The sequence below is a fragment of the Epinephelus lanceolatus genome, chromosome 2 (assembly GCF_041903045.1).
Source record: "Epinephelus lanceolatus isolate andai-2023 chromosome 2, ASM4190304v1, whole genome shotgun sequence".
In the NCBI taxonomy this organism is placed as follows: Eukaryota; Metazoa; Chordata; class Actinopteri; order Perciformes; family Serranidae; genus Epinephelus; species Epinephelus lanceolatus.
In genome coordinates, this window is record NC_135735.1 from 21,069,049 (window position 1) to 21,213,227 (window position 144,179).

General features: G+C 40.3%; 9 protein-coding genes across 17 annotated transcripts; 2 read left to right on the forward strand and 7 right to left on the reverse strand.

Annotated features, from left to right (window-relative positions):
* Positions 1-9,558: 9,558 nt before the first annotated feature.
* dhodh (dihydroorotate dehydrogenase) lies at positions 9,559-28,669 on the reverse strand. Its single transcript, XM_033631535.2, has 9 exons — positions 28,543-28,669; positions 25,397-25,609; positions 25,103-25,302; positions 18,920-19,002; positions 18,312-18,499; positions 16,138-16,251; positions 13,927-14,080; positions 13,673-13,832; positions 9,559-11,419 (listed from the first exon to the last, which is right to left on the reverse strand). Exons 1-9 carry the CDS (start codon positions 28,558-28,560, stop codon positions 11,260-11,262), a joined length of 1,290 nt encoding a protein of 429 aa, XP_033487426.1. The 5' UTR covers positions 28,561-28,669; the 3' UTR covers positions 9,559-11,259.
* Positions 28,670-30,110: 1,441 nt separating this feature from the next.
* pkd1l3 (polycystic kidney disease 1-like 3) lies at positions 30,111-56,876 on the forward strand. Its single transcript, XM_033632142.2, has 23 exons — positions 30,111-30,449; positions 31,834-31,941; positions 32,114-32,139; positions 32,227-32,260; positions 32,395-32,456; positions 33,499-33,561; positions 34,345-34,503; positions 34,591-34,703; positions 34,837-34,960; positions 35,050-35,172; positions 38,865-39,084; positions 39,325-39,506; positions 39,631-39,861; positions 42,150-42,251; positions 43,724-43,902; positions 46,594-46,740; positions 46,820-47,022; positions 49,477-49,664; positions 49,935-50,067; positions 51,662-51,857; positions 51,979-52,195; positions 52,352-52,436; positions 54,876-56,876. Exons 1-23 carry the CDS (start codon positions 30,125-30,127, stop codon positions 54,920-54,922), a joined length of 3,267 nt encoding a protein of 1,088 aa, XP_033488033.2. The 5' UTR covers positions 30,111-30,124; the 3' UTR covers positions 54,923-56,876.
* A 4,183-nt stretch (positions 56,877-61,059) lies between these two features.
* Positions 61,060-68,658, reverse strand: ist1 (IST1 factor associated with ESCRT-III). The gene is made up of 10 exons (XM_033626932.2): positions 68,538-68,658; positions 67,837-67,937; positions 67,530-67,710; positions 67,309-67,396; positions 67,105-67,188; positions 66,886-66,996; positions 66,610-66,792; positions 64,996-65,097; positions 64,426-64,471; positions 61,060-62,988 (listed from the first exon to the last, which is right to left on the reverse strand). The coding sequence occupies exons 2-10, from the start codon at positions 67,925-67,927 to the stop codon at positions 62,816-62,818; spliced, it is 1,059 nt and encodes a 352-aa protein (XP_033482823.1). The 5' UTR covers positions 67,928-67,937; positions 68,538-68,658; the 3' UTR covers positions 61,060-62,815.
* Positions 68,659-70,575: 1,917 nt separating this feature from the next.
* Positions 70,576-77,309, reverse strand: mphosph10 (M-phase phosphoprotein 10 (U3 small nucleolar ribonucleoprotein)). The gene is made up of 11 exons (XM_033626918.2): positions 77,161-77,309; positions 74,726-75,383; positions 74,466-74,647; positions 74,207-74,372; positions 72,569-72,710; positions 72,321-72,388; positions 72,077-72,214; positions 71,885-71,995; positions 71,573-71,680; positions 71,251-71,481; positions 70,576-70,861 (listed from the first exon to the last, which is right to left on the reverse strand). The coding sequence occupies exons 1-11, from the start codon at positions 77,244-77,246 to the stop codon at positions 70,712-70,714; spliced, it is 2,040 nt and encodes a 679-aa protein (XP_033482809.2). The 5' UTR covers positions 77,247-77,309; the 3' UTR covers positions 70,576-70,711.
* Positions 77,273-82,317, forward strand: mcee (methylmalonyl CoA epimerase). The gene is made up of 3 exons (XM_033632154.2): positions 77,273-77,365; positions 79,252-79,592; positions 81,957-82,317. The coding sequence occupies exons 1-3, from the start codon at positions 77,338-77,340 to the stop codon at positions 82,107-82,109; spliced, it is 522 nt and encodes a 173-aa protein (XP_033488045.2). The 5' UTR covers positions 77,273-77,337; the 3' UTR covers positions 82,110-82,317.
* A 1,818-nt stretch (positions 82,318-84,135) lies between these two features.
* fth1a (ferritin, heavy polypeptide 1a) lies at positions 84,136-88,382 on the reverse strand. The gene is made up of 5 exons (XM_033626953.2): positions 88,069-88,382; positions 86,672-86,777; positions 85,692-85,838; positions 85,243-85,368; positions 84,136-84,619 (listed from the first exon to the last, which is right to left on the reverse strand). Exons 2-5 carry the CDS (start codon positions 86,771-86,773, stop codon positions 84,461-84,463), a joined length of 534 nt encoding a protein of 177 aa, XP_033482844.1. The 5' UTR covers positions 86,774-86,777; positions 88,069-88,382; the 3' UTR covers positions 84,136-84,460.
* A 5,334-nt stretch (positions 88,383-93,716) lies between these two features.
* On the reverse strand, positions 93,717-96,472 carry rplp2b (ribosomal protein, large P2b). Its single transcript, XM_033617769.2, has 5 exons — positions 96,338-96,472; positions 94,935-95,058; positions 94,778-94,826; positions 94,302-94,394; positions 93,717-93,834 (listed from the first exon to the last, which is right to left on the reverse strand). The coding sequence occupies exons 2-5, from the start codon at positions 95,055-95,057 to the stop codon at positions 93,758-93,760; spliced, it is 342 nt and encodes a 113-aa protein (XP_033473660.1). The 5' UTR covers position 95,058; positions 96,338-96,472; the 3' UTR covers positions 93,717-93,757.
* Positions 96,473-104,840: 8,368 nt separating this feature from the next.
* lin7c (lin-7 homolog C (C. elegans)) lies at positions 104,841-109,129 on the reverse strand. Its single transcript, XM_033624952.2, has 5 exons — positions 108,947-109,129; positions 107,530-107,648; positions 107,340-107,411; positions 106,993-107,202; positions 104,841-105,111 (listed from the first exon to the last, which is right to left on the reverse strand). Exons 1-5 carry the CDS (start codon positions 108,981-108,983, stop codon positions 104,944-104,946), a joined length of 606 nt encoding a protein of 201 aa, XP_033480843.1. The 5' UTR covers positions 108,984-109,129; the 3' UTR covers positions 104,841-104,943.
* Positions 109,130-112,531: 3,402 nt separating this feature from the next.
* On the reverse strand, positions 112,532-128,053 carry bdnf (brain-derived neurotrophic factor). 9 transcript variants are annotated; one of them, XM_033645600.2, is made up of 3 exons: positions 127,728-128,053; positions 126,152-126,270; positions 112,532-113,584 (listed from the first exon to the last, which is right to left on the reverse strand). In XM_033645600.2, the coding sequence occupies exon 3, from the start codon at positions 113,561-113,563 to the stop codon at positions 112,754-112,756; it is 810 nt and encodes a 269-aa protein (XP_033501491.1). In that variant the 5' UTR covers positions 113,564-113,584; positions 126,152-126,270; positions 127,728-128,053; the 3' UTR covers positions 112,532-112,753. The 9 variants fall into 9 exon arrangements, with proteins under 9 accessions (XP_033501491.1, XP_033501405.1, XP_033501242.1 ...); XM_033645514.2 differs by lacking the exon at positions 127,728-128,053 and adding an exon at positions 127,009-127,430; XM_033645351.2 differs by lacking the exon at positions 127,728-128,053 and adding an exon at positions 126,781-126,850.
* Between the last annotated feature and the right edge of the window lie 16,126 nt (positions 128,054-144,179).

Consider the following 144,179-nt stretch of genomic DNA (forward strand, 5'->3'; position numbering starts at 1 on the left):
TGTGTTGACAATGGTATTTAAAGCATGTTTTATTTGACTGAGTATGTAGAAAGTAGTAGAAGTATAATCAGCTAAAAATCAACTCAAAGTGGTTAAAAAAAACTACATAAACACATATAGAAAAATAGACAGTAAGCAGGGTTGCTGGGGGTCTGGAAAGTACTTGTAAGTGCTTGGAATAGGACCTCACTAAGTGCCTTTAAGTTGGAAATAATTTGTCCTAGAAAGCTGCTTGAAAAGTCCTTGAAATGTATCATTACAAAAGAGTGGCAACCCTGAGTAACAACCACTATTTCCATTTGAGTTTAGACTGCCATGCAGTTTGGCATCTAATAGAGTGTGCAAAAAGATCTGCAGAAGCAAATGCAATTCTGAAACCTTTCCTTGAACCTGCAAGTAGTCATTATGTGATATTCATACTTTAATATTTGTATGAAAAGTAAAGGTGATTCCGGGGCCATGGATGGATGTACACCTGTATTGACAGGTTCTTTTTCTATGTTCCAGTATATCAATTAGTGATACTAAATTGTTTATATACATATTGGCTACTGTCCTTGAGGATGCTTCATAATATTCTAGGTAATACTGACACCATTACACACAGCGACCTTCAGGTTATTGATTCAGCATTATGCATCTAAATTGCCTTTACATCACTCCCACATACATGTATACAGTTCTTCCACCAATTTTATCTTTGTATGTTTATTTCTAGCGAAAAAAAAAGTTAATACAATCATCCAAATAACATTACATCACTATCAGGATTCAGGAAGTACATTTATGCCTATTTGGTTGACCTGACACGACAGGCTCCCAGCTGTCATGCCTCCTCCTCCTTACTGCAAACAAACACCTCAGACAGCACCTGCAGCACTCCGGGTCATAATCACATCTGCTTGACATCCGCCTTACTGTCCATTGATACATTTCAACTGATTCAGAGAATATGACCCAATTCATCGAGGACATCGACACTTCCGTGGGTGTGCCTGGATTATGCTCCTTATCCCATTTCAGAGTTAATTTTGATAGTACACATGCTGTGGAAAATTGGGTGCTTCTAATGATGAGGAGGCTGATAACACGGCTCTATGTTCATCCTGTGCTCTGCCATGATGAGGCAGTGCAGAAGTGCTATCAGCTGTTGCATCTGTGTGCGCCTCGAGGTGTTGATGATGTTTTCTGATGTACAGAATCACATTTTTCAGCAGAAACTCGGGATGTTTAAAATTCTCAATGGTTTGGGTGCACTTATCGTACGTCACTTTGGAGATAAGCATCTGCCAAATGAATGTTATGTTATGTAAAGCATGGCTGATACTTGCTACATTCTCAAAATAAAATTAATAATCAGTGCAATATAAGAAAAATAATTTGTGACTGCCCAGTCCTGCTTAAAAGCTGATTATTTTCAGTTCGTGCTTATCAAACTAACTTGATTTACTTTTCAATCTCGTCTTTATCTCAAAAACCGTTCACACATTTCATTGTATATGACAAATGGTTTGGTAACACCTAACAAACTTGACTGCTCCTATTTAATATCTGAACTTGAAAAACAACTTAAACTTTTAACATACAGTACTTGCACGCATGACTCAATATTACAAATCTGTACAAGTATTACATATACCCTGTCTTCTGCGGGTTGTTATAGTACATTTTCATCTGGTGGAATTAACTCACAGACAGTTCTACTGAAATTAATTTAATATGCTACATTAGGTTTGTAATGACTTCATGTTTTGACCTTATCGTTGTCTTATTTGCTTGGCTGCATCATCTCATATCTTGCTATTTGTATTTAGTAATTACTGCTACATATGAGAATGAACAAACATGCCTATTTAAAAAAAGTTTGTAAGTCCTGTGCACAGCAACTAAGTGCTTCTTCTAGGTGCCAGCTGGTGCAGGATAAATCACAGTCAAAAATTCAAAAAACTTCCTGCGCACACTAGAGCGTAGGATTGACAGAAGGTTTATTATCAAAAGTTAAAAACAGAAGGGGCGAACAACGCGTTTCACATGTTGCTTCATCAGATTCGCTCTTGATTGTCATCAGGTGTGCGCTTAAATAGACAAGGTGAATGACAGCCTGACAGCCCGACAATCAATCAATCTATGAGATACAAGTCCAAATTTACAAGCTCATATATTAAAAGGGCAAGTACATACAAATATTATAAATAGCATGAAAAAGATATCAAGAGTAACACAACTTCCATCATCTGACAAGTGTCAATTCTCATGATAGGAGACAATATAGATGAAAAAAGATATAATGTAGATCAAAAAAAAAAGAGTATAATAATTAAGACCCATTGCAATAATGAGATACAAATGCATAATCTAGATGTACTATACCAACTCATTTATGTATAAAAAGGAGAGTGTATACAGTATAAATAATCACAAAACATGAAAAGTAGAAATACATAGGAATGCATATCAAAAACAAGTGGGCTAATATAAGAAATGTAAACCAAGGAGGAGATACTCCACAAATCTACTCAAGCTACCTGTACCTAAACAGGGAGAGGAGGGAAGGGGATGTGCCAGGAAGGGTGAAAGTGGCTCAACTTTCCCTATACATTACCTGCAGACACAAAAGCAAAGAAAGATTAGTATACAAAACTTACAAAAATGGACTTAAGTCTAAAGTCTCATTTAGTCCATGTGGCTCTATAATATATATGTATATATATGGATGGATAGATGGATAGATGGATAGATATTGAGAGAATTAATCGCAATCCTAGAGGTGGCCTATTGGATATATACCCTTAACTCTTGAGAGCCACATGGTCTAAATGAGACTTTTTTTTTGGAGAAATTTCTTATATTACAACATGCGTTGTTTGCCCCTTCTGTTTTTAACTTTTGATGATAAACCTTCTGTCAATCCTATGCTCTAGTGTGTGCTGAAGTTTTTTGAATTCTTGAATGTCTATTTAAAAGTTTTATAATCACATATGTTTAAGTAATTCAATGGCTCCTTCATCACACAGAGACAAATTACCACTTAGGATTCATAACCAAGTACTGTGAGCTTATTTAAGGTGATGTAAGAATTGCCCCTAGTAGGGATGGGAATAGAGAAGCAGTTTCAAACTGTCTGATCTATTGGAACAGTGAAATTAAACTCATGCGTCTACGCTGTTAGAAATTTGCAAGAACAAGGATTCATGGCGGAGAGGAGCATGACTTCATCTCACAAAGGAGGAGGACAACAATGCTGCTTGTAATGTCTGTAAAATGATCATTTCAAGTACGGGTGGAAACACTGGCAATATGCTGAAAAATCTTTCTATGAAACAAGGGCTTAAATTTTAGGAGTGCCATACGCTTGACAGTCGTTGCCACTGCTTCCCAGCTGACCAGCATGTCTGTTACTGAGGGTAAATATTGTTATAACAACATAAACTCTACACAGGAAGGCTAAGCAGGTTTACTTTGACTAGGAAAACATGCAACAGTGGAGCTTTTGCACACCTGAGTCACAAGCATGCCTCAATTCTACTCTGTGCTCAGACTTAGAGATATTAAAGCCATGTAGGCCTACCTTTTTCCACACAGAAAATATTAGGGATCAATAAAGAATCAGGCTGATAAGCAGAATTACAATGGTGTTGATAAATAAAATCTTAGCAATTCAAAACTCCTTGCTCCCAACAAAATAAACTGCCGCAACTTCCTCGTGTTCCCATGTGTAGGTTTAAGGCAAACACACAGTCTGACAAGGCACTGTAACATTACATGTGCACTGTATGTAGGGGAAGAAAACCGACATATCAGCCTTGACAATATATTCAATCCCACACTTTGCACACAGAAAGCGCCTTTGGCAGCAAATCTCATTTAGAGTCAAAGCGGATGCATCTGTCCCTTGAGCACTTACAGATTTTGCAGTTTTCTCTGCCTTCCTCACAGATTTGGTTCAGCTCAGTCAAACTGGGAATCGTCTGTGAACGGCCGGTTGCAGGTCATTTCAGTAAACCGATTCAAACAGATTTTAGTTGGAGCTTTGGAGTCTGCCTCTGCAGAGCTTTCATGCTCTCACTCTGAAGTTATTCCAGCGTTTATATCTCCTCAGTGTTTGCGGTCACGGTGCTGTTAGGATGGTGTATTGATCTAAAGTCTTTGGCAGTCTGATGCAGGTTTCCTCTCAAGATTTTGCCTACATTTGTCTTAATTCACTGTTGTGTCGACTCTTTCGAGCCTCCCCCATAAAACGAAGCTGCCATCAGCACAGTTCACAGTGACAGCAGTGTTCCATGGGTGATACGCTGCGCTTGGCTTCCACAAAACTCCTCAACCTTTTTATCTCCTGCTCTACGAAATGTCTTTTAACACAATCCAGCTGTTATATGCCTTTTCGCCTCTTTTCACATGTAAAGGTTCTCGTAATCTCATGTTTTATTAATATCTACACTGTAAGAATAAATCGGAATTTTATGATAAATGACTACATTTTTACAGTAGTTTTCTGTTTTTTAAAAATAGTATAAAAATCTGTAAATTAACACCCTGCCTGTTATTTTAAGTATTTTGACAATGACAAAATACATTTATTTCTCATTTTTTTTAAAGAAAAAATACATACAATTTTATGTAAAATTACAGTAATTATCTGTAATTAAATATGTAGTTCGTTATATAATAGTTTGTGTCCATACTAACATTCTAACGTTTTTCTCTGTAATTTTAAGTTAAATCTTATTATTTTTATATTTAGGCATAATTTTACAGTCAACCTGTAATTAAATATGTAGCTCATTATATAAAGGTTTATGACCATACTTACATTTTTCTCTGTAATTTTAAGGTGTGTGTGCATATGGTTGGGTCTGCTGGTGTCCCAACATTCAAAGTGCTGCAGACATATATCCCTAGGTTTGCATCTCCCGACATGGTGAGGGTTTACGTAACTCAACTCAGGCTGTCAGATTTTCATTTCAATATATTTGAAAAAAAAAAAAAATTGCTTTTAAAGTTTGAGCTATTGTATCATACATACACACACGCCTAATTACACAAACATTGATTTATACATTACATATTCACATTTTCTGCTCCTTATTGGACACTATTATTGCGTGTTATTTTTGTTGTAGTTGTGCAAAAAATAAACTAATAAACTATATCTAAACAAGAGATAAACACTTTACTTTTCAAAGCAGCCCATAACATCACACTTAAAAACGGGAAATCTACTGCCGCCATAACAAATCGTCGTCATAGTAATCATTATTCTCAGACCTTTAACCACATGGCCATCTACCTGTGCAGTGCTTCCCAGAATTTGTTTTCTTTATGTATTTATCTTAATTACTGTTGTTTACGTCCATATGTCACTGTCTTGTTTGTCTGCGTTTATTTATTTTGTTTGAAATGGATTTTTTTGTCTTTTGTTTTTGTCATTTATTATGCGACATTTCTGTAGCAGGCACAAAAATGTTTTAATTTAAAAATTTAATTTGAATTTTTGGACAAAATGCTGAACAAATTGAAATACTCAAACATATTAAGGTCGACTAAGGTCAAATTAAGGGCACTCACTTGGCTTGTCATGTTTTTGTACATGATTATCAAATCTGTTTAAAAAGGGTCATTATAAACTGTTATTTTTTTTTAGCTGTGAGGGTAAGTTTTCAAACATGCCCTTGAAGTTGACAAATTTAACCCTCTGTGACTAATGAGCAGAAAGACACTGGATCTTTTAGTCCTTGAGCCTCCTCTTCCTCCACAAGTCTAATAAAGTTTCTCCAATAAAGTTACTTTGATTTATACGATGCTTCATTAGCTTTGCTATCTCATGCTCAAGGAAAAAAAACAAATATCACACACACACACAAAAAAAATCACATATTTTTAAATGTCATCTATATAAAGTAAACAAACATCAGAGTCAAAATGTCAAAACACATAAATTGGTTTACCGAACCAGAACGGTGGATTGAGTCAGAGAAAAAGCAAGACGCAGTCCCACTGACGTATGCCGGACAACCACAGCATCTCAAGTTTGATTCTTGCACAGTGTACTCCTTGCTCATGTTTGCTGTCTCTGTGTACACTGTCATGGTCTATTAAAGGCAAAATGCCCCCAAAAATCATCTTTAACAAACAAAGAAAGGAAGGAAGGAAGGAAGGAAGGAAGGAAGGAAGGAAGGAAGGAAGAGGAATAAGAGACAGCAAGAAACAGATGGTTAAGAGAGCATTAAATTATCCCGTATGAATACTATGACTACACACACAATGTTAAAATACTGACAGGAAGTATTAAAGAGGCGATGCAGACACATTTAGTCAATTAATAGATAAATCAATCAACAGGAAATGATCGACATCATTAATTATGCAACAGAGTCTACAGCCATGCCAGCTGCACTGTCAGACTGTACACATGTTCACTATCTTAGTTTAGCTTCTTGGAATGCTAACGTGCCAACATGCTAATTAGCAGCAAATACGTAGCACAGCTGAGGCTGATGGGAATATCGTTAGTGTTGCAGGTATTTGGACAAAACAAAAACAATGCATACATTTCACTTTTGAGTGGTTGGTGGTGCTAGATGGAAACTCATGGGAATACCAAAGTCAGAATATGTCATTTTCTGGTAACCATAAATTTCAAGGCAATCCATCCATTGGTTGAGAAATTCAGTTTGCACCAAAATGCTGAAGCAAACGATACTGCCATCCTTGGAGCCATGCAACTTCCCACTGTCTTACCCCTCGAGGTTACTGAGGGTGAAACTAAAAGACAGCCAGAATTGCTGGAGGTGTGGGGTGAGCGTTGGCACTCTCCTCCACATGTTGCTGTCCTGTCCCGCTGCACAAAAATTCTGGTCTGCTGTACATGAGGATATCAATATGATCCTTAAATTAGACATACCATTCTGCCCAAGCTTGCTTGCTCTGGGTGATCCTGTCCCACAAATACCCCTGTCTGCACCCCAGGCAGACTGGGTCCAGACATCCCTCATGCTGGGGAGAAAATGTAACAGAATGGAAGGCAATCAGCTTACCACCAGCCAGGGTGTGGTTCTCCCAACTTGGTATTGTGGCTGCACACGAGGGCCTCTCCTTTAGGCTTATTGATCAAGTGGAGAGATACTATGCTAAGTGGGCGAATTACATCTCCTTCATTAAAGGTCCCTGATGTAACTATATGATAACATACTGGCTATCTCGTATTGTTGATTTTCTTTTCGTCAGTATGTCTCAGCATTGTCTTCTGATCAACTGTACAGCTATTTAAAGATACACCTTCGTCTCTAGGAACTTGCAATTTTCTGAAATTTCATTAACTGAACAGTTATTGAAAAAAAGAAACACTACCAAGACATCTGCTCTCCATAGATTCATTAGTGTGTTGGTTTGTCGTACTACTGGATGTGGTGAAAAAGCAATGCTTGAACTCTGACTTAATGAATACAAACGAAATACAAGATCAAAATACATAAATATTTGGGTAATGCTCTTTTAAGATGCTATACGACCAGTGCTGACCTTTATTTTCCTATTAGCTTTCAGACTGGATCAGATAAGGGCACAAACATTATCTGAGGGACAGATAAGCTCTGCCTGTGAGCTCTGATCGATGTTATACAAGAAAACTGTGTATCTAAGTGGCCATCACTTTAAAAGTTGTGCTTGTCTGGAAGCCAGATCGTGCCTCTCCTTCCTGTGTGACACCACAAACGGGATTCAAGCCAGTCTGGACTTGGCCTCAGGGAGAGGGAGGAGGAGGATGGAGGCGCCCAGCAGCTCACAGCTGATCCTCACAGTACTGCCGCCTTCACTGACTATGTCTAATGACCGCTGTTTATTCTGGGGTTAGCAGGTGGTGTTATGATAGGCTATCTCAACGTGTCAATGGGTGAAGAAAAACCCAAGAATAACAATAAAAGAAGAAGCCTCTACCACCACTGGGAGGCCATGACACCACACTGCCCACAGCGAGTAACAACAGAGGAGGAGTGAGAGTTCAGCTGAGGGGAAGAGGACTTGAAGGGCTTCCTCTACTGCTGCCAGGAACAGAACAAAGTCATCTCAGTTCTTTCAAGGCTGAAAATCTCTAAAATCATCAGCAGCCCAAAGTGTTCGCCGCTGCTACATCTGATTAGAAAGAATCACTTGAGCACACTCTGTTCAGGAAGGACATTTTCTCTGTAATTGTTAAAACTGCTGCAGCTCGTCCAGTGTAACCTTGTTTTGTTGTTTTATTACAGTTGTACCTTGAAGCATATTTTCCAGTCTGTGTGATTCATTCGCCTCCACACGTGCTGCTCTCCACCTACACACAAGAACAAAACTGGGGAGCTGGATCTAAGGACGCCACACTGTATGAGCAAACTCAGAATCAAAACAAGTGTGTTACTCTGTGTTACACTGCAGTCAACACAGGCAGAATGTAAATCTCTCCAAAAGGTATACATTTACACCATCTGGGTCAAGGTCTTTTGGTGCAGGACAAATAGGATGTTTAAAACAGCCTGACTTAACATGAACAAATGCAATGATGTCCATCCCATCCATCTATTTTCAACCGCTTATTCGAAGCCAGGTCGCGGGGGCAGCAGGCCGACAAAAGCATTCCAGACATCCCTCTCTCCAGCAACATTTTGGGCGACCCCAAGGCGTTCCCAGGCCGGACAAGATGTGTAATCCCTTCACTGTGTTCTGGGTCTGCCCCGTGGCCTCCTTACAGTAGAGTATGCCCAGAACACCTCCCGCCTGAACCACCTCAACTGACCCTTTCGACGCAAAGGGGCAGCGGCTCTACTCCGAGCTCCTCACCCTATCTCTAAGGCCAGTGCAGTAGTATAGAATTGTATTGATACGGATATCAATATTGATAATCTTCCTGATACTGCTCTCCAAAATCTGGTACAAAAAGTTAAGACATGACATGATATGACAAGAAAGTTATTTTCATTTTATTTATTTTTTGCAGAAATAATATGTATTTTTTTCCCTGATTTTTCTGTATACATATAATGAGGGAGTGCTTAAAACTGACAGAAACTGTGTCCTGAGTTATTAACTACAGACTTATTTTTACAATGATAACGAGTATTACTTTGACTCAATGATGCCGAGACAATCACATTTTAAGTGTGGCGAAACCCATCAGCATCAGAGCCAGGTGGCAGCACTGAGGTCGTAGGCGCAGTAAACACTTTGCTAAAACAGTCAAACAACTGCACTGCTTCAGATTTATCGGATGTTGTATTTGTAAGTGTTTCATGAGGTTGCTGGTGTTACACCTCTTTACACGCAAGCTGCATTTTCATTACATTTAGTAATGTGAGTCCGCACTTTCAAATGTTTTTCACTGTCAACCATGACGGGTGAGAACAAAATGTACACACGCAGTTATGCAACATTAAATGTTGCTGGTGTTATTATGACACCAGCAACTTCATCATCATTAGGGCAGTGTTAGGAATTTAGAATTAATTAATGTTACATAAATACAGATAGCAGCTACAATTGTCCTGGAGCTCATCAATATTTCATTACTGACCAGTCAGGAGCTGATATCGATTTAGTGCTGGTTCTTGGTGATGTATTTATTTAAGAAGTCTTTGTTCATGATATACAATACACAGATCTTTTAATATTTCATTAAAAATCTCACAGGATCATCTACACAAGATAACGTAGGAAGAACAAACAGGTTGTCAAAGGAAATTCAGAACTAAACCAAATGAAAGAAGAAAATAATTGATCATGATGATGTTAGGACTGGGTATTGTGTGAAAAACTATGATACCAGTACTAATACCAGTACCTTTAAAGTGATACAGATACCAATAGAGTACTTTATTCGATATCCGTGATGTGAATGAAGCGAAATGCAGTACAGCCATACTTCTGAACATTTTGGTGGCATCTCTGCACACTGAGCTGCTAACTCTGCTAAGTACTCTGTGCTCAACTTCAGACCTAAGACTGTATGAGTTGTAGCTGCTGGTGCAAGAGTGTGAGCTCTACGCCAGAACAGTTTTGAGTGTCCACCCAGTGACAGAGCTAGCTGTTAGCATCACGTGGCTAACATTACCTAATGGTTATTACTGGTTTTAACAAGAGAGTTGGGCCACTTCAGTGTCTGTGTGAATACGTTGGAGCCATTTAAAGGCTCGGTGTTGGATGTTAGCTGGGAAGATGAATTGATTGTTCATCAGGAGAACAGTTGCTCCGGAGATGGCAGCAACAGAAAGTTTGCTGTTAAGGCAGTGAGTTAGGATGGGCCAGAATCAGACCCCCACACAAAAAGGATCAAATGCAGGTGTTATTTGACCGGAGACATTTTGACACTACTTGGTACTGGTAATTTCGCTTGATACCTTAAAAGGTACCAAGTACTGATACTCAGCTGCAGACAAAGAACAGTATGGTTACTTTAAACCATGTCTTAATTAATTACAGAACAATTACCCAGTCATGATATATGCCATTACCATGGTATAAACTTGCAAACTCTTCTCTGTCGGAGCTTTGATCAAGTCTGGCGTACAGTACCTTTTTAAACGGGGAGCTCATAAACACCCTAAACTTTGCCGCTACACATCATTTCTCATAACACCACAGCAAAAATAAATATCTTGATTCTTTAACCCAAATAACATTTGAGCTGTTGTTGTTGTTGTGTTTGACTGCATTTGTGTGCTGTACTGTATTGAACATGTCCTCATTAAGTTTTAGCATTTTGACATTTGTTTATCAATAATAATGTATTTTTTGAAAGGCAATGAATAACACAATGTGAACATTTGAACACATGCTTCAATTTGTGTATCAGACATTTCCTAAAACTGAGGATCACAAACAAGTTTTGCTATTTCATCCATATAACATCATGTCAGATTAATTTCTTTATACACAAGACAGACACAAAACAGTTTGTATAGCTCTGTAAAAAATGTATGAGCAAGGTTTGTTTGAAGAGTTCAAGCACTTTGGTGTCAGTAAGCACTTGAGAAACACATAGCGCTGTTACACTGTAACAAAGGATGACTGTCTGAAATAGTTACAAACATACCTCAGCTTCTTAATACAACATCAAACATTTATCATTATTGACTTTACCATGATTTTCAAGTAAAAGTGAGGAGTGGAGATGTGCTCTTCACAAAAATCTAAAGACATAATTTCAGCAGCTATCAGTTCGGACCATATCTCATCCTGGAAACCAAGAAGGACGCAAATACTCGACATTCATTGCAGTTCAGGAAAAGGTGAGGATCATGTTGGCTGACAGGAGGAGATGGCAGCTACAGGTGGGTGCTGCGTGTCTGTGTTAACATTTACCATCTCTTTCAGCATGCTCTGCTTATGAGTCGACTGGTCCGCTCCCCTGTGATCTGCTCCAACCGCCTCTGATACACTGCTGAAACCTTGTTCTCTGTAACAATAAATAAATAAGTTTGTAAGGACTTGCAATATATTTGTGTTGGGAATCAAATAACATATTTTCACTTTTGAAAGACATAGCAACTGATATGTAAGAGGAAAATTGTGTAAACTAATGCCATAAGACTATGGGGTGTAAATCACTATTTTCATCATGATACAATATTATTTTGATTCTTTGGACATTGATATTTGCCAAGAGGCCTGCCATCAATATGATTTAGCACAATCAGTTACAGAAGAAGCCATCACTCCTCCTTTTTTGCTTTTTAGCCATAAAAGATAAAAATAAAATATAAATAATTGTAAATAATTATACAGAGCGAAGTAAAGTTTTCTTTGAATCGACTCCACTAACACATATAAAACAGCACATGGGATAAGTTAACCTCAGAAAGACCTTTCCATCATCTTTTTCCGAAGACTTGAAGGCTATCTGTCTCAAACCTCTCCCAACAGCCATAAAACATGAATTGACAGCAAGATCATTGAACAAAAGTATACAATTTGGCTCCACAATAACTGTCAAGCTTCATGGACAGAACAATTGTTTTTGCTAGTTACATGTTATAAGCTTGAGCATTTTAACATTGCATAAATTAGCCTAGCTGCTTGCGGAGTTTTCCTCTCCTCATAGCTTACAAATTACATTCATTATTACTCACTGTCAGTTAACATCACTGCATTTCCTGACAGCACAGCTTAATTTCAGCCTGCATACAGTTTTTTTTCAGCTTGACATTGTTTAAACAGAGCAGCTAATGTTGCTGCAATAAAGTTGAGACTGAGACACTTGGCCATACATGTCATCTTTCCTTATTTTATGTCATAACAGCATCGTTTACATACGACATGTGCTCTGTTTGTCTGTCTGTTTTCTTTCAGAATCAAAAAAATATTTCCACACTGTTGCTTTTCTGCAAATAACATTATCCTCATCATCCTTCTCTTGGCTGCTAGCCATTATCTGCCTGGTGCTGTTTGACAGTGACACAGAGTTCCAAAATAAAGGTGTATCCTGAAGATGAGTGGTGTAAGGTAGTTACGACGGGCCCCAGAGCACGCTATCATGACAGGCACAATAGCATACGCTATCGTGCATATATCCTCTCATCAGATGATCAGAGACTTGACACTGGATAACATTAACATACATATTACCCAGCAATCATCACTGCATATCTGTTTATTATAAAAATACTAAAGAATATTAGTTTAATTGATAGTTTATTACAGTTTATTTGGAATAAGCATATAATTTTGTTATAGATGGTATTGACTATTAAAAAAACCTGACCGAGATGGCTTTGCCTTTTACAAGGGCATATATAATGAATGATGTTGTTTTTAATCTAATGAGAGTTCCTCTTTGAAAACAGGCATATTTCTAAGTTGGCAATCAGTCATAAGGGTCCATTCTCCACCCAACACACTGTTGGAGGGCCCACTCTGTCTATGGGACCCCCATCTCATGGGCCTTCTGCCTGCACTGTCTGTATTTACACCCTGGATGATGATACGTTGCAATGTTTTCACTTTACATGGATCATATTGGATCATTAATAAGAGCACAGCTGTCTCATTGCAGTTGCACAAGCTTTGCTGTCAAATGCTTCTGTTACAACGCTAAAAGGATGCTAGACAGGGCAAGATGCAGTTTGTACACAAGCCAACAGTTTGGTCAGACTATCTGAAACACATTATTAAAAGGGCAGAGCCAAAATTGAGTTGCCAGAAGTGTCCGTAATAATCGTAAAACGGTGTGCATGTATAACCACAGCAATTACAGAAGGTCAAAGTTGAATCAGGACGTCAGGTTATATTCTGTAGTTGTTGTTAACAACTGGCAGTTTTAGTTATAATATTACCATTCATTTTCATTTTCTCAAATCTGTTTAGATGACCTGGAGGTTTGTCTGATTGTCTAACTGCTTGTTTGTTGTCCTGTCGACTCTAAAGCACTGCAGTCACAGATTTCAGCAGCTAAGAGTTCTCACACCTTCTTAAACATCAAATTCAAGGACTTGCAAGGACTTACCAGGCCCAATTCCTTTAAATTCAAGGTGGAGGGAGACACGTGGAGGTATTCTTATTCTTATTATTTCCCAAAAGACGCCTAATTTTCTACTAACCCAGAATTATCCTTTATTTAAAAGAAGCCCTGCAAAAATCCTCAAACTTCCATTTAAACAAAAAATCTCCAACTTTATGAAAGGAAAACCCTTTAATTTACAACCATACTCACTTCAGAAGATGTTCCAGTTCTCGCTTTATCTTCGTCACTACAGGCGGACCCTGGTAGGCCAGAGCTGTGTAAAGCTGAACAAGTGATGCACCGGCACGGATCTTATCCAGGGCATCCTGCCCACTGGCAACACCACCTATCCCAATAATAAGTACTTTACCTATAAAAAAAAATACATATATTATAGGTATATTTTAGATGTACTGTCTTTATACTCAGAAATGGACAGAAGATGTTGCTGTGTAAATAAATACCTTTGGTGAGGTTGTACATCTCCCTCACAGTGCGAGTAGAGAGGTCTTTGAGCGGCTGGCCACTCAGCCCACCGACTTCAGACTTATGTGGATCCTGAAGCGTCTCTGGTCTGGACACCGTCGTATTAGACACCATTAAACCATCCACTCCCAGCTGCAAACACAAAGGAGGACAAACACCAAGGAGAGGACGGGAAATGAGGAACAGAACTGATGTATGTAGGCGAGGTGTGTAAATACCTCTAATGTAAAATGTACTGAGACAACAAGAGAGACAGAGTGCTGTTTATATGTTTCTATTCCCTCCTTAATGACTCTTCCATTAAGGTTTGTCTCCTGCTCGCTCCAACGAGTACAAAAACACCTCTCTGTGTTTGTTTTTTTTTTAAAAAGCTACTCAACAAGTGATGAGCAGAGAGGAAGACAGGAGCCTAATTATAATGGCAGGCTTTTAAGTAAAAACTGTTAGCTGAGACATGTAGGAAAGCTCAGCAGTGATATTAAATCAACGACATCCAACACAGAGCAATGAATTATGTCAAAAGGATAAAACACAATAAAGCCCAAGAGCTTATTTCCATTGCAGTCTTGAGGGTGTAGGTGTGTATTTGAGTGTGTGAGCACAATAAGAAGAAGTGTGTGCACGCGTGTAGCAAGAATGTGAGGGTGCAGCAGAGAGAACGCAGCAGTGAATGAATGTTATCTAATTTCATTATTTCTTGGGCATATTTTATTCAGTTTCATTCATTATTTGCCTGATTTATTTCATCCTAGTGCCAAAATGTTTAAATCTTATCCGCCTTGTTTGGCACTTTGTAACTTTGCTATGTTTTGTTACTAAGAAGGAAGATCTCAGTGATGCTAAAGTTTTAAAAGAATTGTTCATCTGACCCACTGCCATTCAGAAAAGAAGGCTCTTGCATAGGCTCTTGCACACCCCATAGTCTGTGCTGTTTGCATAAGAGCATGTGATCTGGGTAACACAGGTTATCCTGAACTTGAATTCCTTTTTTCCTGGTGAAAAGTTTGTATGTTTTTGAGGGGATAATACAACAACACAACAATTTAAAAACACTGCTGATTCAGGATGAAATTCTGTAAAAGAAGAAAGTATATTTTCTGGTGCCAGTTTGACTTTCTAAAAAGACTTCACATCTAAGGGACACACAAGAGGTCAAAAAAGAAGACAGAGCACATTACCCCCACTCTTGTCTCCCTACACTGGCTGCCGGTTAGCTACAGGATACATGATAAGATTCTGATGTTTGTCTACAAAGTGTTAAATGGCCTCGCCCCGTCTTACATCATAGAGCTCCTGTCTCCATATCACACCGTGAGAGAACTGACCATAGGGATTTTCTAGAGTCATCTTATTCACTCACTAGCCTTTAATTGTACATAATGTGATTGTCATCGTTGCCGTGAGGTGACAGTATAAAAACAAGGATACAGATTTTTTGCTAAACCACTATATAAGTAAAATTGACTTGACTTGACTAGAGAATCCAATCTGAATTAAACCTGCACATTCTTTTCTATTTGCCATAAAAAAAATTAAAAATAAAAGCTGAAATAAAATATGGCGATATTACAGAATTAAAAAATCTCATGGAATAAAAACTAAATATTCAATTCAAGAAAAAATAAACTAAGAACAAGCCAGTAAATAAAAAATAAATGCCCTGTTAGAAAATTTTAAGAAGTATTTCACTTCTTGGAAAGACTCTCTATATAAATACTTTTGAAATTGGTGCAACATGAAAAGAGGAAACAGAGAAAAAGTGCTGTGGCATTTGCTTTTTGCTCAAGAAGTAGAAAACCTACACTAACAGAATGCAATGAACCTCACTGACGTAAGTGACTTCATTTTGAAACAGGAAACAAGATGGTGGTTGGTAACTGTATTGCTAAGTTACCATTTGATCTGCGTTTGGTCTGAGTTAGAGAAAGAAACAGGGAGACAGGCCTCTCTCTCTGTCGCCATCCACCTCTATACTCTTTGTGTCTTAATGCAGACGTACAATCTGTAGAACAAGCAACAGACCCAGAGTCAGCAATTTGAGCTGGGAAATGAGCAGAGATATGGGAGCTGGAAAGACGGAGGAAGTTCACTATAGCTCATATACACACTCTGCACACACTGTTATGATACAAAGCTGGTTGAAAATCAGCAAAGTATCCCATTAATGACTGCAACAAATAACTTCCAACCTCAGTGACGACATCGGCGATGTCTTGTTTGTCCTGCGTAGTGAGGTCAGGGGCGATCTTCACCAGGACCGGAAGTTTGCGGTCTCCCTGCAGAGCGTCGCGCTCCTTCAGCACCTGAGCAGATTGTAGGAGAATGTGAGTGCATCATGTGAGGGGGCAGAGAGAGCTACAAGTACTGGAGACTAGTCAGAAACACTGTCCAACTAAGGTCGTCCTCTATTTGGAAGATTGGCAGTTCGATCCTTGGCTCCTCCAGTCTACATGTCTTAGTGTCCTTAGGCGAGGTACTTAGCCCAAATTGCTGACCACAGCACAGTGAGTGCACATGAATGGTTAACTAAGTAGCAGGTGGCACCTTGTATGATAGCCTCGGCCACCGCTTTATAAATATGTGTGTGAATGAATGGGTGAATGTGACATGTAGCACAAAAGTGCTTCGGGTGGTCGGAAGGCATGAAAGGAGCTACGCAAGTCCATTTGCCAAGTCCATTTCACTCAGCATCATACCTAAAGCACTTTGCTGAAAGGCTGAGGGGCTTTCATCACATCTTTTGTCACTGCTGTGTCACACTCATTAACCAGGTCCTGACTCATCTTTGCCTTTTCTGTGGGTGAAAACAGTGTTCGCTTTTCACTTGGGTGGGTTGTGTTACAGCTGTAGAAGTGAGTAGAGACTGAGGTAAAGACACAGTGAAAATATTATTTCAATTAATCGCAGAGCAGATATCAATTAATTAAACAGGCTATTTTTTTTTGCACGCACAATGTACCTTGAAGGGCACCTGCGATGCTCATTTTCAGGTTTGCATTTGGGGCTTCTGCAACATGTTTACCAGGGTGTCTACAGGTATCAGGCAGTTAAATTTATTGCTTTTAGGACGCATTCAAGACACCTTTTAACCAGATTTAGGACAGATTTTTTGACAAATCATGTTTTACTTATTTAAACATTGCAGGTAAGCATTGCAGGCAAGCAGTATTTATGTGGTCTAGCGCAGACGTGTCAGTGTTATGTAGGAATATGGTTATTCAAGTGAGTAAAGTCAGTCTACATTTTGCCAACAGGTAAGTGCAACTATGAAGTAAAATTACAGTATTGTTTTTTTTTAAAGATCTGTTACATTAAACATGTGGATTTTCACATAGAGAGGCTTCACTCATTCTCACAAAAAGAAATTAATGGATAAATGAAATTAGATAAAACGTTTGTAATAGTTAAGACCTCACTTTAAAGGCCTTATTGCTGTAACATTGAATTTAAGACATTTTAAGACTTTCAGGACCTGTAGACACCCTGTTTACAAGCTTTTAAAAAAAACATTTACTATTTTTCATTCAGTCTGTGCTGGAACACATGTACCTGTACCCTCTGTCTGAGAACCTCCATTTAGCGCCTGTCTCTAAGCCCCGCAACACAAAAAGCCTAGTCTGCTCTCTTTGTCAGTGTTTCCGAGTCTTCAATGCCTTTTCACTGTCAGCGCAGGACGGGAAGAAGAAGAGGATAAACTTAATTAATCTGCTGGAGGAAATTCTATTTTTTCCCTCTGTTGTCATATACACACAGGCGCCAAATACACACAGATGTACAAAGAGGACATATACATGCATTAAATGGAGAGATATCAGCACGTGGGGCTGCCTTTGGACGGTCGCCCAAGGCAGTAAGGGGTTCGGTGCCTTGAACCAGTGAACCTCCAGTTCCTAAACCAGGTCCTTATGGATGGAGCTGAAGTTTCCATGCTTCCCTGAAGTTAGCATGTAGCTACATGTAGCAGTGTCGGCTACAGAGTGTAAACACTTGCAGAAGAATGCCTGGAGAGGACCATATAAAGAAACCCAGCATACTATAACCAGAGTGGAGAAACCAGTGGGAAACAAAGTGTTCGGATCGGTCTGAAGCCTGAGGTTTTTGCTCACTAGGATTATTTTTACATATATTTACCTTATCATTTAAAACTGGAGCCACATTCAACACTGTAACATTATATATAAGACATGAAATCAATAAGACGTAGAGGCTAGTTTTTATTTTATTTTTATGATTATGTTCTTCTGTATATGATGATGTCTTTGTATCATTCATAATTTAGATGCACATTCAATTAGTTTTTGAGGGAAAAAGGCTGAGCAATGAAGCCAGATGATGAATTCAGTGCACATTTGGACAGTCCTACCGTATGTAGCAGCTGGCGGAGCTCAGCCTTCCCCTGTAGATCCCGGAGACCTGGTGTATTAGGACTGCTGACGTTCACCACCAGGTAGTCAGCCAGCGGGCCCAGCTCTCTCACCCCCTCTAGGTAATCTGCTCCTGCGTCCTGGGACAGCTTGTTCTTCCCCAGGTTGATGCCCAGGGGAAGGCCAGCTATAAACACAGACACATATGCAAACACACACACACACACACACACACACACAGAGGAGAGTTTAAACAAGCACAAACCCAGACTGCAACACCAGACGCATGACTCAACTGGGGCAGAGGCTGCTGCTGTGCCACATGAGTTGTAAGCAAGTACGGATCAGACACAATAAAACGTGAGTCAAGGACAGGCAAAGATCATCAAAATAGAATATAATACTGTATTTAACCACATCCCCAATTTATTATTTGGCTTCCTTTAACAAACGATGCAACTAATGAATAATAAACACACACCAGAGAAAAACAGGACAGATTTATAACAGATTAATGCACCATTAAAAGTTGAAGCAGCTTAAATTTTTTAAAAAGGAAAACTAAAACATTTTTCCCCGCTGAGAAGAGAAGTTGCTGCCTGCTAACCTTTACTTAGCTGTTGCTGCGTGTCGCCCCTGGCCTTCAGCCTCTGTTGTGCTTCTGCCAGACCACAGCTGTTGAACCCATATCTGGTGAGAAGCACACACATGCACACACATTATTACACATGCTACTCCGACTAGAATTGTTTTTATCATTTTGTAACTCCTGCTTTATACTTTATTTTCAGCGATAAATAACTGTACTAACGAGCGTAGGTTTCCACATGGATGGTAAGGACATGTCCCTTTTGGGAGGACAGAATCGTACCTACCAATATTTGAGCAACCCGTTCACATTGTCCTCATACTAACAGTTCTGTGCATGAAAATATGGGACAAACTGCACTTCATACTGACTGGGGACAGCGCATTTATTTTTCAATATGAGACAACCCCATATTATGCACGATCAGAGATGCTTCCACTCTTCAGAGTGAAAAGTAAAATGATGCTTACATGTGTTGACTCAGCAGAGACACCACTGAATGAGGTAAGCTGATGCCTGAAAGCCTCACTGCGTTATATTCAATCATATCTTATATTTTGAAATGTCAGTTTTGTGCTTTCTCTTACATAAATGAAGACATTACCACCATGAATTGGTGCATTAAAATTCACCAGAATGCAGGTAATGAAGTGCTGGACGCTTAACACTTCCTGGGGGACGACCCCCAGAAGCCGCCTCTTCATTTGAGTCCCCCCCGCCACTGTTGGAATGGAACCAACAGACTTGACTCCACAACATAAATAACAACATGAGCATGTTGATTAACTAAAACTATCTTCTCTTTAGATCTGTCTGTAAAGAACAACAAGGCCCCGTTCCAAACTGGACGCAACTGGAGGACTTAACAAGCAGTCGACCAAGCCATCAGCAGGCTGAAGCACTGTAAGATCGTTGGCAGAACGCAGTCAGGAAGGGCTGGCCTGGGGTGAGGGGACAGCTTCCAAGATGTGGTCCAAAGCCACAAGGAAGGAGAGGAATTTCAGAGGCTGTCAGGATGTAGGAGGGGCAATATAAGATCAGAGCACTCAGTCTGCGGCAACAAGGACGCTAGATAGCCTGGGAGGGAGTGGTCAACAGGTTCATAAGTTTGGCCGACATGTGGAAGATACTTCAAGCCAGGTTGAGTTTCCTCATTAGGTCTGCTTAGGACACTCTACCAATCCCCAGCTACCTGTACCTGTGGTATGGCTCAGATGAAATCCACCAACTCTGCAGTGCCCTGAACCCCAGCCTGCTGTACATCCTGTCCATTTAAAAAAAAAGAGCACTGGCTCAGGGTCGATGCAGGTCATGTCACGTCTGAGTCCTGTGGAAGCTGGTGAAAATCCTACAGGTATGCAGGATGAGAGTGACCGCAGAGACCTTCCATCAACACCACAGCGGCTAGAACAGAACATCTACCAGAGGGAGTCCTATATATCAGTCCTATAAACCTGGGTGTGAATGGAACTTAAGAGTGGATCTTGACTGGCAGCTCAAGCTCCCAATGGAGATCACCACACCTTCTCTGTGACCTAACATCATCCCATGGGCCGCCACATCCCGGCCAGTGATCATGGCTGAGGTCACTGTCCTGTGGGAGTGGGGGATAGAGGCGGCCTTCAGAAGGGAAAAGGGACAAGCACACAGAGCTGACAGTGAAGTGCAAAGTGGCGGGGTGGTTGGGTGTCAAGTACCCTGTGGAAGTCAGCTTCAGAGCGTTTGTGGGTACATCCACCCAGTGCTTCTTAAGGAGCATGGGGGTCCCAAATTCAAGAGGGCACTGTTCCGGAATTAATGGAGCTGACGAACCTGCAGCTGCCACGATGGCACAATCAAGGTGCATCAGGATGTAATGTCCAGCAGGTGGCCCTTTACCTGTGCTTCCACTAAATTTTGCTTTTTGGTTATGAGCATCATGGTAACTGTATGATTGTGTCTACATGGGGATGTAACACGGATAGAATCCTGTACCCAGAGACTAAGGATGCACCGAAATGAAAATTTGTGGCCGAAGCCGAATATTATTAAACGCTTGGCCGAATACCGAGTACCAAATACCGAATACCGTTGTTTAGTTTTTCATTAGTTTTTGCAGATGAACCCCCTCCAGATTAGTGTTGTCATGGTAACAAAATTAGGACCCACGGTACGATACCAGTGAAAATATCATGGTTCTGAGTAGTATCACGATATCACAGCGAAAATGAGGCAGGTGTGCCTTTTGTCATTTATAAAAAGATAAATCACTTTTCTATAATACATCAATGATATTTCAATGGAATAAATTACTTACTGACTTATTCATACTTCAAAAAACAGCATCAATAAGTGATGAACATAGGGGGGATCAAAATAAAATAAATAAATAAATGAATAAAATAAAAATCAACCAGCCACCCTCCTCCCCTGACAAGTCCCTTCATAAGTAAAGAACAGTCCCTAAAGTGCAGTGAGGTTTGCGGGCTGTTACCTGCTACAAAGAGAGAAATGTGAACGGCTCGTTTCTCCTCTGACACATCACATACCTGTGTGCTGCCACGGCTCTGCTGTTCAGGTACTTTTGGGCAGTCATGATGCCAAGAAGAGGACATTATTGAAGCCAGACTTCTCCGTTACCGGTAAGCCTATGGCCGCTGTATTTGACAGGAATACATTCCTGTTTGTGTCTGTGACCCCCGTTCAACCCACAACTGGTGGGATTCGCCTTTAGTTTCTGCTGCTGGTTGAAATCTGTACTCGCACAGCGTGCTGAATGATTTATTTTGCTTGAACAAAACTATTTTTAGTCGCAAATGCGAGTGCAGTGACGGACGGAGTAAAATATCGCCACACTGCCGACATTTTACTCTGTCCGTCACCGCACGCTGTTTGATTGTGTTATCAAAACACGCCGCTATCATTCGGCCTTGCTTTTCACTTATTCCACTGAATACCGAATGTGTGTTTTTTTGGAATATTCGGCCAAATATATTCAGTTACCGAATATTCGGTGCATCCCTACCAGAGACACTTTGCGAAGTGAAATTCAAGATGTTGGATTATTCCTCATAAGGCATAATGTTTTTCTTTGTATGCTTAATCTTCAGCCACCGTTGTGATTTCTGAGGTGCCTTTCTAACAACCATGGATTAAGTCTCATGATAAATTCATGTCATTGTAATGTGACATTTCTTATTATAAAATACAAACAACACATATAATTACAACAACCTGACAGGCGGGTTTACTCTAATTTGTTTGTATATCTGCATGATACTGTATGAATAATATAAAGCAATTTGTCTGAGAGATGTCGTTTTTGCATTATGCAAGTTTGCTTTCCTGCTCCATTTGCCAATTACGCAAGAATATTTTGTGGAAATACTGTACTGCTGTATAATTTATACCTAACTAGGTCATCCTTATAATTTACCTAATGAAGTGCACCTCATACCAAATCCTTGACATGAAAACATCTGTATGGAATATTTAAATCAAATTGCTGGAGATCCACTGGCAAAGGTTTTCACAGGGTCTGATGCAATAACTCATTATTCTAAATTATCATAAATTACCAGTTTGTATTGTGTATAATGACATATTAAAATGAAATCTGGAAAGACCTGGTAAAGAAAGCTTTCTTTCATTGAGCCCATTCAAATCTGTGTTGCAAATTAAATCTGCAAAGAAAAGGAGGCTAACCCATGAACTCTTATTCACAGCTCTGTGAATGCGAATCCTTTGGTAGCAAACCTGTAGGCAGCTTAATCTCTTTGAACGTACAGAGCCATGTGGGAAAAAATATTATACAGTAACATCACCGTCTCCTGCTGTTGACTAATGTGACTCATTTACTGTTATATAAATTGAATACAGTCTTTGTGAGATGTTACATGAAAGTAGGGTGTTAAGCTACGTAACACGTTCAATAAAAAAGAAAAAAAAGTCATAAATTTTTACTATAAAGCAAGCAACTCAAAATCAGCATCAACATGATCCAACGAGGGTTTAATGCTAATTATTTGTGTGCAACACTAAATAATTTGACAACTGAGTCTATCTTAATATAAAAAAATACTTTGACATTTATGATATACTATGGTGTGAACGTGAATGGTTGTCTGTCTCTATGTGTCAGCCCTGCAATAGTCTGGCGACCTGTCCAGGGTGTACCCTGCCTCTCGCCCAATGTCAGCTGGGATAGGCTCCAGCCATAAGTGGGCATGGAAAATGAATGAATGAATGAATGAATACGCAGGATTTTCCTAAAAAACAATGTATAGTCTCATACAGAAGTAATCCCTCTTAAATCATCACTTATGACCCACAAGATGTGTGTTGCCTGTATATTCTTATTTTCTGTGCTTGGGACGTTAATGATTGTACACCATTAACGATAAGGTTGAGGCTTTATAAAAAGGTAGCGACTAGGTGCAAGACCATAAGCAACAGGCATCAAAAACACGCAAAACCAAAAAAAAAAGCAAATACAGTGAAACGAAAAACTAGAGTCAGTCTTGAGGTTGACTTTTACATTTGCTGGTGTGCCTGTTTAAAAACAGTAACTGACAATCCTGCATAGTATACCTTTAATTTCGACCACATCGCCCAGCCCTACCTGTCATTAGCCCTATAGGGATGGGATTAGATTAACGTGGAGACGTGGGGTAAAGTAATTATTACCAGGGATTTTAGTCCCGTCTGAACACGCTATGTCTGTAACCATTACCGATAACGTCAGTAAAAATTACGCCGACTTTTACCTTCTGTAAAACGGTCCAGAGAAAATACCTTGGGTAATATTAATCCCGTGCAAACGCGATCCTCTGTAAAAATGCATGTAAATATTTCATCACGTCCTGTTTACAACCATTTTTCCGCATTTACAACTATTTTTCCACGTTCTTCCGATGATGGAGGCACTTGAAGAAGCATTCGGTGTTGTTCGTGATAGTGGACATTCTTCTAATGATTGCATAGCTCTACGTGGGGGACCAATCAAAAAGTTTGAGAAGAAAGCATTTTCAGAGCCACGAGACTTCTGGTTGTGTTAAGTAGGCCTAATATAAATCCATATTGCTGATCGTTGTGTACACACAATCCTGATCATGGGCAATATTACAAATTGGGCTAATCATCAATTATTATTATCCTTCAGCTGATGCTTACAGGAAGCAACGTAGCATATGCATGCCGACAGGGAGGTGACGCCAGGGCGCAAACCGAGTTACCACTCCCATCTCTTGTAGAATTATGGAGATTTCTTGTCCCTTGTGAATCGGACATTTATATTACAGACATCCTGTGGTAAACTGACATTAGTCCACACCCCTATGTAAAACTAATTCCGTCCGAGTAGTACTATTGTGTACATTCAGTTTGAGCATAATCCTGATGTATCTCTTTGCAACCCTGTCTCCTAAAAAATATGTTTATTTATTACTAAATTCAGGTAGCAGTAGCTCAGTCCATAGAGACTTGGATTGGGAAACAGAGGATCACCGGTTCAGGTCTCCTTCCAGACCAAATATGGAGTGTGGATTGGTAGCTTGAGAGGTGCTAGTTCACCTTCTGGGCACTGCCAGGGTGCCCTTGAGTAAGGCACCAAACCCCAAACTGCTTGTCTGTGCATGGGCAGCCCCTCAGTCTGACATCTCTCTTTTTAATGCATGTATATGTCCTGTTTGTGTGTGTATTTTGGGCCTGTGTGTACATGACGAGTTAAAAAATTGAACTTGCGCTTGGGGATTAATAAAGGATATCTTCTTCTTCTTCTTCTTCTTAAAAAAATTCTTTCATAATTATGCCGTTGTGTCAACAGCATTGCTGCCAGGATTACTTTTAGTGACACTGTTTCTTTGTGTTAATAAAACACTACATTTATGTACTGTGCTGGATTTGCAGGGAGGTGGTTGGGGTGGATGGTGGACATTCAAAGTGCAGGACTGTGACATCAGAATCCCAGGTTTGCATCTACACTCCTGTCTTAGGTTTAGCCAATAAAAGCACTTAGGTTAGAGAAGGAAGGTAATAAAATAAATTTGCAGATACGTCCAATTTGTACATTTTTGCAATTTTCCAGGTATGTTAATTACCCTCATTAATTCACTTGGCATTACATTTCCCACAAAAAATTATTTGCTGTCTCAAATCAGTTGTATATAAACATAATTTCTTGGGAGACAGAGCTGCCTTTATACAAAGTTATCAAAAACGTACCTGTTAATAACTGCATGATCTGCAGAGAGTCGAAACACTCGAGGTTTGGGGTTTCCCTCCTGAGGTTTGGGGGTGATTGTGCCCACTTCAACAAAGCCAAAACCCACTTTGTACAACCCATCCACGGCCTCTCCGTGCTTGTCGAAGCCTGCTGCAATCCCAATCGGGTTTCTGAACTTTAATCCCAAGGCGTTCACTTCCTGTAGAATCATTTAAAACAAAAAGAACTAAGTCTCAAGGTGTCTGGGGTCACTGGGAAATAATCATGAGAAGAAAGTGAGGTTAAATGCTTACCAATGATGCAGGGTCCTGGTAGCGGTTAAGAGGAACCAGACCCAGACCGATCATCTTCACTGCCAGCACATGTGCCGTCTCTGCCCCCACAACCCTCTGCAGTATGGGCATCAACTGATTGGCATAGAAACGCTCATCTCCTATCGCAGTGAGGTAGGAGGCAAACAGAAGGCTGCCTGAGCCGATGATCTTCACGGCTTCTTTTAACTGTTTCTGTTGACAAAAGCATGAAATGTTAATACATAAAACTGAGCCTTCAAAAGGACTCATGTCAGACATTAAATACTGTGAACAGACTGGCGATACTTCAGTGAAAACACTGATGGTTGTAGCTGCACAATTTCCATAATAACAGTTTGTATACAGACTTTTGTTGGTGTCGCTTGTGTTTGAAGTCAATGAGGTTTAACCTGCAATAACTGATTTTTTTTGGCCCCTTGCTTATGGCAGTTGTGAAGTTGTGACACACCATTGGCACATCATCACCTTATAAGTTGACATGGGAAACCTGTTAGTGACCTGTTGCTTATTTCCACATCCAGCACAAAGCAACATCATCATTTATTTTGAGTTGTTTTTCAGTCCACCTGGTGGATCTAAATCTAAATTTAATATTCACTCTGTTTTCGCTCTGTTTTGGTCTCCTCCAACTCCTGAGGAAAATATTTGGCTCCAATATTGATTATAGCTGCTTTAAAGACTGACACTATCTGACCATGTCACTTAACTAGACATATTTACATTAAGCTGCACTTTACTGCTTTTGTTGCACTTCTGCTTCGATGCCAAACTGCATTTACTTGACTCAGTACCTGCATTCTGTGCAAAGACAATAAAATTTCTCTCTTTTTTTTTTAAATTTTGTAAGTTGTCCCATGGCATCAATTCTCAATTAAAAGCCTGTATTAAGTCACACAACTGCATTTGAGTCTAGTCCCTGTCCCTCTATCTTTAACTTCGCTTGTCAAAACAAGCTTAGCACCACGTTAAGCAGCATCCACGTCTCCCTGACCTGCCTTCATGGACAGCCAGATCAAGAGGTACTGGTATTGTATTGTCACTCTAGTGAAATTAAACATACTACTAAAGCATCTCGATACAGCCAGCCTAACTTAGGTAATAACACACTATTAAGCCTAACAACAACTAAGCTAGTGTGGTGTAAAACCACCGTCTCCCTCCAACTCTCTGGTAGCTTCGGGCACATCAACTGCCCGGTGTGAGAGGAGACAGACGCCAAATTGCTTTCTCACTTCCCCAGCATTCATGCACATACTCTGATCCTCTCTTGAAGAATAAAAAGCGCTGTGGAGCATTGTTCCTCTGAGCTGCAGCAACACTAAACCTCTGAGCTTGCCTGAGAAGAACTAAATGCACAAACCTGCTATTTTTGAATTTTAAATCGAGAGAGACTCTCACTGCAGCCTGTTCTGTTTTGTTCTGAAAACTGTTGGCGTGCAACCTCGTTCTGTGGATCATAAACGAGGTGCAGACTTCCATCTGTGTCACAGGTGATGAGAAAATACAGCAAGTGAGTGACAACAACCCTGCGCACATTTAAGAGTACTGTTTGCTGTGAAAATGCTAAGCAGACCTTGGGTCTAGGTACCACATCTAAAGAGTTTGGTGGAAATGGGGCTATAGAAACCTTCTGTCAGGATGCACTTTGTGTGTGCACTAGGCTGACCAAACGTCCTCTTTTGCCCGGACATGTCCACTTTTCACGTCCCGTCCGGGGCGTCCGGGGGGGTTTTATAAACTGATGATAATGTCCGGTTTTCCGTGTGTTTGTGTGTGTGTGTGTGTGTGTGTGTTAGAGTGCGGCACGGGCAGCATATTTCTGTCCGAACCCGAACCTAGCCCGACATTATTTAATGACCAAAGCACTGAGTTTGTGTCACACAGTGGTTACAGGCTATTTAACAGGCCGGGCATGCGCCATGGGTGCTCAGCTGCGGAGAGGGAGACCTCCGTGTTTAAGACGGGAGCGGGAGGCGGGAGGTCCAACGCTTCTAGCGAGAGGAGAGGGACAAATAAAACAAAATAAGATAAAATAGGAAAAACCTGTCTCCCTCTTTTATTTTATTTTCAGCGTTTAATCAAGGCGGAGGCGGGCGGCTGGAGGTCCGAGACTTCCAGTGAGGAGAGAGGTAGAAACAAACAACCAAGGTGTGTCTGTGTGTGTTATGTTCAGGTGTTGTCACGTAAATAACAGTGCCCAAGCAATAAATAGGACAGACAATAGGATTTTATTTATTTTTACACTACATTTTCACTGAAAGCAGACCGAATCCGACCCGAGCCCGAATACAATTTATAGCTACATTTTTGACCAAACCCAGCCCGACCCGTCGGGTACCATCGGGCTCGGATCGCCACACTCTAGTGTGTATGTGTCCCCTATTGGGGCCTATCTGAATTTCTGTCTTTGAGAGATATTATTTTGTAATATAACTGAATTTTCTATCCATACATATACATTTTATATATATAAAAATTATAAGGCATCTTTGAGTAAACTGCGAGTATCATTTAAGTAGGCTTTGTCGTGGCCGGCCGAGTGTCCTCTTTTTTGGAAATCAAAATATGGTCACCCTAGTGTGCACAAAACGTTTTTTCAGCATGTGTGCAAACATTTTTCTAGAAGGGGTGCCCTTTTTTCACTTCAGCACCTACCCTGAAAAATGTCTGTGTACGGCACTGCTCAAAATTGTACTTGAGGATGGTCCTTAAGTATTTACACTTAGTTATAGTCCACCACTGTTGATGTGTGATTAGAGGTAACTTACTCTGCAGGAAGACTATGACTTTAGTAACGTCTCTATTTGACAGTTAAAAACTTAACATACTCCAAATAACCCTAACTATCTGTCTATGTGCAAATCTCTAACAATAACCGCCCAGTGTTTCAGAGGGCAAGTAACGTTAAATCCGCTGGCAAAGACACCACCACAACATGTTTCTGTATGCAAAGACCGCCACAGCTAAACTAACCTGCAGTGATTCTACCCTAACGTTACTTTTACATGGAGCAACACAGCTAACTAGCAAACAGGAACTGTCTCATCAAGTTAGCAACGTTTCAAATGATCCGACTGTCCAACACAAAAAGGGAAGACAGGATATGAGACTGTCTTTGAGATTACCTTCAGTTGTCCCGCCATGGATGCAGTTCTGTCATTGCATTAAAGGGCATTTAAGGTTCTTCCTAACATGTTACACAAACGTACTATGGAACACATGCGGTAACAGCTTCCTCTACGTCCTCTCGCGATATCTCAGTTTTTTTCCTCGAGCTTCATAACGGTTAGTAGTCTCGCGATACTGCCATTATGTGACGTGAAAGCAAAGCGGAGGAGCTCGCTAAGCCCGCCTCTTTATTGTAGTCTGTCAAACTGACGCAGCGAAAACAGAGCTCATCTTTACTCCTGATGAAATATGATCTAATTTTTGGATAAACGAAAAACTGATGTCACAGAGAAGCAGACAGAAGAGCCTGCTATATGCGTTTGTAGAATATACCCAAGAAAACAGGTTTAAAAGTTAGAGAAAGTAACTAAAGCCTACAGATGACAGTGTAAAAGTAAGCTGTTGTAAAGCAGGGTAGGTCTTTATTCACACACAGCAAAAGCAGGACATTAAATACAACTTCAGCAGCTAGTGTGGCATAGTATAACATTAAAACATATAAGCTATATCCTTCCAACCTCTCTGGGTAACAAGTATCTCTACATGCCCCCTACAAAACCTGAAACAAATCCCATGAGAATCTGTGGCAATATGATTAGCTGCTCCTGTCCCTGTTTTGTTTAAAGGTTTTGTTTAAAGGCCTCTTGGTGTAGCATGATTATCTAATGACTTTCAACAGGGGTGGATGATGAGATAATGGGCCCCTGGGCACAGACATGCATAAGGCCCCAACACCTCTCTTACATAGGAGCATGACACGCAGACTTTATAGTTGTTTCAGCTCTTTTAGTTGTTGTTTGCATGTCTCTGTAGGTGTTAAGCATCTCTCTAACTTTTTTGTGTCTATTTGTGGTGTTTTTTGTGTCTTTTCATGGTCGTTTTGTGTCTCCGTGTTGTCGTTTTATGTGTCCTGCGCCTGTGTCTCTTTGAGTGACATTTTACAGGTGAAGGACGGGGGGGACCTGACACTTTAGGCCCCTGGGCCTGTGCCTGGTGGGCTCAAATCAGTGTTCCTGTGTCTGACTATGATTGTTGATATTGAAGAAGGCCTGAGGGCTGAAATATGCATAGTTGTCAGAGCCGTCAAACCTGGTAGATGCTATGCAATGATTGGGTAGTTTGCATTTGAAGGCGGGACTTGGTAGAGAGTGAAGTTAAGGTGCTTCTCAAGAAGCAGAGAGTATTTAGAATGATTTAATTTGAGTATAAGATATTTGTTTTTAAGATACTATCATTACAATAGGCCTACACATGATAATATAATACAGTATGTTATTCATGTTGACAACAAATGAAACATTGAAACATTGTCCTTGGTCACTACAGGAGGTTCAGTTTATGTGACCTATGGTGATGCCAGCTTCACTTTGCATCTTGTTTGAGTGTCCTCCGTGATTTTCCTAATGTATTAAGAACATATGCAGAGTTTTTCTGGAGAAAGCTCTCTGATTTCCATGTGACGGACAGAAGTGATCTTGCCCACCTCCAGCCTCAGTCCCTACAACACTATGTGCTTTAGCTCTGTACATTATCATAACAATGGCTGTGTTACTTCGAACCTGTGTCTTTTTGTGGATTTCAGCTGGATTTCTATCTTTATCAGAAATATCTGAGACCTGTACGGACTACAATGACTGCCCCGCACCGTGTACATTTAAAAATGTTCGTTTTGAGTTTCTGCGAGTATCTAAAACTTGGTCCCAAGCCAGGAGTTGCTGTGAAAGGCGAGGAGGGGAGCTTCTTAGGGTGATGAACAGCCAGATTAAAATGTTTCTGAGCAACATCACCAGAGAGAAAAGCACCAGCAATTGCACATGGTGGCTGGGGAAGGGGGTCCACGAGCAGGACCAGGACCCCACCATACGTGAGTAAAACACAAACACACACACACACACACACACACACTGCTTTCCTTTTACTGGTGTACGTTTTCTTTTAAATTATTAATTGTGTTTTTTACGTGTGATCCTTGAATTGAAGTGTCTATGGCCTTTCTGTCTGTACATGCAGAGTTGTGGAAAGTCATGCTTCTTACTTAGAAATAATATTTATTTATATTTATTCATAAAATACCTCAGATTTACCTCACAAAGCCAGGGTTTCCGACTTTCTTTTGCCCTGAGTAAGGCTGGATTTCATCTGAAATGTTGTAATGCAGTCAAACAAAATCTGACTTTCACTAATTTTTGATATTTTCCCTTGGGGGATATAAATGTTAATTTCATTATTTTTGTAATTTTTTGAAATATATATATTTTTTATCTAAGAAAATATGGCAAACTTCTTGTCTTAAACAAACAGCACTACAAGAGTTTTCCAAAATGCAGTATAAAAATCAACAAAATTCTTATGTAAGTCAGAAAATATGTTGGAAATATGTCAGTACAGCATTCACACTTTTAAAGCTGTCAGCACATTTTATATGTAAAGTCCACTTTTTAAATATCTGACACTAGTTATCTTGTGACATGTATTAACTAAACTAAGATGATCTCTGGTGCTAAAAATTAGTCCATCAGGAGAAAACTCATTAAAATGAACAACACTGATAACTCTGATTAATCTGGTCAGGAAAAAATACCAAACAGCTTCCAGCTTCTACAATATGAAAACGTTGGTTTGATATCATTGGATATAAATATGTTTTGGTTTTGCTGGGGGGCGGCACAGTGGTGTGGTGGTTAGCACTGTCGCCTCACAGCAAGAGGATTCCTGGTTCGATTCTGGGTGGGGGAGCCCTTCTGTGCAGAGTTTGCATGTTCTCCCTGTGTCGACGTGGGTTTTCTCCAGGTACTCCTACTTCCTCCCACAGTCCAAAGACATTCAGGTTAATTGGTGACTCTAAATTGTCCGTAGGTGTGAATGTGAGTGTGAATGTTTGTCTGTCTCTATGTGTCAGTCCTGTGATAATCTGGGGACCTGTCCAGGGTGTACCCTGCCTCTCGCCCAGTGTCAGTGGGATAGGCTCCAGCCCCCTGTGACACTCAAGAGGATAAGCGGTTAGAAGATGGATGGATGGATGGTTTTGTTGGTTAGAAAAGGACAAAACAAGGATCTTTAAGACTTTACACTTGGCTCTGGTAACTTGATGTGATGGCATTTTTCAATATCTAATTGATAAGTCTGAAAAATACTTGATAATTGCAGCCGAATTGTTTTTGTCTTTATTGGGTTTCAGCTAACGAACTTGTAACCCAAAGCAGTGTCCCAAACATTAAGTTTTCTTAATGCTTTTGTCCCCTTAACAGAAAATGCTGACATTTCAAGGAACAACTGCACATACATGAAGCTTAATCCTCTTCAGCTCATCCCAACGTCTGACTGCAACCAGAGGCGAGGCTTCCTCTGCACCCACAGTACGCATCAACAGCTTCCTACTCACTACTTTGAATTTTATGTCTTTCCTTGCTTTCTTCCTTCTTTCCTTCTCCTGCATTCATAATAACTGAGAGAAGTTTTTTTATTTCATTATTTGTTTTTTTTATATGCAATATATTGTTTATTAAAAGTGTCCTTATTGTTTTAAAGATTTTAGCTCTTCATCAAACACAAAGGTAAGAGAAACATTTCACATTTGAAAGAAGCCGTATAAACATCTTGACTGAGTGTTCATGTTACTTCTGTTCATGTTTTCTCTGCAGTACCGGGCGACGTTAAATAATGCAGCCAGATCTCGTAAGTTGGACTGAAACATTATGTATGACATCATTTCAATCAGCATAAAGAAAGTGAAGAACAACAGACATAAAACTGAATTTGTGCATCTGCTTCTTTTTCTTTCTCTATCTTCAAACACACTTTGATTTCAGGGCACAAAAGGAATGTGAGCAACATGGCTATGCATGTTGCAGACATTGACAACCTCCTCCTGGTAAAAGACCGTTCGACCCAGAGTTATTATAGTTTTGTATTTTTCACTGGTTGTTATTTTTATTTCACTTTTTTTTATGTTGTGTGTTTTTTGTTTTTTTTTAGTTTTCAGGGTGGCTTTGTTTGTTTCAGTTTAGTTTTTATTGTAAAAAAGGCTCATTTTAGTTTCGTTTTTATTAGTTTAACTATTAGTTTTAGTTCTTTGTGGGTGGTACTTGTCAGAGGTAAGATTTAAGAAGTTCAGAAACACAAATACAACACTTTCTGAAGGCTACTGACTGACAGCCATGTAGACATCCCAGTCTCTATGAGAATGCACCAATGCCTCCTTCATTTAATTTTTTTTTTTTTTTTGTAAGGACAACACACATTAATTAACATTTCCGTAAATGTGCCAGTGTTAGCTTGCTGGCTACTTTTCAGCTGCAGCCCTTTGGCAAGATGTTACATACAGACAGCATTAACTATAGCAAACAGAAATTCTTGCGATAGAACAGAGGCTATGCAAAGCAACAAGACAGCATGAAGCACCGACACATAGCTTAGCATTACATGCAGACATGCAGAGTAGCAATAGAAAGTAAGCATAGATAAAATACAGTAGTCATTATGTAGGTCTTAATAAAATGTTAAAACATGCAGCTACAGGTCACGTGCACTAACACACAAGCTATGCTACACAAAGTTAGCTACTCTGTTGATAAAATATATATTGCATACATACCCATGCAGAGTTGGCTACCTGGCAACGAGCAAAGGTTCTTTTCCTCTTCCCTGCTGTGGTGACAAATTTGGCCAAGACTAAAACAAGACATTTACTGCATATCTGTATTTTACTTTATTGAGTGCACAGTATCTTTTCAGTTTGTTTTCACTTTTTCCAAAGTCTATTTTTCATTTTATTTTGGTTAATTAAAATGTTTTTTTTTTTTTCACACCTAGTTTTAGTTTTTAGTTAAGTTTTAGTTAATAACCTTGGTTTGACCATTGAACAGGAATAGTAGTTACTCAAAAAGTTCATAAATGCTGTTCCTCTGACACAGGAAGCAGATAAAGAGCTACTGCGTATGGAAACGACGATGGGGGAGCCAACAGACGACAGCAGGGTGGGTTCCTTTACTTTGGAAAGTCTGTAGAAAGTATTACTGTAAAACTTCAATTAGTAGCCCGGGCTATTATTTGCTTAAATCACTGAACTCAACAGGCCTATATTTGGGACAGGCGTCTCTAGGGGAAATTTCTTTTACACCAAACTGTTGCTCAGCAAAGATGGAAAATACAATCAAATTGTTTATCTGAACCAGTATGAATATTACTTGTATAATAATTAGACTTCGAATAACATATCATGTGTTATGACACTCGTTTAATGGCACCTGAGGATAACAACACCCGGCATATTGACACAACACCACTTTATCCTGTTAAATCTAAAGGAATAACTTACTGGGCAATCGAGGAATGGACACGTATTCTGACTTTATGACCACTGAGGAAGAAGGGAGTCACCACTTTTTTTTCCCAATGCTGGCAAATTTGAATGACTTATTTCGTCTTCTTTGGTGCTCATGGGTTCAGTAAAATGAAATCAACCGCGCTAACGATGTGTAGCATCTCCATATTGACTAGCTTTATCTCAAGTAGGTAGTCAACAGTCAGGTTTTATAAATCCTAAGAACTTCTGTAGAAATGAACTGCTTGGCAACCAGACCAGGTGTCTAATTCAAACAGGCCTTTATTTGTCAAAATGTGCAGCCACACTGGGCCAGTAAGAGGGACTAGGATTTTAACTAAAGTTTTACAGTACTTTATCGCTGTTGCATTAGTCACCTTTTTCATGCCGAGAGTACGTCATGGCATATTTAATGAATATGTTTTCCCTTTCACAGGACAAATTCATTCAGTATTTGTTGGCAGGCACTAAAAATCTGAGTGCACAATATGCTTTGAACAACAACGACACTATCAGTCACATAATCAACTGTAGCACCGGCATCCTCCTTCTCTCAATGAACAAATGCGACATCGAGACTAACCCAAACCCTACGGTAAGTACTGCATTTAGCAATCGTACTCATTTTGTCACGTCATGGTTGTTACGGTCAAGTGACGTTGCCTTTTTTTCCCCTCTCCAGTCTTTGTTTGAGGAGGTCTTTGAGATCTTTCGGACGGTCTCGATGCTCGTGGGTTCAGCAACCTCACAGAGAATTGTCATCAGGCACCCAACAGGCACCATCTATCAGAGCAGGTAGGTATTTTCTGTCAGAGTATCACTCATCGGATATTTCGTCAAACATCTTTGCAACTTGTCTTTCATTTGTAACCATATAAATATGGCAGCAAGCATATTTAAAAACCAAAACTTATTTCCCTCCTTTCAGTCACACACCTGCTGATCTCAGCAATGCCGTGCTGGGCTCAGAGCAAGACGGTGAGTTCATCATACTCCCCTCACTTGCAGCACTTCAGTCTCAGCTTGGAGGCCGCAGCCCAATCATCGCTCAGGTCTGTGTGTGTTTTAACATCACGTGTAAATGTGTTTGCATCTTTATTGTCACCTGCAGCTTTTTCAACAGATCTTTTCTCTTCCGTAGATGGCTACGTTCTCAAGGAACCCCCATCCGTCTGATGACAACATCTCAGGAACTCTTTGCAGCCTTTTACTTACCGATGGAGTCTCAGACATAAAGCTGACAAACCTGACAGAGATGATAGAGGTACAGCCAACATGGGAGCTGGGTATTGTGTCATTAGTGCCATAGTGCTACTTTTTTGGGTGTAGGTGGCAAGCAAAGGGGGAGGCAAAGGTGACATTTACAGAACACTGTGCATCACATACAGATATTTAACATTATAGTGCCTCCAATGAGCCAGTCAGTGCAGTTTTCAAAATGGCAGAAGTGTGATTGACATGTAACATAAACCAGGACACAGCCAGTAATGGAAAGGTTGGTCAGAGTGACCGCACAGAGAGTGAAGCTCCTTGATGGCAGCCAGGGACACCTTGTATATCAGAGCACTAACCTTTCACAGATCAACAGTGGAGTCAGCTGTGACAAGAACCACAAAACAGGAGAACTGACTGTTCCAAATGAAGGACAAAAGGTGGTAAATATAATAATAGTACTAAAAATACAAAGAGGAAGAAGTCACAAGTCTAATCCTTAAGAAAACCAATTTACATAACTTGCAAACTCATATTTTTAAACATTTATGTCTACAACAAAAAATGTACAGTACAGGCCAAAAGTTTGGACACACCTTCTCATTCAATGCGTTTTCTTTATTTTCATGACTATTTACATTGTAGATTCTCACTGAAGGCATCAAAACTATGAATGAACACATGTGGAGTTATGTACTTAACAAAAAAGGTGAAATAACTGAAAACATGTTTTATATTCTAGTTTCTTCAAAATAGCCACCCTTTGCTCTGATTACTGCTTTGCACACTCTTGGCATTCTCTCCATGAGCTTCAAGAGGTAGTCACCTGAAATGGTTTTCCAACAGTCTTGAAGGAGTTCCCAGAGGTGTTTAGCACTTGTTGGCCCCTTTGCCTTCACTCTGCGGTCCAGCTCACCCCAAACCATCTTGATTGGGTTCAGGTCCGGTGACTGTGGAGGCCAGGTCATCTGCCGCAGCACTCCATCACTCTCCTTCTTGGTCAAATAGCCCTTACACAGCCTGGAGGTGTGTTTGGGGTCATTGTCCTGTTGAAAAATAAATGATCGTCCAACTAAACGCAAACCGGATGGGATGGCATGTCGCTGCAGGATGCTGTGGTAGCCATGCTGGTTCAGTGTGCCTTCAATTTTGAATAAATCCCCAACAGTGTCACCAGCAAAACACCCCCACACCATCACACCTCCTCCTCCATGCTTCACAGTGGGAACCAGGCATGTGGAATCCATCCGTTCACCTTTTCTGCGTCTCACAAAGACACGGCGGTTGGAACCAAAGATCTCAAATTTGGACTCATCAGACCAAAGCACAGATTTCCACTGGTCTAATGTCCATTCCTTGTGTTTCTTGGTCCAAACAAATCTCTTCTGCTTGTTGCCTCTCCTTAGCAGTGGTTTCCTAGCAGCTATTTGACCATGAAGGCCTGATTCGCGCAGTCTCCTCTTAACAGTTGTTCTAGAGATGGGTCTGCTGCTAGAACTCTGTGTGGCATTCATCTGGTCTCTGATCTGAGCTGCTGTTAACTTGCGATTTCTGAGGCTGGTGACTCGGATGAACTTATCCTCAGAAGCAGAGGTGACTCTTGGTCTTCCTTTCCTGGGTCGGTCCTCATGTGTGCCAGTTTCGTTGTAGCGCTTGATGGTTTTTGCGACTCCACTTGGGGACACATTTAAAGTTTTTGCAATTTTCCGGACTGACTGACCTTCATTTCTTAAAGTAATGATGGCCACTCGTTTTTCTTTAGTTAGCTGATTGGTTCTTGCCGTAATATGAATTTTAACAGTTGTCCAATAGGGCTGTTGGCTGTGTGTTAACCTGACTTCTGCACAACACAACTGATGGTCCCAACCCCATTGATAAAGCAAGAAATTCCACTAATTAACCCTGATAAGGCACACCTGTGAAGTGGAAACCATTTCAGGTGACTACCTCTTGAAGCTCATGGAGAGAATGCCAAGAGTGTGCAAAGCAGTAATCAGAGCAAAGGGTGGCTATTTTGAAGAAACTAGAATATAAAACATGTTTTCAGTTATTTCACCTTTTTTTGTTAAGTACATAACTCCACATGTGTTCATTCATAGTTTTGATGCCTTCAGTGAGAATCTACAATGTAAATAGTCATGAAAATAAAGAAAACGCATTGAATGAGAAGGTGTGTCCAAACTTTTGGCCTGTACTGTATATTACTAATTAAGTAAATGCTATTAGAGCTACTAGTTGTCACGGTCAGTGTCAACTTCTTTTGAGACAAAGTCAGCATCCTGTTAGCGGTCGCAGGGGGGCTGGAGTCTATCCCAGCTGACATTGGACGAGAGTTGGGGTACACCCTGGACAGGTCACCAAACTATCACAGGGCTGACACATAGAGACAGACAACCATTCACACTCACATTCACACCTACGGACAATTTAGAGTCACCAGTTAACCTGCATGTCTTTGGACTGCTCTGTCTGTTATTTTCGACCCACACATTTTGCATACTGTAGTTTGCTTTTTCTCGACCACCATGTAGTTTCTGTACACATATGAAATAGTGATGGGCAAAGCAGTTCTCTAGATGTAGCTGAATCACTAGAATCAGTTCATTAAAAAGATTCATTCACCCAATAGTTCAGTGCTTGGCGGGAGGTTCGTCTGTCCTGCACTGGTGAGTCTCATTACTGGCCAGCGTAACGTTTTAAGTTTGTTTATCTGGAAACTAAGTCTGTTAAAACAATGGGGAGGTGTGTGATTGTGTTCATGTGGCTTTACTCCTGGCTACATTAGCCGTTAGCTTGGAGAGAACGGTCCCTATGAAAGTGTATCGCTGAGAAGAAATGATTTGAATCACTCAGGGATCAGGGTTACGTCGTTCACCAAGTGATTCGTTCACCGAGTGATTTGTCACGTGGTAGGCAGTCCCTCCCTTCACCCTGGCTGCCTCGCGACTCGCGAGTGATTCATCATTTGCATGGACTGAATCAGTCCACGCTCGCTGCTGAGCTCAACTGAACTGAGAAATGAACAAACCAGTTTCACAAGCGATTCAGTTCAGTACTTTCACTCAACAGATACGTTTTTTTTAACGATTCATTCGCGAACGACACAACACTAATATGAAATCATCTTTGGTATCATTTTTTCAGCTGGTAATGTAACGTTAGTTATTCATGGTTCTCTCCAGCAACTTGACTGGATGCTTCAACCAAACAATGTGGATTCTGGGAATCAAGTGTCAATTTGCTGGGAATGAATAGCGTTAATGTTATTTACTTCAGAAAATGACTCATGACACACGTCATAAATAACACCCTTTTCAATCTTTGAGGAAGGTCTCAAATAATTTTAAGTCAAAAGAGTCAAGTCCAATTGAAGTCACGAGTCATTGGTGTTTTTTTAAATTCAATTGAGGTTGCAAGTCTTTTTTTGATATTGTCAAGTCAATGCTAAAGTCATCAGATTTGTGATGAAAGTCCAAGTCATGTGACTCGAGTCCACACCTCTGGTCCAGAGGAAAATGAAACTCACTTCCCCACAGAGCTGACACAGTCTATTTTCATCCTGAATATTGCTGAATCTGCCAACTGTATTGTTTGAAGGAAAAAGACCTTTTCTTAACTGTGCAACTAAAAATCTTTGGTGTGATGTAACATGTGATTTAAGGCTACATGTTTGCTTAACTAAGATATATATCCACAAGTTCAGTTTTAATATTAATCCTAAACTGCTTTCTGTGGTTTCTCCAGATCTATTTGCGTCATCCAAATGCGACAGCACTGACTAACAGCACTGTTACATTGGAGAAAAACACAAAAGCACTAACTCAAATCAACGTCTCAGACCCTAATGTGACCATCTTCCTAAATGTGGAGCCCAGTGCTAATGTGTCATTGGTTCTTAAGCTGTCCGAGGGGTCACCTCCTAATGATACATATTTTGTCAGCACAACCAACTTGAGCCTAACAGGTGAGTGTCACTGCTGCCTGACCTCTGATTTTTAGCCATAGAGTTAAGAAATCTATTGTAACACTGTGTAGCAGACAGACCACTGTGATCCAGGTAGGTATAATAACAGCACAAAATAATAATAGACACCATTTTAGCATAAACGTATGTGTTCCCAAGTATCTCATGTATTATTACATCAGATATATTTGAATTGGTTCTTGGATTATGAAGACATACGTCGGCTGATTTTTGCAACAGATGGCTATCGCTGGATGATAACCCCCGAGATGTTACAGCAGACTCCTGGAGTCTGGTATGTTGACACCAGACTCTTTAATACCACTTGGGAGCCTGGTCTGACGCTTAAGATCACTTCTTTCACAAGCAAGTGCTTATACTGGAACACAGAGAGGGAGATATGGACCACTGATGGCTGCCAGGTGAGTTTATCCACCTGGATAACGTCTGATGAACGTGGCTATGTTACGTTCTCTGCATGTACAGTGATGTTTTGGCAGCACTAGCAGTTGCATGTCAGGAAGTGATGTGCTGTCTTTGTCTCAGGTGGGGGACAAAAGCACTCCAGAGCGAACGCAGTGTCTGTGTAACCACCTCACTCTCTTTGGGAGCTCTTTCTTTGTGATGCCAAACTACGTGGACTTATCTCGCACAGCCGAGCTGTTCAGCACATTGTCTGAGAACTATGTCGTGTTGGCGCTGTTATGTGCTTTCTTTGGGCTCTACCTGGTGACTCTGCTGTGGGCCTGCTATGCTGACCGCAGGTCTTGCTCTAAGGTCAGTCTCTCCAAACGGCACTCATAAAAAATGTATTTTCACATTTGTTTTGTTATTAATTAAAGTGTGAGGTTTCAACCGATTGCGTCTTTTAATAAAAGAAGCAGTAAAACAGAGTAAAAATACTGTTTCAAGTCCTGCATTTAAAAGGTCATAGGTATTAACATCAAAATATACTTAAGGTACAAAAAAGTAAATGTACTCATTAGGCCCAGATTTATATACAGTCAGGTCCATAATTATTTGGACAATGATACAGTTGTCGTCATTTTGGCTCTGTACACCACCACAATGGGTTTTAAATGAAACAATGAATACCTGCTTAAAGTGCAGACTCTCAGCTTTCATTTAAGGCTTTTTTCAAAAATGTAGTATGAACCGTGTAGGAATTACAACCATTTCTTCACACAGTCCCCCGACTTTAAGGGCTCATAAGTATTTGGACAAACTAACATAATCATCAATTAAACAGTCAGTTTCAATACTTGTTTGCAAATCCTTTACAGTCAATGACTGCCTGAAGTGTTGGACACATAGGCATCACCAGATGCTGGGTTTCTTCCCTGGTGATGCTCTGCCAGTCCTTTACTGCAGCCGTCTGCACTTCCTGCTTGTGTTTTGGGTGTTTTGCCCTCAGTTTTGGCTTCAGCAAGAGAAACGCATGCTCAGTTGGATTCAGGTCAGATGATATGACTTGGCCATTGCAGAACATTCCACTTCTTTGCCTTAAAAATGTCTTTGGTTGCTTTTGCAGTATGCTTCAGGTCAATGTCCATCTGCACTGTGAAGCATCGTCCAATGAGTTTTGAAGCATTTGGTTGAATCTGAGCAGATAATGTAGCCCCAAACACTTCAGCTTTCATCCTGCTGCTCTTGTAAGCAAGACAAGACTTCACTAGAATAAATACAGAGGGTTTATCACAAGATGCAAACCATTGGTTAGCCTTAAAAATGGAAGGCCAGATTAGAGTTTGTCAAAAACCATCTAAAAAGCCTGTACAGTTGTGGAACAGCATACTATGGACAGATAAAACAAAGATCAACTACCAGAATGATGGGAAGACAAGAGAAGGAAGAAGGGAAGGAACTGCTCATGATCCAAAGCACACCACCTCATCAGTGAAGCATGGTGGAGGTACTGTTATGTCATGGCCATGTATGGCTGCCAGTGGAACTGGTTCTCTTGTATTTATTGATGATGTGACTGCTGACAAGAGCAGCAGGATGAAAGCTGAAGTGTTTGGGGCTACATCATCTGCTCAGATTCAACCAAATGCTTCAAAACTCATTGGACGATGCTTCACAGTGCAGATGGACATTGACCTGAAGCATATTGCAAAAGCAACCAAAGACATTTTTAAGGCAAAGAAGTGGAATGTTCTGCAATGGCCAAGTCATATCATCTGACCTGAATCCAATTGAGCATGCGTTTCTCTTGCTGAAGCCAAAACTGAGGGCAAAACACCCAAAACACAAGCAGGAAGTGCAGACGGCTGCAGTAAAGGGCTGGCAGAGCATCACCAGGGAAGAAACCCAGCATCTGGTGATGCCTATGTGTCCAACACTTCAGGCAGTCATTGACTGTAAAGGATTTGCAACCAAGTATTAAAACTGACTGTTTAATTGATGATTATGTTAGTTTGTCCAAATACTTATGAGCCCTTAAAGTCGGGGGACTGTGTGAAGAAATGCTTGTCATTCCTACACGGTTCATACTACATTTTTGAAAAAAGCCTTAAATGAAAGCTGAGAGTCTGCACTTTAAGCAGGTATTCATTGTTTCATTTAAAACCCATTGTGGTGGTGTACAGAGCCAAAATGATGACAACTGTATCATTGTCCAAATAATTATGGACCTGACTGTATATCATGTCAATGGTTCATAACATGAAAGCTTTAATTTGTAAGCATCACTAATGTTGCAGCTGGTAAAGGTGGGGCTAATGTCTTATATCCTGTTGGGTAGATTAATCCATATTAATACATACTAATTTATTTTTTTGAATATGATAATAATCTCAATCTGCAAAGTAACTAGTAAATCGTGTTGCGAAGTAGATGTAGTCGAGTAAAAAGCACATATTGGCTTCCAGATGTAGTAGAGTAGAAGTATAAAGTAGCTTAAAATGAAAATACTCAAATAAAGTACAAGTATTTTCCTTCTTTTTAACTGGTGTGTATTTTGTTTAGTAAATAAACTCTTAATATTCATCCCACTACCAAAATGCAGCAGTTTCTGCCAACACATTAATATTTACACACCACAATGTTGTCTGTTGAACTATCAGAGGAAGCTGACCCTGCTGGAGGACAACCACCCAGGCGCTCACTACAACTATCTGATCAGTGTCCAAACTGGTCATCGCAAGAACGCTGGGACTACTGCCAATGTAAGAGCCTTTGTTCATTGACAGAATAATGATTGGCTTTTTTTCAATATTTCTGACAGAGAGTTGACATAGCTCGTAGAATAATAATCTTACTGAGGGTACCATACACTGGGATCAGTCGGACCCAGTAAGTATAAAAAACAACATTGTCAACAAGCCCAAATGTCCTCAAATGAGACAATAACATAACCTAATGTCCTCAAACAAGTACAGCCTAATTAACAGTGTCTTATCTTCTTACAGTTGCTAAAATTGGTCAAATTTGTTGCCATATCAAACTACAAACATTATTAATCATAAATAAAGAAGTTTCAACCATAACATGTGATCAGGTTTTGGACCTTGTCCGCTTATGTATCAGGATCAGCTGCAGACTGACTTGGCAGAGATGGCTGCCATCTTGTTTTTACATTTATTAGTGTATTGTGCTCTTGCTACCACTAGAAGGCACAAAAAAGTGTCAATGAACAAGGACAACAGATCTAAGTCAATCAGAATGAAGTGTAAGTTCAAGTAAACCCAAGATGTGATGTCCTTATACGAGGACACAGGGTCTCAGGAGGATATGTTCTGGTTGTGTGCAGATCTGTCCATCTTCTGGAGAAGTATTTTTAAAGTTTTTAGTGAGGTGTTTGAAACCCAATTGGATACTAACCCAGTCTACACACTCTTTGGTTTAACTTTGAAGGAATCCCATGCTATCTTACCAAACAAAGCCTACGTGGTCATAGCCTTCACTACTCTCCTGGGAAGATGCTTGATCCTTTTGAACTGGAAACATCGTGCTCCCCCATGCTTTTCTCATTGGGTCAGAGATATTATATAGTTCTTAAAGCTAGAAAAAATCAAACAAACACTCATAAGGTCCTCACAAACCTTTACTAAGATATGGACACCCTTTTTTGATGTTTTTGATTCACTACAGGAACCCCTTAATAAAGAATAAGGTGGTACCTATAGATGTTGTATTATAGCTGTAGCCTGAAATCCTATAGGTGGGTGGGCAAGGTGGGAGACATGGAATCAGGGATACAGATTTCAGTTTGTCAACATATATGATGAATGGTGTTTTTTTATAGTCATGGGAGGAATGAATGAATTGAAGTCAAATATACATGTTTTGTTTCTTTTTTTTTATGGGATAAAGACTTTGAAAATCAATAAAACATTCACAAATTCCCCACCAACACCTGAATGCATCAGAATACAGAGAGGTAATAACTGAAGTTCAATACAACGAATGATTTGTTTTCATAAAAATACTCATAAATAGAACGATTAAATGTTTACCGTTGCAGATTACCTAGCATATACTAGTCTTTTTAAAAGAAACTGAAATGAATGAAAAGCCTTGAATGAAATGCTATACTGGTTACTCTGACACTATAGTGTGGTGCTTTCCACAGTCTTGGTTCAGGTCACTGATGTGTGAAACCAGTGCTGTTATATGTGCCCTTTGTGCTGTCCTATAGGTGACAGTGAAGCTGATTGGCTCACAGGGCGAGAGTGACACACACAACCTCACAGATCCTGACAAGCCTGTCTTTGAGAGAGGAGCTGTCGATATGTTCGTGTTGGCCACACCCTTCCCACTGGGCGAAGTGCGAAACCTCAGGCTGCAGCACGACAACTCTGGAGGTCATCCGTCATGGTACTGGAGAAACAATTAATACATTTAGTGCTACTCCAGATCAGAGCAGGGGTGCTTCAGTGCTTGGATAATTGGTTAGTGTCACTGTGAGGATGTAAGCAGGGTTGTTAGAGCTGTGTACAGGTAGTGTTTATTGCCTCATCTTGGCTTCTCACAGTGACACTTTGAAATGTCAGGCCTTTGTCGTCACGTAGCACTACCTTGTTATCATTTCTCATTAGAGACCACTCCCAGCAGGCTGTTCACATGCATGCACACACACTTTGGGGAAGAACAGCTGTAGTCTAATAAGAGGGGGCATAAAGAATCACAGGAAATGCTTTGAGCAATATACAGTGCTGGTCTTCCACTAAGACTACCAATGCAGCACCAGAGGTTGCTGCTATCTTTAATATTGGCAGTAAATATTCAAAGAAACTTCAAAGTAAAATACACAACACACAAATATGGGTGAAGAATGAGGTAGCAGTGTGCTATAGGACTGTCTATGTCATATAACACTCAAGAGAAAAAAACGCATGTGCTCTTGAAGATAAGGGTCAGCACGTGGGAAGAAAAGGTACTCATGCGTGGAGCAGGAACAGATGCTCTTGAATTAAGTTAAAAAGCCTTTATTTGAAAAACATGGCTGCTTACATTAATACACAGACCGGTTTCAACCCAAAGGTCTTCATCAGGGTGTAAAAGGGTGGACAGGAGTCAAGCAAAACATTTTATAAGCTTGATAGGGGTGTCACCCAATCCTGATTAATAAGTGAATGCAGGTGGGGAACAGCAATGGATCACAATGAGAGGCCATTTTGAAGGTGACACGCCTCCACAAGTGTTCAGAGAAAACAAACAAACATCCTGCACTAAAATGAGAAATTACTAAGCAAACATCAAAATTACATACATCATATAAAAATACAATCCATTACTTAAATTAAGTTGTATCTGTACAGAAACATATAACAGAAAAAGAAAATTGGAAAAAAAGGTCAAATATGGGTACATATATATATATATATGATATATATACAAATATGGATATAGAATCCTCTTCTTTTGATGCTTCCTATTTGCAGAGTTGCCTAGAGTATGGAGTTAGATTTGTGTCTTTATTACATGCGAGAAAGATAAATGATATGAGAGAGAAAAAAAAATGTTTGAGACTAAAAAAAGTTTTGAGAGGAAAGTATTTTGTCATAGAATATAAAAAATAATAATTTGAGATTTAAAAAATGATTTCTGAGGAAAAAAAACTCTCTCTCTCAAAAAACTTTTTTTTACTCTCATTCTCATTCTCAATCATTCATCATCTGTGTCATCATCTTACCCAAACATTGGAGTCTCCGCTCCCAAATAACACAGCGCATCTATGCCAGTGAATCGACCATGGTGGATGAATGATTCAGTTGAATTCGACTCCCAAGACGATCCTCACCCAGCTGTCAATTCGATTGAGACTGGCCAACAGGAACGTGGCCCTGCCCATGACATTATTTGCACAGCGAAAGCAAAATCCTGACACGACAGCAGAGAAGGAAAAATGTTTTGAGAGAAACAATTTCTTTTGAGAGAAAATGTTTTCACACTGATAGCAAAAAAAAAAAAAAAATTTGTTTTTTGAGAGAGAGTTTTTTTTCTCGGAAATCATTTTTTAAATCTCAGAAAAAAAAAATGTTTATATTCTATGACAAAATGCTTTCTCTCAAAACTTTTTTTAGTCTCCAATATTATTATTTTTTGCTATCAGCGTGAAAACTTTTTCTCTCAAATATTTTTTTTCTCTCATTTTTTTTTCTCTCATATCATTTATTTTCTCGCATGTAATAAAGACACAAATCTAACTCCATACTAGCGTAGCTTAAAGGAACAGTGTGTAAGATTGTGGGGGATTTAGTGGCATCTAGTGGTGAGGATTGTAGATTGCAACCAGCTAAAACTTTAGGATTAGGATTCCAACAGTGTTTACTGTTCAGGTGTTTTAGGATTTACCGGGAGCCAAAGTATCCGCAGAGGTCTCTCCTTCTCCGAAACCAACCGACCAGGTGATTAAAAACGGTAAAAGCACTGATTATTAGTTTAGGATACAAATCAGTGTTTCTCTGACGCTGTCTGGCTCGTCAAGACGCGCCACTATCTCAGCACCTGCTAATGTTTGCTCACTTTTTTTCTCTGATATCGTTAGATCCAGACTTTCAGGTGGTTTTTACTGGGAGCCAAATTATCCACAGAGGTCTCTTCCTCCTAAAAACAAACAGACTCTGTGATTTAAACAAGTAAAAAATACTGAAAAAAATCAGTGTTTTACTGGCGCTACTCATTGCGGAGGGGGTGCTAGTTACAGTGATTGACAAAAAACAAAAAAACGTGAATGGCCCTGTCTAGAGCCAGTGTTTGGTTTGTCTGTATTGGGCTACTGTAGAAACATGGCGGTGCAGCATGACAGACTTTATGGACAAGGACCTGCTCCCTTATGTAGATACAAACAGCTTATGATAAGGTAATGAAAATGCAGCTCTTACTTTTAGGTGATGATACATTAACGAAAACACACTTACTATATCAAATTCCATTTCTGCCAATATATGCCCCTAAATCCTACACACTAGACCTTTAAATATTATCTAACATTTGCATTTCTCACATAAACAACCCATGTGGTAAATGTATAATTGTTGTTTTATGATTTCCCCTTATAAAAAGGTATATAAACAAGGTGACCATACAAGACCTCCAAACACGACACGTGTTTCACTTCTTCTGTGACTGCTGGCTGAGTGCCGACCGTGGAGACAACATGACCAAGAAAACCTTCAATGCTGCAAAGAACAACGAGATTGCCAGCTTCAGGTCAGAACCACGTTACACTGCTGGAATAAAGTCAGCTCTGGAGGAAGTGTCATGATGGGTCTCTGTTTTTCTCTGCCAGGAATATTTTCCAGAGCAGAACATCGACTGGCTTTAGGGATGAACACATCTGGGTATCCATCGTGGATCCTCCCTCACGCAGTCCGTTCACACGTGCCCAGAGGGTCTCTTGCTGCATGAGCCTGCTCCTCTGCACCATGGCCATTAACATCGCCTTCTGGAACATTCCTGTAGATGAGGACTCACCAGTGCTCTTCCAGTTTGGTGAATGATTTTAGCTGTTAGTTAGATGAAGAGAAATTTTAATACACAGAGAGAAAGCTAATCTTTGTTAGATTTATCAGTGCTGTTGCTGGTTCACAGGCATCTGAAGATGTTTCTAGAATAAAAGGTCACTTACACAACAAGCCCACGGATTTTTTTAAGAAAGTTACTATACTGATCATAAAACTGAGCGAACATCTAAAATGTAATATAATGAGCTGTTTTCTTTAGGTCTCAAAGTTTTGGAGAAAGGTCAAAAGGTAGGAGTCAAGACGTGAGCTGGAGCAGAGGGCGTAATGTGAAAACTAAGTTAATTGGCTGCCTATTGTCTCATTTTGTATTTTCTCCAGCACCTCTGCTTCCATATGTGTACCCGAAACATTTCTAAGTGTGGAGGTGTCAGCACAGGCCCACAGCAATAACTGAATATGTGTGGGATGAGGGACTAAAGCAGCTTTCACAAACTTTTGAGTACTGCTGATTCTTGTTTTGAGTTAAGGCTCCAGGAACAGCCTCAGGCTTTAAAGGCAATTTTTGTAGTGGCCAAACTGTAGAATCACAATGTCCAGGTCTTTCATGTGATGCCATCAGGCCCAAAAATACTTTCCCCAGAGACTTACATTGTGAAGGAGATGTCTGTTTACCAGTGGATACATTTTTTTGAGTGTCCCTACTCCCAAGAAATTACTAATTTCACGATCAAAATTTGGTCTATTTGGTTATTTTGAAAATCAAGAGGAGCCCCCCTTTTTTTTTACCCTTATTTGACTTAGCGGAATGCTAAACCAGAGGTTAGCCGCTCAGCCGGCAGAAGTCTTTAGCACGCTTGTTCTATGGGCTTTTTTTGGCTTTATGTGCCACCAAGCAACTTTCATAGGCATGAACAGGGCCCTGCTACAGTGCTGTATCCAGTTCTCTTCACACATCCGTGTTTTGAAGCCTCAAGTTTGTTATTTTGGCTGCTGCTAATTTGGATATTTGGAGCTATATGTGACGAAATTTGGACAAGAGGGTGGAGCAGTGGAGAAGCAAGGGGGTGGATCTGTCTCATAGACAGATGGTGGTGATGCCTCACAGACAGCCTGTCTCTCAAAGCAGCCCTGCCCTTAATTATGCGTAGCTTTAGCCTTAAATGGTTATGTAAAAAGTCATCCCCTGTGAAGTTGTCATGAATGAGGAAATTAGCTACAGAAACTAAAACTGTTTTTTGTACCAGGCTGTAAACATATTTATACTTTAAAGTTTGGTATTTAAAATGGGTGTCTAATGAGATTGACTCACTTTTACAGCCAGCCTCAAGTGGCCATTCATGGAACTGCAGTTTGTTGCTTTAGAGATAACGTCATTTTTCAGCACCAGAGGTTGCCTTTTTTTGTTTGTATGTTTTTTATTTACAAAATCACCCATTCACATTTAGCTGAATGCAGATTGTCCACAAGAGGGAGCTAGTTGGTCAGCCTCAGACCAGCTCTGGACAGTGGCAGTAGTCTCACTCACCAGACCTTTCTCAAGAAAAGAAAGGTCTGGCTGGGCCGACTCTCACTTTAAGATTGGAGAAAAAAAACGCCCCGGCTGCTTGTATTTCTTTCAACCAATCACAATTGTTCTTGGCGGTGCCACAGCAACGTTGCGCTTGCAAAAATATTGCCGGGGGGAAACAGGTTTTGGTGTAACACGCCCACAAAAATATCGCCTACAGGATGCGAACCATGGCAGAAAAATGGCTACATCCCCGCAAGATCAAACACCGCAAAAGTTAGTAAAGGACGTGTTGAAAACTGCAACCGGAGGTGGTAGGACGGGACTTCAGCGGGTGGCTCGTCCTGCCCAATGAGAGGCTGATCTTTGCAGCGAACTTCCACCCACTCAAACTACAGTGCCAGTAAAACCTGCGGGCCTACACATGTCAATGTCACCACCTTCAGGCACTGTTGAAGCTGCTGCTTTCTTTGTGTACCTCTGTGTGTGTGTGTTTGAGATTTGACATTTGCCGCCTGTTAGGTAAAATGAAATAATACTTAGAAATGGAAGTGTATCCACTATGCGAGACTAAAATGGATTGTTGTTAACTACATTGAATTACAAATACATTTCAGCATGAGATTTTAAAACACCAAATTTAATATGATTTTATGATGTAAAACATGTGTAAACCTGACATTAGATTCTGTTTTTGAGTCTTGTTCCTGGCCGCCTGATGAGTCCCTCCAGAGGAAATACTTGCTTCTTTAGCTGCCTAATAATTAAGTACAATATTCACCCCTACCTTTGTCTGTGTGCTTTTTGGTGTTGAGCAGGTAGCGTACAGACTTTATCAGGGCTTTAATGAGGTTGATAAAAGTCATAAAACCAATGTGCTGCCTGAATGATCCAGACAGGTTTTAGTTGCCTCCCATCACTGACACTGTGTCCTTGTTTTTTATTTATTTATTTATTCATTTTTTGCCTCTCCAGGTTCATTGCAAATCACCTGGCAGGAGCTCAAGGTCGGGATCCAGAGTGGTCTTCTCATGTTTCCAATAAACATCCTCATCATCACCATCTTCCGAAGCATCAGACCTCGCATGATTTCAAAATCTAAAAAAGATGACCCGGAGGAGAACTTAAGACCCCCTGCAGTTACCATACCATCTATTCTGAAGGTGTGTTTTGCATTGTCTAATCTCTGGGGTATGACAGCATGTTCAGCACAACTTTCTGTGGCTTTGATGCTTGCCTCATCACTGACCTTGTAAACCCAGGAACACATTTTCTATTCACTTTATGTTGCAGTTGCTGTACGCCCCCTGTGTGGCTTTGACCTTTGCTGAACTTTTACTGTAAAACATGTATTCCTACTCTTCCATGTGTTTGATCAAACAGTGTACGTGGTTGCATTTGGTATCTGTTGTGCATCACTCGAATATCCCTAGGATACAGAGGAGGTGATTTTTGCAGTGAGCAGTAGTCCGAGGAACAAGATGTCAGAGATGCACAGGCTGGAATCCACCGCTGACCTCTGCCCGGCCTTGGACAGAGTGCATGAATTCATCCAGCTTATGCAAGGTAGTTTTTATAGTTAGGGGTTTTTTTTAAACAGAAAGGTATCAAACATGACTCAATAAAATGAAAAAAAGGCCCTCTGTACTGTCTGTATAATCAAGGTTAAAGATTAAAATACACTGAAATTACACTAAAACAAAAAATCCAACAGGGCTGAGATGGGGAAAGTGAATGAATAAGACACCAAAGTGGTACAATGAAACAATAAGGCTGGTGATATTGTATACTTTTGTCAACACACCCTATGAAAAGACCAAACCAACAGAGTCAGCCTCTGACTGCTATCCAGCTTCACCAGCCTGTTTGTTGCCCATTAATTCATACTGAAGACGTGAATCTTGAGAAACAGGTCACAAACATATACTTTAATTATGCCTCCGAACCGGCAACAGCCGTGGCTGGAGGCATTGTGTTTTCAGATTGTCTTTCCATCCATCGGTTGCATTCTTGTAAACGTAATATGTCAAGAATGCTGTGAGGGAATTTCTTCAAATTTAGGACCAATGTTCTCCTGCACTCGAGGATGAACTGATAAGATTTTGGTTGTCAAAGATCAAGGTCAATGTAGCCTCGTCCACTGCATTCTGGTGAATGCAATATCTCAAGAAAACCTTAAGGGAATTTCTTCAAATTTGGCACAAACGTCCACTTGGAATTAACAGTGTAAGAATCTGGTGGGTGGAAGTCAAAGGTCAAGGTCACTGTGACCCCACAAAACATGTCTTTCGCCATAACTTAATCATTCATACACTGATTATGTTATGACAAAATTTCACACACATGTCTGATAGGATAAAATGTTGAATTGATTACATTTTATGTCCAAAAGTTTAAAGGTCAACATCACTGTGACATCATAGTGTTCTTCAGAAACATGTTTCTGGCCATTACTCAATGTCATAACTCAGGAACAGAGGGGGAGACATTTGGTCAGATACTGACACTAATCTTGGGTGCCCACCCTGAAACTGTGCTGAATGTATAGACCATATATGCTGCTGGGGGTCAAGATGTGTGTGAAACATCCATATTTTCACAGACGAGGATGTAAACTGTAACTGTAACTTGACAGGTTTGCAGATGCATACAACCGCGAGGCAGTAATTCTATTTTTTTATTTTTTATTTTTTAAAGAATGGGATTTCAAATCAAATCAAATCAAGTTAATCTATATAGCACATTTAAAAACAACCACAGCTGACCCAAGTGCTGTACAAAATAAAAGAATGACACAAAAATATGTAGCAATATAACATGTACACAAATATAAACAGAATAAAACCAGTGAAAAAGTTTATAAAATACTAAACTTTTAGACCACTACAAACAACCAAAGGCCATTGAAAACATGTACATTTTAAGATTTGTCTTAAAAGTGTCAGTGGAGGGTGAGCATTTGATTGAGAGGGGAAGGCTGTTCCAAAGCTTTGGAGCAGCTTCCACAAAGGTAAGATCTCCCTTAGTTAAAAGACATTTGTTCGGAGGATCTAAAGGGGCACAGATTTGGTGCATTATTGAATATTGGAGTGCATATACTGTGCAGAGAATTGCAAATGTACTGTAATGACATGCTGGTCTGTGTGTAATCCTGTCAAAGGGGAGAATGAGAGTGACCCCCACTGGGTGTACTGCAGCAAGTTCCTCCTGGCTGGTCTGTGTCACCTCCTGATGTGCCTCGAGAAACTGGATGTAAAGAATTTCCCAAGTACAGACGAGTATCAGCGGACCCTCAACGTCACCAACATACTGGTCCGCAAGGCTGAGATGGTCTTCAGCAGCCACTTGGCCTACTGGTCAGCACTCCAGGCCGACAAACAGACACTGAAATATTCATGTAAACTAGAAATATGACTGGTTTTATCTAACTTGAACATCTTGTGTGTTTCGCTCATTCCTTTCCTCTCCTTGGCTCAGCCCGCCTCCTGTAAAGAAGAAGAAGAAGTCGGCGAGCTGCTGGCTGCCCTGGTGGTGTGTGTTTCTGGGCTGGTTCCTGTTGCTGTCCATCAGTGGAGTATCCACTTTCTTCACCCTGTTGTACGGCTTGGATTATGGCAGGGAAAAGTCAGTCAAGTGGGTCATGTCTCTGGGCCTCTCCCTCTTCCAGAGCATCTTTATTCTGCAGCCTCTCAAAGTGAGTAAGCTTAAAGTGAATCAGATGTTCATTTTATAAAGTCATTTTGTCTAAAAAAAAAAAAAACTTTTTTCCAGCATGTCACACTTGTTAAAGAATAATATGACATGTGACATTTAAGTTAACTGCTTCCTTGTGGCTTGTTTTTGTCCACAGGTGATCGGTATTGCTGTGTTTTTTGCCCTGCTGCTAAAACCTGTAGCCGTGGAGGAGACTGAGGAAATTGAGCAGGTGATGTTAGGTAAGAACAGCATTACGCAGCCCATCTGTTACCAGAACAGCTTGGCGTGAACAGGTTCCTAGCTGTTAGTAAGACATTGTAAATACGGTGCTCAAACATTTCACATCTGCTCTTTATGAAACAGTGTTTCATGCATTACGTAAGCAGTTCATAGCTCTTTCCTTTGTCTTTGATCGTTTCTGTTGATCTGATACCTGTGATATTTAGTACTGAAAGTAACCAGTATAGCAGCTTTTCATCTTCGTTATTTGTTTCTGTTTTCCATCAACCTTGAAGCTGGTATGATGAATGTTTTTATATTTTCAGTGGGTCAAATGATTATTGTGTGCGCTACTCGTAGTAATGAACCCAACTCTGCAGTTCCCTCAGAGCTTTTTTTGTTTTTTTTGTTTTACGACTCACAAATTTATGGTTTTGGTTTGCTCACTGCTCTGAAAAAAATACATTTTCAGATGTAACGGGCAGCTAAAAGATGAAAGCCCCTAAAATCCACTGTACACTTCCTGCTCAGCACCAAATGGTAGAGTAATGGTGAAAATGGTGGAGTATTACCTGCTAAAGAGAGAGATATATTTCCCTCAGGAGTTGGTGGAGACCAAAAACAGAGCTAAAAGTGACTGAATATTGGACTTATATTCAAACAAGTTGCTCCATGTTTGCTGGATGTGTAAATAAGCAACTGTTTGCTAACACGTTCACAATTAAGGTTTAAAGGTCCAGTGTGTCGGTTTTAGGGTAATATAAGAGGTAAGTTTTCTTTGTATAATCACCTGAAAATAATCATTAAGTTTTCATTTTTTTAGAATAAGTCTGTGAGTATGAAACTACATTCGGAGCACGTCTCATATGGAAGTATTAAGAGAACTGGATATGGTATTGACCCTGTTCATTCCTATGAAAGTTGCTCAGTGCATAAAGCCAAAGAAGCTCCATTTCCGCAGTATGCAATTACCTTGATGATCAGCGCTGCTTCCACATCACTGGGCCCATAGAACAAGTGCACTTGGGACTAACAGCCAAGCATGGTTAGGCATCCAACTTTCACCAGCAGAGCGCCTGGCTTGGCCTGAGTGTTGTGCTCTGCTAACTTGAATGGAGATAAAGTACTTAAATCTTGTGACTCTAAGACTTTAGACTTAGACTTTCAAAATGTTATTGGACTGAATGGATTAAATCCTGATGGTGGAATGAGTCATTTAGTGGGAGTTGTGACACTCAGAAAAATGTATCCAATGATTCATAGACATGGCCCAATGTAAGTCTATGGGGAAAAAGTCGGACCCAATGGCATCATGTGATGGACCCTGAAAACTGTAGTACCACTGTTTGGCCACTACAGAAATTGGCTACGTTGCACTTCCTGCGGGCCTGGAGTCTCATCCACAGAGTCCGGCATGTTGCATGTTTCCACAGTAGCCCAGAACAGACAAACCAAACACTTGTTCTAGATAGGGCCTTTGTGTCAGCCACCATAGTGTGCTGTCCCTCCATGACAAGCCGAACAGCACTGATGTTTACATGAGGCTGAAAGACCTCTGTGGATAATATGGCTCCTGGTAAAAACCTCCTGAACAATGAACACTGAGGGAATCCTAACCGGAAGTTTCAGCTGGTTGCGATGTGCAATCCTCACCACTAGATGCCACTAAATCCCCCTAAATCTTGCACACTGCTCTTTTAAAATGTCCACATGGTGTTCACAGCTCGTTTCTGCTGGTCCCAAAGTGGACAACATTTCACTTAGTACAGGTTTAAAGACTAATAATAATAAAAAAATAACACTATAACTCTAAGGGGAAAAATTAACTAGTTTCAATACATTACATTACAAAAAATCTTATTCCACGGGTTGCTGGTGGTGTGATCCCATGAACGCTGGGTCCTTTGCAGTGGCCTTGATTCGGGTCAGATCCACGGCCCTTTGCTGCATGTCATCTCCTCTCTCTCTCTCTCTCTCTCTCTCCCCCATTTTGTGTCTATCTGTCTTATCTAATAAAGGCAAAAAAGGCAAAAAAAAAAATCATGAAAATTCTTCTTTCAAGCTTGTCACTCGAAACAAAAACTTTCATAAAATAAATATGTCTGTGACAACTGATCTAGTCAAAGACCTGAGTGGAAAAGAACATGCTTTTGGGATAAACTGCCTCCAAATCTCATTTATCACATAAATTGTTTAGTCCAAACTACCTATTCATTATTCATAAAGAAGACAGAGGTATCCATTCCATTTGTTTCAGCTTGACTGCAGAGAGCTCTTATGTAATGATGCATGTGAAACAGTAAAAATATTTGCTTTGGCAACTACAAACTAGTGACCCTTTTAGTTTTGTGCTCCTCCCAAGTGAATCCTCTCTCTTAAGTGTATCAGTGCATCCTCCCTTTAGTTTAAGAGAAGTAAAGTACTGTGAGTCTCACTGCACTGTCTTCTCCATCTAACAGAGCAACAAGACAAGTGTAGACGATATTCTGGCAGGGACACACTGTGAGGAGGCTGCATTTAGCGGGATAAGCTGTCTTCTCCAACGGGCCCAGCTACGATCCACGTCACCCACGCTTCGTAAACACTCTTTTGCACTTATCGGAAGTTTTAACATTTGGAATATAAAATTCACTCTGGTGTTTTATATGTGTACAGCCTGAGAAAGTTTTCTGAAATGGTGAGTCAGAGTAAATGGGTAATTAAATAACTGTTGCTCTTGCTTGTCAAAGTGTTGCTTTTTCCAAGTCATTTATTATTCCTGACAATGGATGGATTACTGAACGGGTATACAGGTCCAGGGGCCCAAACTGTCAGGGCCCGATCTGGCCTTAACCTCAGAGACACATATCGACCAGGTAGAGACTCAAAGAGACCACAAAGAGACTCAAAATGATCAGAGAGGGACTCAAAATGACTACAAAGAGACTCAAAATGGCCACAAAGACACACAAAACAATGACAGAGATGCAAAATGACTACACAGAGGCTCAAAATAACTACAGAGAGACTCAAAATGACTACAAAGAGACTCAAAATGGCCACAAAGAGACACACAATGATGACAGAGGGACACAAAATGACTACGAAGAGATTCAAAATGATGACAAAGAGACTCAAAATGACTACAGAGAGACTCAAAATGGCCACAAAGAGACTCAAAATGACTACAAAGACACACAAAATGACTACAAAGAGACTCAAAATGACCACAAAGGGACTCAAAATGACTACAAAGACACACAAAATGACTACAAAGAGACTCAAAATGGCCACAAAGACACACAAAACGATGACAGAGATGCAAAATGACTACAGAGAGACTCAAAATGACCACAAAGAGACAAAATGTCCACAAAGAGACTCAAAATGATGACAGAGACACAAAATGACTACAAAGAGACTCAAAATGGCCACAAAGAGACACACAATGATGACAGAGATGCAAAGCAACTATAAAGAGACTCAAAAAGACAGCAAAGAGACACAGAATAAATACAGAGAGAAGTACAACCACGGAAAGATCAGAGAGGAAGAGTAAGAGGCTAAACTATAAAGTCTGTGTCTTGCTCCTCCCATGAAGGAGAGGGAGTGGGGCCTTCCACATGCCTGGCCCCAGGGGCCCGCTGTTTCATAATCCACCCATGTCCATGATGCTGAATATTTTTGTAAAGAAAATCTCTGGTTGCTTATTTTAAACAGCATTTGTTCAATACCAATATGACACAAGATCTATCATGAGCTGTCTGAGTTATTTTAAATTCAGTATAGTACTGGAATAGAAATCCTGCTAGGACTGTTAAATTTCTGTGCAGATATACCTTTAAAAAGTCTTTAAAAAATCTGTGAAGAAAATACATGTTTATTTTGTTCTTGCTACCCAAGTTAATTTGGGTTTTATTGAAGCATTTTAGTGTTCCATTATTATTAAAATGATATTTCAAAGACTCACAAAAGGGAGGAAATACTGGATCCTTTTTGTTTTTACATTTAAATAATAAAACATTTCTGATATTTATTATTGGCATGAATTATTTTTTATTAAAATATCAACCAGTGTTCCAAAGCCAAATGCTGTCAGCATGACTAGTCATCACAGTGTCTGACAGGCAACCATCGACTGCTCACCAACATGGCTTTTCACTTTGAAAAGAGTGGGAAGGTGCTCTTATGTAATTGCACATATGGGAGCTGATTATTAATTGATTGATTTTTTTTCTCCGTTTCACCTCTACGTCACTGTAATACATGCTGAAGGTGCATGTCATGACTTTTTATCATACATGCCGACTTCTATGTGACTCAGTCTGTCCTCCCTTTGAATGATTTATGCAGCAGAACTAACTTGTGCTTCTGGTTTGGGAATACAAGACACTTTAATGTCCTGTCTTAAAACCTTCTGTGCTTTTATTTAACCACATATTTATTTATTGTTTTAATTTAGTGATACTGTATGTGTTGTATGTGTGAACTTGAATAAACTGATCTTATATGACATCGGAATGTATTTGATCTGTCTGTCTGCATGTCTGTTTGTCTATATCTCTATCTCTACACCTCTATACCTATTGATATTGCAGTCAATGAGGTTTGCTTGACTAAACTCCGAGCAGATGTTGCATCTTCGTCTAGATCAAAATCTTCTTCTTCATTCTTGTAAAGAAATTTGTCCTGATGTTTTCTTATGTGCAGGAATATATAGCAGGAAATGTTGCTCTGTCTCCACATGTCTCAGGTTGTGTCTGTCGTCTCTGTGATCACTGAGTCTGTACATAGTCAGCATCTTTCTCAGTTTCTGATCGGTGACAGTGGTCAGATAGTTTGCCATCACGTACTGTCTCTTTAGGGCCACATAGCATTGCAGTTTGTTTTGGGTTTGTGTGGTAGATGTCCAATCGTTGATGTAGTTTTCTTTTTCTTTTGCGATAATTTGGTTGGGCTGGATTGTGTGAGGGTTGTCCTGAGGCCTTGTTAGAGGAGGTCAGCCTCAGGACCAGCTAGCTGAGAGGACTTCTCCTGGCAATGGGGAGCCTTGAGGAGAGGAGTTGGGGTCTCTTGTTTTTAGGTGTTTGTAGCAGTTGATTGCTCTTTTTTGTGACCTAATGAGAAGGGGGATTGGCCGAGTTCAGCGCAGCATCCATTGTTAGGGGTGTTCCTGTGGACTCTGAGTACACTCTTGCAAATCTCAGTAAGACTTCAATTGGGTGTTTGTACCATTTTTCAAAGTCTTGATTTTCTATCTCTCTATATATCTCTAGCTCTATATGTTTATTTCTATCAGTAACTCATAATTTGTACCTTTATGTCTGTCGATATCTGTCTGTATCTGTCTATATCTCTATATCTATCTGTATCTTTATCTCTTGCTATATCTCTCTCTATCTATCTACGTCTCTATATCTCTGCTTAGAGATGTAAGTCAAATGGTCGATAGATTAATAGATGTTAGACATCCTCCTCTACAGTGGATTTCAGGATGGATAGGGGCACATAAAGACCAAAACTAAAACAAAAACCTCATCAATATTCTCTCTAATATATCAGTTGATGCAAGAAAACTGTGAACTCATCAGACTCACTACTACAGTTTAGCTTATGTGTCACCATCAGTAGCTGTGCTTTGCTCACACAAGTACCTTTTAGGTGCTGAATACACATCTCCGTGCTTGTATTTGTGGTTTAATCCAAAATTATGTTAAGTGGACATTTATTTTGTGTCATGCAGTCAATCTAATGTTTGTCAGTAGATTAATCACATCAAAATGAATACACACCAACAGTATTTGACCCACTTCTCTGACAGTTTGGCCAACCGAGGCTTACATCACCTGCGTTAGATAGCTGGTCTTTGGCATCACCAAGGACACAGAAAACTAGTGCAACTGTAAAATTATCATCTCAACACTGGTGTGATAAGCCAACTAAAGGACACTTGTTGTATCAGCAGCTGTTGTTTGTCTTCACACAGCGCTGCAGCAGAGTGGCTCAAGCCACATTTGTGCCACAGTAATTGGCGGATGCACTCCTCCACCGAGTAAAAGCAGGAGGTGACATCAATACAAGTGTGTGTTCTGTGTTAATAATGAACAGTTTGGTCGGTGTGATTTTTCAATGCCAGTTGATTTTGTAATGTTTTCAAGGAGCTCAGAGAAACCACGCGATTATATAACGTGAAGAAAGGCTGTTTTTGGCTCAGTGGCCTCGAAGACAAACCTGAATCTGCTGGGGTCACCAGGCCACAAAACAGATATGTGACATTTAGAAAAAGCATTTGTTTGGGAAGTACTGAACATAAAATGTATAAAAGAAATAAAGAGACAATTTATAAATGGGTGTTTTGATATCACTTTGTTGTTAAACTGGTCCACCTTGACCTCAATAAATCAATATGCTGGGCATTTTCCATGGAGGTATGCAAGAAAAACAAAGTTTTCTTGATAAATTCAAGGTAACAGAGCATGAATATTGGTTTATAAATGGTCATTGTGGGTGAAGTATTCCTTTAAAATGTCCTGCTCTCCAAAATTGGAATGACATTAAGGTGGAGATTAAGCAAATCATGGGGGTAGACCTGCCTCTAGAGCCAGCATTCTTTATACTGGGAGACACTCCAGAGAAATGTAAAACCACCAACTGTCCAACAATGGAGGGAAAGATTGAGGAGTGTATATTTGATGGAAAGCACAACGGACAAGCTCCAATTAAAGACTGGTTTTCAACATTAAGTGGACACCAGTAATTCTACTGTTACCAAGACTGGTTAAGGACACGACTTCTCCATAACCTCAGTGGAGAGAAGTTTGATCGATACTGTCCGTGTGCAGCTGATGCCATGAAAACAGATGTGTTTCTGAATGTGTAGAAGCACATGAGTAGTGGTGATACAATGACAACTGACTGAGGTGGGTTTTGTGTTGAAAATATAAGTTAAGTGCAATAAATGAATAAATGTCGTGCTCAGTCACAAAGAAAGCACCTCACTCTTCAACAAACGCTAGACTTGAGTATTTAAACCAAAACTCTGTGGCGGATTATGTAAGAGACTCTCCCCTCAGCCGCAGCCACTGACTGCTCTTTTTACTGATACATACTCATAATAATGAAGACAAATGACTCCCACAGTGTTCAGAGTCTCACTCTTCAGCCTCTAATGCAAATATTATCTCAGATTCTCATTTTCAAATGCCTCATGTGCCACGAGTTGTTTTTTTTTTTTTAATTTCCATTTCATGCCTATTCCAAGGATATATCTCTGAATGCTTTAATTTATTTAAATTTTTGTCATGCAGTTGCTTACATAAATGTATATTTTTACATATACATTTGATATAATATGCTTGTATTTCATTCTTTTTCATACATACACCAAGGACATTTTATGCCGGGCTCACACTACACGACATTTCTGTCCGTTCCGATGGTCACAATAGAATGTATATTTTGTCCTTGCTATTTCATTTATTATACATCTTTGTCATCCAGCATTTATGTATGCAGCTCCTTATATGTGGAATCTATTGCAGAAGGACTTAGAGTTGTTCTGTGGTTCCTCTCAGCCATTTCAAAGCACTGTTGCGGGATTTTTGTTCACAATCTTCTATATGCCAGTGTTAGTGTGTCTTAGCTGGTCTCTGTAATCATGTGTAGTTGCCCTTTTTGTGTTTTTATGGTTCACTTCTAGTGTATATTAACATACTTTTTGAATTTTCTTTGTAGTAATCTTACTTGTGTTTATATTGCTTGTTTTAGAGCTGTATATTTTTATTCTGTATTCTTGTTCTATGTCGTCTGTAACTTATATTGCTGCCTGTCTTGGCCAGGACACTCTTGAAAAATAGATTTTTAATCTCAAAAGTTACTCCGTATTTTATTCTCACTTGTCAATCAGATGTTGATCGGCAGTAGCTCAGCCCATAGGGACTTGGGTTGGAAATCAGAGGATCACCAGTTCAAGTCCCTGTCCAGACCAAATACAGAGTGTGGACTGGTAGCTGGAGAAGTGCTAGTTCACCTCCTGGGCACCTTAGCAACCCCAAACTGCTCAGGGCGCCTGTCCAGGGCAGCCCCCTTGTTCTGACATCTCTCAATTTAATGTATGTATAGGTCCTGTTTGTGAATGTGTGTGTATTTCAGGCCTGTGTGTATATGACAACAGAGTGAAAAAAATGAATTTCCCCTTGGGGATTAATAAAGTATATAAAATAAAATGAATCTCAATGTGACTCCCTGGTTGAATAATGTATATGTTTGAGTCCAGCAGACTCAACAGAACCACAGACACTATTGCTGCAACTGACCACCTTCCCCGCTGCCCTTAATTGTACCCTCTCAAAGAAATTGCTGAGTCTGAGTTTATCATCATAAATTTAGAGGTCAGCAGGTAAAACATGTCTCAATATGATGCAGGAGTCAAATCAAAACTTTTCGGATCCATGAAGAGGGTGAGCAGGTGACTCTTATCTGATATTGAAAGAAATAAATCTCAGCAACACATAAGTCACTGTATCAACAAATACAGGTTTGCTGTACGTCACCGCTACTAAATGAGGGAGTTCTTTCCCTTTACACTGAGGACCCCTGCTGGTTACCATTTGACATTACAGCATAAAAAGCCAAAGCACTACAATTAAAAAAAATCCAACCAGCTTCCAGTTCCAAATAATCTTTTATTAAATTGTTATTTTAGTATACAGTGGAAAAAAACTCTTCTTTTTTGCAACAAGACACCATTTTGTGTCTCGATTCTTAGCATGAAAGAACAGTCCAACATAGAAAAGACAGTGAGCAGATCACAGTTCTGTAGTGTTAATCTCTCTACGTTCTCCAACACATGTAAAACCTCAATACCATCATCAATCAACTGTGTCTATCACCCAGCTGGGAGCTTTTCTTTTGCTTTCCAGAGATTGCTGAATCACTAAATGCGAGGCCATCGTCTATTTGCCATGTTTGCCATGCAAGCAGAGCTGGGCGTGGTTTGTACGACAAATAAATCCCTCTCACTCCCCTTTCTCCACAGGAAATTGAAACCGTGAACTCTATTGCCTGATGTTTTTTTCTCAAATCAGCAAATTTCAACTCAGCAGGTTTTCAGAAGATTGTTTATGGGCAAAGCAAATAAAGCAAAGTGTAATCTAATCAAATGAGACACACTACAGGTAACATGTATCCAGTCTTGATGGACAACAAATGCATAATCCTAGTACAGACTGGCAAGGCCTCTGATGAGAGATGGTAACTAAGGCAAATGCAGTGGTGCACATACAGTATAAGACACATGCACACATGATCAAAGGGGACAACACAAACCTATCACCTCTGGGATCAATATTTACATATAATCAATCAAATCAGGTCGTCGTGTGGCTAAATCAGGTACTTCAACAATAAGAAAGGTGCAGGTATTTGGTACGACTGCAATCTAAGGGGCAAAAACAACTTTATTTGGAGATATATTAAAAAAACAGATCTGTCAAATAATGAACAACTCCCAACTACCAAACTCTTTTTGCTGTACAGTTCAATCATTCGTGTACATAGGTTTATCTATGTCATCGTACATGTTATATTACAGATTTCCATACAGTGTTTTATCACTTTACATCTGTGCCCCACCACCCCTGTAACAGGTCTGACATGTGTCACCATGAGCTTCTCCTTTTTTCTGATATGAATAAACCTTGAAAGTGTACGGAGTGTTTTAAAGCGTCCTCTCCACAGTGACAAAACTGCATGACTGCGCAAGACACTGAAAATATGGCTTCCATCTTGTCCCGATACCTTTATGCGAAAACAATTTGGGGTATTCTCGGAGCCTCACCTCGGAAACAACCTGCACCCTTTGTTGGCGTGAATGCCAGCTCCTGATCAGACTGGGGCAGCCGGTCCGACTTGTTTGACTGGTCTGCGACAGGATTGAGTGACACAGTGGCAAAGATCACAGCGACACAGCATGTGCAAAGTAGAATCAAGGCATGTACTGTAAATATCCCCCCGCGAAAGCAACGGTTAAAATCTAAGTTTGGTTATAGTTTATCACACAGACAAATGGGAAAATTTAAAAGTTGGTGTGACCTTAAATGAAAAGAACCAGGAGTCAGCACCTACGATTGTATGTAAGAATATATATTAAGTGTCCTATAGAAAGCAATTAAAACGTGGTAGTCACTGGTACTGCCACCAGAAATCAGATTTCTATTAACTAATGTTTATACAATGAGGTAAGGATACATGTATGTTTAATATCTGTCAGATTACTTCACTATGGAAGGTGAAGGGGAGAACCATCCAAAACTGATTCAGAGCTTTTTTATTTCCTGGCCTAAGCTGCGTAGGTGACGGCACAGGCCTGTGTGTGTGTGTGTGTGTGTATGTTTGTGTTAAGAGACCAGGGATATAGCAATTATGTCTTCTTTTTCAGCTCCTGAAACCGCCGTGTTAAGTCGTCAAAGTCAATGTCGTCCGAGGTGGTGGTGTTTCCGCTGAAGGAGGATGTCGGGAGTGTGTCGGGAACTGAGGGGAGTTCTGGGAGAGCGTTGTTGTCATATGGCTGAGGAGCAGGGCCAGGACCTGGACCTGGTGATATATGGTATTTGATATAATATATGAAGCAACATATCTGAGCGTTTATACAATGGCAAAAAATATCAGTGGTGAGTTTCCTCCAGATGAGGTGGAACAAAGGGCTGAAGTCAGTCAGCAGAACAAATGCTGCTTACATGAAACACCTGAGGGATAATTTTAAAAATATTTCAAGGATAAATCTAGTACTATGCTTTTTTTTTTTTTTTAAACCAAAACCAACGACGAAATGATCCTAAGTGCTGCCTGTGTTGACACAGCCTGATAGCTTGTTCCCCTCTGCCACAGACCTTATCGTTAAAAACAAATCAGTGAGCATCACATTTCACTGGGTGACTTCATTTACATCAACATTTGGCACTGTAGTTTATTCTGAGTCAATATCACATACACCTTCCTGCTGCAGTGAATAGTCACTAAAACAATCTGCTTCTGAATACAAAAACACTATCTGCTCTTATTTAGGTAACATTTGCTAAAAACTGAAGTGTCTATGTATTTAAGGAAATTATTTAGCTGTTTTGTGTCTACATGTATAAACAAGTTAAATTTAAGACCTTTAAAACCTCTCTAAATAAGGACTAAGCTTACAGATATAGTTTCACTGTGTGATTTAAAAGTGTGGAGGGGAAAATTAGGGGTTTTGCTTTTGTGATGTGTGGACGTCTCTTCCTCAGTCCAATAGTGTTTCTCTTCTGTTAAAATTATGTTTCCCAATTTTTTTTTAATATTTATTTTTTATTCCTTTTTTTTTTAAAAATATCTATTTGTTTATATCTATTTTTTTTAAATAATAATAATGATTTATATTATTATTATAATTATAATTATCTTTATTTATTTATTTATTTATTTTATTTTATTTTTTACCAAGAAGTTTTCTCATGGGTTGAAATATGTTTGTTTATCATACCACTATGACTGTTTTTGAAGGCATAATCACATAACAAATGTTTTATCAGTATTTGAATGTTGGGTTATCTTACCTTCAAAGAAAAGGGAAGAAAAAACAAACAAAAAACAGAACACTTTGCAACTACGATGTGCTGTAAGAATTGTGCACCAATGTTGTTTTAAATAAAAATTTAAATTAAAAAAATAAATAATTTAGGTTTCCCATCGTGCCAACACTGAAAACTCTCTGAGTCACTGGACTGAAAGACCCATTCAATCTGAATTTAAAACAATTTAATACTTTTTTACGGCCTTAAATAAGTTAAAGTGTATTTAAGGCTTTTTAATGACTTGTTGCCGCCCTGTTTATACAAATAAGACTATACATCTCTGACCTGTTTTTAAAGACCATCATCTTCAGAAGGAATAAATGGGCTTGCAAGACAGACTATAAAACCGTTTTTGTCTTTTTGGATTTGTTGACCAACAAAAATATATAATATCCTATAGCTGTTGGTGATTGTTGGCAGAACTCACCTACGGCCTGGGAAGGAACAGAAGGTTTGTCAGTGAGGTCATCAATCTGAAACACAGAGAAAATGTTAAAGGACTCCTATCAACTTCATATTGAAATAAAATAAGTATTATAAGTATCATATGTGTTAGTGTTTAAAAGAATTGACAATTGCATTCAACAATGCAAAAGTAAAAACAAACAGTAAGAAAATAAAAAGGGAGAACTGCAGGGGAGTGTTTGAGAAACCATCACCTTTAGTGTGACACATAAACAGCCTATGATTCAGCTAGCCTCATCTCCCTCTAAAACACAGTTAGCACTGTCATCTGTTCCTTTCAGCCCCATTCAGAGTAACTGATCAAGTCAAAGTTAGTAGTTAGTGAAGTATCAGCACTTCATGCTACTTGTGTCGATGAGGATGAAGCAGACTCTGGGTCTATTCTGGGAAGTACTGTTAAAAAAAGTAGAGGACAGGCAAAACTGTAAGCAAGCCGAATGAACTGCCTTCCCTGAGTGATGCCCTGCCCTGTCCGTCTGTCCATCTGTGGGAACAGGGAGGGGGCATGGATGGGATGGGTTGGGTCACTTACAGACTCGTATGTGGGGGGGCAAGAGGGCAGCTGAGGGGGCTGCCCTCCTCCCATGGGGTGCTGGAAGTTGCTGTAGGCTCCAACAGGAGGGTTAAACGGTTCCTGGGGGAAAACGACAGTTAGGTACAAGTCTGACGGAGGCAGACGACATTCTCATCTCTTTAAAACCATCTTAAGTAAGGGTAACAAAGTACAATTGTTTTGGGACTGTACATCATATTTTGGGTGCTATAATTGCTGGTAAAAAATCTTTCTCACATCCCCACACTAATCCACAGACCTCGCTGCAGGCAGTTTTATAGCCCACTGTACACTAGAAGACTTTGAAAAAACTTTTAAAAGTGTTAAGTCTGACACCCTCTCACATCTAAAGACAATGTTCCTGACATACTGTTTTTAGATGTGAGAGGGTGTCAGACTAGAGTCTTTTCAAAGACAGGGCTGCTCCAATCTATCGTGGTTCATATGGGAGGACACGCCAAAGTCCACAGTACAAAAGAACTGAGACTTGTTCACATTCGTGGGTCCCTGGAGTACCCTCCCTGTTCACTGTCTACCCGTGTTTGCTGCTTCACATTTGATGCTGGAGAGAGTGCACTTATCGGTTGTTGACAATGTTCACATCATTGAACTTCACTACTTGCATGAGCCAAATCAAAAAGTTCTGTATTATTAAACATGTTTGATTTTATCAGAACGACAAGACGAGAAAAAGACTGATATAAAACAGCCCGTAATGAGTTTTATGACTAGGGGTGTGTCATATCATCTTGTTATAGTTTTGTGCTGAATAAACTGTGGCGTCCTTAGGCCTGGGCGCCTTTAATATTTCATGAACAGCTGCAGACTTCTCAGACTGTTTTGCAACTTCCTGCGAGTTATGCTCCTCTGGAAGCAACACAGCGTTTCTCTCCCACTCTCTCGCCGTGTACACACGGGAGTCAGTGTTGTCAAGTGATTCTTTTTTATACTAATTTGTCATATTGTCAAGAATACTGTTATCGCAAAAACACCTTAAAATATCTGAATGTTATTTTAGGGCCATATCGCCCACCCGTATTTATGACCATCTTGAACAAAATGAGTAAGATCATAGACAAACTCTCGTGATTTTATTCCGGTATTAGAAAGTTGTTGGTGAAAGTGAATTCACTTGAAAAGCTGTGGTGGTGTAAGGCCTGTATGAGTTGGAAACAAAAAACGGGCCGCAGTGTTGTTTATGAAAAAAAACAAACATGCTGCTGTTGAGTTTTGCCAACATTCATTTTTCGATGCTTTAAACACCAAAAACAAAATTCCATTAATGTCTGTTGTAGTAGGCTGGTAGCTAAAGTTTTTTAATGATATGGGTGAAATGTCCCTTTAAAACTAGTCGTAAGAATGGCCAAAGCTTTTTTATAGAGATATTTTGTAATATAAAAATGTTTGAAATAACTTAAGTACTGCTTGTTTAACTCTGAGGATTTAATGATCATCAAGATAATATCAAACATCCCAGGTAATTGTACTCCATGGTTGGTTGAAATGACAATATGTACCGTAACTCAAAATTTCACCCACATTGGCTTACAACAACTTACAACAATAAAAATAGGATCTTTAAAGGAATCTTACGGCTCCTTTGGGAGGTGGGTAGTTGAAAGCTGATGGCATAGGCATGGGCATGGGCATAGGCATGGGCATAGGCATAGCAGCAGCAGGAGCAGTAAAGCCTCCACCACCTCCACCTCCTCCTCCAGGCTTCCTGTCAATGTCCACGTCAATCAGGTCTGCCTCCTCTCCAGGACACACCTCAGGCTGCCCAGAGATAGGGGTGGATGAGAGAGTAAATAAACACAATGCATAACGTCATCCTTGAAAACAAGTGATAACTGATTGTCTCGTGCTCACCCGGACCATGGCGTCAGGTTCGTACGGGACATTATAGTTCTTGGCGATCTCTATCAGGTAGCGCTCCACCAAAATCTTTGGAGGGGCCTCCACGCCCAGTTTGTGCATCAGCTAGAAGCATATCAGATATTTGGTTAGACGCCGCTAAAGAGACACTAGGCCAAAGGTTTGTGCATTCTTCAACAGACTTGTGGGCAGTGAGTGGAAAAAATTGCCTACCCTGTCGTTGACTGTGCCAATCTGGTTTGTCCTGCACAGCTTGCCATACTCCTTGCTATATTTTGCACAGAGCTGGTCAGATACCTGATAGAAGCATTTAGAGACACAGCTGTCAGGAGTGAAATAATAGGAGTAAACGGACAAAGCTTAGTCAATATTGTTGGCACTGCCGCCAGCACTATGTTATATCCAGACAGTACTTACATTTCGTAGTTCAGACACCTCTGCTTGGAGACGAGGCGCTGCCCAAATAAGGGTGGACACGGCCTCCTGTAAGCCTGGGTCCAGTTCCCTAATTATAGAAACAAGTAACAGACAGAAAGGTTATTAAACCGCCATATTTCCCATGGTAAATGCATGAACACTGCTCATCAGTGTGTTCAATAAAACTGCTTACGGTGCACCTTGTTGGCTAAGTTACTCACTTCATTGACTGAATGAGGCCAAAGCGAGCCAGAAGCAGGTCACAGTAAAGCTCCAGAATCTCCATGGCTTCCACCAGGTAGTCTTCTCTGATAATGTGCTCTACACGGATCCGTGCCCGCTCATCCTTTCCCGATGACAGGTAATCTGCAATCTCCTTCCTTGCCTTTTGAGCAAGCTCAGCTTCATTTCACATTTGTGAATGGGAGAGAAAGAGGTAAGTGTCATTACTGGGAGGGACAGAAAAATGAAACAAGGACCCATTGATTCTGGGGTAGGAACAGGTTTTGTATTCAGCCCAGGACTTACTTTTCTTCTTCTCAAGGAGTTTGAGTCGGTTAATGACCAGTCTGAGGTTGACTCTTAGCCTCTCTGGTTTGAATCCTCCGCCCAGCAACATGATGGTCTATCTGTGAATGGCAGAGTGTAAGAGGAGCTCAATATACACGGAAGCATACCAACAACACTAACTTACAGAGTCCATCTAACCTCGCCCCCATCTGTGATCCTGTGAGTCACTAAATCATGTGAGCATGACCAACCCATCGCCATACAATGACTCTGCAAATAACCCCAAACAAATACAACAACACACGAAAACATAAGGATGGCATGCTAACGAAAACTACGTAACATTAGAAGTGCAACAGCTCAAAACAGTTAGCTTTAGCCTGACGCGACGGAAAGCTAACACAGCTACCCCAGCCACGCTGCTTTAAACGTCACTGTATTATCTATTTAACTTCTTGTCTTACACTTATTTACAACACCATACTATTACTAACCCGCTTAGACACCAAACCCTGTGTCTGTGTCGCTAAACACGGCTGTTAGCTCGCGTTTGCTTTGTTAGCTGTCTTCTGTTCTGTCATCGTTTTTGTGCTAACTGACGTTAGCTACCTAGCCGCCGCTAGACATTAGCCAAAAATCACAACACATCGATAGACACAGCGAAGTAGTTTGAAAAATGTGATCATTTTAAAGCGATTAATTAAAAGGCCGTAACTTACCTGTAAGTATTAGTGAAGCGTACACACTAACTTATTTGGGTTTCTGTCTGGGTTTCGTCGCCTGCTTCACTTCCGCAATGATCCGCAGTGACGTCATGGGAATTTTATCTCAGGAGGCGGGGCCTTCAGAGTTTCTGTCAGACAGGAGTCAAGCACTGTTTTTAAGCAGTACTATTTATAACTTATAGTATTTGTTTGTTTGTTTTACTTTTGAATGAATGAATAACTTTATTCAAACCAAAATAAAAACAAAATTATAATAAACAACAAACAAGACAAGGAGTAGGTAGGAGTATTACATATATGTCCCTACCCCCTTTCTTACATTTCTTTTACCTCATGTATTATTTCAACAAATTCCCAAATTTATTTACAACTAATATACAACTATCCCCAGTCTATTCACCACTCAGTTAAATAAATATGTAATAAACCCAGGTTATTTACAGTCCAAGTACCACCTAGTGTTAGAAAATAAATATGCACTTCCCTAACACCTTTCCTCATCTATATATCTGACAGAAATATCTTTTTTTGTGTGTGGTATTTTAAATTGACTTATATTTGTGCTTTGTTTCAACTCATACGCAGCCCATTTCACAAGCCCACTGCATACACTGAAACACACAGACTCCTCACATTGATTTTTTTATATTAATTTCTCGTCTGAAATTATAACCTCCCTCCCGGTCACAAAACATTTTTGAACGTTGCCAAGAGGTGAATTATTTCTCGCTTTAAACGTGATTATTGCAGTTTTAAATTTGACCGGATCTATACTTTAGAAACAGTGTGTTCATGATATATAATGGTTTTAAGTTGCTTTTTTAAGTGTTGCCCCAAACGTCCACACAGTAATTAAAATATGGTAGTACAAGTGATGAGTTTACATATTATATTTCAGTACAGTGGTGGACTCTGGCTGTCTGAAGGGTGGGGTTGAAAAAAATAAAAAGGGAACCAGTTGCATATGATGGGGCACCAGCACACAGACTGTCATGTACCATGTAGGGAAGCTTATATGGCACCGCATTGTTTCTTTAAATTTACTAATACCCCCCTTTCCACCAAAGTTAGCGCGAGTGATAAATATGGACTCCTTTCCCACTGCCAGTAGACCTGACAAGTACGCCCTTCTGTGCGTGTTAAGACTGATGTCACAAACAGGCCAGAAAACAGATTAGTTGAGTAGAAAGCAGCATGGAGGCCCTTGAAAACTTTATGGTGGCCACTTCTTTTCATAGATCTCTCACTGGCGGTTACTTCTTTTTATAGATCTCTCTTTCAAACACATTGCAGACTAATTTGGATCGATGTTTGAGTGCTGCTTAGGCAGAGCCGGATGGTACTCTGTGGTGGCGCGTTACTGCGTCTCACCAGTTAATGGGCTAAAATCAGTGCAGTCACCAGTGTGTTGTGTTTCCATTAATGCTGATTGGAGCCTATAAATACCTTGAAATGCTGCAGTCATTTGACCCAGGTGTGAATGCTGATTGTGACCTTTCCCATTACATTGAAAACCCAGATGTTAACTTTTTTTTTGTGCAGAGGAAAAAGGGCTTTACATGTACTGGATACCCAACATGCAAAATATTGCGCAAGACACTGAAATTCATTTTAGAGGAAAATATTCCACTACATTTATGTGACAGCCATAGTTACTGGCTACATGGCAGGCAAAGATTTTAAATACAAAACATATCATCAGCCTCTGAAATGTGATGGATTGAGTATAAAATTAGCTCAGCCTCCACTGTACTGTTTATATGTTGATTTTTTTTTTTAATAATAATAATATAGTATAATAATAATATAATATATAACTGACAACTAAAAGAGTGTATTTGTACCTCGCGATTTCTTTGCAAGGTGTGAGTAAATTCAATATTTTTGAATGAAAAAAAAAATACCACCAGTGTTATGAACTGTTGATCTTCACACAGACACTGTACATTCATGTTTCCACAAAAAAAAGCTCTGATATTTTCATGTGAATGAACATTTATTACAATTGAAAAAGCCAAACAAACACAAACGCATCTGGGCACTTGATTTATTTCAGTGAAAATGGACACATCTAACACGGACTTTCAGGTTTAATATATATCAGCTTTCTCATAAAAAAGAATCTGTACAATAAAAAGTCGATCTTCTACGACAAACCATCACAGTTACTATAACTTGAGTTTGCTCACAGAAACCTCTCTGTGTTTCTTCTTCTTTGAAGACTGGTCCTTTACACCTTTGATCTGACTCTTTACCTGGTCCTGCAGCTCAGAGAAGAAGGCTTGAGAGGACCGCAGAGCCTTGTCCTTCCCTTCGTCCTGAAACAGAGAGCACCAATTCAAATGAGCCATCACGGCAATAAGGGATCATCTAAAAATTCATATAAAGGTTATTTTTGGCATTTAAAGGTGTGACATGTGTAGGCAGTGAAAGCAGACACATGCAACTAACACAGAAGGAAAAGTAACAATGTAAGGTAAAAGTACTCAGTTAAAAGTAAAAGTCTTGCATTCATATTCTTACTCAAATAAAAGGGACAATTCTATTCTTTCACAAGATACATAATTCAAGCACTTTCAATTTGTTATTTGTGCCCCTAAATCCACAAACATTCGAAGATTTCAAGGACCCATGGGAACCCTGAACTGGGAACTCTGGACAGGCCACACTGATTCCCTAAAAGACACTGATTCCCTAAAACACTCACCTTTAGTATCGTTGCTTTGCCTCCTTTAGCGAGTTTCTTCAGGTTTTCTGCGACTTCAGCCTTTGATTGCTTTTTGTTCTCCCCAGTTTTACTGGCCTCTTTGAGTTTCTGTCTCTTTTCTTTCTCCTTGATCTTTAGACGCTTCACCGTCTTCTTGTGCCGCCTCTCACGCTTCTTGTCTGTTGACGTCTTCTCAGTGTCACCCAGAATATCTCCCGCTTTGTTCTTCTCCTTCAGTTAAAGAAGAGTATTGTTAGACATGTACTGTTTCTAAATATAACAAAATCAAAATAAATGTTTGAAAAATTAATTAATGACAAACCTTGATTTCTTCTGGTGCGAGCAGCGTAGCATCACTAGCGCTGACTGGAGCCACCTCCTCCATTGTGATGGACGGCATGTTAGATACCACTTTGACTTCAGGAACAGGCTGTGGATCAATGACAACATGAGTGCAGGTTGTTTCTATTCTATTTTATCCATCGTCTCTATTTACAGACATCTTTTTTGAGTGGATGGCATGTTATATATTAACTACACTATCTTTCAAATGCTTTCAAAAAAACAGTCAGTCTCAATATTTTAAGCATATCTGGCAACTCTCTGTCAGTGCTTTACAGAAGGCAAAACTTACTGGTTTAGGTGTGAAGTGGAAGTTAGAGAGAGCATCCAACTTCAGGAAGAGTGTGTCCATAAGCTTCTGAATTTCTACATGAGCTGGGTTCTCCTCCTCTTCCGTCTTTGTCTGAAATCAGGAACAAAGGGATGGATGCAGCACGGGTTCATATGTGCTGGAGAAGCAGTGGAAACAAGATAAAAGTCAAACCTGATTCTGCTTGAGGTATTCCTGCTCATAGATTTCCGCGAGGCTCTGCTTGCTCTTCTCATGGTCCAGTGTTAGCCTCTTCTTGTACTCAAACACCTCCTCTTTGGGTTTCTCCTTTCGGACCACGTCGTCAAACGCCTTACAGAAACACAGGTCAAAGGTACTGCGTTAAAATCAGGCAACAAAAAAAGAACACCCTATATGTCTTTCAGACAATATAAAGACACAAGTTACTGTGACTAACCTGGTCTTTAATTCTCTGTTTGATGATGTCTTCAAGCTGTAGTGTGGTTTCCTCTGTGACACTAGGGGCTGAAAAAGCAAATATAAAATCTTGATGTCTGATTTGAAATAGCACACAGACATTTTAATAGCTGTAATTAAACAACCAAAATCATTAAACTACTACTAAATAATCGTATTAATATGAAATAACATTCAGTCATCTGCCAACATGAGAATGCTACCCACAAAAGAAGGAGAGTCACTCACCCATCCTGGACGTCTGCTCAAAATCCACATCTTCCTCCAGCATGCTGTTCTCTGGGCGAGTCTGTGCTGTCACCTCTCCTGACAACTGCCAGGGCTTCGCTGCAAGAGCAGCTTTCTCCAGCTCCTCAATCTTCTCTGACATCTGCAGGTTAAAACAATAGTAGGATATGTTAATCAGCATTAGATAGGTACTGGTGAGACATGAAACACAGTCCAGGAGGTCCAGATCGGTGAATGTGAAGGATTCTCAGGTCCTTTCAGACAAGCACACCTTTATGTTAATCTGATGGCAATTTAATAGGTTGATTCCTGATCATTTTTATGTAAAAGTCACAACAGAAATCTTAATAGACCTAACCTACTAATAGTATATAGTATACTGAATGCGGCAGTGTTGTCTGAATTTAATGCGCCCACATTAACATAAAGGCTGCAGCGGAGAGAGAAAGAAGTGTGTATCTTGTACTGCTCTCTAACATCACTGTAATTTACTATCTCAATCATCATCTACTACACATATTAGTTTAATAAACTAGGCAACGTTTTTAAGTATGTCTGGGTCTAATTCATGAGTGAGGGTAGAATAGAGCGTGAGATGGATCGGCTGTTTGGTGCAGCGTCTGCACTGATATGGGCACTGCACCAGACTGTTGTGGTGAAGAGGGAGCTGAGCCAGAAGTCAAAGCTTTTAATTTACTGGTCCATCTACGTCCCAACCCTCACCTATGGTCATAAGCTCTGTGTGGTGACCGAAAGAATGAGATTGCAGATACAAGCGGCCAAACGGGCAGCTGGTCTCAGCCTTAGAAATATGGTGAGGGGCTCAGGCATCCTGAAGGAGCTCAGTAGAAAGCTGCTGCTCCCTTGCCTCAAAAGGGGTCAGTTGATGCGGTTCGGCATCTTATCAGGATGCCTCCTGGGCGCCTCCTGTTAGAGGTGTTGTGGGCACGTCCCACTGGTGGGAGGCCCCGGGGCAGAACCAGAACACACTGGAGGGATTATGTACCTCATCTGGCCTTGGAACGCCATGAGATCACCCCAGTAGGAGCTGGAGAGCAATGCCGAGGAGAGGGATGTCTGGAGTGCTTTGCTCAGCCTGCTGCCCCTGCGACCTGGCCCCACATAGGTGGTTTAAAATCGATGGATAGATGAGGAGAGTCTTCTTATGTCACATCATTCTATGAAAAGTATTTTCCTCAAGTTGTGCAACCAGGGCAAACGTGGTTAAAATCTCAGGTGCAGCCATGATCATAATTTGACCAGCACTCTCCTTATAGGTTCAATGTTCAGTTAGCCATGAGAAAGAATACATTTTGATCTAGTAAATGCTTCACAAACACTTATAAATAATATCAATAATGTATCTTTTGGGGTCAATTCGCCAAACCTTTCAGCAGCTGCAGTGTTTTGTATTTGTGTTCATGCTAACTGGCAAAAAGGGGCTACATGTAAATGTATGCACGTACTTGGTTGCAGCTATTGCAAGTTTGTGCCCGTTCAGTTATTGTTCTTGTACGGCTGCATCTGGTTAAGACTAAATTAAAAGCTGAGGCATTAAAGAGGAACAGAAGCCAAGCAGCACTATTATATCAACACACTGATGGTCTACAGTTGGTGTAAAACACACCCACTGATTACCTTTTCTTGCCGTTTCTCAAATGATGACTTTGATTCAGACTTTGCTGAGCTCTGCGCTTTTCCTCCAAAGATCTCCTCCATGTCCTCTCCCTCGCTGTCCTCGTCCCCAGAGAGGTTAAAGGTGACTTTCTTATGAGATGCTTTGGACTGAGTCCTCTCGTCCTCCCTGGCAACAGGTACACACCAACATGCTGGACTTAACCATACGGGCTTCTCCCACACATATTAATATGCATTACGTAATTTTAATCACACTTACTCATCGTCACCCTCCTCTTCACCATCATAGTCATCTTCCTCGTCATCTATCTCTTCTTCACCTTCTTCCCGGCTTCCATCCATGCTGTCATCCTCGCCATCTGACTGGTCATCTGGTTTAGCTGGTTCGCTATCCACAGCATCGAAGAAGTCCTTGTACTTGAGATTCCTGGAGCTCTTTGCCTGTCAATATAAACAATAATCAATATTCTGCACCATCAGGACAGAAAAACAGGTGGGAATAGGTTATAAAATACATACAGTGTTCTTCTGTTTCTTTTTGGTAGCAAGCATTTCTTCTAAGTCGAGTTCATCGTCCTCATCGGAGGGCAGGTCCTGAAAATAGTCTAGTTCATCTTCGTTCTCGCCCTCCTTCCCCTCTCGCTTGTCCATATTATCAAGAAATGACTCCATCTCTGACAGTTTGAAGAACTTGTCATCAACCTCAGAGGGAACCACTTTTGTTTTGGAGCCTTTCCTCCCAGTCTCCTTCTTCTGTTTCTCTCGCTTCTCCAGAGCATCCACATCAAAATCTAAATCAGAGTCCTCATCGGTGTAATCCTCTGCCCCGTCCTCAGCCTCCACAGCCATTTTCTTAGACTGTCTGGGTGGTTCCTCCTCCTCCTCCTCCTCTTCTTCTTCTTCTTCTTCTTCATCATCAGTCTCTACATCTTCCTCCTCCTCTGCCAGCAATGTTAACGTCTCATCTGACAAAGCCTCATCAGCTGCATTTTTTAAGTGTTTCAGTATGGCATTGTTCTGCAGCTCCAGCTCCTGCCAGATTTGCTCTTCATCAAAGTTTTCCACCACCAGCTGAGCCAGCGGGCTGCCTTTGTAATCTGCAGGCTCCTCGGCTTTGTGGAGGTCATACAGGGTCTTAGTGAGAGAGGTGAAGTCTGCTGCCACTCCATCTTGAAGGCTGAGAAGGTGAAAACACACAATCAGTATAAGTCTGATGTTGTGTTAAAAGCCATGGAGTTGAAAGTGTGTGGCTGGCAATTGTCAATGCTTGGATTTTAACAAGTACTCATCACAACAATATAATGTAATGCAGTCATCTGTGATACACTTGGCACCAAGAATTACTGTGGGCATTGGGCACTGGAATTATGGAGTATGGAGGACTGTGTCTTTTTTTCAAGAACAAGTTGGTATTTTAAGATTTCTCTAAGAGACTGGGTTTTTCCTGCAACAGCTTACTGCAGGGTCAGCTACCTCACCTGAAATGAAGGCCACCTCCACTAACACATTATAGAAATCAGTGGTTCTCACATGGTTTGCCGTGGGATTTTGTCATAACCACACATTATTATTGCAACTGAATTTTTAACTGAATATATCAGTATGTTGTGCACACCCATGTCCTAACAAAGAGGTAAACACTACCTTAAAAAATGTAATCTGATTTCATTTCATTAAAAAAAAAAAAAATAAATAAATAAAATAAGGGGAACCTATTCCTCACAGTTTACGCGAGGGAATTATAAGTGTGTGACATCTTACATTATCTGACATTATTTCCTGTTTAAATTAATGTGTTATTGGTGCTTTGATGTAATTTTAAAAAGTTTAAAATGAATTCTTGAATCATTTTGTTGATAAATATTCAATCATTAATGGTTGGTTGTCAATTGATATTTGACATTAGTAAATAAAAACAAACATTTACGTCGTGATAAAAGTGATATCACATGTTATAGAGGCTACTGTGCACAGATATAAATACGGATGTGCCTTGAGAATTTGGCTTGCTCTTTGTTGTGGCTTGGGCACAAAAAGTTTAAAAACCACTGATATAAATGATAAATAAAGACTTGCAGGTGCCATTTCACACTGCAAATAGTCTATGTTTAATTACAAAGTTGACCAGACATCATCTTTAGACGTCTTTAGATTATTATAATGATTGACAGACAAACTGCGTCAGAATCTGGGTGGCTAAACCACCAATTTACAAGTTCTATCAGGTTTGTGCACTGCTAGTTTAAATCTATTTGAGGCCAGGCACACACACATGCTGCAGTGTGTGTTTTGCCCCACATTACATTGTTACATCTGAATTATCCATAAGGTTTTGTGACACTGGATGAGTATGAAGTTAGTGAATAAATTAAGAATATGACTCCTCAAGCCCTGCATCATACGAAGCATTTTGCCATTGCCATGTTTTTGCTCTTTAGTTACACTTATACTTTGTTAGTTGTCTTGCAAAATGTCGTGTGTCACACTCACATCATCCCTATCACATGCAGCATTTGATTATATTACACTGGTTGTTTCTAAACACAGCTGTGTCAAAGCAGTAAGGTTAGCTGCTGACTTCAGTCACACTGGCACTGTTTAAAGTGTAGTAAACTAACAGACAGGAAGTGTAGATGCAGGCTAGTGGAACTCTGTGTGGATGTTGTGGTCCCCATTGATAAAGGATACACAAGTCATCCGTTTGAAGACATGTAGTTACCACAACATGAAAACAGCGACTTTGTAAAGAAATAAAAACCCTCCCAAACTCTTCTGTATCCAAGAGGTCGACTGTGACAGCTTGCTACTTATGTAAAGAAACTCGGTGCTAACGCTAGAAGTGCACGCAGTTAGCATTAGCTAACGGTTAGCTAGCTAAACCTCTTCAAACACGCGTAAACAACATTTAACAGCTTTGTCAATAAAGCACAAACATGCAGACAGCAAACACTTGCCTCAGAAAGTTCTCTGGCTGTGATGTGTTTGCATTTATTGTCTTTACACACTCCTCCAGCACGCTCCACACATCTCCACTAGCCATCGTTGCACTCACATGTGTGACCGTGTGTGTCGCAGGTAAACAGGCTCTCCGAGGAACTGTTCCGCCGCTGCTTTGGTTCCGAGGTACAAACATGGCGTCCGCCGCGCTGAAGGTTGCAGGTTGGTTTGTGTCAATAATTATTTAACTACTACTACTACGTGCGTTTGTTAGCAAGGTCGTCCTCTGATTTATTGAATAGGCTTTAACAACACTGCAGCGATGTTGAACATTAGCTGCGTCACTGTTAAACAACATGTTAACGTCACATCATGGGTTTGTTGTGTTGTTGCTTTAAGGCACATTGTACTTTTCGTGTTCGTGTGGTTTCTGTCTGAAGATTGACCATTGTAATGTTTACTTCAACTCTCATCTGAAATGATAAACTGAACTCCCCATGACTTTAAAACTTAAACTTTTGACAAAATGCCATTGCTGTACTTTTCCAAATACTCAGATGTGTTTTAACATAAGCTACTGTGTCATTAAATGCTGTGCAGCCAAACATTGTTCAAACCCACAGACCCTTGTTTTAAAACCTACTCAAGACTCCAAAGACACCAAATGTCAGGCTGAATTTGAGGGAACAATGTGTGTAAAACGGTGCACAATACATCTATAATATTTCAATTAAATAGAGTGCAGCCATGAAAATAAAATTACATTTGCATTTTATTTCTTTATGCACAACCATAAAAACATGTCTTTATCTGTGAACATACAACACACAGCCTAAATAAAGAATTGGAACAAGCTAGAATATACTGTGTATGTGACATTGTCAGAAAGTGTGGAGTAAAAAGATATTTCCAACATTGCAGAGATGGGCAGTATTTCAGTTGAATTTATTTAAAAATATTTATTTGATTACTTTAGAGTATTCTGTGATTTGTATCTGCTGGACAGAAAAAAAGGGAGAGGTGATTTGTAACAAAATATTTTATAAGCTTGTGTTTGTGTATTTGAAATACTGAAAATACATTATTTAGTGTCATTTTACTCTGAAATAAAATTAAATTTAAAAAGATAAATAAATAATTTTTTATCCCCAGGTTTTAATAGTGGAAAAAAAACAGTACAGCTAGGGATGCACAATATTGGATTTTTTTTGCAGATATCCAATATGCCAATATGTAACATCTCATTTGACCGATAATAACTGATACCAATATCAATATATCTGCTTTTTTCCCACCTAATTTTACTGATCAAGTCTCTTCTGTAGTGGAATTAACATCATATTATGCATGCATACTTTCATCATCATGGCCCACCAGCAGATGGAGACATGAAATAAAATACCTTTCAGTGTATGCGGCAGTAGTCCATAGGGACTTGGGTTGGGAACCGGAGGGTCACTTGTTCAAGTCCCCGTTCGGACCAGATATGGAGCGTGGACTGGTGGCTGGCTCCTGGGCACTGCAGAGGTGCCCTTGAGCAATAAAGCCAATATCGGCCGATACAATGACGCTCCCCTGTTATCGTGCATCCCTAAGTTCAACAGTTAGCATAATCATAGTCTTTGGCAACATGCAAGTGGATCAAGTGGCATGTACTGTTTGGTCTAGAAGCTTGCCCGGCCCTGAGCATGCATTCCCGAAGTTGCATCCTCACACCTCCAAGACATCCTGTTTGGCCACTTTAAATCTATGATGTGGGAAAGTAGCAGAGCTTATCTTTTCAGTGTCGGAGGTTAAGGGCAGACCCATATTTAGGCTACTAAATGCCTGAAATGTGATAAAATCCCTTTGTAAGGGATGTGTTTTTGTATTTTCAGATCACAAATTACTCGTATTTTGATTAAATACATTTGCTCTCTGTCAGTGTTTGGTATTTCATTTGATACATTTGATGAGCAAGTATTTGTAACAGGATACTTTTTGATGTATTTGTGCCCATGTCTGCAACCTTGGAGCTACTTGAAGGGAAAAGAGAAGGAACCTGTGGGACTAATGTTCTAACATATTTTCTATAACTAAGCTCACCAAATTTTAATGTGTTCATTCAGTGGCAGGTCTCTCCAGATGTTCTCGTCTAACACTCATGAGGGCCCATTCAACGACAGCGCCCCTCTGGCAGGGTGTCCCTGGGTCAGTGTGGAAGCTGGGGAGGCTGAACCACATTGCCATCGCTGTCCCCGACATGGAGAAGGCCACGGCTCTGTATCGGGACGTGCTGGGGGCCACAGTGAGTGATAAGGTGCCCCTGCCTGAGCACGGCGTCTACACGGTGTTTGTGGAGCTCGGCAACACTAAACTGGAGCTGCTCCATCCTCTGGGGGAGAAGAGCCCGATCGCTGGATTCCTACAGAAGAACAAGTCCGGAGGGATGCATCACATTTGTATTGAGGTGAGGTGGCACTGATATTGTGTCACAGGGTTTACACTCAGCATTGTGTCGGACTTTAACCCTTAGATAAGCTTGAGTAGAACCTTCTCACTGCAAACACTGCTATCGGTTGTAACAGAATAAGCACAAGTGTAACTAATGGCATTAAAACAGGCTCTGTTGTATCAGCTGTGTGTAAGTGACCCAGCGTGCGCAGTAGAGTTTTTCACAGCAGACATTTTGACTTTTCTTACATGGAAAATCATGGGTGTTAGATTATTAATGGCTCTTTCTGTCATCAGTAAGCAATGGCAGTGTGACAGATAATACCAGGACCCTGAAAACAAAACATAATGTGTTAATACAGTAAGAATTTTATCCTACACACCTATGATTTACAAAATAATAGTAATAAAGGTCCTGTATGTAGGATCTATTGGCAGAAATGGTACATATCGTTTTGTTTTTGTCACCTTAAGCCCCTTTCCTGCTGGATAAAATAAACCCATTAACACCCACTAACACCTGGCTTTTGTATTTAATGTAAAAGGTTACAATCGGCATTCATTCTCTGGACAACTGTAGCTACAGGTGTTTATCGGCTCCAGCCCCAACCAGCTTGGATTGGCAGTAATGTGAATACAACACCTTGGTAGATGTGCTAATTTTAGCGCCATTGGCAGAGTGATGCAGTGACAGGCCACCACAAAATTCCGTCTGTCTCCATGTTTCACTGGCCTCAATGCTGCTTTCTATTGTTTACTAACCTGTTTTTTGTCAGTATGTGACGCCGTACATGACACACCAGGAAAAAAAACCCCACAAAGGCATACTCCTCTTCTGCAAAGCCAGCGTTCACGGCTCTGGTCTACCCACATTGAAAAAACCCACATACACAAACTAATTTTGGTGGGAAAGGAATAACAGAATAAGCAGTTTATACCTACATTTGTGGTGGGTCGTCTCCCACGGAGTCCGCCATGTTGTTCTGCAGTAGCCCAGAATGGACAAACAACCATTAACTCCAGACAGGGGTGTTTGCTTTTTTGCATCACACACCATGGTTCTCCTAAACACTTGGCACACAGGAGAAGCTCACCACAAGAGGCCGCTAAATCCTGGACCTTGGACCACTGTTGGACAAGGCCAACACCAGGGCTCTGATGACACTGACACACCTGAGTGGAGTGTATCCATTATTAATTCATTATTTGTCTCACCTTTGTTTGAGTAGAAAAGTCAGTCAAGAAAATGGTCTAATGTTACAAAAAAGAAACATATATACAACAGACATCCTGTCCCACTTCATCCCAAATCTCTTTTAGGACACTGAATTCCTGCTTTTATCTTTTAGTAGAAGACTAAGACACTATACATATATATTATTCACTATATGTTGAACTTTTGTATTTTGCCTGTTTGATATTTTTACACACCCTGCACAAGACTGTGCAGCTTTGTCATTCTTAAGCAGCTATATGGTTCATATTTGTCATGTTATAGTGTATTTTTTATATTCACAGAATATCGTCGATAGGACAGTTCTCCCTCTTCTGAATAGTAAAAAAAAAAAGACAGATGAGCTGAAAGTCAGGTCCAATATTTAAAGAGAGGGGGAGGGATGCCTGTGTAAAAGGCAGGTTCAGAATAGTGGGGTCATACACACTGACAGGAAACAGCAGAAACAAGAGACAAACACAAAACCTTCAGTTAAAGTGACAGCTCTGGAAGTATTTCAGAAAGAGGCCCCTAATCTTTTAGAATTTTTTTATCTGACTTACAAACTGAGTAGCGCATCTTATCAAGATTAAAGCAGAACATAATGTCCCTCAGCCACTGTGCAGGGGTGGGCGGGGCAGCATCCCTCCATCTGATTAGAACCGCCTGTCTGGCCGCAGAAAGGCAAAAGACAGTGTACGGCGTTGGATTGGAGTCAGGTGTACATCATCCTCTCTGGTGGTGCCAAAGAGGGCGACCAGAGGATTGGGTTGCAGGTCAAAGCTAAGGATTGAGGATAAGGTTGTTTCAAGGCTCGGCCATGTCTAATACATGTGAATAAAAGACGCCTCACCTCTTGAACATTTGTCACAACTGAGGTTCACATCTGGATAAATACGTGACAGCCTTACTTTAGACAAATGGGCTCTGTGCATGACCTTAAACTGTATTAGACACTGGCAGCCAGGCACAGAGAGCACTGACATGTTTTATATATGTGAACTGTAAAATGTCCCACTCAGCACACACACAAAAAAGTGGGGTTATGTGTTTGTGCCAAAGCTCAAATTATTGTCAGACTACTTAAACTGTCAAATGTGACGACTGGCCTGTATATCAGACTGACTGAAGTTATAAAAAGATTAACAGTTTTCCTCCTGGTTGCAGGTGGACGACATAAACGCTGCCATAGCTGACCTGAAAGCAAAGAACATCAGAACTCTGTCAGCAGAGCCTCGGATAGGTGCTCATGGGAAACCAGTGATGTTCCTTCATCCTAAAGACTGTGACGGTGTGCTGGTGGAGCTTGAAGAAGCGTGAACACCTCAGTCTGACACCGATTGTGGGAGCTGTTAATTCACATTTATATATTCCACAGTTTGAAAACAAATGTTGATTTTGTAATATTTGTCTTCACAGCATTTAGGTTTTTGATCTTCTCATTTTGAAATGTGCCTCAGAGTTGTTCCTCCAGATCTGCTCTTGACTTTCCTGTTGTGTTGGGAATAAATTATAGTGTGGTGTTCAAGAAGTGTCAAGTGTGTGCTGGGCGAGAGGCTGAACCTCACATTGCTCCTGATGGCTGTTCCATTGGTGTGTGAATGCTTACTGAGTAGAAGGTGGCACCATGTGTGGTAACCTCGGCCACCAGTTGTTGAATGTGACGTAGTGTAAAAGTGCTTTGAGTGTACAGAAGTGCAGTCCATTTACCACCGACTTGTCTTCTCTCCTTTATCCTGTAGCAACATACAGCAAGACAAATGCACACAGTAACCACCGATGACTGATACTGTTTATTTTTTTGTGGTATTTTCAAGCTATTTTAATTCCACTATATTATTGCTGATTCCAAAAAAAAAGGGTGCTACGTCAGTAATACTCTAGGGCCCAATAGGGTGCCAGGTGGTCCCCCAACCATTTTGTATTTCACCATGAAAATAAATTAATGCACACTGGGATTTGTTTTAGTGCCAGGAGAGGATCCCCTAGACCCCTGACAGAGGTTTTGTCTGAGCACTGAATGACCTCAATTCCTAGAAACACCCCTGCATACACCTGACCTGTGCGGGGCTGCTGCGTCTGGCTCCGGGCCAACTGTCATTTTGCAAAAGTGGTCCCCGGGCAAAGCAAACGGAGTCTCCCTGGGCTACATTTATGTTATCTTTGTACTTCTCTTGGCACAATTTTTGACCGTGAAAGGGTATTAAATATTAAAAACATCTGTCTTTCAGGTAAAACCCAACATACTTTAGTTTTACAGAGAAGTTTGCCAAAATTCCCAAATCATGTGTAACACAGATGACATTCACTCAACATAAAGACACATTTTCTTGGCATATAAAATTTGTGTTGCTTTTTGTTTTTAAAAATCAAGTGTTGATCATGTACTTTTTAAAACCATGTCAAAACACATTCTAACAGTTTTGCTATCAGTGTTGTTGGTTGTTAATTCTACTTCACCACTAGAGGGAGTGACACGGTCACCAACAACAGGCACCAACAGTCTGAATCCCTACAAGAAAACAGATGTCTGATGATTACATAAGAGGGGAACTCATGGTGACGCACGTCTATGCACGAATATTTTTTTACACTTCCTGTCAAAAAGTTGGGTTTCTGAGTTGGAAATCCCCTGATTACGTGACTTTTTTATAATCCCTCTAGATTGTCCAAACAATCAACTTACATATTGTAATTCTTATATACCGGTAAACGTATTTATTTATCTATTCATTTAACCAAATAAAACAAGATAAAGATTTCTTTTTCAAGACCAACCTGACCAAGAGGGCATCATAAACATTGTTCCAACAATAAAGTGTACACAATATGCAGTTAATATGTAAACAGGTACAATTGATGTCAGTAAACATTTTGAAGTACTGGCACAAAAGAGCCCAGTGACAATCTGCTAATGCCTTAAGACACAAACTGCAGATGATCATAATTAGTTTCACCTCAAGCTGCTTATTTTGGACGTTTGGTGTGTATTTTCCAGAGCCCACAGGCTCGGAGGAAAACAGTAATTACAGTCTCCACATTCAGGTAAACATTTGTTATTTTCTCGATGACCTGTCTCTGGAGTTTCCTTCAACTACCAGAACGTTTTGCTGTCTATTGGTTTAAATACAATAGCTGATCCTACATTTTAAGGCTCAATAGAGGAGTTCTAACTTTGCCCACTGAAATTTTACTCACCTGACTGTCTGGTTTTGTTTTCTCTGGAAGTGGAAGTGAAATTAGTATCAACAATTTTTACCCACTTTCATCAGTGGGTAGGTTTCATGTTTTTCATATACAGAGCTTAACTCAAACCACTGTGACAACATTAAAAAATTGAGACGGATCAGAATCCAGAGGGTTTGTTTTATTGGGTTTGATTAACAGCTACTGGCATAAAACAGCAAGTACATAGTTATGATGTAGGCATAGCTGACAGTAGACAGAGAAGTGCAAGATACAAGAGTGGGCTTTGAGTGGAATAGCTCACAGCTCTGGGATCAGGGGACTATTGAGCTATGATGTGGAGGGAATGGCAATAACCACATGAGTAATATAGGTTTAAATGTCGAGCCAGTACCATGCAGATGGCTTGATATTTGGAAAACATTTGAAAGCAAGATACAAATATACATATATAGAAAGCTTTAGGAAATGTGATCCGGACGGATTTAGCTGCTTTCTTTGCCCATGGTGTGTTTGTCGAACAGGTACTCGGCCAAGCCGTTCTGAGGGGCTCCCATGTGGCGCAGGTTGGTCACCCAGTCTGCCAGCTCTTTGATGGACTTCACCTGCTCGTCCAGGTAGTGTGTCTCGATGAAATCGCACAACTGAGAGACAGAGAGTTAAATCAGATTAGAGCTGAAACTCACTCACCGCTAAAAGAAAGCCTGAAATACTAGAATTGTCTGACTTGACTTCCTTTTCATTCACCTGTTGAAGTACTGTAAAATAAACACGAGCAAATCAGGAACTGATACTTAACTCGCTATTACTCGCTAAACGGATGCAAAACAACACTCAAACCCACTGCATTTGAAAAAAAAGCTCATATTGAGTATTAATTAAAAACAAAATGGCAGGTCAGCAATCTGCTGCACAGCACATTTTCTGTAAAACACCTCGGCTGTACTGTGTAAATCCCATAAAGGCCACATCAAAGTCTGACAGATGTTTTCACATCTTGAAAAAACATGAAAAGGAAACCTGCAGAATTTGCAGCTAACTGCAACAAACAAATCTCTAAAGTACAGGTGTTCAACCAATATGTATGTCTTACGTGCTTGTGCTCAGATCTATGTCTGCAAGAGCTAACTGCATCGGTACCTGAATTGGCTAATGCACCTATTAAAATACTTGATATTTATTTCACTGATGAGAATTTGGGATTGATGTTCTCTAAAATTTCACGGTGCTTTGCTGTACAACCATCAAGACGCAATTTAATACTCACATGTGGGTCGTTGTGTTCAGAGCAGAGCTTGTGCAAGTCCAGCAGTGACTGGTTCACGCTCTTCTCCAGCTGCAGGGCACATTCAAGCGCCTCAACACCACTGCCCCACTCATCCCTCTCTGGTTTCTGCAAAGAACGAAGCAGGTCAGGACAACAGTGAGACACTCATTAATGCGAGGCAGGAGGCCAACGACCTGACCCAGACTGCTGCGAGCCTTCTGATTATTTCAAAGTAGGTTTGCAGTTTAACGTTTAACGGGTTGTGTCTGTGTGTCAGGGAGAGATAAGTGGCGCAGCATTCGCACGCCCTTTGTATCTTATGGTGCCCATCCTATATCAGTCATGTGATAGCTCAGAGCTCGAAATTTCACAGCCAGTGTACATGTTAAAACACACGTGAAACAAATTTACTATCACATAAACACAAATGACCCAATATGAGCTCGTACCTTGACGTCTTGTAGGAAAATCCTTCCCCCCCTCTGGTTCTGCAGTTTCATCAGCTTCTCAGCATGCTCGCGCTCCTCGTGCGACTGATGGCGGAAGAACTTGGCAAAGTTGTGCAATGCCTGGTCATCCCGGTCAAAGTAGTATCCCTGTGAGGAGGAAAGAGGGGAATGGCGATGTTTTAAAAACTGGAAAGCTTTAGACAAAGCAAAATAAATCCTGAGAGGTAGCTGAAACCTAACAAGCAAACACCTGGCTTCTGAGATAGCTTAATATAGGTCACACTACTACTGCTACGATTGTTAAAAAAAGCAAATGTTCATTACTTGTTCTTTGTAAATCAGTAACGCAGAGTTCGCAGAGGCATGGCAAATAAACTTTCAAAAGCATCTCAACTAAACAAACATGTATATTCATTGAACTATTCTCTCTGGGAAAAAAGCAGACAGAGAGAATGTTTAAAAATAAAAATATAACATACATAAGATGTAGAAACCCTTTCATATACGCAGTTGTGTTTTGGACTGATAGGTGAAAGCTGTGCTTAGCGTGAAACACATTTTTAAGGTCAGGTGATGCACTCCCTGCCCCCTCTCTGTACACAGGGTAATCTCACAGGGAACTTCAACCTTTGCTTTATAACTCTGCCACATGACATTCATGCCACCTTGGTTCAAACACCTAAAAGCTCATGTCTAACATGCTAATGTTTAAAAAAGGAATGGCTGCTGATAGTGGCTGTCTGACTACCATCACCCACCATTCTAACCTGCTCAGCTCAGCAGTCACATAACCACAGCACAGTCTGATTTAAAGGAATTAAAACCACTTCTTGATAATAAATGGCACCAGTATCACGAGTACACACAGTTCCCCTTATGCTAACACGATATACTATTGTCATCTGTTCCACTCCGGATTTTCCCAATCATCTTTGATTACTGCCCAAACATTTTATTCTATAAAACTATGGGACTCTCACCATTGACAGGTAGACGTAGGAGGCGTACAGCTCCAGGTTGATCTGCCTGTTGATTGCAGCCTCGCAGTCCTGGTGGTAGTTCTGTCTCACCTGGGAACTCATGGTTCTGCAACACAACAAACAAAATCCTTAGTTGGCAAACTAACTCGACTCAAAATGACACAGCGTACATGTGTAGCATAATGTCTGTGTACTACAATTTATATCGCAAGTTGACCTGAATTGATTAGGCGAATATTAAATCAGTCGAATAAACAGAAAATTAATCTATGTTTTGATAATTATTGCGTTATTAAAGCTTCTCATATGTGAAGTTTTGCTGCTTTCCTCTATTTAATACTGTTGTAAACTGAAAATTGGACTGGTGGTCAGACAGAAAACATCTGAAGATATCGCCTTAGGCTCTGGGGCACTGTGAAGGGCAATTGTTTGTGATGTTTTACAAACTAAACAATAAATAAAAACAACCTAAGACAAGACTGAATCCCTTGAATGAGTGAAGAAAATCATCATACGTTGGAGCCCTGATCACAAACTAAACAGCACCTTATCCTAATATTGCCCTGCCTATATTTATCATTTTCTATGTGATATCTATCACTTTACACTGGACATAGCGGCGAATGTGACTTTCTTTGGTGTGAAAATGATCTTTACTTTAGCAAAAAAAAAAAAAAAAATCTGTCTCAATGGATGTTTTGTATTTGTATGTTTACTTCAGATATTAAAACCATAGAGCAACTTTCATGATCTGTCAAGAAAAGAAACAAAAAAACAACAGAATGAGTTGGTTGATGATAAATAAAAAATATTATTGTCCTCATTGCGGAACACCTGTTGTGGTGAAGCAATGATCAAAACAGAACAAAGTATGCAGGCTATCGTTACGCAACAATGACTATGACAATGGACGGGCCCTAACTTTATCAGAGGTATCATTACATAGCAAACGGTGCCAGACCTAGTTATTTCCTCCGTATCACTGGGGTTGGCACACATACACCTTCTTATATAAAGGCAAATCTTGCCACGGACGTACAAGCTAACAAGGGCCAGAAATTCAGGGGAAAATAAATCATTACCAGGTCCAACTGGATTTATTGTTACGTCACACACTCCATTAAAGTACATGAGACGATTTCAAAGTCACGTCTGTTAAAATACGCAAACAAAGTACTGTTTTGTCTGGTATGTCCAGTGTTTGTGTGCCATGCTTGGCACTGAAAACATTACGCAGAAGGCGCAGAGCCAACTGCGCCCAGGCCGAGCTGGCGGCAAGAAGATCAACAACCGCCTCAGTGCTACCTTACGTCTGCTGAACACACACTAACATTAATATAGTCGTCGGTGTAGGTCAGCTAAAACCAAATATACACAACACACACACTTGTACTCACCAAATCTCAGTGGCAGGTCTCGTCGTGAGGAGGTCGAAAAGCTGTCCGAGTGCCTTGCGCCGTTAGCAAAACAGTTAGCTAGTTAGCAAGCTAAACGTGTTCGGGATAACTTAGCGAGCTGATGTTTTAAAAATAATTAAATTTCGATTTTGGTTGTTATCGATTGATGGCGTGAATGATCAGAGCGATTATTAAGGTCTAAAGACAGTAGAAAGGTTGCCGTTCAAGCACTGTTGAAGCAGGTAACCTTCACTGTCCGCTAACTGGAATCGACTGTGTGTGCACTCGGCCTGAGCAGACAGTTGGTATAGACGGTGACGTCACATGAAGTGGGAGGGGCATGGAGGCTGCAGCACGAGCGGATCCTACAGTGGTGTATTTATACTGTTTTTACAGCAAACACACAGACGAGGAGAAAAGTAATAAAAGTTATAAGGAAATATATTGTGTCTGTTCTTTATGAGGATATTATTTTTCTGTTGATAACAGTCTTGACTGTATTATTAAGATTTTAAAAGTGTTTGTAAACAAATGAGCAGGCTATTGACATCACAACCTTGAAATGTGCACAGGTAAGGAAATATATCCTTCATAACCATGATTTCCTACATTTTTAAAATTATTCATTAATTAATTTTACAAACTCACAGATGTGAAATGCTTACGGGCTGCCTATGGGCTTTTTTCCCTCACCATCTAATTTCGACAGGATGTCACGGAGACATGTCATGTGATGTGACGTCAGTATATTTATAAATGAGTAAGCTATTGAAATCACAACTTTGAAATGTCCATATTTAAGGCAACAAGTTACTGATAATTGTGCCAAGACATTTGCTAAGGGCTTTTCCACAAACTGAAAGTAGTGACACATGACATGTATTTTGATATCAATAGCCTACTTTGACAAATGATTAAGCTACTGAAATCACATACTTTAAATTCCCATATTTAATGGTATAGGTCACTGATAATGATGCTTAGAGATTTGCAAAGCATTTGCTGGCTCGGAATGACATTCTTCAGTATACGCATCAAAACAATATATGTACAATTGACAGATTGTACAAATTTTCAGATTCAAATGACATACAAAATACTATTCAAGTTTGTTATACAAATTATGCCAGACATAAAGTACAAAAGATATTCAAAATATCATCTGAATTCCCGAATTAGTTGTGCAGATTATAGGAATGCAGATGGCATTCACATAACCAGTGCACACGTACAAGCGGATGGGGTTGATAATAATGATTATATATATATATATATATATATATATATATGGCTACTCAGCATTTTCCTCATCTTTGTAGGTATTAAAGAAGTATTTTTTCATTCTATTTTTAAATTGATTGATATGAATACTGTTCTGCAGGCCCTCTTCTAGCCCATTCCACAGTGTCACTCCATACGATGATATACACATGAGCTTTAGGGTGGTGGTACAAACCACTGTCACAGTCTCATCTTTCATATAAAAAAAATTTGGTTTACACACACACACACACACACACACACACACACACACACACACACCGTATCAAAGCATACACAGTACCTTTAATATTACATTTCTCAGAAGTGAATTTAATGTACTGTAATGTAGCTACTTTTTGTGGAAAGGATTTACATTGGTGTTACAAAATATATATAGGAATATGTATAGAAACAAATAGTTGTGATATGTTTATATTAATTTATATTAAATATATTGACATTCAATCTAAATGTATATTACATAATTTACATTATATAACATATATCAAATCATATTTAAAAACTTCAAAATTAAACCTTTTTTCCTTCAGATTTCAGGAGGATATTAAGTTTCAGAGACTTTTTTTTTTTGTTTTGATTTTTTGCAGTGTTGGAAAGTACCTTCACTAAAGACCAATTCTGTTTTTCTTGTATTCTTGAGTATTTCTATTTTATGCTACTTTTTTTACATCTATTTCACCACAAGAATGGTAAACTGTAAACTTTACTTAAATAACTCAATTTTTGCTACTTTAAACTTCTACCCAAATACATGTAGAGGGAAATTTTGCTCTCTTTACCCCACTAAATTGATTTTAAAGCTTTCATCAATTTGCAGATTATTAATACAAAATAAAAGCAACTATCCTAATAAAGCTCCCTTTTTTCCAGCTGCAACATTAAAGTGATCTTAACATTTAATTCATATCCTTATGATATCATGTGAAAAATAAATTGGTCGACATTATTTAAGGCATCAGCAATAATCTGACAGTATACTGTACATTGTTATGAAATGCTTCACTCTGAATGTACTGTTAATTTTGATAGTTTAAATATATTTAACGCTAGTACTAAAGTAACATTTTGAGCGCAGGACTTTCACTTGTAACAGAACATTTCTACACAGTGGTATTCCTACTTTTACTTAAGTAACTTAAGCACTTCTTTCACCTCTGGTCATTGTACTTGGGAAGATATTGTCCCTTTGACTCCACTAGATTCATCTTACAGCTTGAGTTTCTTACTGTTGATTTAAGTTCATCATTCACAAGTCAATAGGTGAATGACATAATAACCATCCAGTAGTGTATGAAGCAGTTAAAGTAGGCCCACCTTGACCAGCTACAACATTAAAATGCTTAACCTGCATTAATAAGAAATATTCAGGTAATATAACAATCTGAAAGAAGCTTTACAGCACTGAATGACTAATTGTACTTTTGATACGTTAGGTATTTCGTGCTGGTTATACATTAGTAAAAATCTTAAAAGTTGTATCAAAGTATTTTTACATTGTTATGTAGTAAGTTTGTTTATATACCCTTAAATCACAAGTTTATATCAGAACAGAGGACTAACAACCTACAGCACACAACATCCTCTATCCTCAGAGCTTTGACATAAAAAACACACACAGAGCGGCCCATCTAATGACTCAGTTTTGAAACACATGACATGACTCAGCTCATTAGACAACTTCAGAAAGTTAGGGATGAAGTAACACTTATAGTCACACATCAGGACATGACTAATTGGCTTTCTGGGACATACTGTGTTGGTTGCCACGTTCAAAGTTCACACTGTAACACAGATAGGTTTGTTATAGCTGTGGCACAATTACCAGCCGAGCAGAGTGAGCAGCTGCCACTGAGCACCCAAAGCTTCACGTTCACACCTGTCTGTGTGACCGACGGTGGTGTGTTTAATGGTTATTTTGCTGACGAAGTATCCATCAACTAAAGGACAGTATCTCCTGAAATAATAGGGTCCTGCTTTTATACTGGATTTTAGTCCCTGCCTTGAAGAGCCCTGTGTCAATATGTAGTTTTCGATGACAACCTGATCAGAACTCTCAGGTCGACAGGCAGGGGTTTTCCAGCTGTACCCACAATTAGATCCAGTTCTGGTGAAGGTGCCTTCAGTCACTGTGGTGCCAACAAGCTGCCTGCTGACTTCAGGTCCACCAAACCTGCGTGAGAGTGTGTGTGTTTGTGTGTGTGTACTCATGTAATCACACTTGTTTTTTTGATAGCACAGAGGTTTGATTGTCTTACTGTCAATGACTCATCTTGTATTCTTATCTGCGTTGTTTATGCCTCCAATGTTCTTGTTTTCTTTCATATTGTCTGTCAAGGTAAGGGACTTTGAGTTTATGTGAAATGAAATGTGCTATATAAATAAAATTCCCATTGCCACTTTAAGGTGATCTGGATACTCTGTTTACACTGTACATTCCTAAATCAAATACTGGTGGGGTCGTACTGTATGTGGGACAGGACTTTGGCTCCTTGCTGTACTCAGAGGTCACTATATGACTAAACAGCTGTGAGACATTTGAAGGAGCGTGTGTGTAGTTTTAGTTCCTGGTGTGGGGGAGTCTGGGGAACGTTAGCAAAACCAAAAAATTATAAATACATAAACTGAAAGTCAGTTCCCTGTATTTGTAAAGACATCTGTGACTAACACAGTATAGAAAAGAGGTATTGTTTTTTATCTTCCTGAAGACCCATTTACTAGATATCTTTTTAATTCAAGGCCTGAGGTGTGAGTACTATTCTTACAAAAACAAAATAAAAAAAATCACAGCATTCTCTCAAAGGGTAATGACAGCTGCGAGTATGCCGTTAAATGTTATTTTAGTCATTCAGATTTTGTAACACACCATGGGATAATAATAATAATAATAATAATAATATAGGCTAATGATAATAATCTTCAGTTATGGTGGAGTGGCATTTAGAAGAAATCACGCTGCACACAGACCAATGAAAAGTCTGATAAATGGTCTGTTGTTGCTATGGGGATCCAAGCAACATGCACATGTGAAGTGTGGTTGGGTCCCACTTCATCTGCAGAGGAGGAAGTGGGTTTATGAAGATTTCGCTTTGTCTGTTGAAATGATTTGCCTATTAATTACTGGTGTTACAAAAATTGATACTCAGGATGTTGACTCACAAATATTTAGTGACCTGGTTTGACATTTGTAAAACTTGTGTGAGGGTTTGTCTTTCCTCTTCATCAATTTCACTGATTGCTGTTGACACTACAAATCTCACAAATTTCACTGAGTGATAAAGTGATAAGTTGGACAACATTTCAAACCTTATTTATCCCAAAAAGGATTGAAACAAAATCTATTTTTTGAAGCTCACACACAAGACTTTCAGATCTAAAGTTGTCATACTTGGTGCTGTTGACTGCTGTCATGTGAATTTGTCATAACACAATGAGTTGCCACAGCAACAGTCGAGTAGCAGCCCTGTTATAGATCATCTCATTTCACTACGAAGTGATCACATGCCAAATTATTTTGCTCGTGGGTGCTGTGGTAGTGAAACCTACATATATTTCCTTTCTACAAATGGTGATTGTGCAGTCTAGTTGAAAATCAGTTTGTGTTTAATGTGTCTGACGTAACTTATCATCTGAAGAATCCCTGCCATAACCAGATACCTGCAGATCACCTGCACAGTGTGCTGTAGAGGCCGGTATCTATCATGTATAATTCAAGATGTTTTTAACAGTGTCTCCATTACTCCTGTGTATAGTGCAACACACAACAGCGCCATCTGCTGAGCACTGGGCTCTATTACATAACTCATGAGTCCATAACCAGCTGTGATAGTTTGGCAGTTGCTCTGGTGTCCTACAGCACCTATTGGTGGGAGCTCATGATTATTATTGTCGCATACATATACTATCATATATTAATATATACTTACAACATATGCTACCACAGTTATCATTTTAATTATACTAAAATTAATGTTATAGTAGCTATTATTACTATATGCCCTGTATCTCTCCATCCATCTCTCTTGGTGTGCCTCAATTCCTCTCTCTCTCTCTCTTTATATATCATTTTGTCATATGGATTACTTCAAATTCATTCTTGATCTGTTCTGTGCAATATCTATTGCTCATTCGTGCGTCCGTCCTGGAAGAGGGATCCCTTCTCAGTTGCTCTGCCTGAGGTTTCTACCATTATTTATTATTGTTGAATTGAAAACCTTAGGATACAAGTAGCTGCTTTATAATAATTTTTTTCCAGGAGGCAGCTCACGCTTTACCTCAGCAGTGACACCTTTCTCAAACCTCCTAAACACCACTAACATTTGATTTACTTGAAGGACATTCTGCAATGAAACAAGAAATTTAAACAGTTTGGTGTTTTGTATAAATTTTATTCATGTTTGAAAAGAGTTTAGTCGAACAGGCCGAATCCCATGTCGTCATCGGACTCCTCAGACTCCTCCTTCTTCTCTTCCTTCTTCTCCTCAGCTGCAAAACAAAAAAAGGCACTTGATGTTATTTCCTGCTCAAATCACCAAAACATATTTAGTAACAGCTTTGCTCATGAGGCCATGAAAGTATTTCATGCAGTCACTGAAACTTCAACTACTGTTGGGTTTACATGCCAAATGGTTTTATAAACGTGAAGCCGTGTACTGTTCCTAACAAATATGCTACTTCTGTTTCTCCAAAATGACCCACGTTTGAGCCATCACATTAATGTCACAAATTTAAAAAATCTATGACTGATTACATTACCTACATGACCACAAGGTACAGTGTCAGATTTAATTTATGACTTATTAGAGTTACATAATTAAATTAAATGGAAAAACTACTGATGACTAACTGACTTGGCTCCATGTAATCACATTAACATACAAGGTGAAGGCAAAGGCACCGTGTGCCAAGTGTCATGGATGCTGACAAACAAGGTGCTAAGCTGCAAAGCTCACCTGCAGGGGCAGCAGCTCCGCCAGCGCCAGCAGCCGCAGAGCTGGCAACGGCCACGGCACCGCCTGCTGGCATGCTGGCCAGTTTACCGTAACCTGAGGAGACACGAGTTGGCAGACATAAAGCACAAGTGATAACATTGACACTCAGCAGCCAGAAACAAGATAGAGGTCAGACACAGTATGTTGTTATCATTAGATATAATCTGGCAATTTAGTCGTGTAGTAAAACTGACATAGCTTAAATGCTGCCATTTCCTGGCCTCAAAGTGAGAACACGCTCAATCTATTTTAATGCTTTAGCTAAGTGAAATTAACAGTTATTGCCTCTGCCTGCTGTTACACAGAACTCCTGTTATTAAGCATTTCTAGTCTGTAGTTAACACGGTGAGGAAACTTCTGATTTCAAACTAAAATCTAAATTTATCATTACACAAAGGCACAAAAACACTGACAAAAGGGCACATTGGCACGCTCACCTGTGGCGATCACCTCCTCCACATTCTTGCCTGACAGCTCACTGATAACCTGTTGAGAGAAATCAAATTTGTAAATATCACAAAGGCAATGACAAGCCGCCGGTCAAACTGCTGCCACCAACACCAGCAACACATTAAAGTGCCAGCTGCTCTGTACCTTGTCCAGGCGTGTGTCATCAGCCTCAATGCCAACACTTTCCAGGATCTTCTTGATGTCCTTGGCCTCGGGGTTCTCATTGCCACCGAGGGCAGCGAGCAGGTAAGCAGCAACGTAACGCATCCTGAAAAAACGATGACCAGAAAGGTTAAAACTTTGAGTAGATGTGTTCTAGTCTCTTATTCTTTAATGTCTGTTAAGAGGACATTCAAACATGACTAAAATGTTGTCTTTGTACTTTGTCTTGATGATCATGTAGAGCACTTTGTAATTGTGCAATATAAATAAACTTGCCTTGCCTTAATGGACATCGCCAATCAGAGCACACAAAGACATTTACAAGGTTGGCCACCTTCTAATACAGTTGTAAATTATCCCAATAAAGACAGAACAAAGTCGAATGTGATAACGTACAGAAATTCTTAGTAAACATTTACTCTAAATAGATTGAAGATAACCATCAAAACAAATGTGGCATGTACAAAACCTGCACTGTCTTTACGTGCTTAGTGGCACCTCTTTGAGCAAAAATAACATTAAACATTTCTTGCTGCTAGCTGTAAACACTTCCATTCTGATTTTCTGCTTTAAACTACTGTCAAATTGTTCTGAAAATTTCTTAAACCTTCTCGCAGGTGTTGCAAGTTTCAGATTTAACCAAAGATGTTTTTAAAGATTCAAGTATAGTAACTGAAGGCAAAACCTTTACACTTTCTTGATGGCTTATTCTTGATTATGAAATAGGCTATAATTAGAAATGATCTAAATGTATAGGAAAACTATGATAGTGCTTTTATATGTACTAAAATATTACTGTGATTTTAAAAGCAAGCAAATAAAGTTATAGTAATATTGAGCAACTAGCATATTCTCCTGAGGTTGTTTCCTACAGTATAGGCAAGTTTTAATATGGCCACGCTTTCGCATACTGAAAGTGTTCAATGTCAAATCATTTTATAGTTCAATAATTATAATTAGCATGAGAACTGTATGTCATAAAACACTGAAGTGCTGGTTTTCTAGCCGCAGGAGAGGTGAACAGGCACCAAATCTAAGTATCTATCGGGTCTTTGAGTGAACGGCGACAACTACATCTTTGAAGGTATTTAACAGAAAGTCGCTGAAATGAAAACTATTTAGATTTACTCCTCTAAGTCTTTTTAAACGTGACAAGAGAAACTGCACTTTTTACACCCATGTGGCGGCGTGTTCTGCAGTCCCGTTGTCACAAGCTAACGTTAGCCGCCACCGACGTTACGGTGGGAAAAAGGAGATAATTTCGCTAATATGCCGCTTTTAGATGTTTTAAACTAACTGGGTTTAAAGTGTACTTATTTATGGGGATATATCGAGTATCCTCCCGGTGGTTAACACATTTATTACAACATAAAAAAGACACTCACTTGAGCTAGAAGGCGAACGCGTGTTCACTCGGAGCTTAGCACGGACAGAAAGGAAGTTACGTCACGGGAAGAAGGCGGAAGAAACCTCGCTTCTTCTTCGTGTTCAGTAAAAGAGGGATACAACGGGTAAATCGCTGCCTGCTGCTCCGGAGTGTCAAATGGAAACGTTACACCTCAATGTGGCTCGACTTTGTGGAGCTGCTGGTTTAACAACCTGATTTAAAATAAGTGTCCTCCATTTAAAATCAACAGCTGTGAGTTTTAATTTCATTACTGTAGAAATTCAATATCAATATATACATAAAGCGTGCTGACATCTTATTGTGTAGTCATGAACTGTTAAACACAGACAGGGCAACTCTCTCTTTTAATGCAATATAACTCACAAAAAAGGGTTCCCCACCCATAGTGTCTGTTGTTGATGTAAAAACACATTTTATTTCTATTACAAACACCAGAATACAGAAAAAACAATGACATGCAAAACAAGTGTTTCTGAATGGGGCATTTAAATCTCATGACCTTCCAAGACAGAGTTGATCCTAAAGGTCAAAGCACAACATGTCAGAAAACACATCAACATTTCACAAAACACGTCTAAAAAAAAAAAACACATTTCATGAAACGCAACGGTATTACATTAAACACAGCAACATTTACAAAAACAATGACAACAGAGAACACACAATAACATTTGGTAAGATTCTGACCGTAACAGTGTAGTGTTTTCTCAGATGTTGTGTTTTCTGATATGTCATTGGGTTTTGTTAGAAGTTGCTGTATTGTTTTAGCCCTCAGGGCCGCCATAAAAAAACCCCAGAGTATATGTTGTTGATGTAGACATTTATTTTATTTCTATTAAAAACACCAGAATACAACAAAAGAACAATGGCATGCCAGAGACATGTATCTGAATGTGGCGTTCTAAGCTCATGATCTTCCAAGATAGATAGTTGTCTACCTTCTTTTTGTACTCGAAAGGTTAACTTCAAGTTTATTTTTGTATTTTTTTGTGTAACGATGCAGCAATATTAAAATGTTCCATTCTTCTTCCATGTTATTCCATGAAATTGTATTTGATAGTATAAAGAATGGTGGCCCTGAGGGTCAAAACACATCAACATTTTACAAAACACATTTCAAAAAACAAGTTTCCCTAATGCAATGATATTTCATAAAACACAACAATGATATAAGAGGAAACAAGCATTTGGTGAGACTCTAACTGTAATGCTGTAGAGTTTTCTGACATGTCATTGTGTTTGGTGGAATGTTGTAGTGTTTTAGCCCTCAGGGCCGCCATAATAAAGACCAAAAAAAAGTAACATGGATACACCTCATTGAAGCTGTTTTAGTCATCATTCTGATTTTGTTTTCTTGTTATGTGTTAAATCTCTCCTGGATTGTGTCCCTGTAATTTGGGTCTTCACAGATTTTACTGCAGTGTGTGGAGAGGAAGTTTTCTCAGACAGATATCTTATAATCCTCACATGAGAATATATCTTATAATTTATGTTTATGTGTTTTAATTAGTTTTGTTCTTTGTGGTAGAATTGCTGCTTCCATAATGCTGCAGTCTTACCTATAAATTCTGCCTCTCTTCCCTCTGAACAGGTTCTGTGTGCAAGTGCATATGTGTTTCACTGTGCAGTATACTAACATGAATCAATTTATTTTTCCTTGTCTGCTCCCACTGCTGATTTGGCGGCTGATCCAGTTCAGCCTCCTGCTTCGTCCTCGGCCCCTGCTGCTGCTGCTGGGCTCGCTCTCGGCTGTGATTGACTTTGCTTGCCAGAAAAGACGGAGTGAACCGTCCTCATGTGACTCTCTGCAATGGACCAGGTCCACACCATGAGAAACCAGCAGCTGTGCTCTGCTCTCAAGCTGTAGTGTGAACAACAAGCTCTAATGAATCGCTGTCACATGCACTGTTTGGTTCCAGGCAACCAGCCACTGATCTGCCACTGAGCTCCTCCAGACATCTACAGCACGTATGGATGCATCTGGTTAAATTCACATCTTAAACATGACTATATCCAGAGTGGGAAATGCTTTAAGGACGCTTAAACATCAGCAGGAGCAGCAGATGGAAGAGACACCAAACCCCAAAACCCAATTTTATATATAGCAAGACTTTTGTCTCAAGAATTAAAAAAAATAACAATCTAAAATTTAAAAATCAGTGGTTCACAAAGTGCCAATGCACAAAACATGAGAGAAAAGCTTTGTGACAGGTGTAACACATGACATTAAAAGTATCTGCATTACAATAATTGCTGAAATGCAGCCATCATTAATTTTTGAGTGACATCAATAAATAAATAAGAATACGAGGGATTCATGACAGGGGTGAACCCAAAATATGAGGAAGCCTATCTTCCTCTCCAGTTTATGGTCAATACAACGTAAGGCTGTAGCCATGGAATCAACACGGCGGGGACCAAACCTGCTGGGGGGGTCTGAGGGTTCCCCCAAACGAAGAAATTTAAAGTTTTAAAATGTATTTCCTTTTATATATGATGTCATTTAACACAAGCAAGCATATGAATATGCAGTAAATGAAAGATCCTACTGTCTACATAAATTCCACATGACTGACACTGTAACGCTCATATCACATTCTAGTATTCCACTCTTTAATACATTTATAAGTCATGGTATAAAGAGTAAATACAGTGTTTGCCATTGATTGTACCGACCCACAGCTGTTGAGCAATGGCTTAAAAGCTGGGATGTGTAAATGAAATGCACAGGTATGGGCCCAAAAAAAACCCAACAATTTTTTTCTGTTTCCACTGTGAAAAGTCATGGATGGTACCAGTGGAACCGTTCCGTACCGTCCCCATTTTTGGTCCCCCCTCTGTTGGGGTACCTAGCACACAGATCTGGTACTAAAAGGTGGAGCTGTGAATACTGCAGTCCGTTGATTGGTCAATAGAGGACGGTCACTCTGCTCAGGGCTGAGTTGTGGCTGGTTTTGAGGCTCATGTTACCACTGCGTTTTGCATACATCTGTAGACTGTAGCTATAAAATGAAAGGATGTTTTGCTGCCTCTCACAGCAGCTGTGGTCTGAGAAAAAAATAACTTAATTCCCTGGGCCGACTGCTGGCAACTTTTAAGGTGGAACATTTACTTATGAAAACTTTGACTGTTACTTTAGTTTTTTTTTAAAGATTATTTTTTGGGGCTTTTTTTGCCTTTAATGGACAGGGCAGAGTGAAGAGTGTGAAGTGAGAGAGAGGGGGATGACATGCAGCAAAGGGTTGCAAGCCAGAGTTGAACTCGCAGCCGCTGCAGCGAGGCATCACCTCTATACATGGGGCGCCGGCACTATCCATTACTTTAGTTTTTTTATTATCTATTGAGTGGATCTTCAAGTGTTTAAAAATATATATTAATTTCAACCAGATCATTTGAACTGCATATCCCAATCCTCACTTGCTGTGGGCTACAGCAACACTAAACCCCTGAGCTTGCCCAAGAAGGACCTAATGCACTTAAGTATCCCATGGAGAGAGACTCTCACTGCTGCCTGTTCTTCTTTGTTCTGAAAATGTCTGTGTACAACCTCGTTCTGTGGACGATAAACGACGTGCTGACTGATAAATAAGAGAAAATACAGTGAGTGCTGGACGAAGCTGTGAGTGACAACAACCCCACCCACTTTAAGTATGAGTATCGTTTGCGGTGGAAACTCTAGGTGCACCTAGGGTCTAGGTACCATATCTGAAGGGTTGCTTTTGGATCCAAAGGTACCATCCCGAAAAGTGTTTGGTGGAGACAAGTCTTCTTGCACCTCCTAAACTCAAAAAGGCCTTGTGACCCCATGTGAAGCTTTAGAGACCCCTAGTGGGGGTCAGGAACCCCAGGTTGTGAACCAGTGTAAAAGATGTTAAAGACAACCTTCAACAGTCATAAATTTAAGCACTGTTTATTTAGCCTTTAGTCCAACTATTATTTTGTTCTACATCACAACATTTTACATTCCACATCAATGTAACACAGTAAATTAGGTAAGAAACACAAAATAACACAACACAGTCTACAGGTAATAATCCTAAACAAGCACCGGCTAAAACATTTCAAAACATTATCAAAGTTTTCACAAATGTTGCAAGTTTGGTCTTGGTACTAGAAAGAAAAGAAAAATCAGTTCAGATCCCAGAAAAGAAGTTCTAATGCAGGACAGTTCATCTCTTAGAGTGTGTGAGATCACACAGTCGAGAGACGTCAGTCCTGCGTCAGCGCCGCTTTTCAGAGAGGCTTTGCTGATATGGCCCTGGTACACAGTCAAAATGGAAGTACCAATCATTCCTGGTTTTTTAGGAAAATCACTTATAAAAATTGAGAAAAATATCAAAAGAAAACTATTATAAAAAATACTCTATTGACCATTCCAATATTTAGACAAGGAAAACGGGTAGAAAGTTGAAGGGACCTTCACAAAACGTTGCAACTAAGTCAGACGATGGTCAGTGACATTCAGTGAGGTGTAACTGTGCAATATCGATACCAAGTCTCGTTACATTTTTTCCTGATTTACTATTCATGTGTGTGTGTAAGCAGTGAATGTTGCTAGCTAGTGTTGGATAAAACACAATTAAGGGACAAACTATACATTATATTAAGACATTTCGACTCTTATGTACACGTCCGACTCTTCCGCTAAGTTTTCTGCCTCAAAACAAAAGTATGTTCAAAGTAGCCTATGGAATGGTCTATTACTAACCACGTGCTCACATAAGCCTATTCCTCTCCATGCATCCTGACAATCATTAATTAGATAGCAAGGCTAATATCACCTGGAAAATTTCACTGCAACTACTTGATTGTGAGCAATATGAGAATGTTACATTAATAAACATCATCATAAGATTATGTTTCTCCAATGTGTCTAAGTGCAGCGTTCACAAACTTTTGTCCACACAGCCTTAAAGCGGTAATTTCCAATATCTCACTGCAGTTAAATGACAACTAGTTTGCACCATTACAAGATATTTCCAAAGATTTCAAATGACCTTGCATAGATAATTGACTTTGCATTCAGTTTTTGCAGAACTGTGTGTTTGTTTTGTTTTAGACTTTATCCCAAAATTCAGCATTTTCCATAAGGAGTAATGGATCACAGCGGGAGCACACGTGCTGATATACACCTGGGCCATGTGCTCATCATATACCATCATTTTCTTGCAATATTTAAAGCAATATTAAGGTAACATACAGTTTGATTAAAATGCCTTCTGCTGACTTGAGTGAAGATAATCCTGCAGGTAAACCTGATATTTAAAGGAACAGGTACACGGTAATAATGGACATATGTTCAGAGTGTATAAAGCAAAAGGAAAGAGCCAAAGAGCGATTTGTTTGCTCTAAATCTGACCTCAATTTTTGTTCCAATTATTAACTACAACTTATAATTACTGGCTGATACTCACTCTTGTGGGAAAAAAATTAACTTCAGTATTTTTTTAGCACTTGCTGATGCATTTCAGTGCACAAAAGTATATTTTTTTTAATGCCAAAAGTTCCTGTGGACAATATTCCTGAATGAGCTGCTGATGTCACAGGCAGCTCCCCTTTTTGTATGTGACAAGATGGTGGATAAAGACACAAAAACACCAAATTTAAAAGTAAGTACGTCACAAAAGCAGCTACAGAGGGAGTCAGTGACCTAATTTCAGATGCCCTGATGACAAAAACTGTACAGCTATTTAAGTAGGCATTAAGTCATGTGAGTCACCACTCAACCGGACATCTAATGAACATTACACTGCATTAAAAATGAATTAATTTCTGAAGAATGGTTAAACAGCTGAGGACACCATTCAAAGAGAGACTGAAGCTGCACTGAAGGCAAACTTTTCCTGTTTTGTTCTACTGCCATGTGTTTCTGTTGACTTTATCCACCATCTATTTAATTTTATACATCAGTGAGATAGATCACATCTGTCGTCATCATTACAACCATCCTGTCTCAGTGATGTGATGTGTTGATCCTGAGACTGGTCAATAGCATGGCTTAGTCAGCCAAAGCCAAGATCACATCATGCTATATACATCATACTGCATCTACCATGGAAACAAAACACTTTAGTGACTAAATCTCTGAAATCAAATTAATTCTGGGGACATTTTGTTGTTGTTATTTGTTTGAATAATTGATGTTTTCATGACTTCAGGACTTATTTGATTGACAATGTAGGTATCAGGGTAGGATCTGGGCTTCTCAAACAGGAGAGGTTGTTCTAAGCTTTAATATTCCACATCATAAGAAGGAATATCTGTACGATGGCTAAGCATGCATCCTGCAAACACTTTAAAACTATAAAAACTTTGTTCGTAAGTGCTGTAAATGTGTGAGGAAAGCCTAAATATACAGCATATTGAGGGTTACTGACACTATTGACATTAGCCCGCTTAAAACCGCATATCAGAACAAACGTGACTGTTTGGCAGTATTAGTCATTATTATTCTTATTTTCACATATTGTGCAGGTTGTGTATTACATACAGAGTACATGAGTGCCACTAGATTGCAGACTTTAATGTAGCAAAGAAGACTATTTGCGATGTCAAAGAAAAGGTACGTAAATGAACCTGCAGTGACACACAGGTGAGAAAGTGGTTTAAGTTATTATTACACTACTGAGATGTATGAGTGTGCTTTTTGCTTTTGAATGGATTGCAAGCATAAAAAAAGTCAAAACATTTTTCTTTTAATCTTATCCTAGCACCGGTATAATTTTTTGTCTTTAAAGATGTTAATGAGCCTGTACACATGCCACGATTTTTGCACCCTCAAATCCAATGATATCAATGTAGACGCGTGGAGAGTGCACTCAAGGGTGAGAGTTCCTGGGTGCCTGTTTTTCAGGGTGTGAGATAAAGTTTTGGGATGCAGCAAGCACACTGCATGCAGATATCTTCCCTTTCTTCTGTAAATATCAGTCTATCATAAATATGGATACCCAGAGCTTTACGATTTGTCCCACAAACAATATTTTAGGACTAATATACACTTAAAAAACAATGCCTGGAAGAAGATCAGCTTTGAACTCAGGATTTCTGGTGAGTAAGCTAGTGAAGGTTATGGATGCCTTGCAACATCAGGCGCAATCTGCCTCTGCACCCTTGAAAGTTGGCAAAAGAGTAGCACCCAGCGCCTAACTTCATGTTTTCCAGGCAGTTAAAGACCCAGTGTGTGTGCTACCCAGGATAAAAAAGTTAAAATGACGTGAATGTTTCATTGAAGACACACTTTTGTTTTGCAAGACATTGTTGACATTGACTTCACTGTTGTAAACTGGCAGAATAAGATGCATCAATGCAGCAGATTTACAGCATGATCCCCTAAACACTGTAATGTCTGGATATGAAGGAGCAATTCATCAGCCGTGATATCAACGTCTGCCATTTCAATCAAAACAACAATGAAAGCTCACATTAAGCATTACTGTGACCTAAAGCTTGATATTATCAGATTGTGTGATATTATGAATGTCTTAATCTTTCACTGGATGATGCAAACAAGCAGATTTTAGCAAAGATCAAAGCTAAATGTTCAGTAACCGACTTCTCATTAAGAACCCGGCAAAAAGGAAAAACATGACATACAGTATACTCCTGATTTATGTCGAGACAAATTAATCAGAAGCTTCACGTCATGCTGACAGCGAGCACTTTGCTTACAAAGGTTTATTACTTTGATAAAAGTAGAAATGTGAGTCTCTGTGGTGGCAGGAATTTAGTTCAAAAGTTGCTGAGACCCCATTACATCACTTACAGTACCTGCTGGGCTTTTTATAGCGTGGTGTGACATTTCAGAACTTTAAAGGTAAAAGCCCAGAGAAAAATAACAACATAATCCTTCACTTGTGATTCTAAATGTCCTTTCAGTGGTTTCCCTTATTATCCCACATGTAAATAGATTTTTTTTAACAAATTAAAATCAACTCCTCCGAAGCCTCCCTACTGCGGACATGCCTGTAGAGCAGCAACAAAAACAAAACTGTACCTTTTTTTAACTTTGCACAATTAAAGGGTTGTACATGTCTATCATGTATTTACATCAAATCAAACGATCTCTGAGAATAACAGATGCAAAGCGTGTCGTAAGTCCTGCCACAAGCATTTAATTACCAGTACTTGACTTGAAACCGTTAAAAAAGAAAATTGTCATGGTGAACACAGGACATGGAGATAAATGTGTTTGCCCTGAGGCACTTGGTAGTGGCTGTGATAAAAAGAATTAAAAACACTACCTTTCCAGTCAAAGGAACTGCGTAGTTGGTCTCAAAAGCAGAGTTGCATTCAAATTGTCAATTCAAAAATAATGCACAAGTGTGATCGACCACCTACACTGACAATCATGATCATTTAGTGTTTGTCTAGAGCTGTAGTGTCCAGTGTAACAATGGCGAATATTAAAAATGCTACAGAAAACAGATCGAAGCACAAAATACAGTATGTGTGAGTGGGAACTGAAACTAAACTCGGGTGTGTTTGTTATGCTTTTTTTGGGGGCAGGGAGAAAGAGACCAGAACACATGGCCAGAAGGCTAGAGGAGGAGAGACATGAGAGCTGGGCATCAACACAGAAAAATCCTACTGGGGGTAGTTGTTCTGTTGCCGGCGCTTTGCCGACCTCATTTTCTCAAAGCGTGACTCCATTTCCTCTAGGACTTTGGGGGTGTACCTTACTACCAGCTTCACTGTGCCCTGAGCTGCTTTCAGGAGCTCCACAGCCTTCTCGTGGTGCTCACCTTCCACACTCTGGAGAGAACAGAAACACAGAAAACTCACTGTAAGATCTTTATCACACAGAGGCATAACAGCTGTAATAAAGTCCACAGTTTTTATTAGTTTATAATCTAAAAAGCAATATACTGTGGGCATGTTGTTAAGCACAACATCCAGAATTTATGTCGTAGACTATGGAAGAAACTATAACCTCAAAACTTTATGGGTACTGGAGTGAACATAACTCCAGCGTAGGGTCTGCCAGCCTGGATCAACTCACCAAATAACAGTTTGTAATTTGGGAATTTTAATAAGAGAACAAACTGAGCAATAAACAAATTCAATTGGATGATTGTCTTTGGCTGATCCTTTAAACTAACTAAACACATCTGCTGGACACTGTAGCTGATGTGGAAGAGCCTTAAAAGAACCCTGTTGTTCTTGTTCTTTTCCAAACTGCATGTCTACATTCACTGTTTGTCAACAAAACACATTGTTTGTATCTTTGAAGACTAATAAACATGTTGAATGCATTTTCCCTCCTCGTAAAACAGCCAATTTTCTAAAGAATTTGAAACCTACATTGTTTACATCCACATTAGCCTGCTAGCGGTGTTCTTCTCCCGTCTCTTTGTTGGCGCACTGCTACATCTATTGGCTACTGTTCTTACAACCACCAACTGCCAATCAGTGGAGTAGCGTAAAAGCATTGGCAGGACTGAGTATGTGTCACTTACATGCACGGGGGCATGCTTAAATGTCCTCGCTGACAAGCTGAAGACCATCTCTTAAAAACATTACTCCATAGCACTGCTGAAATACTCCACAGAGTTCCGTTGGATGTAGCTCTTCTGATAACTGCTTTACGCCAAATGTGAGTGTGCAAGGGTCGAAAATAAATTTCTGTTTGGAGACATCTCTGTACTCCTTGAAGGTGAAGATGCTAAACGTGAAGAATTCAGCTCTCTGCTGAGGAAGCAGAGGCGAGCTTTGTCGAGACAATCACAGTGCGAGTATGTCATTTCAAATCTACACATTCGAATGACAGGATTCATGGTAAAAACAGGCCCCTTAGAGGAGCAGTGCATAGGATTGGAAATGGAATACGATATTCATGATTCTGTTCTCATAAGCGCATAATCACCTGAAAGTAAGAAACATTGTGTTTATGTTAACTTAGAATGAGCCTTCATAGTTACAGAGAAAGTGGGTCCTCTTCCACAGAGCACGCAATGTTGGACCACCGCGTTTCAACAAATGAAACACCTGAAGGCCACCGTAGGTTCTCCTACACGCTTGGAAAGGAATGGCGAGCAGATGGGTATTCACTTGGTTGCATTCTATACGCCACCAAATCCTACACATTGCATCTTTAAATAGGACAGTCATGTCAGTATGTAGGGAGAGCTATTAAAAGGACGCTGCCATAGGGAGGGATGTATGGCTCACGTCTCAGATATGTTTGATGGCATCAGTCATTGCTCAACATCTTTCTGAATCCATATTCATCATATACATTGCTATCTTTCCATGATTTTGTTACTGTAGTTTTACTTCCTGAGGTATTTTTTCCCCTGTTTAAGTTTTTTAGGAAGTTTTTCCACATTTGAATCAAGGGTCTAAGATCAGAGAGTACTGTATGCTGGACAGATAGTACAGCCCCTTGGAGCCAATTTGTGATTTGTAATTCTGGGCTGTATGAATGAAAATAACTTAACTTGAGATGTAGAAGTGAATTCAAGAGGTGAACTGCTGAAGTGTTCATTTATCACCTGGTCAATAATGACACTAGCCATTAGCTTTGCCTTTTTGCTTTATGTGTAACTATGTATATGGAAATAAACTAACTGTCCCTTAAATGTGTTCATGTCATCAGACTGAAGTGTGTGTCATGATTCTGTGAGTTGAGCGTACCACCCCATTAACAGACAGAAGCTGGTCGCCTCTCTTCAGGCCTCCATGTCGGTCAGCGATGCCTCCCGGGATGATCCGTGAGATGTATATAGGTGAGTTTTGCTCCTTTCCACCCATTATATTGAAACCCAGGCCTTCTTCTGTCTTGGGCAGTTCCACGACACGTGGGTGTGAGTGTCCCTCACTTGCTGCAAAAGCTGCCACTGTAGCCTGCAAACAAACAGTGCTGTTGTTCAACATTTGCAAATAAACTATATTTATAAGTATTCAAGGAGAAAGCCTTTAAAGAAACTCCATGAAAATAAGATTTGAAAAAGATGCTTGTGTTATTAGACTGTAGTTGAGACCTTAGCTGTGGCGTTGGCCCTGACCTCAGGACTGCTGTTGATGTCCACTGTTTCATACACATGTTCGTAAACCTGAGGAGACATTTTTGGACAATATATATAAACTCTTAAGGTTGACATCAAAGGACAGAATGAGCTAATGCCATCACACAGTTAAGTGTTTCAGGAATAACATGTGTAAGTGTCTCACTTCTCTGACAGCGTTACAGAATTCACTCTGTAAGACCCTCTGCAGTGCCTGCAGCTTCTGGGGAGGCACTTCCCCTGTCCTCTGAAGCTTATCGAGCAGTTCAACAGCACGGTTAATATCTGTCAACAATAACACACACACACATAGATTTCATTAATATCTGCAAACGGAGACTATTACATGGGTAATAACTGTTTGCTGAATGAACATCAGTACTCCATCTGTACGAACGTAAGACTACAAAGTAATAAACTATGAATAAGCTTAGTGAATGATGGGTGGTGACACTTAATAAATGTCAGAAATGACTTACTGTTAGGTTCATTTCTGTCAATTAACATAAATAAATGTTGACACATTAAGCTTGTCTTGGCTCATGGCACTGTTTATTTATCATAAATAAAATTAACTACTGCAGACGCCTCCACTGTATTATGCTCCAAAGCAAGATATACTGCACCTTCATTCAGTACATTTCAATGCCAGCATATCATTAACTTCCTGTTTTACAAATGAGTGACTGCCTCTGCCACCACAGAGGGGATGGGACAAATATTATCAGCTGCTCTGTCATAATTAATAACCACGTGAAATTACATTAATACGGACAAACACAAGTGTGAGACATGTCCTCCAATATTCTGTTAAATTTTTCCCATTAAGTTCAATATTGTCTTAAGTTATCTAAATTAAAACAGTGAGAATAATGAGTTGTTGTCATTCTCTCCATCTGTGCTAATTGCTACTGTAGCTAATAATAATTAAATAGCTTCCTTTAGCATTTCAGTGTACCAAACAAAGAGAGTATTAAACATTAATGTACACTGCTTGTGTTTTTCTTCAGCCACAGTAACGTTAAACCTTAAATGTGTGGGGGCTTGTTAAAATAAAGACCACAGTGTGTTAGCAGACACAGCACGAGCTAAAGTCAGCATTCTATTTAAAGGAAAACTGAGGTTGTAAACAAGTCTACATCGTTAATATAAATATTTCCTCCTACCCATCCTTGCTGCCGGTTGTGATCGAAATGGTGCAATTAAGTGTCGCTTATAAAGCCTAAATTATATTATGCTATCAAACGTTACACCTTCAATATACAAGCTAACGTTAGGTTAACTGATCGGTCTGTTGTTACTAATATTAGCCAATTAGCTAGTGCGCTAAGTAAAACAATGTAGCCCTTATAACCATCGTTACTTTAGCTCAGTGCATTAGACATTTACAGTTTTATAAAGCCATAAACATCGGCTATCAACAAGACATCCTTAACGCAACGTTGGTCGCTTAAATAAAAGAAATTTTGCTGTCAAAAGCAACTGCTGGCTCTGTGTGGCTAACGCTAGCTAAGCTAGCTTAATGTCTCCATGGATCAAAACGAATATTTCTAAGCTAACGCTAGCTAGCCAATTAACTTTACCTCTTTCCAACCGCACGGGCTCCCCAAGCGATGCCATCCTGGGAATGATTGGCTATTTGGTGTCAAGTAGATATTGCGTTAAACGCTAGATATGGAAAACTAAATATGGTAATCCTGGCTAACGTTACGGGCGCTTAACCGAGACGATAAATCAGATTAGCAAAGTTAGCCGGCTAGGCTAGCTGCCAGTGTCATGGTGCGTTCAGGTAAGCCCCGTAAAGTGAAACACCCTGCGATATCATCGTGTTGTTTTTCATTATCACTGGATGTTGATAAGCCAACACTGAAGGCCTCTTCCCTAACTAACATGAGTCAGTCAAAAACAGTATTTTCTTTAGAGAATTAACAAACAATACAGAATGTATTAGGTATTTATGTAATACCTTATAAATGCAGGTATAGCACTATTTAATATACAATAAATACTGTCTAAATATCAGTATATCACCATATCACCCATTGCTTAGTGAAGTGGACAATGGAGGTTTTATGTTGAGGATTCTTCCTTCTTTCACATTGAGTGCCCTGGTGCATATTTCATTTCTGAGGTGACATCCCACTCTAAATGTTGCATCCTGCCCGTGGTGTAGTGGTAGTTGATGAGGTGGGTTCTTTGGTAGATGGGTAGATTACCAAGGCAGAGGTGGGTATACCTTCCTGTATATTCCACTGGCTTTTTGACTGATAGGTGGGTGGATGTACCCCGTATACTGTATGGAGTACAGTGACTCAAGTTTAAGTATAGGTATTGGGTTGTGTAACTTCTCTGCAATGTTGGCATGAAATATGGAAAGGTGTTGTCCTTTGGTGCCTTGTGTCCACCCTACTGATGTCTTATGGGCCAGCATCCAGGTAAAAGGTGCCCACTATGATCCCAGTCTAATATCACTATTCAGCATCGCACATTCAGCAATCACCTGTGTATTAGTGCATCATTCATTCATCAGCCGTGCTGCACCTCTACATGGACTCCCACAGCTCAAGGGATTGTTATATAATGTCCTGAGTATTGGTGACAAGGGACCAGCCAGAAGCTTCTTTGGCTCTTTGCTGACACCTGGGAGGAATGTCCTCTCTGCTGCCCTCCGCTGGCTGACTGCAGCACATCCTCACACTCCAGCACATAAGTCTGCAGAACACTGCTGCTGCACTGCTCCCTGTGGGCTGAAACTTTCAAGCATGATTCACCTCTGACCACACCCTGGTTGGTGATGTGTTTGCCTTTGACAGCTGATGAAATACACCTGCTGTGACGTCACTAAGCGGGACGTGGCCAGGGTCACAGCACACTTGAATGTAATACCCTTATTTAGTGGAGCAGCAGCATTTATTGTCCTTTTTTTGCTGCAATAGATTCATTGTGTTTGTAAAATTGTTCTTTTTTTTCTCTTTTATTTTAGTGTTTAGCTTCAGTTGCAACTCAGGGTCAGAGAAATACAACATCATGCTGTAAAATCTACTCACATGCATGATTTATGATCATAAAAGACAGTATGGGCTTTACTCTGGCTTGATTTCAGAGTCACTTTGTTCTTTACTTTAATAACTGTGTGATTAGTGGATGGCAGTTTTCTTTAATTTAAGCTTTGTTATACAAAAATACCTCAAAGCTTATACTCAGGATAGACTGAGCAGTTCAGAATACCTCATCTAAAATACACAGCAAAAGGATTGATTCATTGTCCTGCATGCTGAGGATGTGTTAGTGCTCAGACACGTTGTTTGAATTTTATGAATTTATTCCAATTCTATCTTAAGGGGGATTTTCTGTGAAAAGCAAGTCTTCCCGTACAATAACTTAATTCTAACTCGGTCTGTGCAGCCATGACCTCCGTACCTTTTACAGGGAGATTCATGACAGTAGATCATTCGAGAGACAGTACTGCATGCTTGTCATCTTTCTCAGAGTTGCTGCAGAGACTCTATTCGTTTATGCTTCTGTAGAAGAAAAGTAACTCACAGCATCTTCGTCAGCCTCCTCTGGAGGATCCAAGACAAATAGAGAACAAAGTGGGACATCTTCATGAAAATCTTGTTTCCAAATCTCCAAATGCCGGATGTGGTTTTCTTCAGAGGTCACACTTACCTTCAGGTTGATGACGAAGAAGTAAAATGAGATGGTTGGATCACGTGACACAAATGAAGCTTTGTATCTTCTCTTTCTTGGAATATGTCATATTATAGGTATCTGCAAGTGCTTTATGATGTTAAGATGAAAAGTTGAGCAGATTTTATTGTCATCCGACTACGACCTTAAACTATGGCATCTAGACTTGGCAAGCAAGAGGTTCTCACTATGAGTAATAATCTGCTGGAGGGAATGTTGACACGAAGCTGCAGTCATCTTTTAACCCAGATACCAAACCAGGCTTTTCCTTCTGATCAAATGTGCAGCTGAGTAAAATCTGTGATGATTGTCCTTTTGTAGAACATCTGAAGATGGGATTACCATGCACCGATGAGAGAATGTTGGGTGTGTATGTTTCTAATGCACACGGATGCCATGTATGTGTGGGTGAATGCATCACAGTCAAGTCTGTGCTTGTGATGTTATGTTCTTGTAGTTCTTGCAGCTGGCGCAACAACTAAGTAAATTACTGAAAATCTGTGTGTAAACACCAAAGTATCAAAAGACATGCAGTAGGTTTGTGTCAGTAATGTGCTGGTGGGGAGCAGGAGCTGATTCAGGAGCATTTTGCCACCGTTTACCTCCTCAAAGCTGCAAACTATACATCGTTTCCACCCACACCACTGTAATATTGCTATCACTATGTATCACCCAATGCATCGACTCCTGTGCCACTGAAAATACATGATTTTGTCGCAGCCTGTTAAATATATCGAACATCCTGGTCATTTGTGATTTCAATTTGGCTGCTCTTTGGCAGCATTCGTGTGCGTGCATGTGTGTGTGTATGTGCCTGCCTGCCTGCATAATAAATTTTACCCTGTCTTGAGGTGCACTATTGAAACTTTATCGACATTGATTTTGTTTTTCAGTTGCCTATAGTCATTTTTATTTCTTCAAATATTTCAGTTTAATATTGCAAACAACTTCACAACATACAAAATGAATAATATTAACCCAGAAACATGTCAATGAATAGATTTTATATATATATATATATATATATATATATGTGTGTGTATATATATATATATATATATATATATATATAGTTTTTATATATATATATATATATATCTTGTTCTCTGGTGGGGATAAAAAAATAAACAGCAAAGCTTTGACAACAGCACCTTGACATAGTATGTAAGTCCAACATTACCTTGAGAAGTTTAGAACAGTAAACAGATAAATTACTTGAGAGGAAAATTGTTTTCTGCTGAATATGTAAACGGAATGGTTTTTTTTTGTTTTTTTTTTGGTCAGCATCATATCCTTTTTTTCTGTAAGTGGAGAATTTCTCGATTCACAATTGAAGCAGCATGCAAGCTTTTGAAGATGGAACTGTCCTCTCTCATTCCTTGCCTGTTTTTTTTTCCTTCATTTTTATAATTCTTGGCAACGTAAACAAATCACAATGTCTTGAGGGATGTGATATAGTAATTTAAACTGGGCGCAAATGACTGATCAGATTTTTTTTAATTGTTTACAAGGTCATGAATATGTTCAATAAATAGACTGTAGTATCACTTTTACTGTATAAACTTCATCTTTTTTTACATGCAGTCCATAAAATTTTCATTTGACGGAATAATTTACCCTGTTATGTATATATACAAATAGATATTTTCTCTTTATTCTCTTTTTTTAAACTCTTCAATAAAATCTATACATTTTATACACTATCTCCCTCTTTTAATGGTCAATGTGCATACACATGAAGTGTCTATCCTTATAAACCGCCAGCCAATCTTCTTTTTGCTATCCATGGTAAGCGCTCGCACGTAGGACTGGGTTGTCCTGCATTGGGAATTATAATGCCGCTTGTCTATTCCTCTGCAGCCCTCCTTTGTGTACCCCATGGGGTTGCATTTGGTCTCATAAAAGTATTGCTTCAGTTGGCCATTGGGGACAGGGACCTTTTCCATGACGGTAACTGTCTGCCCAGACATGTCTATTGCCGTCTTTTTATCCACAGCTGTCACCCACTGGCTAATACTGTCACACACACTGAGCTCTCCGCGCCGCGAGGGATCGGAGTGTCGCCGCACCCTCATGGACATGTTAGCGGCATCCAGATAGTTTTTGTATTCCTCCAGGAGAAAGAGCAACGGCGGCTCCAAAGGCACTTGGTTGCTGATCATCACCCGCGAGTCGTACAGGTCGACATCCTTGGTGTCTGCGGCAACCACAGAGGACGGGCCCCCACCTCCCTGGCTCTTATCAGCCCCCTGTCCCAGCTGTGCCGCCTCTCCCTCCACCTCCAGCAGCTCCTCTATCACCTGCTCAAACGTGTCTGTGAGTGAGGGCAGTTCCCCGCGCTGGCCTGGCCCACCACCACTCTGTGGAGTCCCATGGCCTCGTGCGGCCGTCGCAGCAGCGCCCAAGTAGCCTTCCGTCCGATGGCCCCGCATGCCCGGGGCATCTCTCAGGGGCGCAGCTCTCATGCAACTGAAGTATGAAATAACCATAGTAAGGAACAGGATGGTCATCACTCTTCTAACCTGGTGGAACTGGAGGGGGAGAGAAAGAGACAGGAAACAAGGGGTGGGGTGGGGGGGGGGGTGGGGGGGCAGACAGAGAACGAGACCGTTAGTCAAAGAGCATTTTCAATGAAGTTAGCTTATTCTTGATCCATAATGCACCATGTGAGTCTTTCTTCTTATTTACACCCTCCACTCTTTTCTTTGCACGCCAAAGAGAGAGAGCCAGTCGCCTTGGAATAATCACAAAATGTTTTCTTATTAAACTGATACTGGCGCTGTGTCATCAGTGTTTTCAAATTGTTTGCAAACTGTAATCACTCTGTTCCTATGTGAGGTCTGGCTTCGATTTTTATTTGTTGGCAGCCGTGCACAAAAGCTGTGCTGAGCATCAACGAGAGTGCTTATTACAAAAGATAAGATCACACAAATAGATGTCACTACATCCTTACAGGCTTGTTATTATTTATGAGCTTTTTACTGTTGTGTTAAACTGTACAGAGTGTTTCTAGAGCGTGCGAGGATGTGTTGTTTTATAATGGGCAAAGCTGTCACTCATCCCTCACTGCCTGAATCATTGTGTTGTCAGTTTTACAACGTCAGACCCTATTTTTTTAACTCTATAAAGGACGTGGTGGATTTCTATGTTGTTAAACTTTATGTTTATTAAGGTGAGTAGCTACCTGAACTGGTAGATTTTATAATCTATGAATGGACGCGTGTTGGGCTCCAGCCACGTGAGGGTCAATTGTAACCTGGCACAAAATTTGGAAAGGCTCTGCACGTGTTGACATAAGGATATGGTTTTGTTTGTTCTGTTTGTTTGAAGAGCTCATGCATTATCTCGTGACTATGACACTACCCCACTAACAAAATCACCATTATCAAAACTAAGGGAGCATGGCCAGTGCCGACTGACTGACTGACTGACTGAGTGACTGAGTGGGAAATGTTGTATTTGTGTCAGCTCTGACAAACACCACCGCTGCTGCAGCATCATTTATCTTTTTTAAAAAACCGGTCTGTGCAGCGAGACAGGTCTGATACTAAAGCCGTACAGTACACGTACGGGAATCAGGAGTTTGTTGAGGGACACTGTTTGTTTTTGGCAGGTGGATGGCGAGAGCACTGCAGGATGAACTAACAGGATGTCATGAGGAAACTGAATGACAGAAAGATGTGTCATCCTCCCTGCACTGTGAAGTACCGATCCCGAGCAACTCACAAGATAAGCAAAGCAGTGCCAGGAGAGGAGAGGAGAGGAGGGGGGGGGGGGTAGAAAAAAAAAAAAGCGCCACAAGGAGCCAGGTGTAGCTGAAATACTGTACATACATCGCCTGAGCACATATGCATCCCTTACCTTTGAGAAGCTCTAAGATTCACAGCAAAAAAATCAATGAATTGATGGACATCCAAGAGCCCAAGATATAAAAGCAACCATAATGAAAAGAAAATCTAGATCTTGCTTTCCACAGGGGCTCATTTAAAAATAGCCTGACCGAGGCTTTGACTGCACTCTGCATGTCCCAACTTGATACAGGAAAACACGGCGAGCAAACACACACACTCCTGCCTCCAACTCAGGACGGACACGAGGACCTTTACAGTAAGGGAGGAGCAAAAACCCCACCTTAAATGCATTTGTTTCATTCTTAATTGGTATCAGGGGCCGTGGCTGCAATTAACCAACACCACGGTGACTGCCATAGAGATATCTTGTCTATAAATAGATGTGCTGGGAGTCTCACAGTCTCTATTCAGAATATCACATCCTTCTTCTTAATGAGCCACTCATTCCCCGAGCTCAGTGACGTGCACCTCCACAGTGTGTGAGTGTGTGTGTTAGGGGGAGGGCATGGGGAGGGGCTGGCTTGTATGTGTTTGCAGGGAGATGGGGGTATTTTTCCTCTCACCAATTAAAACAACAATGAGGGCAAAGCCAGGAATAAGGAGTTGATTATCTATTTTTCATTAAACCCTGCTAATAAAAGCATATTCATCGAGCTTATTAACCCTTCAATATTGTGAAGGCTTTCGGTCACAGTAACAAGAATTCTCTGCGAGGCTTCCCAGCACTGAAAATCATGTAGGTTTACAGGATCGAGGCCAGTCACGAGCTTTATGTGTAGGATGCATTTAGGCTGATATTATTATCAGCATCGCGCTCAAATGGTTCCACTTCCACATGACGGAAATGAAGGCAGAGGGCTGATTACTGTTAGGCGTCAAACTTCATGCTGGAAATGGTGCAGACGAAGAGTGCTGCATCTTCCGTAACAGACCACAGGGGTAATATTGCAGTAGCAGGGGGTGGAGAGAGTGCCAGCGTCATTTCGCAGCATAACAACCACGGATGACGTCTCTTCCAGGTCTCCATAGGGGAGAGAATGGAGGGGAGGAGGTTGCTGGGGGTAATGCCACTCAACAGTGTGCAATTGCATGCTGCTCCCCCGGGTATCCTCACACCGGAACAACAAATGATTTTATTTCTATCTCTGTGATTTCCTGTTTCCATCAGGACAATCAATATGGCTTATGCTCTCAATCAACATCCTGTTAAAATGCGATAAAGCCAATGAATCATTTAATTGCTGTGGGACTGGCGGAGAATCTCTGGCTTATATCTACTGGAGGCTAAATGTGACAACTGATTGGTTTGCTCTTGTTTTATACATCCAGTGAAGGAACATTTTATGTGCACTGCTGGATTTTGCAGTTAATGAAAAAGCGGCTTGCGAGTTAACACAATGAGCATGAATAATAAAGCAAAGGGAGGAACTACATATGGAGGAATGTTTGGAATAAAATGTATTCTTTCGGAGCCTCTGGACCAGCCATGTGACGACTGGTTATAAAAATATCTAACACACAGAGGTGGCTGGGCTCGGTGCCACTTCTTTCATCTCTCATCTTTTGTCTTTATTGTGTCTTGTGTTATCGTTTAAAATGCCATTTTGAAATAAAACCCAGATACATCCCACCAATCCAGCTGTGTCACATCATAAACAAAGTGTCCAAGTATGACAGTTCTTTTCACCAAAAATCACTTAACATGAGATAACAGGACGATAAAGCCCGCAATAACTGCTGCAAACACGCCTTTATGCAAGGCAACACGCCTAGAGCATGAAACACCCAGAACAATAGGAGCAGGTGAGTGTGTGGACTCTGTCTACTGTTTGGCTTTGACGTCTCTAGATGACCACCTGTTCACCTGCTTTGAGAGTGCGGCTGTATGGTGGGGATATGTAACTTACCCTCACATTTATTCTTTGTGCCAGGTGGGGATTAAAGTGATAAATACCTCCTTTGACAGATGCTGAAAAGTTGCTCTAAAGCATGAAAGGACTAGCACGGCTAGTATTATTACACATTCAGTAATGTTCCCCAGCCTCGCCGCACATGTCAGCACACTTTATGGCTTCATCTTCACGAACAGCGTGCATGATATCTTAGGAACCGTTAGAAGGGAAATAAACATCAAACAGGAGAGATGAAGGAGGGGAAATGTGCCCACTGCATTTGAATAGAAATGCGTGACCTATAGCAACATTTGCTCTCCACTGCTACCACTGCTCCCTTGTGGGCATCCGTCTTTGTTCAGTTCCTCAAGAACCGTGTTGGGTTGGAGCTATTTACCTAGCAACATGTTTTGTCACGTTCGACATGTACGGCACACGGTGCCAAATGTTCAGAAGGAAAAACAGGCAGCACACCATATCAGAATTTCTACCCGTGGACCCCTTGTGTGCCACAATGCAGCACTTAGAAAAAGGCAATTAGAGTTGTCTGCAGTAATGGCTCACACATGTGGAAGCTCGCTTCCTTGAGATCTGTTTTCAATCTGACACAGTTTCAGAGCATGTTTAGTAATAGATGAGCATCACCGAGGGATTATACCTGGCCTCCAGGCCAACCCCGGCCTCTGCCACAGAAAGGGCCGGCATTCAAATAGCTGCTGAGTGATCCGAGCTATCCAAATGAGGCGCTGCTTCCCTCCCACACTGTGTGCAACAGTGGACAATTGAAAGACTTACAGTAGCAACACATACACTATAATCATCACCGAGGCCACTCATATTCCTTAAATGTGCAAAACTCTAATTTGTCAGTGTTGCTTAAATTTCCAATTATAATCTTGACACAAAAACATTTAATTTTAACCCATGAATCACCAGCTCTGACACCAAACCACTAATATAACGAGCGAGCAGTCTTATGGCTCCAAATGAACAGAGCTGCAGTTCCACATTTTGCGCACTAGATGGCGGGTGAGACCGTGAAATAATACGAGCTCCTTCTGTTTCGCCCTCCCTCCACCTTCCTTCCATCTTTCCCTCCCTCCTGTGAAACACGATAGATAGATAGATAGATAGATAGATAGATAGATAGATAGATAGATAGATAGATAGAACACAAGCGTAGTCTTTTTCCAGGACGCACAGCCGGTGCCAGGTTGGGTTGTGTGTAATCGTAAATACGCTGTAAAGTTCCCTTATATGCTGCTTAGTCACAACTCTGACAATAAATTTGACAGTAATGTGCATGTTTTGGAAAAAGTGCATCATTAATTCATCATGAAACCATCATCTAACCGAGCCCGTGCGTAATGCTATGATCCAGATATTTTCACACGAAGCTGTCAAAAATGCGCCAGCTTTCCACCACTCTATAAATGGGACTTTGTTTTAATCATGCTGGCCAGTAATTTGAAGTTATTCAGAGCGAGCACAAAACACCAAGAAGTGGATCCAACCGTGTATGTTGGCCGACGTTAGCTGGGCGTTTAGGTCTCGGGTTTCCTATAAAGTCTTAATGAGTTCATCAAAGTTTTTTTTCCCCTCCTCCTAAACAACCGTACCAAAAAAAAAAACTGTCTGGAGTGTTTTTGTGTGTGTGTTCGACGTGCAGGAGGGTCCGAGATTAAAAATATTGACTAACACCCTGCACAAAGAGTTTATTGAGTTATTTATGAGCAGAAAGTTGCCGTTAAATGTTCAAACGTGGCTGATTTCATAAAGAGGCGCGCTGCTGGACTGTTTCCACTTTACGAGAAATACTAATAACAAGCCACATTTGCTCAGGCTGCCCTAATAATGAAACAAGAGTTGTTGGGTTTTTTTTTTTTTTTTACTCATAGAGATTACATCTGCTGAGCTCGTGCTCTCCACTGGAAACCCAATCAACATAATAACTCCGTTTTTTATTAATGAACGAGAGGATAAGGTTACACATATCCCCTCTCGGGCTGCGGCGCTGTCTGTTCGCAGGATAACCGGACTTGATCGAGCTACTTTTAGAGCCCCCCCCCACCCCTCCTCCCCTCCTCCCTCCACCCCCCTCCACCCCCCCAACACACACATATAGACACACACACACCTCTTGTCTTTTTTTCTCAAACAGCATCAAACAAAACCCAAAGTGCGTAAAACAAGTTTTCGAGAAAACAAACCGACACATACCTTTCACTGCCCAGTCGTAAAACAGACCATTCAACAGGACAGTAGTGTCATCTGGGATGTTTTGGACAACTCCCTGAGTAATTTACTTAAGCGATATTTTCCTCTCTGTACTCTCCCGACAAGCTTCAGGATATCTCTTCAGCTTTGGAGCAAATAGATTAAATTATTGATGGTGGAAATTGCATGGATGAGGTAATGCACTCCCATGGCTGCACGGCTCCTTTGGAGATCGTCTGAAGTTGTCGCATGCTGAAAAACGCCGCAGCAGCAGCAGCAACAGCAGCAGCACCACCACCACGGGATGACAGACCTCTGGAGCTGAAATGAGGAGCCTCTTTGCAACTACAGTAACTTTACTACACAATGACGCTGCAACATGTGACCTGCCGCTGGCTGACTGGTCGCCGCCAAACTCCTGTTTAAACAGCCCCGAGGCGGAACTATTAATGCGCTTTCAGCGTGCATTATGTGCTTTTGTTTGTCCGCATACCATGCAGCCTGCGTCCACACCATAATGTCTGGCAATATATAAAGCACGAGCGAAGTCTCTCCTCTTCCGTATTTCGCTCACTGAGGCCAAAGAGGTGGCTTATTTATTTTTTTGGTAACGTTTTGCGTAACAGCGCGTCTCCACCAAGTCGTGATACACTGCGTGCCATTTAGAGATGGCCTATTTGTGTAAAATTAGATATTCAGGGAATTAAAAATAAGTATTTCATGTGCTGGCGTGCAGATAGTGAGGAGGTTGTGTACTTTATATCAAAATAAGCTCCAGGAAGGAAGATATTTGTGCGTAAAGTGTACACATTCAATCAATTTTAGGCATCCTATGCTTGATATAGCCACATTAAGATGCTCACAATATTCTTCTAATGTCTTCTATATATATAACAAGCAATCCTGAGTCATTTATAAACCCCTGAATATCAGCTTAGAGGAGGCTTATCATTTTTGGTGCTGTAAAAGTGGTGTTAAAACATTTGGATTGCAACAGGCACTGGAGGCTAACAAAGATGTGAACTTACTGAAAACAATTCTGCTTCTACTTGCTTTTAAAGTGAGCCATCTCCACAACAGATGGATGACTCCCCTGCAAGTGCACTGCAGTGTAGTAACCAGCTTTTGCAGGTTATTATTACCAAATGTCAGCTAAACAAACACGTTTAAATGATATACACAGAGCTCACTCTTGGAGAATGAAACTACTTTGCTTCCTCTGTTGTCTCCCCCCCTCCTCCTCCTGGTCAGGAACAAACTGGGGAACAATTCATTCCCTTTATAATGCAGAATTCAAATAAAAACGTCAGTGGAGCCACAACCTTTCAATGGGTGATGAACGTTTGGAAACTCCACCTCCGATGAATACAAGAGTGAGCATAATGGGGAAATAGCAGCTCATTATCCTTGTGTCTTGGCCCCGGTCCAGTGCAAAGATTTATTGTGATGTGTTTGCTATATTGCCATCATGATTCTTCCCTGCACGAGCTTATGAGCTGGAGAGCTCTTGTTTGGCATGTAGCAGTATGGGAGTGGATGCTCACACCTGCTTAATGAGTCACTCCCACCTCCAACACACCCGGGGACATGCCAAGATAGATATAGCCCTCCCCAAAGGCTCACAGGAGGTGAGGGCAAACTCTGGATGACAAAGAGTTGCATCAGCAATCACTGAGCGACATGACTCCAAAGAGGATAGAAAAAATGCACACTGCACAAGGGGGCTGTTCCAAACAAGTAATTCATAAATAAATCACTTGGCATCTCATTAGAAGAGCAAAAACAACAACATGGTCTTTCTCATTTCTGCTAATACAACACAACTGAAGGTGGCGTATCAAGAGAAGTCTTTTGGCTTGTATGTGAGGACTGGATTTCTGAATGAACCAAATAAAATGTTTAATAGCTGGGAGCAAAAAAAGGAGTTGTGAGCAGTGTTAAGGATGTTTTTGACTCATCCGATTTAGGGTCAAACTGAACAGCAGTTATGAGGCAGCAGGAGTCTTTGTGAAAACTGCTAAACCACTATTCCATCCAAACTGAGGTTTAGGACTTCTTTAAGGTTTCTCGACACCACGAACAATGAGTCAAACTGTCCGAGGAGCTGGTGAGGAACCATGTTAGGTGGCAAATGACCAATTTTAATCACCCCATTCATGGCCAAACACACGTGACTGGCAGTAACAGTTGGGTAAGTCTCTCCTCACATCTTCCCCGCTCACAACCCTCACGCCTGTTTGTGCAGCAAAAAGAAGAAACAACCACAGGAGCTGACAACACGACACACTTGTATAACCTTTCAAGGCTTCTCTTGCCAAATGCAGCACGATGCTGACAGGTCCGCACTGCCGAAAGCTTCACTTAACAAGTAGAACTATGCCTCCTTGTGCGAGAGAGAGAGAGAGAGAAGGGGGGGACCGTGTAACACGGACGAAATGACATTTTGTGAAATGTCATTTTCACTGGGAATAAAGGAAGGCGATGAGGGTATTTTGATCAAAGTGAAATTGCAATTCCTCCTTTTTTTTTTTTCTTTTTTTTTTTCGAGAAGCAAACGCGTCAACTGAGAAAACATTTTGTATCAGGTTGGTTTGGATGACGTCAAACGAGACGAGGGGCGAGCTGGAGAACAGTTGAGAAAACTCCAGACTGGTAAACAGGTAAACCCAGCACAGGGCCCCTTTTTATAATCACACGCTGGAGTGAGGAGTTAATGTCATCCCTCCTGTAATGACAATAACCTTTATTGTAATCATCAGGCAGACACAGAGGACCAGTCCTCTGAGCTTCACATACACTCCTCCCCTCCACATCCTCATACAGCTGATACATTATTTCTATAGTGGCACAGACTGCAAATCACTCCATAGCCTATTAAGCCTCCCTCTGTCTCTGTCTGTCTGTCTCTTTTCTCGGCTTATGCCTCCACCCTCCCTCCCCTCTCCTCCCCTTCCTACCCCCCCAATCCAATATCACCACAGCATCAATAACCTTTGCATGGTTCACTGCTGAATGAAAACACACTAATCACGCCACAAAATGACTTGGAAACGCTGAAATATTTGTTATGAGAACTCAGAAAGCAGGCATTGTTTCATTTGCTACACAAATGAGGCTGATGTGGGGGCTAAATCAATGGCTTGAATGTGCCTGCTGCTTGGTTTTATATCACATACCCTGCCACCATATGCAACTACACCAACATCTTTTATTATTTCCACCAAATAAGGGACATACATTAGACATTTTCCCTTTTGTATATTAAAAAAATGCAGCACCAGCATCACTGTTTGTCATCCAGAAAATACAAACATGTTTTATTGTCTAGTTGGAAGTTGCTCGGATTCAGTGATGTGCTGCATGTTCACATGCTGAGACACACACTTGAATGGTTTGCCGGCATGATCGAACATTTCCTCACACACACACACACACACACACACACACACACACACACACACACACAGCATCATGAATCCTTGTAGTCCCGCAGTGATCCGACGTATAAGATGTCTTTACAGTCAGACTAACTACATCCACTGTGTATTAATAACTTATCGTGGGATCCATCACGCCACTGTGACGAATAACTGATAATTAAAGGCTTTCGGAATTAAAGGTTCGCCTCCTGCCAGAACTTGTTTAAACAAGCCTGTTAATTGGATGAAGGTGTTGGTGATGAAGATGATGGTGGTGGTGGTGGTGACTAAAGCATTAGCAGCAGCAGCAGCAGCGACGGCGGCGGCGGTGGTGGCGGCGGGCGATGTAGCCTACATTTCCATAATGATTAAGATGATTAATTTCTCCCCCCCCCCCGCCTCTAAATATATCGTGACGCCCGCCCCAGCCGCGTGTCGAGATTTCCGCCATCTATAGCCTGAAATAATCAATAGCCTATTTATAATTAATATCAGACACCAGCTTGGATAAACAGACACGTTATTGCATTTCATGAATGAAAACGTTGTGGCAAAGTGTGGCGAGCACGATCCCCGATATCGAGTTGTATTAAAGAGACACACCTAGTATTTATATTAAAGGCAAATTGAACGTCCTTAATTGAAAACCAGATTTCGCCAAATCCCTTTAGCTGCCCAAAGTGCATGAATTTATCGCATCGGTAAAAAAAAAAGAAAAAAAAAAAGGAAACGACACAAAGGCCAACATTTACACTATAAAAAAGCACATTATGAAACAATCCAGTACCATATTAGTGTTAATCCTTATTCCTGCAGAATGCATTTATTATTTTTTGGTCGTTAGATAAATAAACAAGGCCTATACCGAAAGAATTTCATTTGATTTTTGCAATGAAACCTACCATCAGGTTTGTTATTGACGCCCACCCCAACTCTGCAGAGCTGAGAGTGCAGAGAGAGAGAGAGAGAGAGGGAGAGAGAAAGGGGAGATTCTCGGTAAAGATAACACACGCGGAGACGCACGCACACAGTGGCGAGCGCACGCAGGCGCACGCCCGCACACAAACACACGCAGCCCCATTTATGGACTGATCCGCTGACGTACATTGCAGAAAAGTGCTATAAAAAAACCTTCATACATACAAAGTGTGTCGTGCCACCCCACAGACCCCTCCTAACCCGCCTCCGCTCATCCCTCCTCCTCCACCCAACACGCCCACGCCCACATCATAATCCCACGTCTCAGTAGGAAAAAAATAATAATATTAAAAATACTGCTACATGGCCAGAAAATAGGCATTCTGCGAAAAAAAGATTATATTTATAAACAAAGTACAGCCGAAAAAAGACGCTGCAATAAAAAGCCTCAGCCTCTCCTGCGCCTTCTGTGAATAAAAGGCCAAGTATTTCTTTAAAGTATCACAATTTCCCACATCTTATATAAACTAAAACGCCCATCGTTTCGTTAGGTAAATTAATGATTCATCATTATTTGTGCAATAAACGCTTTTGTGGTGCTGATGAGCCGGAAACGTGGCTATTACAGTTGCGACGCAGCCCGTTATTAAAGGAGCATTTTTATGAATGTCGGGCAGCCTAATAAGTAATATGATCTATTTTGGTTTCACTGTCATATAAAACGAGGAGTAATAGGCTATAATATGCAGTAAGCGATCTGCGCGCATTACACTGGTGGGTAAAAATGACCAAAAACGCCAGCGGAGAAGTCACATAATTCAAATGCAATTAGGGATTTACTGGATGCATTCGTTTTTGGAGTATTTATTTGAGAAAAAATAAAAAATAATGCAGCCTGCAAGAGGAGTCTTGATTAAAAGAGGACTGCCAGTGGGCGTTGGGGGGCTTTTCTCTTTTTCTCTTGCAGTTGTTTTGCCATGCAATTGCTTCGTCTTGGATCAGAAATCTTAAATCTTTGACCAGAGGAGGAGAAAAAAAAAGAAGACGAGAGAGATAGCGAAGGGGAGAGAGTGAGGGAGAGGAAATAGACAATATCCACCGCTTCTGCATCGGTGCGAGACGAATTTTTTTAGGCTACAAGTCCTTCAAGAGAGCAGAGAAATAAAATCCCAGAGCTGTTTTGTGTGATGATGAGCATCTAAAATCTAACAGCCCCTCACGTGACAAGACTTTACGCGTGCCTTAATATGGAATAAATATTTTTTAAAAAATGAGGAAGAAAGACAGAAAAAAATCGATGCCTCCCGAACAATTGCATATCAAGCCATCTTATCTCTCCATCACATTCAGCCATAACATCTGTCAGTGGATGCACTTTGACCACGCCCATCTTTATTGTAATTTTGCACAGGAAATAATAGAACAATTTGTAGCCTGTACTGTACAAGTGACTCGCTGTGGCGTTTAAAACAAAACCCCGGCAAATCACACGAGCCAAAGCAATCGAGAATGATTGTTTTATTCTTGTTCTGCCGGTATTTAGCCGTAGCCTGCGTTTGACAGGTCGACACGGAGCCGTGCATGGACAAAAGAGGGGGGTAGGGTAGCAGGTGAAGTGAAAAGCACCTTATGAATGAAACCGTGGAGCGGTCGTAGTAAAAACACAAGTGATTTGATGGCGATGACGGGAGGGGGGGGCGATGGAGGGAGGGGAGGAGGGAGGGAGGGAAGGGGGGGGGGGGGTGGAGGGGTAAAGAGTAGGGCTATTTTTGGTCGATAACAAAATCCAGAGGGTTTGACATCAAGACAAAACATGAATGCAGCAGACCAAACAAGAAAAATACGCACAGACAGATAGATAGATAGATAGATAGATAGATAGATAGATAGATAGATAGATAGTTTCCCCTGACATCTTTATGATATGCACCAGCATCAGTACTCCAGTTCGTGCAGGCTGGAAGGATCACTGCAGCGTCTTAAGTCCCATATTGGGAGCATGATTAGGCACAACGCAACGATTACGCAAATTATGTTGCAGCAGGCAGTGTTTCGGAAACTCCGAAAAAAAAAAACGCTTCAAAAAGCTGTGTTTTAAAAAATCCCCCAAGCACGAAAAAACGCGTCCCAATTTTAAAAACGCCTCACATGACTCACATCCCGCATGAATGTGCACGCACCGAAATCTTCCACAAATATAACTTCCAATTTTTTTTTTAGAGGAAAGAAAAAAAGAGAGGGGTTGGAGAAGATGGATGTACGAGATACTGGTCACCTGGATCGGATTTCATTTCGGAGTTATTTCGGTCACTGATGCCCACAATTAAACACACACTGCCAAGGCGAAGGGCTGCATGCTGTAGTTTTTTCTTTTAAAGCCGAAGTTCATTTGAGAGAAGCCAGAAGAAGCCCGTATAAAGACGACAAGAACAAAAGAGTGACATGAAAACAATGGATTGTGCTCTTACCTTTACAAGGGCTGACAACCACTATGTGCGTGGTTAGATCTCCGCGACCAAGACTTGCATGTCCCAAAGTTTAACGCAGTGTGGGGGGGCTTATAGGTACCGAGAATGTGGTGTGCAAAAGAGCAGACGAACCTAACATTTCAACTTTCACGATGCTCTAGAAAAAAAAACACATCTTAAAGCACAAGCTCTTTTTAAAATGGCAAGCGCTTTTTGTGTGTGTGTGTTCTGTTTCCTCTTTTTTTGAAATTGCTTCCCCCCACTCTCTCTTTCTCTTTAAAATCCCGTTTATTTTCCGTTTACAGACCACAGGCTCCCTCTGAATAAGCTTACCAAAAGTTGAAAAAACAATCCCAGGTTTGGCAAAGGGGGGCTGGGGAAAGAGAGAAAGAGAGTTGACGTCCACTCGGCGGTTTAGTCCATGCACGACTCCGGTGCCTCTGTCCAACGTGCTGAAAGCATAACACAGCCAGGGTAACTATGAGGGGCCAAGAAAATATCTATATACTTTTGTCTGAGTGCCCACTTTAAACTGCCTTTTTTTTTTACTCTGCTGCTTCCCCGCGTCTTGTCACGTGTATTTGCCAAACCAGCCCTGTTAATATTTGATCACATGTTGGTCGGACATTTCCTTCCAGATAACAGCACCTATATCACAAACGCCGGTTCAATTCAGTGTACAGTTGCCTCTGTATAAGAAAAAAAAAAGCCTCCACTCTCACGCCAAATGACAACCGGCACCGCTGATACAGAGCCCCATTGTTCTTAATGTCATGCTTATGGCAAGTGTCACAGGTAAGTGGCACATGTTGCTTTTTTTAAACATGGGCACCGCACAAAAAGAACATACATGCATGCATAAAATATAAAGCCCTCACTGCCAACACACAGCAGCCCTTCCAAGACTCCAGCCTACATCACATCCACACATTGCGCGCAGACACAATGTAATATTTCCTTACCTCTCTCACTGTACCGGCATATCCTGAGCCGAAGAAATGCCACACAATCTTTTTTTTCCCACAAGCTTTGTCAACATCAGCCTCATCAGACATGGGGTCTCGATACTGAGTTTCTCAAGTAGCCACTGAGTCCAACCCTTCCAGCAATGCGTTGCCAGACTAAATGGCAAGCACGACTATTTACTGGTAATCATCCTTTATATGCTGTGTGTTTCCATTGCTACTTACCATTTTCCCCTACGCTGTCCTGGAGATAGAAGTGTCTTAATATCCACTCACTCCAACAGATGCTGGTAGGTAATGTGTCTTGTTTGAAGTCATCATATGAGAACTTCTGCTGTGCTCAGTAGATCGCCCACCACTTCGCTGACTTATGAATCTAATAACCCTTTGCAATGTCGGCGTGCTTAAACTCTCTTAGGCAACACCTTGGTGGCTCTACAGTAAAGACAAATATCAACAAGCCTGGGTTGTCAGAAAAGCTTGTACAGATATAGGCTACGTAACACCCTCGCCCGGACAACGCCATTAGGGGTCTTACGTGATTGAAATAAGCGACGGCAATCCAAGTTTATGGGGATACCAGTCCCTGACTGATCGCTCCTTCACTGCCTCAAATCTTTAAATCCGCATCGAGCAACAATCATAGACACATAAAAACTTCTGAGACATATCCATATTCACGTGTTTGTGTTATAGACTGTTAACTCCCTCTTTGGCGAAGGGCCATAGGCCTATTACGCATACGCACAACTGGTCATTTAGATCTTTTCGATGCACAGCCAGGTCGCTTTTACAAAACAAATATCACATTAATAGCGCCCCTGTGTCTGCCTGTCAAGTTCTTGAGGAACTTGTTGCTGCTCAAAAAGAAACCCCCCCCTCCGCTTTCCCTTTTTTTGTTGTTGTTGCTGCTGCTGGACCAAACACTCTTACCATATACTTACATTGCCAAATTCTGTTAAAGTGCTGCGTATTTTCCCCCGAACAGATAGAACAGAAAAAAAGTTAATCCACGTCCTCCAGAAGCGTGATCACACCGAGAGAAGCGACCAGAGCGTTATAAGCCAGGGATGGTACTTTTCGATCAGGAATATCTGGAAGTTCAAAGATGAAATCTGTTTTCAGTAAAATTCCATCAGTTGCACTGCCAACACTCAGCCATCTGATTGTTATGCAGTGACGAAGCGCTGTGCTTGCAAGTGAAGCCCCAAATGTACTAAGTAACATGAGTAATAGGTGATATTTGCCTGACTCTTTGCCAGCATCCCAAACTTTCTCTAGAGTGTTTGTAAGAAAAGTGTCATTCTTGTGGTATGAATTACTTTTTTTGTCACAGTTTATGGAAATCACGCCGCATGGGTGGCGCGTTATTGGAACCTGTAGGCGTGCGTCTGCAACGAGACAATGGCACCAATCTGACACATCCTGACTTCTCACACAAAACATTATAAAAAAGAAGCTGCTCATCAAAGTCTCTAAGGTAACTCGATGCCATTCAGACCTGCTCCTCTGGCACACAGTGGCTTTAAAGGAGGGGATACACCTTTTTTTTCATCATATATGTGCCAAGATTTGAATATTATTAAGCAACATTATGACTTTGGGAAAAAAAGAATTATGCAAGTTTCTGTGTTGTCAGTGTCACTTGTCAATATTGTACCACCAAACTTCTGACACATTCAAAAGTATTTTTCTTGGCCAACACTTGATTCTAATTTTGTCTGACTACGCACGTACTCTGTCATCTTTGCTTGTAGAGGCAGTGGCCAAAGGATGAAAAAAAAAAACCCCTTATTTTCCTTGCAGTTTTTGTCAATACATTTCTGTCTCAAAGACACAAGATGGCATAATCAGATAAAATTAGAATCATTATTCGCCAAGGAGAAAAATATGTACTATTTCATGTACCATACAGGCAACAAGTGCTGGACTTGAGATTCACACATAGCTTATTATCCTTGAACTCACTCCTTTGTAGGCTTTTCACACGGTGGCTACTCATTACAGGCTACTAATAAAAGGGAGTGACGTAAAGAGAGAGGTAACACATATCAGCTCGGCGTGGACAGCATGCTGTGGATGAACAATCCCCTTTCGCTCGCTTCACATGATTAAATGATCAGGATGTATGTGTCCCGTCACCTCTCGGGCTCCTACCATCGTCCTACTCCCGGTCCTTTTTGTTTCCTGACGTGGTAACTTGACTTGCTCCTACTTGTGATGTTGTTAACACTTCCTCTGCTCCCACAGCTTTTCGCAGACTCTGTTACTGACTCATGCTCGTCCCTTTTCCACTATCCATGCCCTCCCCCGCACTCTTCACCACAATATCTTATGGCTGAGTCCGAGGTCACAGATCAATCACTTCATCCCCTGGGCTGCATATGACTGCATGGCATTTTGCTCTATGGTCTGCCAAGATACTTCACCTCTTTTGAGCTTACTCTTGGAACTTTTAAGTGTTTGAGTGGAATATATTTTGGCAGAGGGAGTGTTATTAAAATGTGTAGCCAACGGGCTGCACCGTGGGATAAATATGGAGATGAATGTGCACCATTACTGATCTCCGTGGCCTGTAAAGAAAGACTGAGATCGGTATAGATATTGATATTCATTAGGTACAGTAAACAGAGCGAAGAAGATGCATGATGTAGGAGTAATAGCGGGAATGGTCACTCTTTAGCGGCTGGCTCATTACCACTTGTTCTTATTACTCTGTCTTTACATCCGAAGCCGCAGCAACCTGCCTTTAAGATGTGATCTTATGCGATTTAATCCAACAGTCTGCCTATAAAAGCCTCAAAATGAAAGCCGGCTCCGCCTTCTCAAATGACAACTGTACAAAATGAATCGCCCCCCACGAAAGAAAAGTATTGTTAAAGCCATTTTTAACACTGCAGTCATCATACTTCCCTGTTTACATCTGCTAATTACATTTGGGCCCTGTCTGGTCTCTGGAATCATTACTAAAATGTAGAGTGCCAGCCTAAAATTTTGAGTCTATCAGCACTTTCCCCCCGTCACCGTAATGACAACTATTAAGCGAGGATGGATCCAGTCAGTGGCTATGTGTATCATTACTCTGTCTTAATCTTTGTTCCATAAATATTGATAACAAGAGCCCCACGTCATGTGTTACTAGTACCTGCAGTTAAAAATAGAAGGCCTGCTGATGGCAGGTTATCTCTTACTGTCAGATCCCCCCCCCCCTACCTCTTGTATCTACAGGAAGTTGAGCTCTGGGACAAACAAAGAGCAGACAGAAAACAACAAATACTCTGATTACACACCAGTAAATCAAACTACTGTTACCTCATGTCTCCTGTCTTCACCCTTTAACAGTCAAAGTGTAGCTCTTAAAAAATAAACTGCCACGTGCTATATATATATAAAGTCTACATTAATTTACATGAAACCATAATTTCTTCATAATGAACCAGTCAAAATAGCTTAATCCAGTCACCCTGTTGACAATGTACTTCTTGCTGTACATCTGTCATTCTGTCGTGCAGCTTCATAATATTTCTGTGGAGTGTGGAATTAATTATCAGGCTCGGTCGGTGACTCAGAGCTCAGGTCTTCAGAAAGTAATGCAGCCCCGTAAATAATCGCCCTACTGCCACCATACTTCAAACTGATGGCGAGCTCTGCATTTGTGCTAATTTCGCCGTTCTATGTATAGTGTGATGGACAGTGTCAGGATGGATGAGATTTGGGTTGCCCCAGTGGCTTGGCAGGCTGAAATTGGACTCAATGTGCTGGTGTGATATTGAGGGTTTCTATCTGGCTTTGCTGCTGCGCCGTATCATCTGTCTTCCCCCGACCATCTTTTACCAGTTAAACACCAGGTGACTATGTAAACTCTGTCTTTAGTGCCGGAGGGGAGGAATCTGGAGCTCTGGGTGTGACATATAAGCGCATTGATCTCCTAACTCTGACTAACCTCGGTCTGCTCGACAGCCTGGAGTGGAGGATGCTGCCTGTCTGCCATTAGCTTTATGACTGCCTGGGTGAGACGGGTAATCTGGGCCTGCCACTGGACTGAGAGACTGCCAAACTACTGTAGGCAACGAGGAGAGCAAACACAAAAAAAATGCATTTAAATTATCCAGAATATCTTCGACAAGTTGAATTTCTTGGACAACAAAAACAGTGAACACAGAAATATGGATCCAAACTTGTGTGAGATCAAATATCGCCCCCGGACTGTGACTTATTCATGATCGAAATTAATGCAGTACAATTGTTTTTCAAATCTGCAGCATTGTGTTCTGAGATGAGATTGTGTGTGAGTGTTTGTGTAAGCCTGAATGTCTATGGAGTGGTGCGAATTTGAATAGATGTATTTGCATCTTGTTGCTTAGCCAAAGGCATTATTGGTTCCCAGTGGTAGTGACCTGAAATTTTGCATGCACGGCAGCTCTGCAAATGGTAGCCCCTTTATGATCAGCCAAATATTGCACAGTAGAAGTGTGAGGCACTGACCTTCGATGCAGCACATACATGTAACACACATCGGCAGGGATGGTCACATTTCATGATTGTCTCTGCTTCCCAGTTTTTCTGCTGAACTCTACGAGGAAAAGAGAAACAAAAATGTTTAAAGGAACAGAGTGTAAGAAAAGTACAGACTGCAACCAGCTAAAACTTCTCCTGGTTAGAATTCCTTCAGTGTTCATTGTTCATGAGGTTTTTACCAGGAGCCAAACTATCTGCAGAGGTTTGTTCCTCTCCAAAACAAACACCCTAGTTGATTAAAACCAGTAGAAACACTGAATAAAGCAGTCTCATATTATGATTCAGTGTTTGTCCAATGCTATTTGGCATGTCAGTGACGGGCCGCTAGCCTAGGACCTGTTTATGAGTGCTAACCTTTGTTGTCTGATAACTTTATGCGTGCTAACCTTTTTCTGGTCCAGACATTCAGGAGGTTTTCACTGTGAGCTGAATTATCCAGAGTTCTCTTCCTCTCCAAAATAAACAGACCAGGTGATTAAAACCAGTAAAAACACTGAATAAAGCAGTTTCACGTGTTTCTGCTATGCTGTTTGGCATATCAGAGATGGGCTGCTAGCTTAGCATCTGCGATGGTGTCCTCACCCATTTTCTTTGATAACTTTGATAACAGAAAAGAAGCTAAAATATCCCGAATATGGCTGCTGCCATCTTGTTTTGGTGACATCATTCGGAGCCAGAGTCTGCGTAATAGCATTCTTGTATATCAAATTTCAAACTTTTACAATTTAAACTTGTCCAGCCAATCGCAAGCAGTGCCACTGAATGCGAGCCTACCAATTGGCTCACACAGTTGTCAATCATGTTTTCAAATTACTGCAAATTATAGAATTAAATAACTAATTAAAACCAAACTAATCAGAAAAATAAACACTTGTACATACAACAGCGTGATAAAAACTACCTTAAACAACAGAAACCATTTTTGCGAAAAATGTGTCTGGTGTGTACTTTGAGTTTTTAGTTTGGCCCATGTTGCACCCACTAACATGAAGGGGGGCGGGGTTTATGACCTATACTGCAGCCAGCCACCAGGGGGCAATTGAGATGTTTTGGCTTCACTTTGGGGAGCTGTCATGCCGTCCATCTTTACATACAGCCTACGATCCAGACGCTTGGAGAGTCTCTTCCTCTCCAAAACAAATGGACCAGGTGATTTGAACAGGCAAAAACACAGAATAAAGGAGCAGTTGTGGTGGTAGACGCGGGAACTTGAAAACACAAATGGCCCTCAGTAGAGCCAGTGTTTGGTTTGTCAGTTCTGGGCTACTGTAGAAACATGGCGGTGCAACATGGCGATATCTGTGGATGAGGACCTGCTTCCTTATGTGGATATAAATAGCTTTTCTAAGTTAACGAAAACACAATGATTCTTATTTTCAGGTGATTATATGCTAAAGAAAACATATTTATTATATTCAATATCTGCAAAAAATATCTGCCTAAATCCTACACACTGGACCTTTAAATCTGTCTGTATTCAGAGTGTGATGGTTCAGATTGATGTGGTGACTGGTCATGAATAATCCTATTTGCATGCCACAGTGCATTCGAGAAGTCAGACATACCATAATGTAAAAAAAAAAAAAAAAAAGACTGAAATGACAACCACAGTAGTAAAATACCAAGAGTGTGGTGATTTTTATAGCTTGCAGATGTACAGAAGTCATTCCACAGCAATCCTGCATGCATACTCAGGAGGTAGGTGGTAGATTGTGAGTACAGATATTCACTTTGTGTGATTCAGTCTGACACCGGCGAGGTGGACTGAAGCTGCACACGGCTGTTGACCTTGTAATGGATTTCTGAACTGGACATTGAGCCCACAAACATCTTCTTTCACTTCCAATGAGCAAACACAGGCTTCCTTAGGTTGTCAGAACAGTTAGTCGGTGTATAAGTTTCCAGTATAACCACTAACCATTGTAAATACCTCGCTGTAAAATCCAGCGTAAGCCAACTTAAAAATACACAGTCAGACAAGGTCAGCAACCCCGCATATCAGCATTACTCAGGCTTTAAAACAAAGCATTTTTTTTCTATGTTTTTATGTAAAAGCCCTATTTTCTGACCCCATACTAAAATGCCTATGTGATGAATATAATCTTTATCTGCTTAAGCACTTGTGGGCGCCCAGGAATGGATGGGTCAAGAGCTTTTTTACTGGTCGTCTGATATAAAAGACAGTAGCAGCAGCCTGCAGAGGAGGTGGAGGCTCGTGACTTGGAGGCTGGCAGTTGAAATCCCCGGACTGACTGACGAAAAGTGCGTAGGGAAGTAACACTGTGCTCTGCCTCAACAGCAACTGTCAAAGTGTTGCTGCACAGAGTCAAGTCCCAACTGCTCAGTAACAACTGTGTAAGACTGGGCAGCTCCCAGATGTGAGTGTGTGAATTCTTTCTTTCCCTTGTCCGGTTAAATAACTGGGTTTAATAAAGTGAATGTTTGGAGTTACGCTCAAATAAACTGGAAAATCATTATGCAACACCTACTTAAACGTTGTGTAATTTGGGGTTCAAAGCTCATTCTCCACCGTGGAAACAGCAGCCGAGGAAACAATCTCAACACAAGGTCAGTTTAGTAGCTGCTCTGGAGCTTTTGATATGGATCAAATGAGCTTCACTGGTGGATAGAGTTTGACCCGTGGAAATCTGAAAACACCAGCACAGCTACTGAATGGTCCTCTCTGTGAGTTTAGTTAATATAATTTGATTTCCCTTAAAAATACAGATTAACCTTACTGTGTCTGATTGCAGTGTGTACCTTAAACAGAAGAGGTATGATGGACTCTTATATTTATGAAAGAGTTTGATGCCACTACATTTTCTGAATTTTCATTGACAAAATTTTCATTTACAAAATTTGCTGACCCAGTTTGAAAGATGAGAAATCCTTATGGATGCCTGATTCAGGACCAGTTTGAAACAGAGCTAGATCGATATAGATTTATTGGGATGATATTACCTTACTGTGTCAACCAGCTGACAGTTAACAAGAAACTGCAGTACAGAAATGCAGCAGATATGTTTGAGGTAATTAGAAAATGTCACCTTTACTTCACTGCCAAGTTATTGTATTTTGTTTTTTTTCTTTTACTGTAAAATGTCCTGCTTGGGCTCAATTCTTTAATCGAGCTGCGTACGACATTCAAATCATCAAAACAGAGTAATGGTGCCCTGAGCAGGGTATGAAGTCACGCTACCTCTCTCTGTGTTGTAATCTGAGTTTCTCTGCTCCTTGGTATCAGCCGCATGTCCATGTTAATGCATGCGAGTGCCTGTGCGTGTGTGTATGTGTGTGCCACTGGCTAGCTAACCCACGCCGCTCTGCAATAGGCTCATATGGTGGTTGCCACTGACATCAGGATAGCGTCATCGCAAAAGCGCAGCATCACCCTCCAGTTTCTCCCCAGGTTAACAATGTTAGCTCTGTCAGCAATGTTGCCATTGTTGGTGCTGTTTATTGAGCACCGTTAGCTGCTACTCAGCCAGCACCATGTTGAGAACCATGTGCAGACAATCCTGCCCAAGACTCTGAATCATAGATAGAGTCTGAATGTCGCATACACCCCCTTTAAAAACAGAAATCCTTATCAGAAACTTTGGTTTCTGTTATGTGTCTATGTAAAAAAAAGAAAAAAATAGGCCATTAGGCCTAATTTTCTACATCTCGCTTGTCTTGCACAAGATATGTCACCAACACCAGCTAGCTAGCTAACTAGCTAACTTAGCTACCGGTATGTTCCATGCATAAATGTGACGTTATCTTACTTGATGTGTTTTATCCAGCAACTCCTGGTCTTTCAATCAGCTGGGATGTGAAAGAACAAGCAAGAACCACTACTCGTGTTAGCACATCATGGTACAAAACACACAGGCATCATAGCTTTGGTGAAAAAAAAAAAAGTTATGATATCACTTGCAGGACTTGTGCAGTCTTTGTAGTTACGTATTTCCATGGTCTCATACGTAAACAGTTTTATGACAAACTGCGACTTTCTTGACTTGCAAACATCATATCAGTAGGCTAATTCATGGCACTATTCAAATGGGATCGAAAAATTATTTGTATCTTGACATTAACTATTGTGCATGTTTTTTTCTGAGATGAGATCCCATGGTGGTCCACTGTAAGGAAGGACTTTTACATAGTTTGGCACGTAACTCACCCATAAACTACAATGCTTCATTCTCAGTGTTGGGCAGGACAGTAATAATATTACTTTAGTGTAATTACTAATAAAATTTCAGTAATAATTACAATTAGACGAAAAGCGAACAAATTGTTACAATGTTACTTTTGTTATCACATCACTACTGACATGAAATATAACAATCACATGAGTAGACTAATTTTTAAAGTAATATTAATAGTTTTGAAAAGTGAAATGGTTAATGAGTATTATATTACATTTTTAGAGTAACAAGCCAAACACTGTTCATTTTTACACATTGTTTTTTGTTATGCTACAGCTAGCAACTGGTTAGCTTAGCAGGGAGTATTAGTAAGTAAAGTTATGTTATTTTGAAAAGAGTAACGGTTATTGACTAATACACTCAAGTTTTTGGGTAACGAGACCTCAGCAAAATTTAAACATCGACAATTTCATTAGTCAGCAAACTCAACCTGCCAGAAACAAGTTTGTGACATGTTTAAAAGCTCCAAAAAAGCCACTGAACAGACCCTGTGATAGGAGTGTTTTGCCAGCTGTTGTTATCAAACATTTTTATATTTTTACACCTCTTTACCATGCATTATAAACACCAGACTTTCTTGATAAACAATGTCACATGGTCAGGTGATGTTTTTTCATATCTGAACTGCATGCCCCTGACTCCCCGTCAGCCCCCCCACTTTCCTATGTACAATAAAGTTAAACAAGATTCCCCATTACAGTTGACAGACAGACAGTAGGCACAAAGTTTAAAATAAAGGTCTTAAAGGGAATAAAAGCTTTGCAGTGAATGGTGAGGGAATTGTTAAGGATAATACAAAGGAGTGGGATTTCTCGTGCATTTGTCTGCGAGGGATATCCCAGCCAAAGTTTCTCTATACATCAAAGGGCCGCTGCAAATAAAAGCACACTTGTCAGGGGCGAACAAACTGCCTCCTTTGTGCCTTCTACCAGCCAAATTCAGGCACACAAAGCCTTTGGATGTACAACACTGCAAAGAAGACATACTATTCAGATGACATGCTTTGCTCTCTCTCTCTGGTGGTTTGCTGTGTGCTTTTGTCTGCCTTGACCAGGACAGATATATAATATCACTGGATCAAAATCCTTTCAGTCCCTTTTACTCCCTGTTAAAGACTCCCGTTACACTCCCTCCCCCATACACTCCACTATTCTTTCTTTTCTTAAACAAAGTAAACTTGATGCAGCCAGATAACACTTGCAGCCCTCAGGCCTAATGCCCAAAAATGAGTCTCAGGTTCATTCAGGGGTTTTTTTTGTTTTTTAAAGTCTTGTACAAACTCTGGTCAGACAGACTGGACACGTTTCAATGTTGCCTCAGGTAATCATTGTCCATTTTGGTTTAAACATCTGTTGCCTGCATCTTTTACATTCCAGTGAAATAAATCACTTAGTTTACTGTGCAGAGAAATAAAAATAAAAAGAAAGTCGCCTTATCGCCCGCGCACACCCCGACAGTACTCTGAACATACATCAAAATTATTTGGTTTCCTGTGCAAAATCTTGTTTATATTTATGTTTATATAGTATTTATCTATTTTGATCAAAGTTGAAACTAATGACTATTTCATTATCAGTTGATTTGAAATTCCCATAGAGCACGTTGCTGAATCTAGATTGCTTGTTTTTTTTTTGGACTGAAATCCAAATATATTGAGTTTACAACCAGAAAACAACAAAAATCAGCAAATCATTACATTTCAGAGGTTAAAACCATTGAATTTTTTGTCATTTAGACTATTAATCAATAAAGAATTGTTAGTTTTCTGTCAGTTAACTTATTAATACCCAAATTATTTCAGCTCTAATTACAATATTTTTGATGTATACATTATTTCAGTTGTACAAATGTCTTGATAATATTTATTTCTATGTACTTGCTCAAAAAGTTAATAATTATCTCTATTAAATACAATTTAAATAAAACACAGAATACAATAATAACAAAATAAATATAATAAAATAAAATGCAATAATAATAATAATGACACTAGTAATAATAATAATAATAATGATAATAATTTTAGTTATTTAGAGTCTACTGAAACATGTTTTGATGTGACCTACGACAGTGGTTCCCAACCTGCGGGTCAGGAAAGAAATTAAATCTGAAGGGTCAGGAGATGATTAAGCAGAAGGTTTTCAGACTTTCTCTACGCTCACGCATTGGTGGAAACATCGACAACTTGGTGACAACATGCGGCGAGAACTTGTGAGTACACATCATTTTTAAGAGGTGGTCAGGAAATCATTGCAGCTGCCAATCAAGTCTCCACTGAGAAAATACGGATTAATAAATCTGATTAATAATACATTTGGTTCAGTTACTGAGGAGTTCTGGTTGAGGAAAAGAAGAAATGCAGCAGTGTTCACAGTTTGACTGTAATTGTACATGCAGTGAAATGCTTAATAACTAAAATATAGCTGCCATTGTCACCTTGATAATTATCACAGCAGTTTTCAGCTGCCGTACAGAGGACATTTTTTCTTCCTGCCAGTCTGGATTCTTTTCATTATAATGACATGTTTACCCAGAAACTAATTTCCCAGGAACACCTAATTATTGATTGGCTGGAAATATTATATAAAGCCCGGTATGTTCACAGGAGAAGGGAGCCCTTTTTAATTGCAAGGTATGAGTGTGTGTGGCTGGGAACTCATAGTCTGATATCACAGGATTTTAATGACGTTTCATGCTATTTTTGACTTTTTTTTTTTTTTTTTTTTTTTCACATTTGAGAAAAAACGTCAAGGCACACCTGAGCTCACTCAGAGGCACAATGGCAAGAACCACTGCTTCACTCTGCCTTAAGAGATTTCAGCATGTTGAATAAAGCAAGTCTCTGAGTGAATGCAATGACTCATCACCAGGGTCATTTGCCTTTCACTGCAAATGAGTGTGGGTGTCTGACTAACTTGCAGTTATAAGCTGGATATTGTTTTTTAATCATTGGAGAGAGAGGGAGAAAGAGAGACCCCGTTTTTGTGTTTGTGTGTACAGTATGAAAGACTGTGTGTGTGTGTGTGTCTGTGTACAGTATGTGTGTCAAAGAGACAAAGACTGAGGTCCACATTTTGAGTCTTTCAGACTCATTGTGCGCCCGGAGCCACGCGTGTTATCTATCAAACAGCCACTCCAGCCTGGAAGTGCAGCTTCCTGTCATCTGACGGAGACGCCATCTGCGTGTCAGCCTCCCTCCCTCCCACGTTACTTTGAGGGAGGAACGCACAAAAGGTGGGAGGAGATATGAAATTGTGGTTGGTTGTGCGTTACGCTGGATTTCTTAAAGTTCACCCACTGTGAAAGCTGGTTTTAAGTGGAACTTTTTTTTAAAAAAATCTCTACAAAGCAGGTGCAATTTTTTTGCAGGATTTTAAAATTAAAGGATAGGGTGTGCAGGAGAAAATTTAATTAAGCTCTAACTGCAGAAATCCAGCCCACATATAGCTACTATAATATCCATGGTAACACGTTATTTGCATAAGTCTGGCATTGCACTATCATGAAAACGCTCATAATCATGAATTCAGTTTCATGGCTGTTCATGATTGTTGTCATTAAGTGTCATTTGATTAGTAATGTCACAAATGCTCAAACAAAAAAAATATAAAACCTATAAACTCTACCATGGGAAACAGTAGGGGGCATTTAAAAGTGCAATAATACCGTATACAAGAGGCAAAAGGAAAGAGATGCATAAATAAACCCACAAAAACACCAAGAATTATAATTAGAAATGAATAGAAAAAAGAACATTTTCATATACTTTTTAAATCCTGACTCAGTTGCCATGAGAGAGATCCCACGTTTGCATAGAGGGCGACATTACTCTCAAATTACACTAAATGTGAACATTAAAATATGTTCCCATAGGCTACATGACAGTGTTACGCCAGACTTATGCACAATCACAAAAGGCCTCAAAAAGTTACCAGCTCTGTTCACATGCAACTTGCCAAAGAAAGGATTTATTTGTAACACCAGAAACTGACAATGTGATTGTTAGTGGCACTAGTAGAGGAGCCAGCAAAGTTACAAGAAAGCAAGCTAGCTGGCGCCTGAGCTAAAAACAAAACGCCTTGTTTCAACTTACGTATGTCTACGGAGACGAGTCAACTGGAAGTCCATTCGTTTCTATTTCCCCTCCGTAATATTTCGGTCCAGGATTTACCTCAAGAAATTGAACGTTTGCGGTGGACTTCAGAGAGACCGTACGACAGTGTGCTAGCTTAGCTAACGGGCTACTAACTAGCTAACAGGCTATTTTCCTCAATTCAGTTTCCTATGTTAATTGTCAGGTAAGTTTGTTTGATTAAAAATAACATGTTTATCTAGTTTTAATACATTATGAGTCTAAGTAATGTTATTCTGCTAAAATATGGTTATACGTCATATACAGTCAGATCGTCATTATGACTCGTTCAGTCACTCATACTTCTTTTTGATTAAATCATTCACAAAACATGCCACGTACCTGGCAGGCCAACACCGTCATTTATTTGCTGCCATGCAGTATTGGTCCTGTTTTTGTCCCAGTAATGTTCAAAACGTATATCTGAAACTACTGGATGGCGAAAAACAGACATTAACCTCGCCCCCGTGGCTACAGGTAGTTTCTATCAGGTTTCTATCCATCCGTAAAGCAATGTACCTCCTTGCATTGGATACCAGAGGCATCATCTGTATATTGACGGATCTACAGAAACCAGTCACATACGTAAGTGGGAAGGGGGCATTAGAACCTCATGTTGCATACGCTAACAACGTGCCGTACAGGTGACCTTTTTTGGCTGATAGCTGAATGAATACTTCCAGGCAATGATTAAATGTTATATGTGTTTCATCTTATATGTGTTTCATCTTCTTCTATCCTCTATCATTCCTGGCCGAGCAAAAGACCTCCACGCCATTTGTTCCTGTGAAATGTCAGTAAGTTTGTGAGGTGCGCCCACAGCGCTTGATAATGGAGGGAGTGGAGGCTCCGGTCCCAACCGCAGCTTGAGAGTTGAGATGACTAGAACAGCGAAAACTTACATTTCGAGGTAATTTAGGCTAGTCTATTTGAAATGATTATTATGGTATCATAAGTTGTTACATGTGTTACCTTTTTTTGCTTTAAAATGGGCTAGGGTTTGGGGGTTATTTAATTATTGTTGTTTATTTATATTTTAAAAGCAGTGTTGCTGAGACAATTTTACATCAAGTTTACAAACCTAAGCTGTCGCTGCACGTCTGTCAAAACAGTTTGCACATCATCCGGCGAGCAATGATGATAGGATTTCATAGGTATTATACATTATTGATTATGCTTCACTTAAAATAAAAAATAGTATAAGGAGTAAATAATGATAATAGATAATTTTAATGTGTTTTGTGACAGTTTTGCCTTGAAATCATGTTACATGCACTCTGCATGGAACACTATTGATCGCCCCCGATCTTATAAATCAGAGGAGGAGATGTTACTTTTCCCCACTTGTCTCAAAAACTGTTGGTCCAAGAAACATCAGTCAAAGAGTGGACTGTGTCACGGGTATAATCCTGGAGAATGAGCATACAAACGCACTTGTCTGACTCTTAACAACAGAGAAGTGCTCAGTGACTTGCACTTAAGGGCGAAAAGTGTACAGAACACCATTAGTCTATGTTAGTATTTTTCCTCAGCAGAAAAGCCATGGCAGGGTGCTGGGGATGCATCATAAAAGAGCATTTTTTTAAATGACATGCTACATGCAGGTTTTGTACCTTTGAGAACATCTTGACACTAACGTTAGCTTGGTAGCTAATGTAACGCTACATTTTCAGAGGGACTACTCAGTTAACAAGTCTACAATGCATACGGTGATAAAAGCACAACACTCACCTGTAATATTCAGCACCAGGCTGATCTGGCTCGATGCTTTTCTGTCTTTGTTGTGATAGTTTCTGAGTGACGTATCATGCAGTAGCTAAAGGACCAGCAGTTTTGTAACCAGTGCCTTTCTGAAAAGTTCAAAAATTTTCAACAAGAAGCGCAGGGAGCGGCCGCACAAAAAAAGCCTGAGTAATCTGAAAAATGATGCTCGTCACTTTTTAGTGCTGATTGGGAACAACTGGGAAAAGATGGCAGCACTTAGAAAAAACACAGGCCCTTAATCCTTTTAAAATAAGTACACATAACATTTAAGTGGATTAAAACACTTTAACACTGTGTTATTTTTTTTGACAATGAAACCCTCGTTAACAAAAATTGATAACACATTTAAAAAGATAACTTAAATAGGCTCTGAAATTTTTTAAAATGCCAGTTACATGAACTCACAAAGTTTTGAATACGATCACTTCAGAAGGACACGAAATCCCACATGTCAATCAATCAATCAATTTTATTTATAAAGGCCAATATCACAAATCACAATTTGCCTCACAGGGCTTTACAGCATACGACATCCCTCTGTCCTTCGGACCCTCGCAGCGGATAAAGAAAAACTCCCTGCCACAAAAAACCTTTAACAGGGAAAAAAACCCCGGTAGAAACCTCAGGAAGAGCAACTGAGGAGGGATCCCTCTTCCAGGACGGACAGACGTGCAATAGATGTCGTACAGAACAGATCAACATGATAAATTAACGGTAATCTGTATGACACAATGAGACGTGAAGAAACAGTAAGAATACACAGGTACACAAACATCTACGTCCTGTATTCTTACAGTAACTGGAAAACACCCAACACCTCAAGAAAATCCACCAGATTCAGCTTTGCTTGAACCATGAGAAGACTTACCCGGGAAATGTCCAGTAACTTGTAAACTAAAGAGAAGAGAAGAGATGAGGAGAGACTTGCAGTCGTCAAGATGATGGCCTCATTGCTGTCGGTAATTTTATGCTAATGTCTTGAAATTATTTCCTCATGACTTATTGATCATAACGTGTTATACATACAATGTAAAAAAGCCCTGCACTGTCTCAGGTGTTTTTTGTCACTGCCCTCCCAAACAGAGTGACACCATCAGTATTTTCAGCAGGTGCCCCAAAATTACACGTTAACGTTCACATAAAGCACTAAAGCTGTAGTGAATATTTAGGGAGTAATGGAGGAAGTCAGGTGACGTTAATGTTGAGTGACAAAGAGGTCAACAAAACACTGGACTTAAATTCCGGATGCCAATAAACACAAACCAACCAATATAGCAATGACTTTTGCTCACATGATCGTGGACATCATGCCATAATTCTTTTAATATCATCATATAACAACATATAACAACATGGATATTAATCTCGCAAAATAGCGCCCTCTTTGACAAATGGAATAAAGAGTATATTAACAAAATAAATATAAGGAAAACATGGAAAATAAGCAATGTAGCAACTGAACTTGCTTGTGATGGTGAGTAGCCACCAAAACAGGGGTAAACATACTTTGTTATCATTGTAATATATAACCAGTTATTTCGAGGTGAATTAGCTATTGTTATGCTTTGGACATTATACGTGTCAGAAATAACATGTGGTCATTGTGGAAGGTATACTATAAAACCTGACCGTATAGGATAAGTGATAGCATTACATCAGTTATTATAATTAATTGAGCATAGCGTTAGTTCAGGCAGGACACGATGTCAAGCTCAGCTCACATCCCAGCTACATCAGCTGATCTCAAACAGCCCAATCAACTGATGGAGCAGCTGACTGATTGAAGGGAGTCAGCTGATAGATCACATGATTCCATTCTGTGTAACCAATTGGCAAATCTCATTCAGGGCGCCCTATTTAAACTGCTCTGGCCTGCCTACTGTTGCTGCTTCCTCTGCAAGCCGCTTTGCAACCCGCCTCCACCCCAGCTCCTCCTTTTCATGCTGTGTCTGCCTTATCAGTGTCATTTCTGTTTGTCATTGATGCTGCTCTGTTCTGTTCCTGGGGGCTCTTTGCTGCTGCTCTCCCTGCCTTAGGCTTTCCATGTAGGCGCATGGAAGGGCAGGGAGGTTTGCTCTCTCTGCCTCCGGCTTTCCTCATTTGCACGTGGAAGGGCAGAGAGGTGTGCTCTCTCTGCCTTAAGGCTTTGCACATAGGCGCGTTGAAGGGGCTTTCTGTGTAGGCCTTGGAAAGACAGAGAGGCCCCAGAACAGAGCCATACTGCCAAATGTAATACTGCAAATGGAAATTTTGATGGAAGTTTTCTTTGACTAAAGTGGTCCTGACAGAATTACTATTGTTACGATTGTTGTCGGGAGCAGGTGAGATCACCATCTGTCCTAGAGAAATTCATCGAGCCCGTGAATTATAAGATGCCTATCATGAACTTACCAGTAAGACTTGTATGTATCACAAACACATAGCCTATATATGATAATCAAATCTAGACTGTCCAGTCATGAACGATGAAAGCAGTGAGACTCATCATTTACACTCATTACAGTCATACAATGCCACTCACATAAAATACAACCACACTGTAACTTTTCTACGCAGTATTGCACACTTGGATAACAGACCTGTCTCCAGAGTTAAGTGTAAGCTTACTATAGTAAAAACAAAGATGAATTGATGATTGTGTCACCGTGCAAACTTAATTTTCGGTGGAATGAAAGGAATGCAAACTATTCATGGTGTGAAAGGTTTGAATGTAAAAAGTCTTTAATGAACATTCTGTACTTTTGTCCTATTTTTTCATTTTGTCTCCAGTGTGAAAAGGTGTAAGAGTA

Bases quoted from the DNA above. Each gene is read 5' to 3' on its own strand.
- dhodh (XM_033631535.2), bottom strand. The intron at 19,003-25,102 runs GTACGTTTTTGA...GCTTCTCACCAG, and splicing joins GATCATGCAGTTATTAACAG to ATATGGGTTCAACAGCTGTG. The intron at 14,081-16,137 runs GTTGGAAGTTAT...TTGTGTTTGCAG, and splicing joins TCGCCGATGTCGTCACTGAG to CTGGGAGTGGATGGTTTAAT.
- pkd1l3 (XM_033632142.2), top strand. From the start codon at position 30,125: ATGGCTGTGTTACTTCGAACCTGTGTCTTTTTGTGGATTTCAGCTGGA. The intron at 39,085-39,324 runs GTGAGTGTCACT...TTTTTGCAACAG, and splicing joins AACCAACTTGAGCCTAACAG to ATGGCTATCGCTGGATGATA. The intron at 43,903-46,593 runs GTACTGGAGAAA...CCTTATAAAAAG, and splicing joins TCTGGAGGTCATCCGTCATG to GTATATAAACAAGGTGACCA.
- ist1 (XM_033626932.2), bottom strand. From the start codon at position 67,927: ATGTTGCTGGGCGGAGGATTCAAACCAGAGAGGCTAAGAGTCAACCTC. The intron at 67,397-67,529 runs GTGAGTAACTTA...TTCTATAATTAG, and splicing joins GGCCTCATTCAGTCAATGAA to GGAACTGGACCCAGGCTTAC. The intron at 64,472-64,995 runs GTAAGTGACCCA...TCTGTGTTTCAG, and splicing joins GCCCCCCCACATACGAGTCT to ATTGATGACCTCACTGACAA.
- mphosph10 (XM_033626918.2), bottom strand. From the start codon at position 77,246: ATGGCTAGTGGAGATGTGTGGAGCGTGCTGGAGGAGTGTGTAAAGACA. The intron at 72,215-72,320 runs GTTAGTCACAGT...TGTTTCTGTAAG, and splicing joins AACAGAGAATTAAAGACCAG to GCGTTTGACGACGTGGTCCG. The intron at 71,482-71,572 runs GTTTGTCATTAA...CTTTAACTGAAG, and splicing joins TCGCACCAGAAGAAATCAAG to GAGAAGAACAAAGCGGGAGA.
- mcee (XM_033632154.2), top strand. From the start codon at position 77,338: ATGGCGTCCGCCGCGCTGAAGGTTGCAG. The intron at 77,366-79,251 runs GTTGGTTTGTGT...GTGTTCATTCAG, and splicing joins CGCCGCGCTGAAGGTTGCAG to TGGCAGGTCTCTCCAGATGT. The intron at 79,593-81,956 runs GTGAGGTGGCAC...TCCTGGTTGCAG, and splicing joins TGCATCACATTTGTATTGAG to GTGGACGACATAAACGCTGC.
- fth1a (XM_033626953.2), bottom strand. From the start codon at position 86,773: ATGAGTTCCCAGGTGAGACAGAACTACCACCAGGACTGCGAGGCTGCA. The intron at 85,839-86,671 runs GTGAGAGTCCCA...TCCTCCTCACAG, and splicing joins CCTACGTCTACCTGTCAATG to GGATACTACTTTGACCGGGA. The intron at 85,369-85,691 runs GTACGAGCTCAT...CGTTCTTTGCAG, and splicing joins TTTTCCTACAAGACGTCAAG to AAACCAGAGAGGGATGAGTG.
- rplp2b (XM_033617769.2), bottom strand. From the start codon at position 95,057: ATGCGTTACGTTGCTGCTTACCTGCTCGCTGCCCTCGGTGGCAATGAG. The intron at 94,827-94,934 runs GTACAGAGCAGC...TTCTCTCAACAG, and splicing joins ATGACACACGCCTGGACAAG to GTTATCAGTGAGCTGTCAGG. The intron at 94,395-94,777 runs GTGAGCGTGCCA...GTGTCTCCTCAG, and splicing joins GGAGGAGGTGATCGCCACAG to GTTACGGTAAACTGGCCAGC.
- lin7c (XM_033624952.2), bottom strand. From the start codon at position 108,983: ATGGCATCGCTTGGGGAGCCCGTGCGGTTGGAAAGAG. The intron at 107,649-108,946 runs GTAAAGTTAATT...TATTGTTGACAG, and splicing joins GCCCGTGCGGTTGGAAAGAG to ATATTAACCGTGCTGTTGAA. The intron at 105,112-106,992 runs GTACGCTCAACT...TGTTCTCTCCAG, and splicing joins TTCTGTCTGTTAATGGGGTG to AGTGTGGAAGGTGAGCACCA.
- bdnf (XM_033644770.2), bottom strand. From the start codon at position 126,873: ATGTCTGATGAGGCTGATGTTGACAAAGCTTGTGGGAAAAAAAAGATT. The intron at 113,585-126,780 runs GTAAGGAAATAT...CTCCCCCTCCAG, and splicing joins ATGCCGGTACAGTGAGAGAG to TTCCACCAGGTTAGAAGAGT.